Genomic DNA, 112,279 nt, shown 5'->3' on the forward strand with positions numbered 1-112,279 from the left:
AATCCAGTCAATCAGGTCGTAAAAGGCTTAAAGCGCTGGAAGGTTCCGAGATGAGACGTTCCTCAACTTCCACCGTCTGATCAACTACAATCATGAATTCATCCGTGAAACTCACACTGAGAGACCAAAATCACACTAATAAATCCCAAAATATGCCAGAAAGATATCATGAACAGACGAACACGTCGCTGACAAGATTCATTAAAAGATGTCAAATGAAATCCAGTTGATCGATTAGTAAAAGAGTGACATGCGGGTGAACAGCGGTGGTGATGGCGCCGTGTGACCGAAGCTGTTTAATGTGATTTAAACAGGAAAACTCAACTTAACTGAGCAGATATGATCTCACACAAGAACCGTGAAACGCTCTGAATTCAGCTCGTCACAGTTTGTTTCGTCAAACATCTGTAAACTCAGAGTTTTTGACTAAATTTATTCAGTGTTTTTTAACAATTCAAAGTGAATTTCTTGTATTAATGTTGTCAAAATGATCAACATTCTGTAACGGGCTGTTGGCTGGCTGATCTCTCAGGAGTTCATATTAAATCAGTTTCTTTCATTTAACATTAATTTTTAGGTCCGTTTGAACAATATGTAAGAATTATTCCCAGTGTATGTTTCAGTAAAGTCTAAAGACAGTATTGTTAAAATCTGAGTAACGTAAACCAAAGATTATCTGTTGAGCCTGTAGATGAAGGAAATATATCTGACTGGAATCCCAATGAAACATGGTCACTCGACTCTGCGTCCACCACGATCACATTTTCAATCAGAAAAGTTTTAAGTTTACGTGACAATGTTTTGAAAATGATGTCCATTTCCACAATAAAAGTAGAAACGCTGACAACGATGTAGTTAACATGCCAGGCCACCAGTTGGTGCTGTTTGTTTGTTCTTGTAGTGAAACCACACACACACGTGCAGCAGAGAACAACGAGCTCTAAACATTAATAAAGAGAGGACACGGACATTCTAGTGGACAGACGACCAAGTTGCATTGTTGTTACGGTGACTGTCAAAATAAAAGTCCCAGGAGCGTATGGACAGGGAGTCATGACACTCTGGAGGAAACATTGTTGTGATTGTCTCTACTGAGCATGTGCAGAACTACGAGTTACTACGGCCGTGGTGAGCAGGACCAAGAGTAGGAGCAGTTTCCATGGCGACAGAGCCGGAACGAGATGTTTCTCTACGCGTCGTTAAGTTAAAACCACCCGAAGAGACCAGAAACTGATCGTTGGCTGTTTTCCGTCCACAGGACTCGTTGGGAGGCGGCTTCGACGCAACACAAGCTTACGTTGGCGAGCTGGCGAACCTGAACATCTGGAGCAGGAAACTGAGCATCAGTGAGATCTACAGCCTGGCGACCTGCAACAGCAAAGCGCCGGCGGGAAACGTCTTCTCCTGGACAGAGAGCAACATTGAAATATTTGGCGGGGCGACGAAATGGACCTTCGAGCCGTGTCGTTCGGCCAACTGAACTGCGTGACGCCTCCGTCCGTCTTTCAAGCTTTTTGTCGTTCTTGTCCTCATTTTGACGTCCGTTAAGAGACTTAATCTGAGTTGTTGGTAACGCTTAAATCTGGGATTTCTATCATTCTTAGGTATTCATGTGCAAAACAACACTTTTCATCTTTGAGGAGAAAAAAAAAAAACCTTGGATGAGAACGTATCGGTATCTGTTAACGCCCCCTCGCTCTTTCTTGGATGTTCGGTTTTGGAAGCACACCTAAGCTTTTTGATTTGGCTTGTTTGGTCCCGGGCAGCTGGCAATCTGCGCCGTATGTTTGGACAATTCACAATCCAACGAGGAGTTACATAACGCCACCCCCCCCACCCCCACCCCCCTCCACCCGCTGCCTCCCCCATCCTACTGGAGAGGGGGAGATTAAGCTGTCCGTCCAATTCTTGTCTGTGTTTGGCGCTGTGAAGTGAAGTCTAAGCCCCCCCCACCACCCCGCCCCCCCACCCCCCCGTGTGGCCCCGCCCCCTCCGGATCTTGCACTGTGACTGATGAAGAGGACGACAGGAGAGGAAAGGAGGGTACGTTGAAGGACGCTGCAAAGTCAGACAACTCGATTTGTAATCATCGTCCGCTTCAAGTGTTTCTGTACGAATGTCGTTAACTTTGCCAACATTGCTACGAAGCCTGGGTGCCTTGGGCTGGTTCAAACATTCAGCACATTCCTTTGGTTCTCTGTTGCAAATTCTGTGTTTCAATGATTTCTGGTTGGACTTTTCTTTGTTCTTTCGGGGTTGAGTTTTCTCTGTTCCTCTGGTAAATGTAATTTGATTACAGTTTGTTATCTGACGTGTTTCTGGCAGGTGTTTGTACTACTCTGTATTAGGAATGTTACAGTATCTGTATAGTAACAGCATGACTGACAGAGTGCTGTGGAAGCATTGTGGAGATCTGCTTTACTATCTTCTCTGGGTCTGGGTTTTTTACTGTATTGTTATATGCTCCAAGCATGGCAAAACTGAGAGATGAAGACTTTAATTTTTGTAATAAAATTGTGATACTTAATGTCACAGAGCTTCAGTGGCTTTATGTGCGCAAGGAGAGAGAAACTGAAATCACATCGCGAGTGGAAACGTGTGGGAGCAGCCAAGGTCACAGGTGTGTGTGTGTGTGTGTGTGTGTGTGTGTGTGTGTGTGTGTGTGTGTGTGTGTGTGTGTGTGTGTGTGTGTGTTGTGCTTCCTCCTGCATTAACAGACCTGAGAGAGGCGACGCCCACGGTGGAAAAGAGCCTCGTCATGTTGGCCAGTACAGCTAAAAAACAAAACAACAACCCGCAGCTCTACGAGCTCGGCTTTCACGGCTCAGACGACCTGAAGCTGCTGCTAAATATTTATTATTGAAAGCAGAGCTGAACCCCATCCCTACCCCCATCCCCAACCCCCACCCCCACCCCCACCCCCATCTCCACATTGACAGCCGGACCTCACATGGACAAAAATGGAAAGAAGGTGGATGGAGAATAAGAAGGTTCTGCAATTTTGGTCCAGAAGAATCTATCATTTCCGAACACTTACTGTCACTTACTGAACCCGTTCAGATACACGCAGTGCTGTACAGAGGACTCAGGCTCTGTTTACACAGCAATGGTTCCAAGTGAAAATGCTCAGTGCCGCTGAAAACACAACGTTTTGAAAACCCCCTCTGACTCGGTCTCCTTGTTGATGGTCCTGCGCTCCGCCAAAGTAAATAGTGGTAGATAGTTCTTCTGCACGTGCTCAGTAGAGCATCTTCCTCCAACAACCCGCAGTGGTTAGTGCTCTCGCCTCACAGTGAGAAGGCCCTGGTTTGAATACTGGCCGGGGCCATTCTGTGTGGAGTTTGCATTCTCATCATGTGTTTCCTGCCACAGTCCAAAAACATGCAGCTGCGCTTGACTAACTGGAAAAGATCCACGAGGCTGAACGACCATCAGGCACCTTTCCCTCGTAAAACAGCCTCTGACTTCAGCACTGACAACTTAACGTGATGACAACAGCTTGTTCCAGAATAGAAAGTCAATTAATTACAAAGTCCATAAATCCTGGACCTAAAGTCTGAGCAGGACACGGAGTGAGGACACTTCTGCAGTTTTCTCTATTTCACACAATGTTTTCCTTCACGGTGCAAATTCCAGGTCACCTCCTCTCCTGGAAATGAAAACAGAAGCAGCGGCTCATTCCTCGTATGAAGAGAAGGTTCACTTCTTCTTCCTCAAATGTACTTTAGACAAAATGAATGAAATGACCAGTCCAGGTGTACCTGCCCTCACCTGTCCAGGTGTACCTGACCTCGCCGGTCCTCACCTGTCCAGATGTACCTGCCCTCACCTGTCCAGGTGTACCTGACCTCGCTGGTCCTCAACTGTCCAGGTGTACCTGACCTCACCTGTCCAGGTGTACCTGACCTCGCTGGTCCTCAACTGTCCAGGTGTACCTGACCTCACCTGTCCAGGTGTACCTGCCCTCACCTGTCCAGGTGTACCTGACCTCACCTGTCCAGGTGTACCTGACCTCGCTGGTCCTCAACTGTCCAGGTGTATCTGCCCTCATCTGTCCAGATGTACCTGCCCTCACCTGTCCAGGTGTACCTGCCCTCACCTGTCCAGATGTACCTGCCCTCACCTGTCCAGGTGTACCTGCCCTTACCTGTCCAGATGTACCTGCCCTCACCTGTCCAGGTGTACCTGCCCTCACCTGTCCAGATGTACCTGCCCTCACCTGTCCAGATGTACCTGACCTTACCTGTCCAGATGTACCTGCCCTCACCTGTCCAGGTGTACCTGTCCTCACCAGCTGGGATTGGCTCCAGCGCACCACAACCCTGCACAGGATAAAGAGGTGCAGTGGATGGATGGTGAGGACAGGTACACCTGGACAGGTCTCGTCCATCACAAGACAAACACAAGGAGACAGACGACCTCACGCACTCATATTCACACTGAGGGACAATTTAGGTCCACAATTAACCTTACAACATGTTTTTGTACTATGCGAGGAAACTAAAGGAAAGAATAAGCAAAAATAAGATATTAAATAAATGTATCCTAATATACACTCGGAAATATTCATGTTTACAAGGCAAATGGTTAATAATTATATACACAGTGACGCTTTAAATGAAAATGAATGCATGGTTCAGCCCATTGGATAAGCATAACTATTACATTTATTCATTATATATTTTATTCTTTCCATGATGACGGGTGAGGCTCGGTCCCAAAAGGCTGCTCATGAAACAGACACTGCTGATATAACGATTAAAATTCAACATCGGACCAATTAGAATGCACAAGAATGCAGGTGAGGAGAAAACCGTTCACTTTTCCACTACTTAATGGATTGATGGATTAATCCTTACTGCAGTCATTTCATGCTCTTGAAAAGTCCTTAAATGTCCTATTAAGAAACAACACAGCTCCTGCAGGAGTGTGTGCAGTCAACAATATTAAAATTTAATGGTGGTTAATTAACTCAAACAGGCCAAAATAACATGTGTGCACCCACATTAAGTATAGTGTATGTAACTGAATGAGTGAATTATTTATCAGACAGAGCCACACAGAGTTCCTGATGGCTCAGCTAATCTACTACAAACAAAGCACTTTGTTTGTAGAGAGACAATGAGAAGAAATGCAAAATTAACTCCAACTAAATCCCAAAATGTTGTTTTTATCCAAAATACTGAAAGGTCCAGACACGTTCAGTTTGTGTGACCTGATCTGAAAACTGGTGCTCTACGTCGATCTTTTATTTATAGATCTATAATCCTGGAATAATCTGCCTACACGGCGATGCTGCAACACTTTTCGAAAGTGTCTTTTTAAAGAAAGAACTTACATCTTAAATGGAATCAGAGAGGTTTTGTGTTTCTTTGTTTTTAATTCATCCTTTCTAAAGAAATAAACTGGATTTTTGTGACTCACAGAAAGTCACCTGAAGAGAAGAAGAACATCAGAAGGAACTTCTTCAAGACAATCGTTATTTTTCCTTATTGGAACTTAGAAAGTGACATTATCGTAGGTGAAGCAGTAACAAGAGTTACTGTCATCGAGTACAGTTTTGTTTTTTTTTAACAGTAAATCATCTAAGGAGATAAGATAAGTGGAGCAGAACTTTAGTTAATGTAGATATTTATGACCAAACTGGAGGTTGAGACATGAAGGAAAAGTGACAATAAAAGATCCCAAAGTGCAGCTAGAAACAACCAATCAGCTGCTCCGGAGCTTTTGCCTGACAGTAAGAGCTTCCGGGCCACCGTACAGTCGTCTGGACAGCCGACAGCCTTCAAACCAGACACAGTGGATCTTTTCTCCTTCACTCAAACTTTTATGCTTCACTGAGCAAACCGCCTCCAGATTAGAGCCGTTTGAAACCCTCAGGAGGCAAATCAGCAAACATCGCCAAATATTCCCAACACTGGAGAGATTTATCGGAGAAAATCAACGTCTCCTCCGAGCTGTTTGTGTCCCGATCCCAGCCGCCGAGTCAGCAGGTCTGGATAATTTACGAGTGGGATTACAACCAAACACCTAGACATTAAGCTGCGACAAGAATTAAACCGAATCCCTCCTGAACTGATGATTTACACTACTCCGATTCACAAATAAGTTTCTTCAATCCCACCTGTGCGATTAGAAAACACAGAGCGAGAGTTTTTAAAGAGGAGGAGCAGATTCACGGCGCCGCGATCCATCAGCTCCTCGGTGGCGGGGGAGGGGAGGGGAGGGGAGGGGAGAGAAGAGGAGGGGAGGGGAGGGGAGGGCTCTTTCTTTTTGGAGAGATTGAGTGGATAAAGACGTGACATCTCTGCTGACATCTCATTAATTCATAAGCTGTCCCCCGGTGGCAGAGGCGAGACAGGAATAATGCTCCAGTTCGGAGCTGCAGAGATTGCTCTTGTTAACACCGAGCTGACAGAACAGCAACAACAGGTAATGAGAGTCTGGGCCGCGCCGCGCTTGATAAATAAAACCAGAGGGCCTCCACTAAAGTGCAAACACAGACATCTCCAGAGCAGCAGCGCTCTGGACGTTTAATGTCCAGAAGGAGTGAAAAGTAGAAATCCTGCGAGGAAGAGGGGCCGAGAGTTTTTATGTCAATACGAACCTTTTTGGTAAAACTGTGCTGTTGTTAGGTGTTTTGAGTAATCAGAGTAATATTCACAGACTACAAATGTGGTTCCTAAACTAAAGGAGGTTCTAAAGGAAGCATCAGTGGTTCCTAGGCTAAAGGAGGTTCTAAAGGAAGCATCAGTGGTTCCTAAACTAAAGGAGGTTCTAAAGGAAGCATCAGTGGTTCCTAGGCTAAAGGAGGCTCTAAAGGAAGCATCAGTGGTTCCTACGCTAGGAGGTTCTAAAGGAAGCATCAGTGGTTCCTAGGCTAAAGGAGGTTCCAAAGGAAGCATCAGTGGTTCCTAAGCTAAAGGAGGTTCTAAAGGAAGCATCAGTGGTTCCTAGGCTAAAGGAGGTTCTAAAGGAAGCATCAGTGGTTCCTAGGCTAAAGGAGGTTCTAAAGGAAGCATCAGTGGTTCCTAGGCTAAAGGAGGTTCTAAAGGAAGCATCAGTGGTTCCTAGGCTAAAGGAGGTTCTAAAGGAAGCATCAGTGGTTCCTAGGCTAGGAGGTTCTAAAGGAAGCATCAGTGGTTCCTAGGCTAAAGGAGGTTCCAAAGGAAGCATCATTGGTTCCTAGGCTAAAGGAGGTTCTAAAGGAAGCATCAGTGGTTCCTAGGCTAAAGGAGGTTCCAAAGGAAGCATCATTGGTTCCTAGGCTAAAGGAGGTTCTAAAGGAAGCATTGAGCCTCCTTTCCTTTGCTTATTGAGAATTCAGACAGACCTTATGTGTGCTCCTGCTCTTTACAGCCTTGTATTTAATAATCTGCATGTCGGAGGATTTCTTCAGTGTCAAACATGAACCGACACACAAAAGGTTGTAAAACTCTGACCTGAGCCACGGAGACTCAACGTTTCTTCCTCCTGTCATTTGCAGACATAAATTGCTCACATCTGGACGTCTTGTCCAATGAGGCTCCAAAAAAGCAGAATAAGTCTGAACTTACTAGGAACAAGGGACTAAATTTTGTTATATTTTAGTGAACTTTTATAAAACGTCTGCTGTTCTATGTTATTCTCTCTCTTACCTGTCGCTCTGCTCCAGCCCCTCCCTCACTTTGATTCACTGCCTCCAGTCCTTCATGTCCCTGCGTGGCCTTCATGTATTTACAACAGACCAACATTACATAAAGCAGTGAAACAGCAGTTTGACTTACAAAAGCTAAAACAAAGTCAGTGTTCAGGTTTTGGTCCTACAGAATAAAGTCTTTTATCAACTGAGATGCAGATGTAGTATATCGGCTCATACACTCTTAACTCTGTTTACAGCGTAGCTTCACCTTTACAGTGAAATGTTTCCCTACTTTATTTTAAGCCCTCCCCTCCAGCCCTGTGCCGTCCTCTCATTCCTCTTCCTGTCCTCTCCACCTCCTGTCTCCTTCCTGCGACTGAACATACAGAATGTCTTCAGACATGCAGGTCTGACGTGCAGCATAAATATGAACCGTTTCAAAACTAAACTGGGAAAAAAAATCCCTCATCGGTCCTGATGGAGCATCTCAGCGTAGAGATATTCTGAACACTGGTGGGGTACAGCTGCTGGTCAGCTAATCAAAGCCTTTATAGTACTATGAAATAATGAAATAATTATTGAAAATGTATCTTTAAATAAAAATCAACTTAACATCAGTCGTCACCTGTCCTCCTTTCTGGATCTATTCTAATCAATAATATGATTTTTAAACTTTACCTCACACCCTGAAGCTCCGCCTCCTCTCCTGTCTCTTCTCTGGATGGATTACAGTTAATCTCATCATTCAATTGTTAGTTAGTATTAGTATTAAGGAGCTAATCCACATTTCACTCATCAATTTAAGAGCTGAACTGAGCTTCCTCAGTCTCTCCACCTGCTTCACTGCTCTAAGTTCTATCATCCTCCTGATCAGACATTTTACACATAATATCTAATATAAAGTCAAACATGTTGATAAATGTTGGAGTAGGTTGTTCTCCTTGTGTAGTGTAACATTACTCACACTGACATTACTCTTAAAAACTATTTAGTCCAGTGTTGATGATACTCAGGAACACTGACAAAGTTACTAGTTAAATAAATAACCCACGACCGTCCCAGGATTAAGATTCATTCAACAGATTTTGTTCCTGAACATGAATGTAAACGAACAACATGACGTAATAAATGAGCCATATTCTTTGCAGTGTTCTCTACAGGCTGTTTTACCTCCTTCAAAAGAAGTCCTGTCATTAACAGTCCCGCTGTCCACTGCTGCTGTCTCCCCCGAGACACGCTGGGGGAGGGGGCGGGGCTAGGACAGGACGCTGTGCTGCACCGTCAAAATAAAAGAGAGAGCGCGAGTTAAATTTTTTTAAATCAATTACTTTTCTCCTCCGCTGTATGATTATTGGGGGGGGGGGGGGGGGGGGGGGGGGGGGGGGGGGGGGGGGAATTGCGCAAGTGTCCAATATTGGGGGAATGGGGGAGACGTGTCCCCCTCAATATTGGACACCCAGATAGGAGGTCCCTACGCCTTTTGCTCTGAACAGATATTTAACAATTTATTACAAAATGCGCCAAAGTTTATTAGAAAATGGGTTCAAGAATTCTACTACAAAATGTGTCAGATCTTTATAAAAAACAGCGTTATTACATAATAAATTGAAAATGTATTATATTATTACATAATGCAGCGCGACGAGGCCTCCAGAGATAAAACCTGTGAGTCCGACCTGATTCCTGCAGTGAGGCTCAAGAACTTTGATTTGTTCATACGTGCAGACCTCAACCTTCCCACTGATGAAGCTGTCGTCCAGTTTTTAAGAAAGTCTCAGGATTAGGATTAGGATTGCACTGTAGCTCGTTCTGTGAGTTAGGGAGTCGTGTCCACAGCAACGGTCTCTTCTACTGCATGTAACATCACTTTAACGAAATCTAATGATGCAACTGAGCCTAATTAGCTTGTGGCGTATCGTCTAGAAATCAGATCCGGCGTTAACTCGCAGCTCGACTTCAAAGGAGGACGATGTCAGCAGAGAGTTGTTAGCTCGCCCGTTAGCCACATCACTTTAAAGGATGCTAATGTGCTCAAGCTGAGGCTGAGGATGTTTCACTGCAGCGAAGAACCACAGCGTTCCACACAGAATACGTTACTGTGTGTGGGTGCACTGGGTTTTGTATGGTACAAAATTTCAAATTAAAGTTCATCGATGACTTCCACAAACCAATCTTTAGTGCAATAACTGACATTTAATCTAATCTGTAGATGGAAAAAAAATGTTTTGGGTTGTTTCCATTTTTTTCTTCAATGATGAAGAGCAGAGTTTCAAAACCCGAAACAATTAACAATTAATTTATTTTGATAGTATGTGAAGCACTTTGTGCTCCAACCTTTGTATGAAGAGTGCTATATAAATAAAGTTTGATTTGATTTGATTTGATCAGCAAACACTTGTTTCAACAGTTTACTTTTCAACAACTTTCACAATCATCAAATGTTCAGAAGAAAGTCACTGAGAGCAACGTGAGGAGGTCAAATCAGCAGATTTTAATCTGAATCAGCCACCAAAGACTGAACCAGCAGGACTCCGTTCAGTGACTCATTAAACCAAACCAGACTCTCTTCAGGAAGGCCACCAGGTGAATTCAGCATGGCGGAGGGATCATCATGTTGTGTTGGGAGTGAAGCTCAGCAGTCTGAGTAAAAACTAAAACCTAGCTGCAAAAAAAGAAAAGATATTTTACACTGTCAAATGGGCTAAAAAACGATTTGAATAAACTCAAATCTGCACATTTAAAAATCCTCGAAGAGGAAGATCGTCAGAGACTAACAGCAGAGCGGGATATAGGACATTCTCAGACGACATTCATAAAATATTATTTGCAAAGAGATGTGACCAGGATACCTTAGTTCATTAAAATCATCTTCCTGTTCATTTCAGTAATGGTTTCAAAGAATCACCAGATATTTTATATCAAAATATCCAATTTGAATGAGCAGGTAATCCAGCATGAGGCAATAACAAACAAAGTGTGTGTGTGTGTGTGTGTGTGTGTGTGTGTGTGTGTGTGTGTGTGTGTGTGTGTGTGTGTGTGTGTGTGTGTGTGTGTGTGTGTGTGTGTGTGTGTGTGTGTGTGCGTGCTGCCCAGGAAGCCTCATTATCCTCCCGCATCTTTTTCCGGAAGCTTCCACTGACTGGTAAATGCCACAAGTAGGACTCCCCGCTGTGTGTTGGGGCTCTTTCTGTAGGGGGAGGGTGGTGACTGGCGGGGTGTGGGTGTGTGTGTGTGTGTGGGTGTGTGTGTGTGGGGGGGGGGTTAGTCAGCTTCTGAGTGGGGAGCATGACGATGCAGTCCACTCAGAGGGAAATCCTCCCACCAGCTTCAGTCCTGCAGCTCGACATGAAACGTCTCCGCTGGCGACGGAGGCAGAAACCCAACAGGAGGCGGGATCCTCTCCGTCAGCTCAGATCATCTCAGGACACGTTTACACGACGCTTCAGGAGACAACTCTTCATTTTGCCTTTTCCCTTTCAGAAAAGTTTTGTGTTTACACGGCAACGATTTCCGCAGCAGGAGGCACAGACGACCATTCTGAGTCTCCTCTGGGAATCGGCAGGCGTGATGAAAGTGATGGACGGCTCACGCTGAGGAGTTTGGAGGTGGGGTTGGTTTGGTCGTGTGTTGAGGTGGAGATGGTGGAGTTTGTAGTCAGCTTCAAATCCTGAAAATACAGACAAACCACCAGTTACGAGTCGAGCAGTTTCACAATTGGCTGCTTTTTTTTTTTTACACTGCTTTTTGTTTTGTTAAACCTTTATTTATGAAACAACAAAGAATACAATTACAAACTCTTGTCGAGGAAAAACAATCTCAGAAATAGACAATGAACATTTTACAGGAACATGCTGGGGGGCGTTTAGCAGAGTCGTCCTCAACCATGAACCAATCATCGTTTCATTCCAAATCAAGGCTTGTGAGGAAAAAAGAAAAAAGCTTCCATAAAACTAGTCAATGTCTACAAAACAAAACATTGGATATCTGGTGATACATTTTTCGTGCCATTTTCCACTCCGTCAATTTCTGCAGTGCTGAAAAAAAACAACTTTAATTCATTAGTAAAACAAGGAAATGATGGTTTCTTATTTTTCCATTTGGAACAGTAGATGTGATATTTTGCCAAAAGAATCACTCTATTAGTAACGTCCGAGGGAGCTGGGCTTAAATCCTCCATAAAAAACAAAATGTGAGTTTCATTGAGAGCAGGCAAATCCTTTTTCTACACTTCTGCCGTCTGAAGGATTTGAAGTTGTACAACCTGGGTCTTGCTGCCCTGAGCTCAGGCTCACAGGCAGCTCCACTGCCCACCGCTCTTCTGCCCTATGCCTCAGGAGGTGCAGGCAGGTGGTACAGGGCAGGTGGCGCCATACGTCAGCACTTTTAGAGCGTACGCCACATTGTGGGTCAGAGTGGAGACGAGTTTAGCCTCGAGAAACAATCAGCCAGTGACGTGCAGTCAGGGGAGGCAGTGCCTCTCCTGCCATCATGGAAAGAAAAAAAATGTAAAAAAATTTTTTTTTATTAAATTGTTATATGTATCCAGTGATTATACTATAAAGTTATTTTCCATTTAACTTCACCAGTTTTAGATCATTTTTATTCAAAATCGCTGAATTTTCACATTTACCGTTGAAATACTGAGAAGAGACTTGCGGTGAGGCAGCAGCCAGCTGAGCCTCACCATGGATTGCGCAATGACTGGGCTAACTGCTGGCCTGCTGTGCAGTGAGACCGTATTGCTATCTCTCTGTATGTCGCTGTTAAAATGTTCAAACACTTTTGCTATATGAATTATATTATACATTTCCATAGTTTAGTTAACTGAGGTATATAATGTACAGTGTATTTTGTCAACAACTGTATGTGTGGAACGTGTTTCTTGTGCTGAGCAATCATAAAACGGCTGCGAAGACGCACTGGGTGAGGCACGCAGTTCTCCTGCCTCATGGTAGAGGGCGCTAGTGATCCCAGGGATCCTTCTTGTGACTCCTCGGCTGCAGAATAAGTGACAACAAGCGACAGTTAGCAAGTCAAGTGCAGCGGCAGCGATCGTTTATTTTTTCCTCTCGCCTGGACTTACTTTTAACACGGAGGATTAAATAACTAAAATAAAACAGTTTTCTAAACTTTTGTTCAGAAGGAGCGGCGCATGGACTTCATTTCTAAGTAAAGGTAAGACCATAATAACGTTTTTTTTTATTAAATGTGCTTTTTTGTGTGCTCCAGTTTGTATGTGTAAAGAACGCTGGTATGAGCTTTTAAACAGAACCCGTTAACTGCTGCCAATCAAATGGTGAATAAGATCCTCTTTAGGGTTCATATGTTAGTAAATCTGACTGTGATGAAGTCAGTGCCTCACCAGCCATGAACCTCACCACACGTCACTGCAATCAGCTAATATCTTAAAGTAAACTCTTTGATACACGACAAGTGATCAAATATGTCAACGTGTGTCATGAGTGATAAATAACAGGTCCTCTTAAAAATGACGCCACATTCACAAATAATTAGTCAAGTCCTAATGCAGTGGTAACAGGCAGGTCTGTGGGTGAACTCGTCCCTTGTTATTACAGCAGCCCACTGGATTTTCATTTCTATTACTTTGCTGCAATTATAAGAATGTTGTTGCTTCTTCGCCGATGAAAATGATTTGATACCCAAATGCTTTGCTTTCAATGTAAGTCGCCATGAATGTTTACGAATTGTGACTTTCACCGGGACCGTCTCAGTGTTGGTGGACACGTTGACAATTCATGTACACATTCTAATACAGATGAGCAGATGTTTCACACATTTAAATATCTAATTACAGACGGACAATTATGAGACGACGTTTGCAGGTTCAGGTTCACGTTGACAAGTTCTTTGGACGGACGGATTGAGATACAGACAGACAACCGTCCATACGCTTTGACAAATAGCTTCGCTACAATTTCATTTTCATTCATTCATTAGCTTTTATTTAGTCAGGAGGACCACGTTTAGATTAATAATCTCTTTTACAATAATGCCCCCATAGTCTTTTGCTTTATTTTCCACCTGATTAAATAGTTCAGAAATGTGTTCAAGTGTCTGATGAGCTGGAGTAGAGGGTTATGAAATCAGGATTCTCAGAAACGTTACGTTTCCACGGAGACGGAGTCCGAGCGTTTTCAAAAAAACACCTGTCTTATAAACAAACACCCATTCTTCAACGTGCAGATTATAGAGCATCTTCCTCTGCCACCATGCAGATTATAGAGCATCTTCCTCCGCACATTTTTGCTGAGAGCAGCCCCAAAGTGCTTTACATCATTCATCACCTTCACACGCCACTGGAGGCTGCAGCTGTGCAAAGCGCTGTTGTTCCAATGGAAGCAGTTTTGGGGTTCAGCGTCTTGCCCAAGGACACTTCGGCATGTAGGCAGGCAGAGATGGGAATTGAACCTGCAACCTTGCAGTTGGGAGACGGCCGCTCTACCAACCGAGGCATGCCGGCCCCAGTTTACAGAGCGACTTGTCGTTCGTCTGACCCACAGCTATTGGGTTCCAGCAACGCTGCAATAATCCAGATCAGTCGCCACCACAGAGACACAATAACTAAGACAGATAATTATCAGTCCATCAAGTCATCGAACTTTAATGTCCTGTCAGCTGAAAAACAGTAAATAAGACTGAATAAAGATGATTTTTAAGACCAAGAGAAAAACAAGCCAAGTGGGAGTCAAACCAGCGGAAAGTTCCCTGGAAGCTTCAGATCTGCTTTGGTTTATTAATGTGCCGAGGCCTAACCTACTGCCACGCACCCCTCACTGGATCCGCAATGAAAAATGCATGGCTGACGCACGACAACAGGATGTCAGAGAGGAAGGTGAAGAGGAGGAGCTGCCGTCGCCCGCAGCCCTGATCTCATTGGAAAGGTCGCCTCGGGTGAGTTCCCTCGTGAAACTCGGGATCTGAGGGCCGAGCGAGCGTGACATTCATCACAGCAGAAGACAGAAAACAACACGGGGCAATTTTCTCTTCACAGCAAAACTAAATTTAATACTTCAGTCCGTCCGTCCGGACCTGGAAGAGGGACTTCCAGGAATATGGTCGTGGTTATGGGACACACTGCAGCGACCACAGAGGAGGGAAATCCAGTAAATGTAACATTATTAACAATATCCTGAAGAAACACTGAAGTCAAATAGTGGATATAAATCCACAAATCTTTCACCAGAACCAATAAAGACGCTTGTAGATTGAAGTCACACAGTTTAAACACATGATGCTACATGTGTCTGTGATCAAAGTGTGTTTATATTGAATTAGGGAATCATACAGTACGTGTTCCATCTTAGCATCGTTGTTAGAAAAAGGTAAAGCAGCAGAAGCACACTTTATACAAACTCAGAGAAAATTCCTCAAGAATGAACTTATGACATGTGATTAAATGTGTTCATATTGTGGAAGTCGTGAAGGAGGAGTCGTGCAAAACACTATCCAATCAATATGACAGGATGATATATGACAGGATGATGTATGACAGGATTCTGGTAAGATACCATTCAGTAAACTATAATCTGGTTGAATACAGTATGAGAGGTAACTGCTTTCATACGACACGTTACGGTGAGATAAGTTACAGAAAGATAAAATAATGCGATGCCGTCGAGGTAAGTTCATTATGGTAAGTAATGGTAATTTATGATACAGTAAGATACAGGACAGTATGGTGACATACGACACCTTTAGATCTGAGACGACACAGTAAAACAGTAATATAAGAGTAATATGATGCGGTAAGTCATGAGATGTAAGATCTGATATTTAGATATGCTCGGATGTGAACAGCAAGACGTGACTCAGTATTGTAAGATTAAAAGGTGTATTTTCAAGAGGGTGATATACGGTATGATGAGATTAATATGTAGTAATATACAGTAAAGATATGATAAGTAAAATATTCTGTTGGATGAAGATACAGCACAATCACATGTGATACAGTAAAACACTAAATGGTAAGAGATGATTTGATTAGAAGGGAACAGTCTGACACGTTACTGTACTTTACTGGAAGAGTCATTTATGGGACTGAAGTGTACGATATGCTTTATAGTGGAACGACAGTATCAGGTGGGGGATTCGTGAATATCAGATGCATCGTGAAGTAAAGAAGCTGCAACGTTTGATTAGTCTGACCAACTGTCCAGCCTCATGTCGGCTGGACAGTTGGTCGTGTGCTCGATAGAATCAGCCATGAATATCGGTCAGTTCTTAATACATGCAGCCGGGTTTTGTTCTGGTTTTACCCGTCCATCAGCGCGGCTGCTCAGAGAGTCATTAATAACCAACCCGGAGAGTTTTCATTCACTAACAAGCCTGGAACTTTCATCCAGTCATCAACTGGAGGGAGTTTTCCGCAATAATCAATGAGTTCTGCTTTTTCTCATTTGAATAAAGCGGGAAAACGTTATGGACGAACGCACACGTCAATATTCCTTCAGTTCAGAGTTTCAGTCGGAGTCCGAGAGAAGGTGAATCTCAGCCACAGAAACTTTCTCTGAACAAGTCAAACCATTTCTTCTTAAAACATTCAAACATTGTTTCTTAAAGGAGTCATATTCTCCAGCTTTTCAACACTTTCACATGGTGTCATCGGTTCCAAAACATTGTATTCAAAGTTTATTACCCCAAATCCAGCTTTTCCTTGATTCTCCTCCATTTGAATATTGGATCACAGGAGCTGCATTCAGAATCTGCTGTGTCTGTGTGAGCTGGACTGGCTCCGCCCACACGTGCCCATCTTGGGAAGAGGAGGAAGTGCTTCCTCTGGTGGTGCCATGCGCCAGAGCAGAGCTGCCTAATTGTGGGAGGAGTCAAAGGGACGAGCCTACCTTGATTCTGATTGGCTAAACCCCCGATGACACTATATAGGGTTTGATTTCTGATTGGCTGGTTGGAGCAACACACTTTTTAAAACCTGAAACAAGCCGGGGACAGAGAGGACAGACTGTCTTCACTTCTGGGGCGTCAGTCCAGGTGTGGAGACGATTAGTACTGCTGGAGAACCTTTAGAAAGTGAATTTTGCATAATATGACCCCTTTAAAAACATTTTTTTTTCATGATTTCAAAATGAGTTTACTGTAAATGAAACGAGTTAAAGTCGTTATTTTAAATAAAGGAGAAAACCGTGAGTTTAAGACGACAACAGCTCAAGTGAAAAAGTTTTTACGTATAATACGCTCTAGAAAAGTTTTAGGTTGACACGACAACATTTTGAAAATTGGTCCATAAATGAACAGTAAAGTTCAATATAAAGTAAAATCATGAATCCACACGATTGAAGAATGAATCACAGATGGATGGAGTTGATCCTGTAAAGTTTCAGGAGACGGTTTAATGACGCGCTGCTTCCAGCTGGTTTTTCCGTGTCGTCCCTCTGTCCTCCATCATCTTTAGTTCAGGAAGCTCAACACACTTCTTTATTTCCCCGACCGCAACTTCACTCTCCTACATTCCCCACAAATCCTCGCTCTCTCCCTCCCTCCCCCTCTCCCGCTCTCTCTCTCTCTTTCTCCCTCCCTCCCTCCCTCTCTCTCTCCCTCTTTGTCTCTCTCTCTCTCCCTCCCTCCCTCTCTCTCTCCCTCTCTCCCTCCCTCTCCCCCCCCCCCCCCCCCCCCCCCCTCGGGAGGTGGGGGAGCTTGCACTCTGCTGCAGGAGATAAAGAGGGAGTGCAGAGGGTTTAAAGAACGAGGTATCTGGAGACGAGCAGGTCAGGAGGTGTGAGATGACGATCAGATCCAGAATTAGAGTCGGGGGCTCGGTGCTTCCCGACTGGGGGGGGTGAGGTTGAACTATAAATGACATGATGTCGCCTCCCAGGGGGTCAAACACGGATGTGATATTGGCGGTCGGTTGGCGGGACTGACGACGCCGCTTTGCCTTCAGCTACACTTCAGACGCCGGCGATGACGAGATCCAGGGAGATCCAACGTTTCAAAAACTCTCTGGTTCCGTTGTCGTGTCGACGGAGGTGACGCTGCTCCGGGTCCCAGGAACGTCTGGATGCATTTAGGATCAGAACGTTGTGTTTCCTGAACCATTTGTCGGCTGGACGGGAGGGCGGAGCGCTTAGCGTCACGCATGACTTCAGTGTGTAAATGTTCCTTCGGTGAGTCTCATTTAAAGTGAGATGTTGTGATATCGGAGGATTGAAGAGAATCACGTCTCTTCTTCCTCTTCAGGTTGAATTTCACCTCCAGAAGCTCGACGACTCAATTCACAGAAGCTTCAACTGGCTGCACACATTTTATCTCCAAAGCAGCTTTTCTTCCAAAACATCTCCCCTCCATTCCCATTTTCTCTGGATCCCACCTTTCTATCACTGCCCCCTCCCCCCCCCCCCCTCCCTCCACTCCCCACCCCCCCACCTCCGCCCGAGCACTGCAATAGCAGTATGAATAATTGAAGGAGCCTGGATCTGGATTGAGAGTTTCTGTTGCGGTTGTGTCTGCATCCAGCAGAAAAACAAAACACAGCAACAGGAATGCTGACTGCTCCGTCTGCCTCCCCGTAAAGTGAGAATAACCCTGAAACATTCATAAACACACAGTGAGGATGCGAGCGGCGCAGGCCGTGCAGGGCGAGGCGCTCGCCGAGGGAGATCCAGCTGAAGCGGAATGTTCAGCGTGTGTGAGGCAGCGAGGCGGCCGACGTCTCACATGAATATTCCTCAGCAGATTGCCACAGGAGGCGAGTCTGAGCAAGACCGGATCAATCAGCTTCAACCAAGAGAAGAGGAGTGTGTGTGTGTGTGTGTGTGTGTGTGTGTGTGTGTGTGTGTGTGTGTGTGTGTGTGTGTGTGTGTGTGTGTAGCGTCGGGTGTGGACAGAAAACAAGCTGAGTATCTGTTGAAGTGCCTCTGAGACATGGAACAGAAGGAAACGTGTCTATGTGCCTGAGAGAAGAGTGTGTGAGTGTGTGTGTGTGTGTGTGTGTGTGTGTGTGTGTGTGTGTGTGTGTGCTCCAGTTTCAGCTTAATTGGCCCAAATCTGCCATTCAGCAAGGCCCGGGTCCTCGCCCCTCCATGTGGCCTCAGGGGAGGAAACGTAAGTGACATATTAAAGCATCTCTCTCTCTCTCACACACACACACACACACACACACACACACACACACACACACACACACACACACCCGACACCTCCATTGGGGGATCAACACCAGCAGATGTGTAAAGTAATTAGGTCACCTGTCAACTCCCAACTGCAGATTAACACACACACACACACACACACACACACACACACACACACACACACACACACACACACACACACACACACACACACACACTGTATAATTGTCATTGTTCTTGAGCAAAAGTTTGGTTGGACTTTACCTGATCATTAGACGCATTAAACAATCAGCCATAACATTAAGACCACTGTCAGGTGACTTTCAGATTGTGTGGCGGGGCGTTTCTGGTCCAGGAAGTGAAGTGTTGACCGGGCCGGGTCATGGGTGGCTTCATGCAGGAGGTGGTTAAAGGCTGGGGATAAAAAAAAATAAACAAGCTTCAGGAGCTCAAAGTGCTGCAAAGTTCCTGCTGGTTCTGAAAGAAAACAAGTGTGAATCTCGGAGGTGTCAGGACTGTTTTGGTGGTCATAATGTTGTGGCTGAACTCTTTTTCTCTACATACTAAAGCAGCCCTTATTCTACAAGCCGAGTCCACGGTGAACAGACGGAGCTGCATTAAACCGTACAGCAGGTGTAACTAAACGAGACATCTGTCGCACTTGAATGAAAAAGCAGCGCCAACAAACGGAGAAATCAAAGCAACACCGGCGCCGCTGAAGGATCTTTGGTGAAACGCTTCCTAACAAGCTAAATGAAGATATCACAGGCCGCGGAGCTCGCTCGCCCTCCAGCGCCGCGGCGAAGCTCGGGGAACGCCCTGGAGGTTCCAGCCGACACACTGCGGCTCATTAGTCGTCACGACTGTTTGCTTGAACATGATTCATCTTCACACTGAGCTTCACTCGCAGCCACATTGTTTTACTGTTTCTGCTGCAGCAAAGAGAAGCATTACATAATGTCACATAAAAATAAGTTGAGATTACATAAGTGAAGAGAAGCAGCAACTTTTTCCTGGATGAGCGGCTGCGAGCTGAGATCTGGCAGTCGATGGAGGGAAGCGGTCAGAACGACGCCATTCAGCCGGTGAGAGAAAGCAGGAAAAGAGCTACGACGACACGGCAAGAGACGAGAAAGAACCCGGCTTCTCCTCCGACACTCGGAGCCGGGCAATGAAGAGGAGCGGCCATCAGGATGAAGAACGATCATCTCTGTTCAGACAACAAATGTTTCTGCTGTCAACAAGTCGAGTCAAACCACCACAACACAACCAATCAGAATCAACCAGCAGGGAAATAGACCTGAGAGTGAAGTGCATGCTGGGAAGACTGGCTGAGGAAGACGAGGAGGAAGGTCAGAAGATGATCGTCATCAAGATTATGATGAAGTAAAGGAAGAGGAAGAAGAGGAAGAGGAAGAGGAAGAAGAAGAATAGAGCAAATAAAATAAAACAAGGAAAGCAAGAAAAGAGATGAGGTAGAAGAAGATGAAGAGAAGGAGGAGGAGGAGGAACATGATGAGCAAGAGGAAGAAGGTGAATAAAATAGAAGGAAGAGAGAGAAAGAAAAAGAAAAGGATGTTGAAGAAGAGAATCTCAATAAAAAGGAGCAGATGAGGATGAAAAAGAAGAAAAACAAAGAACAAGAGGATGGAGACAGAAGTTGATCATCATAGGGAAGACGAAGAGTAAAGGGAGAAAAAGAAGATGAAGAGAATGAGGATGAGGAGGAAGAAGACAGAGGTAAGCTGAATGATTCTCTCTGAGCTTTGCTCCGCTTCATCTGCAGTACGTTGCTTCACAAGGTTTTTCTCCCTCTGTGACTTATTTACTATTTTTCCTGCAACAGTCGAGTGTTTCAGGTCGAACCGTGACTCCAGGAACACAACTGGAAAGACACCGAGGACAGGACGCACCGGGACAGAGCCTCAGTCCATCACAGGACAAACACACACCCACACATGTGAGGACGAACCACTGCACCGCCATGCAGCCCTGAAAAGAATCAAACAACAAGTAATCCATCCAACTGACACACAGCGTCTCTGAGCCCAGGAGCTCCGACCAGAAAAGACGAGACAGAAGAGAAGAAGATGTAAGGAAGGCAAGAAGAAAGACGATACAAAGACAAAGCAGGGAGAAGACAAACAACAACATGGAGAAGACGATGAAGACAGCAAAGATGAAGACGACTGAAGCAAAGAAAAAGATAAAAAGAAAAGAGGAAAAGGAAAAAGGCAAAGATGAGAAACAACAACATGAGGAAGAAGAGGAACAGCTCAGAAGAAGATGAAGAGTGTGAAGGAGGAAGGAGGCAGACTGGGTCAGGAGGAGCTCAGCAGGGGTTAATCTGCACCTGGGGCAAGTCCGCAGGGCAGGTCTGATCCTGACAAGCAAACAAACGTTTGTTTGTGTTGTAAAACGTTTGACAGCTTCTCTCCGAGGAGTCGAGTCACGACAGAACCAGCCCAGCGAGCAGCGAGTCGGGCTGCGGGTCTGTCGGCCAAACACTTCAAACAACAACAACAACAAGTGGGAATTACATACTCAGCATTTACATAAAACTACTGATTCTTCTGCTTTGCAGCAAAAACATGAACAACATTAGTTTTTTTCCACTAAAATCTATTTCCTATCATACAATAAGATGTGAGACCAGAATGGGAAGTTTTTCAATTCTTGCAGTTAAATTAGTCGTTTTGAAACAGTTTCTACAATTTTGTAGAAAATCTCCTCCTCCTGGTCTGGTTCTGCAGGTTTCTCCTTTGGGCCTGGTTCTGCAGGTCTCTCCTCCTCTGGGTCTGGTTCTGCAGGTTTCTCCTTTGGGCCTGGTTCTGCAGGTTTCTTGTCTTGGTCTGGTTCTGGGGGTTTCTCTTCCTCTGGCTCTGGTTCTGCAGGTTTCTCCTCTTGGTCTGGTTCTGCAGGTTTCTCTTTCTCTGGGTCTGGTTCTGCAGGTTTATCCTCCTTGTCTGGTTCTGCAGGTTTCTCTTCCTCTGGGTCTGGTTCTGCAGGTTTCCCCTCTGGGCCAGGTTCTGCAGGTTTCTCCTCTTGGTCTGGTTCTGCGGGTTTCTCTTCCTCTGGGTCTGGTTCTGCAGGTTTATCCTCCTCGTCTGGTTCTGCAGGTTTCTCCTCCTCTTGGTCTGGTTCTGCGGGTTTCTCTTCCTCTGGGTCTGGTTCTGCAGGTTTCTCCTCTGGGGCAGGTTCTGCAGGTTTCTCCTCCTCTGAGTCTGGTTCTGCAGGTTTCTCCTCTTGGTCTGGTTCTGCGGGTTTCTCTTCCTCTGGGTCTGGTTCTGCAGGTTTCCCCTCTGGATCTGGTTCTGCGGATTTCTCTTCCTCTGCCTCTGGTTCTGCAGGGAGCTAAAACTACTAAAAAGACTCTAAGAGCTCAGAAACGAGCTGAAAAGGTTCCAATGGATGAAACCGTGAGACTCCACGTCCGAGTTTAAGCTTCTGTTCTGTTGTTTCACAATGACAAATTATTCCTGTGGGTAAAACGACTCCTCTGGTTCTGGAGCAGCTGGAGTCAAATCTTTCAAAGTTTCTGATTCCGTGCAGATGAAGCTGTGGAAGAAACTCGGTGTGGGCTGAAGGCCGACTAATTCCCCCCGGCTCCTCTCAGACCTCCAGACCAATTACTGCCCCGACGTCCCAGAGAACGACGACCTGAGCCCCGTGGGCGCCGCAGAAATCCCCCGCCTCCTCCGAGCGCGAGGGAAGCTCCGGACTCATTAAAAATCCTCCTGCTGCTCCCTGGAGTGAAAACGTCCCCCTCAGGACTTCCTGAGAATCCGCTCTCTCCCACTTAGCTTGTTCCTGGGACTGACCTTCACCGCCAGCAGCCTCAGGAACACGTTTTGGTCACGTAGCTGAGAGGGCGGGAAGGCAGCCGAGTCCGAGAAAAGACGAATCTATTTATAAAAAAAAGAAAACACATGCCCAGAAGACATCAAGAGAGAAAGTTCAAATATTTGACTTGTGTGGAAATCTGAGATAAATGTGTGAATGAAACCCTGAAGCACTCTGAACTGTGAAGCGCCTGCATGATATTCAATCAAGACATTTCTTTACAAAGCGCACGTGAGAACGAATGTGTGAAAGATGAAGGTCGGCGAGATGCGTGTCTTCACAGTGAGCTTCTCATCCTGGTCAACCGACAATAGAATTTAAAATCCGTCTTAACAATCTGGGTGTGTTCGCTACGGGAGAGTTTTAGGGCCACTGAAGAAAAAAAAAAATTCGGAGGCTAAAAAAAATAAAAATAAAAAAATAAAAAACCTTCGTGGCCTCATAAAAAGTCGAAAATCAAAGTCGAGATTTTTTTTTTTCTCACGGAGAGACGTCTGTCCGTCCCTCATCGTCTGTCCGTCCCTCATCATTTGCCCGTAGATGTGAATTCACATTAAATCACTTAATTGTGACTATATCGGGTTGCTTACTGCTGATGGACGTGATTTTACACTGGATTTCCCTGATTAATAAGAAGATTTAAATAAGCAGCCCGGGATCCGTGTCTTTGTCCTTCGTATTCGATGAACTTCCTCTACAGAACCAGGCAGCAGGCTGCTCCGTCTCTTCTGGTCCTGATACTGATGATAACTGTGTTCCTCTACAGAACCAGGCAGCAGGCTGCTCTGTCTCTTCTGGTCCTGATACTGATGATAACTGTGTTCCTCTACAGAACCAGGCAGCAGGATGCTCTGTCTCCTCTGGTCCTGATACTGATGATAACTGTGTTCCTCTACAGAACCAGGCAGCAGGCTGCTCTGTCTCCTCTGGTCCTGATACTGATGATAACTGAGTGTGTTTATGAGCTGAATTCTGTCTTTTCACCACTTCACTAAACCGCCTGATATGCATTTTGAGGAAGCAGTCACACGGCATGTGGATGGACGGACTTTTTTTTTCCACTGTGAAAAAAAAAAAAAATCTCGACTTTGATTTTCAACTTTTTCTGAGGCAATGAAGGTTTTTTTTTTTTTCCAGTGGCCCTAAAACTCTTCCGTAGTTTGCTCATGCGCAGTCAGTTCACCAATATGAAAATCCTTTACGTAAAAAGGCAGATCGCTACGCTGACTTTGGACGTAACCATGCTATGCTAAGTGCTATACGTATGTTCACAACGCATTAGTGAATTGATACTGCGCTGCTACGCTCTATGGCTAGTTGGCGGGTTAACAGACAGGATGACAGCGCGAGAGACGCTAAAGACATTTTTACAACTTTTTTTTTTTAGGAAAAACATCAGCTTTTAAAAGATGGGAGACCAACACCTGAGCTACCAGAGCGTCAGCAAAGGAAAGATCAGAAGATGGTTCCTACTTCACACAGTGGAAGGTACAAAGGGAAGGATTGGCTTTGTGGATGCGCCTCGCTGAACCGGCTGTTCTGCTTTCCGTGGTTCCTGTTTGGCGGCGGCAGCGACAAGGTCCGGACAAATGCGGGATACTGTAATCTGAACAACTTGGCCCTGTGCCATGGCCAAACATGAAAAAACTGCGGTCCACATACTGAGCCAGATTGCTCTGAAAACATTTGGCCACGGCAGAATTGACCGGGCTTTGGACGAGCAACGGCGGCTGGGTGTTAGCATGCACAATGAGAAAGTGAATAAAAACAAGAGAGATCCTTAAAAGTCTCATTGATGTTGTGTGTTTCCTCGGTAAACAAGTGCTTATTTCCGTGGAAACAATGAAACTGAAAGGTCCTCAAATCGGGGAAATTCCATTGAGCTGCTGCTCCTGCTAGCTAGCAAGGACGCAGCGCTAGCCTCCCACTTGACGTCATCGACGGTGTTTCCCGGAACGTCAAACAGAATTCAGAATGACTTGATTGAGGCCATTGCAGATGTTCTGAGGGATGACATTAAAGAGGAAGTGAGCGCTGCTCAGTTTGTTGCCGTGGAGGTAGATGAAGCTACAGACAACCAGGCGCAACTCTCGCTGATTTTAAGGTACGTCTCTGGCAGTGAGGTGAAGGAGGCTTTTTCGGGCTTCGATGATGTTAGCGATGACGGGAGAGCGACAGCAATCACTAACTACGTGTTTCGGTGTACTGGATAAGTCTGACTATGCACACAAGTTGGTAGTGCAAACGTACGATGGCGCATCAGTTATGGAATCACAGCTAAATGGAATGCAGGCAGAAATCTGAGAAAAGGTCCCGGAAGCAATGTTTCCTCACTGCTACGGTCCTGAACTGAACCTGGTCCTTTCACAGTCGGCACAGATGATCCCTGAGTGTAAAGTGTTTTTTTAAGACTGTGGAGGGCCTTGCTGCTTATTTTAGCAAGTCTGCAAAACGCAGCAAGCTGCTTGATGAAGTGGTGAAATGGCGCATTCCACGCGCAGCAGCTACCAGATGGAACCCAAACTTGTTCAGACCTTCATGTTCCACCACGCAGAGCTTTGTGAGGCGTTCAACATTATTCAGGAAAACCCTAATGAATGGGAGGATCAAGCTCCAGCTCTGGCCTCTGGATTCAGTCTCTGGCTATCTCAGGCTTCCACCTGCTTTCTTCTCATGGTGTGCTGCGCGGTTTTTACTGGGCAAGATGCATTGTTCCGTGTCCTCCAGGCCAAGGTGATGGACATAGGATTGTGCTCCCTTTGTGTCGGCAACACCATGAACACCTTGAAGAACCAGCGCGAGTCGTTTGATTTATTTCATGATCGTTTTCAGGAGCGGTGCAAAGCCATGAACTTGATTAACAGCAACACGCGCAGCAAGCAGCCGGCCGCAGAGGAGGGACCAAAGCTGTTTTACAGCATCCTGGACAACATCAGCTTGCAAAAGGAGGCACGATTCCAGAACCTGGGAGAACTTGATTTTCTGGCTTCAGTTTAAAAAGTTTAGTTTTAAAGGTCTGATGATCTGTCAGCCCACTTTGACGATGCAAAACTCCACAGCCTCGCTAAATGTAGAAAGCATTTAGATTTTGTGGGGCGAAAGGCCGACCTCATCGGACTATATAGCTCACAGGTGATCCACCTCAACAACTGCTGGCTTTCCTGGTTGAAAATGACCGTGAACCGTTCCAGAGGCAATGAAACTGCTGAAGTTGGGGTTGATCATTCCAGTCACCACAACATCGGTGGAGAGGGACAGAGAAAGGAAGATGATGGACAGGAGCATGAACTTCATGTTCAGCTGCAGTCTAAATGCTCTCTGTTGTGATTCATTTGAAGTTACCTCTTTCCAAGAAGCTGCAGTTGACCAAGGCCGTCATTTTGATTCGGTCAAACAAGTTGGCAACGAGGAGTGAAGAGGGTTTTGTGCGTCATGTCGTCCTGCCATGGCGTTCAGTTTGATGATTTAAAATTAAAATCTCTGCCATTAGTAGTTGAAATCAAGGGAATCGCTTATTCTCATTTGTGAGTCCTCTGCATCGCACACCCCGACATACGATCGACATTGATTGGGGGTGGAATTAATAGGAGCCAGATTATCTGCGATGGTGACTCTTAAAGGGAGCAGGTCCAAGACAAAGACAAGTAACACCAGCAAACACACATCCTTCATGAAGAACATCACGTTTAGAAAAGCAACTTCAGGATCTCTGTACTCTTGTTATCATAGATGTGGTTTATAAACCTTCTGCAATAACAAATCACAAGATTCCCAGAGAAAATCAATCCTCCATTAAATCAGGCTGCTCTTCATCCATCTACATGTTTCTGCTCGTCACATGCAGTGAAAGCAGGTTGCTGCTCTGAAAGTTTCATCTGACGTTGGATCCGGAGGAGTCGTCTCTGAATCCTGATGATTGTCAGGGACCAACGTGGAAGTAATTTCAAACTGTGAAATCTGCGTTGCTGAAAAATAATCCCAGAACATGTCGGGCTTCTGCTCGGAGTGTAAATTAGAAAACACACAAAAAAAACTCAAAGCTGTTGTTTACCAGCCCTGAAACTCAAGTCTAAAACTGAATTATAATGGATTTATTCCCCCCACCCCCCCAACAAAAGGCAAATCATTGTGGATTCTTCCATGGGAGCGAACCAGAGAAGAGTTAAGATGAAAATCGCAGAGAAAGTGAGTGTGAGACAAAAACAAAGAGAAAAAACTTCATACAGATCGATCACATCAGAATAAAAACTGGCTTGTTGTCATGCTTCTGCAGGATTTTTAAAAACTCGCTCATTCAATGAAGAATTGATGAACCTGATAGAAAACAACGGTTTAGTATGATGATTCTGCGACACTCGGTGAGAGAATCAGCTGTGAATGTAGGAAATGTTTGAACTCTTCTGAAGGAGCAAACGGACGAAGCTCTGGAATCAGACTGTGATGGAGCGGCTCCATCACGCGCGCTAACGTGGCGCATATCATCGCGGCGCACCCGCCGCGTTATGCGCGCACACGCACACACACACACACCCACACCCGGACACTCACACACGGACACCCACTCACTTACCTACTCTGCAATAAGCTGCACTCATACAAGCCAGTTTCAATGGTGTGGGCCCGGAAGGTTTCACAGTCACGTGAACATTATTATTATTTATTTCCTTTAAAAACTTTATTGCCGGGGTTACTGAGGGGTTATTGTAAGAATGCATAAATCCTGTCAGTAAGGGGTAATTTATAGTTAATTATTGCTAAGATAAATTATAGAAAATACATTTACTTATGTAGTAGGATTTGGGTTTCAGAAAAAATAAGAACTTTTGTCCGCAAAAGGTTCCGCCCAGTGGGAGGGGCTAATCGGATAAAACGGGCCGCGCTGGGCCTGATGAGGAGTTGGACTCTTGTTAGAGAGGTGGTGACAAGTACTGACCTGAGGAGCGTTTTTCTTATATCCTGAAGTTGAGGATTAACTCTCATGTATATAGACCTGTACAGACTTGTATATAGAGTTTCTTTGCTTTGTTTATTTTCCTATTTGGGTATTTTTTTCCCATTTGTTTTGCACTTTGTAAATAATATGATCACTGTTTTGGCGAGGCCTGACAAATAAATTAGAAAAACAACACAGCTGACGACTACGCCATCATTTTTCCCATTTTGGGAAGGTTGTTGGGTGGACCCCGCGACACAGACCATCTTCAAATCTGCGGCGTCTGAGGCGTTACCAACGGCCCCCGTTTCTCTGGATCACTCTTGGTGACAAGCAGGTTGATTTGGTTCTTTCTGAGGCGAGAGGTTAAAAGAGTGACGGAGGTGACGAAGGGGACCGCCGAGGGACGAACACAGAGAGGACAGAGCTTCTCCAGGTCGTCCTCCACGTTACCTCGAGGTCACCCCCACACCCCCACAGACATATGTTCACCTGTACGCTGGAACGAGTCCCTGAAGTATCAGACGGCGTGAGCTTCACCGGGAGAGAACAAAGACGGGGCGCGTCGCCTCCGTTCATCTCCCGAGCAGCTCTGCAGCTCTCGTCAATCTCCATCAGACCTCCACCGGGCTCAGGCACGCCCAACCCGCTCCGCCAGCGACACACACCCTTCAGTTTTAATGGCAGCAGACGTTCAGCTGAACACTTGAAACACCCACTGATGGTTAAAGTCAGTAGTGAGGAATGTGCTGGATGGCACTCGGGGGGATAAAAGGCGCTGAAAGCATTTCATCTCCCCGCTCCCTTGGAAGTCGCTCATCTGAGAGAATTGGATATTGTTTGGGGAACACGAAAAGGCAAAGAGAGGATCAGTGGCGTCTTCCTGTGACTCTGCACGGATAAAAAATCTGCTAACAGAGACTGAACGCTCAAGAGGAGACTGTGTGTGGTGTGAAACTCCTCAAGTCAACCAAAAACCTGGCGGAACACTTCGGCTGCAGGACGAAGCGGCTGGACCTTCACTGTTACCGATCACAGCCAGTTCAGAGCTCGGGCCCGTTTCCATGGCAACAACTGAAAATGCATCGTTTTTGCATTTTTGTTTTGTTGCATTTATGCGAAACTTTTCTGAAACAGCAGGAAACACTGAAAACAAAGTAGCTGGTGCTGTTGTTTTCCTCTTCTTCCTCTAACATACAAGAATAAAAGCAAAGAACAAGTTACTTCACCACATCAGCAGTTACTTTTCATCTCAGGTAACTATATAGTTCCTCTCAACAATAATTACCCTTTGATATTTGAGTGCATCGTATTGATTTGGGGAGTATCATATTACCATTTCAACAAGGTGGATATTTTCATGTTCCCACAGAAATTAATGAATAAACAAGTAAAACTAGAGCTACACTCGGTAGAGCACAGATCTCCACCAATGCCGTATTTGTTTGGAACTGAATTAGCATTGCTAGCATGTTAGCCATTAGCGCATATTGATGCTAACTAGCCTGTCAGGTAGCTACATCACTGTGAAACACTGAGCAGGGAGCGTCTCCATGGCAACAGACGCTGATCTCCTCCATGAGGCGCCGCTCTCATCCGCTTTGTATGAGAATTTGTGTCACAGTTTTATGGTTGATTTATTCTGAAACGGTTCGCCGTTAACGTCCTAAAATTTAATGGATTGGTTCTTGGATGATGACAAATCATTCCTGAGAATTTCATGCTATTCCAGTGAGTTGGTAAAATTCATACAAACAAACAAATAAACAAACAAACAAAAACAGAAGAAAACAGCCAACATAGTTGGCATAGACCAACTTCGTTGGTCGCCCAGCTTTCGTTGGCGAAGGTAAATATGAATATAAGATAATGTTGCTTCAGTAAGTCGACGTGTTTCTCTTCAGTCTGCAGTTTAGTTTTTCTTTATGAAGTCGTCTGCAGACTCTCGTGTCTCGTGGATGAAAAGAGAGGTGAACACGTCCTCACTCGTTTCCAGACCTCCTCGGCCTTCGGCTGCTCCTCGCTCGTCGTCTTTCGCCTGCTGCTGCTGCAGCTCGGCTCAGAACCATCTGGGGGGAAGCTGCACTCCTCATCCTCACTGTTGTGGCTCAGACAAATGGACGCTTGAGCTTCTTCTTTGATTCTCCTCGCTGGCTTTCACACTTTGTTTCTGCTCATGATGAAGCGTTTCTTACACAGAACGGCTCCTCTCCCTGCAGACAAACCACTTCTACCCTTTGTCCCTCCTGTTTTCAGCTCTGCTCTTTGTGTCCATGCAGACGGCTCCGTTTCCTTCATCAACACCATTCTTTCATCAGCAAAAAGCTCATTATAATGTTTCTGCTCTTAATGTTCTGCTTTTTGTCTCGGCTCTTAATTTCTAATATGCAGCATGAGGAAAAGAAAAGCTATTAGTCAAAGAATACTGTTGGGAGAGATTTGTGGCCGTATCAAAGACCGACCGACTGACTGAAAGCTCCTGGCTGACTCATGTTGGCAGTGTTGTGCCTGAACGGGTTCAGTGAACGTTCATACATGAACTCGTTAATTATTTTGGCGAACGTGAACTGAACGTTCTGTATTTCTGCCTGATGAACGTCACCGTGAGCGGCGCTCATTCTGGCGTTAGTGAACGGCGCTCTCTCAGTTCAACGTTGTTTAAGAGAATTGCCAGATTTCCATAGAGCCTCCCGGCTGAAGCTCATCGTAAACAGGCCTTATCATGTCGGGGGGGGGGGGGAACAGCCAATCTGGCAACAGCAGCCACCAGAGTCGCACCTCCGCATGAGTCATCAAAATGCGACGCATCGCGGCAAAAACAAATGGAAGACAGCAGCACCACCTCAGACTCTGCCTCCACCATTAATACTTCATCTTTGTATGGTTACCGTAGTTTCCAGACTATAAGCCGCTACTTTTTTTTTACATGCTTTGAACCCTGTGGACTATTTGGCTTTTGCTGATAGCAGGTGATGCGTTCAGGTGCATCATGTAACTCCGACATTTCTTTTTCTCCTTTTTAAATTTGGCGGCTGCAGCTTATATTCCAATAGTCCTGAAATCCTGGTACTTAAAGTGTTGGGGTGGGGGGCTGCAGCTGCTACTAGTGTGGACTGAATGGGTGGCAACAACGGGGAAATGCCAGTATTCTGAGGGTCATACCTCGCAGCAACATGTTGAAAAAATAAAAAGAACTATGAACTAGTTCATTTTTGGAACTGTGAATTTAGAACTAGTTCATTTTAAAATTTGTGAACTGAACTTTGAACTGGTTCATGTAGAAACTGAACTTTCCCAACACTGCCTGTTGGATCCTCAGGATTGTTGACAACAGAATCCGAGTCTGTTCTCATCTCTGTGATATCACTGCTTGAAATACAGTTTGAGGTCTTTCCATGTGGAGTTTGCCTGATCTCCCTGAGTGTGCGAGGGTTTGTACTCCAGTTTCACGCACTAAAATGTTGTTTAAAGTGAATCGTCATTCTAAACACCTCTGAATGTGCGTGTGTGACTGTGTGTGTGTTCACCCTGTGGCGGACAGTTGACGTCTCCTGGTTGCCCGCGCCCCCGCACTAAGCTAAATGCTAATGCTATTCTGTAGGTATTGGCTAATGCTAATGCTAAATGTGTCAATGACTAAATTACTGCGGGATTAATGAAGCTGTCCTTCTCTAGTCTAGTAAAGAGTTCAGTGAAAAAGTAACGATGGAAACAAACAGGTTCTGCTAACTCTAAAGGTAACAGTTTGATTGATTCATTTTATTATTGGATGGATGGAGGGATGGATGGAGGAATGAAGGGATGGAGGGATGGATGGAGGGATGGAGGGATGGATAGAGGGATGGATGGATAAGAGGTTAAATAAACACAATCATCACAGTTTTTCAAAAGTTTTTTTAGAACTAATACTCAGAAAAAGTCAACTGTTTTCACTCCAGATGCCAAACCCAGCACGAACCCAGCAGTTCTGAACTCCATGAAAATTTAATAAAGTTACCTCGATAAAGTATTTAAAGGAGTTTCAGTTCATTTTGCAGAAAGTTCAAAGAGACCAAAAACTGTGGAAACAATAAAAGCTCCTCAGAAGCAGAGGAGAAACAGAGACCAGGACATTTTTCAACAGGGAACCAGCGGCGCGAGGACGGAGACATCGATTACGAAGGCGAGAAACGTCTTTAAAGACGGATAAACGAGAAGACGGAAAGAGATCATTTTTCATGGAGTGTCACAACAACTCACCTCCTTCTATAAAACAACTAGAATAAAGAAGTGAAGGAGAGAGGAGACGCCGTCAGAGGAGGAGAGCAGGATCACTGCCCTCTGTCACACTCCTCCGGCTCCAAAACGCCAGAAAGCAGAGACGTCCATCTGAGTTCCTGCTGCTCGGCGCCTCTGAACCTCTGCTCCGCCTCGCAGGGCGGCCGGGAGGAAGATGGAGTGATTGCAGGAGGGAGAAGAGAAGCAAACAGACGAGCAGGAGAGTAAGAAGCTGTCAGAGTCTTTGTCTTGGTGTCAGTTCCTCACAGACCAGTGAGCCTGAACCGGAGCTCCAGGGTCCAGGACCAGGAATGCTTCTTAATCCTCACCTCCGACACGAGCAGGAGCCGCGGGGAGGAACTGCGTTAAAAAGAAAGGACGGAAATACAACATGTCTTCCAACGTGACACTTTTAACAAGTCATCATCCAAGAGAGACCAAAAGTCTAATAGTCTCAGTCACTGTAAATGTTGTCAAGTCAGCAATGGATTACATTTCCAATAGTGGAATAAAACATTTGATCCAATACTGTAAAAACATTTTGACTATAATTCATTGGCAGGTTACTTTACTGAAGTAACTTCCCAAAAACTTCTTTGAAAACGTCAAAACTTTGAGCCAATAACGTTTCGCATTTCTGAAAAATTCACAATATGTTTCAGCTTTCTTATTAAAAATAGTTATAGTTGGTTACATGATCGTATTCACTCACTGAAAATACTTAGAATACAATTCTCTTAGTTATGGATGTAATGGTTTTCACTACTCTAGTACACTTTATACATTATTATTTTATTCAAGTTATTACGTTATTGGCTTTATTACATTTAAAGTAGCCAAAATTATCATGTAGATATATGGTCATTATTAGATTATTGGTCATTATTAGATTATTGGTCAACATTAGATTATTGGTCAATATTAGATTATTGGTCATTATTAGATTATTGGTCATTATTAGATTATTGGTCAACATTAGATTATTGGTCAACATTAGATTATTGGTCAATATTAGATTATTGGTCAACATTAGATTATTGGTCAATATTAGATTATTGGTCAATATTAGATTATTGGTCAACATTAGATTATTGGTCATTATTAGATAATTGGTCAATATTAGATTATTGGTCAACATTAGATTATTGGTCAATATTAGATTATTGGTCAATATTAGATTATTGGTCAACATTAGATTATTGGTCATTATTAGATAATTGGTCAACATTAGATTATTGGTCAACATTAGATTATTGATCATTATTAGATAATTGGTCAACATTAGATTATTGATCAATTATTAGATTATTGGTCAACATTAGATTATTGGTCATTATTAGATTATTGGTCAACATTAGATTATTGGTCAATATTAGATTATTGGTCAATATTAGATTATTGGTCAACATTAGATTATTGGTCAATATTAGATTATTGGTCAATATTAGATTATTGGTCAACATTAGATTATTGGTCATTATTAGATTATTGGTCAACATTAGATTATTGGTCAATATTAGATTATTGGTCAATATTAGATTATTGGTCAACATTAGATTATTGGTCAATATTAGATTATTGGTCAATATTAGATTATTGGTCAACATTAGATTATTGGTCAATATTAGATTATTGGTCAATATTAGATTATTGGTCAACATTAGATTATTGGTCATTATTAGATAATTGGTCAACATTAGATTATTGGTCAACATTAGATTATTGATCATTATTAGATAATTGGTCAACATTAGATTATTGGTCATTATTAGATTATTGGTCAACATTAGATTATTGGTCAATATTAGATTATTGGTCAATATTAGATTATTGGTCAACATTAGATTATTGGTCAATATTAGATTATTGGTCAATATTAGATTATTGGTCAACATTAGATTATTGGTCATTATTAGATAATTGGTCAACATTAGATTATTGGTCAACATTAGATTATTGGTCAACATTAGATTATTGATCAATTATTAGATAATTGGTCAACATTAGATTATTGGTCATTATTAGATTATTGGTCAACATTAGATTATTGGTCAATATTAGATTATTGGTCAACATTAGATTATTGGTCATTATTAGATAATTGGTCAACATTAGATTATTGGTCAACATTAGATTATTGATCATTATTAGATAATTGGTCAACATTAGATTATTGGTCATTATTAGATAATTGGTCAACATTAGATTATTGGTCAACATTAGATTATTGGTCATTATTAGATTATTGGTCAACATTAGATTATTGGTCAACATTAGATTATTGGTCATTATTAGATTATTGGTCAATATTAGATAATTGGTCAATATTAGATTATTGGTCAACATTAGATTATTGGTCAACATTAGATTATTGGTCATTATTAGATAATTGGTCAACATTAGATTATTGGTCATTATTAGATAATTGGTCAACATTAGATTATTGGTCAATATTAGATTATTGGTCAATATTAGATAATTGGTCATTATTAGATTATTGGTCATTATTAGATTATTGGTCAATATTAGATAATTGGTCAACATTAGATTATTGGTCAATATTAGATTATTGGTCAATATTAGATAATTGGTCATTATTAGATTATTGGTCATTATTAGATTATTGGTCAACATTAGATTATTGGTCATTATTAGATTATTGGTCAATATTAGATTATTGGTCATTATTAGATTATTGGTCAATATTAGATAATTGGTCAACATTAGATTATTGGTCAATATTAGATTATTGGTCAACATTAGATTATTGGTCATTATTAGATTATTGGTCAATATTAGATTATTGGTCAATATTAGATAATTGGTCAACATTAGATTATTGGTCAACATTAGATTATTGGTCAATATTAGATAATTGGTCATTATTAGATAATTGGTCAACATTAGATTATTGGTCAATATTAGATTATTGGTCAATATCAGATTATTGGTCAGTATTAGATAATTGGTCAACATTAGCTTATTGGTCAATATTAGATTATTGGTCAATATCAGATTATTGGTCAGTATCAGATTCTTGGACTGAATGCAGGAGGAGACTCACTGCACCCTCTGGTGGTCCGATATGGTATTATAGTACTGATTATTGTTGCTTGTCAGCTGAGGTACATTTAACTGCAACATAGGGATGATTTTGGTTTAATGTGTTTTTGACTGAACTCGTCAAGTCAAGTCAAGTTAACTGTACTTATATAACACTTTAAAACAGCTGTGGCGGAAGCCGAAGTGCTTCACATAAAAGACAAAGTAAAAAATAAAATTACAATAGAAGAGTAAAAACAGTGAAACACAGAAAAACAAACTATAAGATTGGCAACAATAAAACCAGGCTCAGAGTCTCAAACATGGTTAAAAGACAAGGAATAAAAGCTTCTGGAAATCACACCTTTATTCTGGCAGCAGAAAAAGAAACAAACTGAGTTCACTTCAATCAGAAATATCAGTACTTTGTCTTTTGTCAAATACTGACAAAAGATAAACAACAAATAAAATCCAGAATAAAGTTGTGATTTCCAGAAGCTTCGCTGGCGGCTCTCAGAACGGACAGTCCTGCTGTTTTCTGAAGCTCTGAGGGATTCCTGATGTTTGAGAAAAACACAGAATGTAAAAGTTTCAATCAGACAAGAAAAAAATCAAAATCAAACACACTTTGGTGCAGAAATAAGACGAGCTTCCTGGTCTGACACTCAGTGTGACACTGATTTCTGCACATCATCATTAGTCTCACCAGGACGGACATGTTGGATGTATGTAAATCTAATAACATAATAGCTGCCAGTAATAAAACACTAAAAGATCTTTTTAAACCAGAACCAGGAGAATGCTGCAGAATTTGTTTTCTGTATGAATATATTGACGATTCCATCCAGAATATCTACTTCTGATAATCAAACTGCACAAAACCTACAAAGAAAATCAGTAAATCCTAACAAATGTTACCTGAGCGATGTATTATTACAATATTGCCTCAAGTTATTACATTTTAAAAGGAGTTCTTTGAACGCTTCTTTCTAATGGTAAAATGTTAATACGGTGATAACTCTTGGTAAGTTATTATATCATTTGCTTTATTGGATTTAAAATGGCTAAAATAATGACATGATCAGCAGGTATTATTATTGGTTGTTACGATGATGTCAGTTGGGACGATGACCTTCCTCAGTCTCAAGAAAGCGTCTTCATCGTGTTTATCGTTCAGTACAGTTGGTTTTATCCTGAAATGTCACAATCTGTCTGCGGCGCTGCAGCCACCGGGGCATCATGTGACCGTTCTATTGCCTCCCCCTGCTGATCCCCCGACCCCCCCCGCTGATCAATACTGCCCCGGCTGACCACTTCTATTCCTGACCCCCCCCCCCCCCCCCCCCCCCCCCCCCCCCATCCTCCATCCTCCTGTTTCCGCTCGCCTCACCGGGACCGGGCAGCCACAGCGCTGCTCGCTGCCAACTCTGACTCATTTAAACAGAAACACAACGCGGTGTGTGTGTGTGTGTGTGTGTGTGTGTGTGTGTGTGTGTGTGTGTGTGTGTGTGTGTGTGTGTGTGTTGTTCCCACATGCGGCTCCATGTTTATTTTGACAATGGGTGGATATGGAGGGATGACCAGCACTCTGGCAGATCAGGGACATTTATGATTTATTCAGAAGGCACAGAGTGTAAAAAGCTGACTGACCCAAAAATCTAATGAGAACAGAGTATAAAAGGAGCCGGTCTGACCCACATCCAGCTCCGATGTGGAGCGAGAGCAGAGGAACACACACACACACACACACACACACACACACACACACACACACACACACACACACACACACACACACACACACACACACACACACTGAAACAGTGTCCAGGTCGTCTCTCTTTCCATTCCGTGGGTTCTGTTTGTTTGTTGGCTCTTTTCCAAACTGGTGGAAAATAAACAAAGAAAACAAATGTAACGTCTGAGAAAATCTGTTGAGTAAATTAACTTAAAGAGACACAAACAAAAAGTGACACGGTGCCAACAAGTCCACCTGAAACTTCAGTTTACCCAGAACAAGTCCGAGCGGTAAAGAACGACAGCGACGGAAACATATGGACCCGAGTGTACAACCGAAAGGTCAGAGGTCAAAGTGTTCACAGGTTTTCTCCAGAAACCAGAGCAGACAGTGTAAATACATGGTCCCAACCCTGTGAGAGCTCAAACTGAGCTGCTGGAGAGAGCAGCGGGAGCTCGGCACAGACTAAAGAGTCCTGGAAATATGTAGTGGCAGTAAACACAGTTCAGCTGCAGCTTCAGCCTCAAACCAGCAGCCGAGGTTTGAATCATGAAGCGAGAGGATTTAGCGCCACGGCGAGCGGCTTCACTGACGTCTGCAGGCCTGAAGCTCGACTCGTTCAATAGATTTAAATAGTTTACTAGTGAAACAGAACGTGTGTGTGTGTGAGTTGAAGCTGCATCAGTTCACTCTTACATGATCACAGCCAGTGTTGGTCAAGTTACTTGGAAATATTAATTAGTTACTGATTACTTCCCTTTACATTTAAACCCATTTTATGCACATTGCAACATATTATAATGAAGTAAAGCAAGTATTCTTTCTGTTAATCTGTTTTTTCACATTCCAGCATATAAAATAAAAGATATATTTGTGTATGTACTCCATTCAAAATGGAAACTGTAAAGCTGTGAACACATGAATCTGAGCAGGTTCATCCATTCAGTTCACCGTGGAGCGCTTCCTGTTCTTTAGCAGAACGTGGGAGGAACCAAGACAAGAACCGGTATTTCCATGTGCGCTGCAGGAGCGGAGACCTCAAACAGAAAGCAGGAAGAAGTTGGTGTGTCCGACTTCTCAGCCGGCCTCTGAACGGGCTGACCGTCACGGTAAAACGAACCAAAGCACATCTTCAACTCCGTCCAAGTTGCATGGTGAGGCACCTGTTGCTTAGCAACTGTGGCGGCTGAACCGCGATACGGAAAATGAGCCGGAAGCAAATTTGGACCTTTGATGTTTGATTAAACATTTATCCAGGTAGATCAAACTTCTTCTCTCAGCATCTCTAGTGTCACTTGAAGCTTCTTGAAGCTGAGGCCAAAACACAGGAGCTGATCTCCTGATGGTCCGTTCACACAGCAGCCATCTCCAGTGAAAACGTAAAACCTTTTGGGTCTCTGTTTACACGAAAACGCTCAGGATCCACCCCCGTGTAGACAGAGGAAACTCTGCTCCTGGTCACCACGGCCGGAGTCACTAGTAGTTCTGCACAATCAGAACAAGGCTTCCTCCAGAGTGTCATGACTCCCAGTCCTGATTCTCCTGGGACTTGGTACTTTTATTTTGACATGAAACCAGGGTGAGGTCGGAGGTGAAGCGGTAAGTGTCCATCCCCCGAGGCTCTGCACCATCGTCACTCTGACGCAGCTGCGTGTTCCCGTCACAGCAAACTGCGTCGTCACGGTCGGACAAGGTGGAGTTCTGCAAACGCAGCAGGCTGTTCTCCTCCGGATGCTGCGGCACATTCTCTGTTTAACACACGCACGCACGCACGCACGCACGCACGCACGCACGCACGCACGCACGCACGCACGCACCCTTCCAGCATGGATTCAAACCAGCGTCTTCCTGCTGTGAGGCAACGGTGCAAACCACTACACCACCTTTTACATCTCAGGTTTCAGTTTTACAAACACACACAGTGGTGATTTCTTTTGTTGTGGTCAGTCATCAGGTCTTCAGGAGGACGAGGAAGAGGAGGAGCAGGAGGAGGACGACGAAGAGGAGGAGGAGAATGAGCAGGAGCAGGACTACGAGGGAGGAGGAGGAGGAAGAAGAGGAGGAGGAGAGGGAGGAAGAGAAGGAGGAGGAGAAGGAGCAGGAGCAGGACTAGGAGGGAGGAGGAGGAGGAAGAAGAGGAGGAGGAGGAGAGGGAGGAAGAGGAGGAAGAAGAGGAGGAGGAGAGGGAGGAAGAGAAGGAGGAGGAGAAGGAGCAGGAGCAGGACTAGGAGGGAGGAGGAGGAGGAAGAAGAGGAGGAGGAGGAGAGGGAGGAAGAGAAGGAGGAGGAGGAGGAGGAAAGAAGAGGAGGAGGAGAAGGAGGAGGAGGAGAGGGAGGAAGAGAAGGAAGAGGAGGAGAAGGAGCAGGAGCAGGACTAGGAGGGAGGAGGAGGAGGAAGAAGAGGATGAGGAGGAAGAGGAGGAGGAGGAGGAGAGGAAGAAGAGAAGGAGGAGGAGGAGGAGGAGGGAGGGAAGAAGAGGATGAGGAGGAAGGAGGAGGAGGAGGAGAGGGAAGAAGAAGGAGGAGGAGGAGGAGGAGGAGGAGGAGGAAGAAGAGGAATGAGGAGGAAGAGGAGGAGGAGGAGAGGGAGGAAGAGAAGGAGGAGGAGGAGGAGGGGGTGAGTTTACACCCAGGGCTTCATCAAACAACACATTACACCATCCTGCCTCTTTATGAGCTGCAGCCCGAGCCGAACATTAGCAGCCCCCGTCGTTTCTTCCCTGGTCCCTCCTCCGTCCAGTTCGCCTCCTCCAGCAGCTCCACAAAGCAAATTACCCTGAACAGCCACCCAGGACATTTCCACAGCAACACCGAGGCAATCAGCATCAGCAAGGAAACTAGAGCAGGGCTGCAGAGAGCAAACAGAAGTACAGACTGTAGAGGGAGAAAAGAAACACAGACTGTAGAGGGAGAGAACAGAAACAGGCTGTAGAGGGAGAAAAGAAACACAGACTGTAGAGGGAGAGAACAGAAACAGACTGTAGAGGGAGAAAAGAAAACATAGACTGTAGAGGGAGAGAACAGAAACAGAGACTGTAGAGGGAGAGAACAGAAACAGAGACTGTAGAGGGAGAGAACAGAAACAGAGACTGTAGAGGGAGAAAAGAAACATAGACTGTAGAGGGAGAGAACAGAAACAGAGACTGTAGAGGGAGAGAACAGAAATACAGTGTAGAGAGGTCTGTGTTGTTGCTGTGATCAGCAGGCTGATCCCAGCAGACACACTCCGGACAAATGAGTTATCAGGTATAGATTCATAATTTCACAGTGGTTATATAGAGCTGGTGTGTGTGTGCGTGCGTGCGTGCGTGCGTGCGTGCGTGCGTGCGTGCGTGCGTGCGTGCGTGCGTGCGTGCGTGCGTGCGTGCGTGCGTGCGTGCGTGCGTGCGTGTGTTTACTGCAGTGTGAACAGGGTTGCACTGTGATAAGAAGCATGAGAGTGTAAAACAGAAGTTTGGTGAAAGTTACTGGAGATTACAACTCGATTCCAGTTCCTAGTCCAAGTTCTACAAAAGCTACAAAGTTACTTTACTCATAAACTAAAACAAACCAAAAAAAAAAGAGTACGAGTTAAAAACAAGTTCCATTTATTGACTTTTTATTGTTCTTCTGGCCTGTTTTGTTATTCAGCTGCTTAATGCGCAGCAGCTGTTTGTGGATTAGCTGGCAGTGTTGTGCCAGGTGCGGAAAATTAGGATTTATTTCTGATTTACGAGTCACTTTTTGAAAGGAGTTATTTTACAAGCTTCTTCTCCCACAGTGTGTCTCATTAATGTATACATCTCTGTATACTGTGAGTCAACTCAGCTGACGGCAGTGTGGGGGGAAGATGCTCTATAATCTGAATGTTAGAGGAGGAAGATGCTCTATAATCTGGATTTTAGAGGAGGGAGATGCTCTATGATCTGGATGTTAGAGGAGAAAGATGCTCTATAATCTGGATTTTAGAGGAGGCAGGTGCTCTATAATCTGGATGTTAGAGGAGAAAGATGCTCTATAATCTGGATGTTAGAGGAGGAAGATCCTCCATAATCTGGATGTTAGAGGAGGAAGATGCTCTTTAATCTGATTGTTAGAGGAGGAAGATGCTCTATAATCAGGATGTTAGAGGAGGAAGATCCTCCATAATCTGGATGTTAGAGGAGGAAGATGCTCTTTAATCTGAATGTTAGAGGAGGAAGATGCTCTATGATCTGGATTTTAGTGGATGAAGATACTCTATAATCTGGATGTTAGAGGAGGAAGATGCTCTATAATCTGGATGTTAGAGGGGGAAGATGCTCTATAATCTGGATGTTAGTTGGGGAAGACGCTCTATAATCTGGATGTTAGTAGAGGAAGGCGCTCTGTAATCTGGATGTTGGTGGAGGAAGACGCTCTATAATCTGGATGTTAGTGGAGGAAGATGCTCTATAATCTGGATGTTAGTAGAGGAGGACACTCTATAATCTGATGTTAGAGGGGGCGCGCTATAATCTGGATGTTAGCGCAGAAAGATGCTCTATAATCCAGATGTTGGAGGGGGAAGACGCTCTATAATCTGGATGTTAGTAGAGGAAGACGCTCTATAATCTGGATGTGTTTCACACGGTGAAGACAGCAGAGTCCATCCAGATTAATTAAATCCTTCAGCTAACCGGAGGATCTTTGGTCGGAGGTTAGTGAAATGGTAACCGCGAGCTAACCGCGAGCGCTCATTCCTCAGCTGCTGCTCAACCCGGAGCAGGACAGAGGCTCTTTGACAGTTCGGTGTTTCACAGACGTTTGGCGTGAAAACTTAAGTAACTGTAACTGAGCGACGCGGGAATGTTTATAAAATGTGGAGCAGATGAGAAGATGGAGAAATGAAAGCGACCTATTCCCGTTTCCCACCGTCCCGACTGGAACGAAACACCTCGTTCCTTCTGACATGTCGTCTATTAGAGGGTGAGAGGATGAGAGAAAAGCTTTAGTAGCTCATGACTCAGCCAATCAGAGGAGAGCAGCAGAGCTCCCTAATAGGCTATTACCAATCCCGCCTAATTAGATACGAGGCCTGATGGTGCATGCGGGGGAGATTACGAAGCTGCAGGACTAATTATAACCAGAGACTATTTTAATTGATATAAATACATCCGGGGACAAACGCGTGGTGAATGGAGGAGGTTACTGAAGGTGATGAAGGACTGCAGGTGGTTATGAAGGACGGCTCTGTGGACTCTGGCAGGTTCAGACTCCAGCTCGTCCTCGTGGTGCTGACACACTCATCACGAACTGTAAGACATTCTCCAGGGGGGGGGGGGGGGGACCCCAGACGTCCTCAAGTTTTTTTGATGAATCACAAATTATTGATGTTGGGGCTCCAGGTGACATAAAACTGCAAAGTCAGTGAAATGATGAGATGACCTCACATTCTGGAAGAGATTGTTTGTTCTACTGATGAAACCACACTCACACACAGCAGGGGACAATCCTCCAAACACATTAACAGAGGGAGGACACGGACATTCTGGAGGACAGACGACCAAGTTGGATTGTTATTACGGTGACTGTCAAAATAAAAGTACCAAGTCCCAGGAGAATCTGGACTGGGAGTCATGACACAAACAAAACATTGTTCTGATTGTCTCTACTGAGCATGTGCACAACTGGACGTGACCAGGATTGGACCGGACCGGACGGGAGCCTCTCACGGGCCGGTTCTGGCACCACAAGCTTTATGTTTGACCCCCCCCCCCCCCCCCCCGCATGACAGCATTACCAGCAGCGATTCACATTCCTGTTGGGAAATCAGAAACCCCGTTGGAATGAAGCTTCATCACCGTGACGGACGTGTCAGGAGTAGCGAGACGACTTACAAACTGCAAAACTGAAAATAATTCACAAAAATCAAGCAAATAATTTACTTGAAATTGTTTTCGCGCCTTGAGGTCGACGCCGTATCAAGAAGCCGAAGTAGAAAAATCCCACAAAATATTACCGAAAACTAATTCGAGTGAAGCTCGTGTAAATCTGAGACGAGAGGACGAGCAGTGTGATCTAGAACAAACCTCAGTGGACAAAGAAAGTACTGTGACTTCCAGACTATAAGCCACTACTCTTTTCACATGCTTTGAACTCGGCGGCTTGAACAATGATGCGGCTTCATGCCGCCAATACAGGGATGATGCGTTCAGGTGCATCACGGAGCTCCGGACTTTCTTTTTCTCCATTCTGATTTGGCAGTCCAGAACCGCATGTATTTAATCCGAATTGATCACAAATCTAATCACAATACTCCATGATGCGTTTAGCATTCACCTGATAGAGCTAAAACCTGCCAACACAGCAGCTGCTTGCAGGAGGCTGATTGGAGTTAAACACCATCTGACTAATAAGAAAGTAATGAAACTGAACTTGGATTAACATGACATGTGCAAATGGGCTTTCATTTGCAGCAGCATATTAACTTCTTATTAGAAAAAACATAGACAAAGCGGTGCTGTACGTTTTACAGAGCGGGATTAAACGACAGCTGGCGTGAGGATTTATGGATCTGAATTTGCATGCAGGGAAACGCTGCGGCTCCACGCAGGAGCCGGTCCAGATGCACGGGAGCAGGAACGTTCACACTCGTTCTGTCCGCAGTCAGCACATTTCTGGGAGGTAAACAAGCCAGGCTGCTTCGCAATGCCGCTCAGGCTGCAGGCATTACTGCTGCACATCGCATTAACACACACGCACGCACGCACGCACGCACGCACGCACGCACGCACGCACGCACGCACGCACGCACGCACGCACGCACGCACGCACGCACACACACACACACACACACACACACACACACACACACACACACACACACACACACACACACACACACACACACACACACACGGGGCCGTAAACATTAGCAATATTTTCCCATTTCCTCTGCAGGGCCGACGTGTGAGCAGTAGATCTTCAGCCCTTCACTGGTAATAATCTCCGTTACACTTCACTCTGGCATAGAGATGAATCATGGCGCTTGGGGTCACTGTGTGTGTGAGAGGGGAAGAGCGGGATGGGGGGGGGCAAGGAGGGCGAGGTTGGGACAGGGGACATGAGGGAGAATGAGGGAGGAAGGGGGATGAAGAGGACGGAGAGGATGATGGGGGATGAGGAGGATGGGGGCAGGTAGGACGAGGGGGATAAGTGGCACGATTGGCGATGAGGTGGGCGTGGGTGGACGAGGAGGACAAGGGGAGGTGAGGAGGACAGGGAGGATGACCGGGGACGGGGAGGACAAGGGGAATAAGGGGGACTGGGGGGAAAAGGACAACGGAGGGGCGAGGAGGACAAGGGTGATAAGGGGGACGAGGGGGGATTAGGGAGGCGAGGAGGACAATGGAAAACGAGGAGGTCAAGGAGGGGCGAGTGGGACAAGGAGTACGTGGGGGAACAAGGAGGGCAAGGATGAAGAGGACGACGAGAGAGGATAAGGGAGACAAGGAGGAGGAGGGGGAACAAGGAGGGCAAGGATGAAGAGGACGACGAGAGAGGATAAGGGAGACAAGGAGGAAGAGGGGGAACAAGGAGGACAAGGATGAAGAGGACGACGAGAGAGGATAAGGGAGACAAGGAGGAGGAGGGGGAACAAGGAGGACAAGGATGAAGAGAACGACGAGAGAGGATAAGGGAGACAAGGAGGAGGAGGGGGAATAAGGAGGACAAGGATGAAGAGGACCACAAGAGAGGATAAGGGGGACAAGGAGGAGGAGGGGGAACAAGGAGGACAAGGGAGGTTGAGGAGGATGAGAAGAACGTGGGGGGAGGATGAGGAGGACAACTGGGGCGAGGAGAATAAGGAGGATGTGGGGGGACAAGAAGGACAAAGGGGGTGAGGAGGATGACAGGGAACAAAGAGGACAAGGAGGATGAAGGGGGACAAGGATTACGAGGGGGGATGAAGAGGGTGAGGACGACAAGGGGGGACGAGGTGGAAGATGGGGAATGAGGAGTCCATGGGGGGACAAGGATGATGAGGGGACAAGAATGACAAAGGAGGGGCGAGGAGGACGAGGGTGGACAAGGAGAATGGGGGGGTGGGGGTGAGGAGGATGGAGAGCATGAAGGGGGACGAGGAATATGGGGGGATAATGGGGGATGTAGTGGATAAGGGCGAGGTGGAATGAAGAGGACAACAGGGAACGAGAAGGATGAAGAGGGAAGAGGAGGATGAGGGAGACGAGGGGGCATGAGGGGAGACGAGGGGGCATGAGGGGAGACGAGGGGGCATGAGGGGAGACGAGGGGGCCGACGGAGGCTCTGAGGTTCCATGTGAAGCGCTGAGTTTTATGAGGAGCCATGAAAAAGATCAGACCCAGGAGAAACTGGAACGCCACACACACACACACACACACACACACACACACACACACACACACACACACACACACACACACACACACACACACACACACACACACACACACACACACACGGGGAGAAGATGAAAGCTCTGCAGTGACAGGCAGGATTTGAACCCACGACGTTCTCACTGTGAGGGGAGAGCGCGAACCACCAAGCCAAGTTGCTGGCCTGTCATTGGACGGTCCCATGGACTCCCAACTTGGACCCCAATTTCAACGACTATATTTGTGTCAATAACAACCTCATTCTAACGACTACATTTGGGCTAAAATAAGGCCAACCAGATTAAGACCAAAAAGACAACCTCTAAATCAAGTCGGGTGTTTGGTGGGCAGCGCGTAATGAAATGAGTATGAACGCGATACGTGAAGACGCGATACGTGAGGACACGATACGTGAGGACGCGATACGTGAGGACGCGATACGTGAGGACACGACACGTGAGGACACGGTACGTGAGGACACGACACGTGAGGACACGGTACGTGAGGACACGGTACGTGAGGACACGGTACGTGAGGACACGATACGTGAGGACACGACACGTGAGGACACGATACGTGAGGACACGACACGTGAGGACACGACACGTGAGGACACGACACGTGAGGACACGGTACGTGAGGACACGATACGTGAGGACACGACACGTGAGGACACGATACGTGAGGACACGACACGTGAGGACACGACACGTGAGGACACGGGTGGAAGCGGCTCGGAGGTAAAACAACAAAATAAATGTCTTCGTGACATGGAAGGACTATAAGTCATCCTTTGTCTTGTAATTTAGCAAAATATATTTATGTGTGTATGAAAATGTAGTGGTGAAGAAACCGTTACAGTGATGAATGGAATTAGCGTAATGATATTTAAAAATGTTTTTGATGTTGTAACTTTGACTTTGTGACCGATCTGCTCTGATCTTCTTTTTTCCTTTTTTTGATTTATTTGTTGGATTACGTGAATATATTTGATAACTTCCTCCCTGTCCACATTATCGTGCTGATATCGGCTTCAATCTCCATCCAACCACTCCACGGTGACCATAAGCAGATGAAGGGATGCAGATTTCTGCAGATCGTTGATCCAGACACATTCAAACTGAAGCATCTGATATTTCGTCAACTCAGCAGATTTTATGGCTGGATGTGAGTGAACCATGACCTCTGTGTACAGTTTGTTCATGAATGCATAAAGAGGAATATGACAGAAACATCCTCGCTTGGTTTCCCCTCTGAGGTTTTGGATGAAGGTGAGGCGACGAAGGTGAGGCGACGAAGGCGACGGGGACGTCAGAGTCTGAGATGACGCATCATCGGGCTCAGATCTCCGGAGTGACGTGAGCAGTGACCTGCCTGGCGAGGACAACACCAAGTGACAGAACGGGACGCCTGCCAACAAGAGACGGCCTCTACCTACACAAAAACTGCTGCACATTCTCAACAAGGGGACATTTTCTCCAAACAACTGAGGCACTGAAGGACTCCAGAAATACTCCCAAATACATCTGAGGGGGGAAGTAATCTATTACAATTCTTCACATTACTGTAACCAACAAGTATTTTTGGGGACGTTTCCACCAATTACAAGTAATGTACACACCTTAACCCTGGATCCATGGGATTAAGTACAAAATTACATTAGACAGTGGGAGGAAGATGCTCTATAAAGTGGATGTTAGAGGAGGAAGATGCTCTATAAAGTGGATGTTAGAATGGGAGGATGCTCTATAATGTGGATGTTAGAGGAGGAAGATGCTCTATGATGTGGATGTTAGAGGAGGAAGATGCTCTATAAAGTGGATGTTAGAGGAAGAAGATGCTCTATAATGTGGATGTTAGAGGAGGAAGATGCTATATAAAGTGGATGTTAGAGGAGGAAGATGCTCTATAATGTGGATGTTAGAATAGGAGGCTGCTCTATAATGTGGGTGTTAGAGGAGGAAGATGCTCTATAAAGTGGATGTTAGAGGAGGGAGATGCTATATAAAGTGGATGTTAGAATAGGAGGCTGCTCTATAATGTGGATGTTAGAGGTCGGAGATGCTCTATAATGTGGATGTTAGAGGGCGGAGATGCTCTATAATGTGGATGTTAGAGGAATACGCTCTACAATCTGGACTTTAGAGGAGGAAGATGCTCTATAAAGTGGATGTTAGAGGAAGAAGATGCTCTATAATGTGGATGTTAGAGGAAGAAGATGCTCTATAATGTGGATGTTAGAGGAGGAAGATGCTCTATAATGTGGATGTTAGAATAGGAGGCTGCTCTATAATGTGGATGTTAGAGGGGGAAGATGCTCTATGATGTGGATGTTAGAGGAGGAAGATGCTCTATAAAGTGGATTTTAGAAGAAGAAGATGCTCTATAATGTGGATGATAGAGGATTACGCTCTACAATCTGGACTTTAGAGGAGGAAGATGCTCTGCAATCTGGATGTTGGAGGAGGAAGATGCTCTATAAGCTGGATGTCAGCTCTTCTTAAAGAAACAGATTCATAAATAATGAAAATGAAAAGAAAAGTAAAACAACTTGTCTGGTAAACCACCAACACGCAGAAAGATATTTGAAGTTGAAGCTAACAAACATGCTAATGCTGATCACAGCCACTGTGGATGAAGCTAATGCTACTGATCACCGGACATCTTGTCATGAGGAATTAATTCAAGATTAAGCTTAAAGAGGTTCGTATCCAGTAAAAATCGGAGATGAACGCTCTAGATAATGAAACAATGCTAATGCTAACAATGGCTCCTGTGAACAGAACCGAGAGAGACAGCAGCTCTGCAGCCTTCACACAACAACGTCAGCTTTCTAACAGGTCTGTAGAGTTGCAATAGTAGATAACAGCAGGTTACTGGTGTCACATAATAATACAAAGTGTCTTTCACAGCTTTGATCTGGATCAAAGAGAAGTAAGGAGGTGAAAAGACACAAAAGAAAATTAAAGCTGTAAGCAGCGTTGGTCGGGACCTCGCCCCCCGGCCCGTCGGGGTCGGCCCAATCGCGGCGCCGGCCCCTTTAAATGTTATGTACCTGAAAATCCCACAGGCTACTCCCCAGGTGTCCCTGACCTGGAATCTGGTCTTATCTCACATGCTAATCTGCTAAACTGACGAGCCTAGCCTGAGCATTATAAAGCATGCCATCTCCTGCTCCCCCTCCTCCTCTTGCTCTGTTCTCCCCCCCCCCCCTCCTGCTCCTGCTCCTCCTCCTCCTCCTCCTCCTGCTCCAGCTCCTCCTCCTCCCCCTCCCCCTCCTGCTCCAGCTCCTCCCCCTCCTGCTCCAGCTCCTCCTCTTCCTCCTCCTCCTCCTCCTGCTCCTCCTGCTCCCCCTCCTGATCCTGCTCCCCCCCTCCCCCTCCCCCTCCTGCTCCTGCTCCCCCTCCTCCTCTTGCTCTGTTCTCTCCCCCCCCCCCTGCTCCCCCTCCTGCTCCCCCTCCTCCTCCTCCTCCTCCTCCTCTTGCTCTGCCCCCCCCCCCCCCCGCTCCCCCTCCTCCTCCTCCTCCTCCTCTTGCTCTGTTCTCCTCCTCCATTGCTATATCAACCTTGAAATTTACACTTTAAAGTTTTTCTTTGTTGTGTTCAGTGTCTGTAACGACATTCTCTATATTTTTTACAACACACAGTTCCTGAAAATGAAGTCAATTTTAAAGAAACATTCAGGTGCAAAATAAAATGAAATGTCAAAACAAACGTGTATAAAACCTTTAAAACCTCCTTGCTTGGTGGGACCAGACTGGAGCCTCTTGGTGGGTTCTGGTCCACGGGCCTTATGTCCTCTGCCGTTTAGGGAAAGTGAAACTTAAGTACGCGTGACGTCAAACTCGTCATCCACCCTGTGCGCTCGGCTCCGACCCCTCTGCGGTAGTGATGAGAAACCCGACTCCTTGAACTGACTCACGGGTTTTTGAGTCGTTCATCCAAGTGAATCGGTTGTCTGAGTCATTTGATTCAGTTGCGCATGCGCACCATTTCCACCCCCTCCAGGACCTGGAGGCTCAGCTGAACTGCTACGAACCCCGGGGGAGCGTTTGTATAAATGCTGAAACACTTCTGAGGAAAATAAACAATAAGTACACACTAGTTTTTAGTGGCCCTGGTCTCTTTATTCTAGACTATGTGTGTTGTTTCTGAGGTTTATTTGAACCAGGAAATAAATAAATGATTAAACTGAGTAAATACCAGGCATCCAGAATGACACATTTACAGTATATATTAAAATATACATTTGATTTTATAGTTTTGTTTTTTTCCTCCAACATGCTGATTTTCTTTTTTACTCGTATCAATAAATAACGATGTTCATAGGGCAGAACTAATTATAGGGGACAATATTAAATGTAACACAATACACGCTACAGTCATATTTTAACATTATTATTCATGTATTTATTTCTACAAGCTTTGTGAAACAAACTACAGTATGTGTTTTTTTTCTCCACCATCACTCAGAAACTTTCCGAGCGGAGCTTTCAGGTGAGGGAGGGGCGGAGCCTCACTGCTCACCAGGTGAACGGACTGGAGCAGCTCAGAGCTGCTGACCGATTCAGAGGAGGTGAACGATTCAGAGGAGGTGAACGATTCAGTGGAGATGAATAATTCAGAGGAGGTGAACGATTCAGTGGAGGTGAACGATTCAGAGGAGGTGAACGATTCAGTGGAGGTGAACGATTCAGTGGAGGTGAACGATTCTTTTGAGTTCGAGCTGACTCGGGAATTCGAGCTGAACCACTGAGGCGAGGTGACTCGGGCGTGCTGAACGCCTCATGTGACTTTAAGGAGCCGGTACCTGCTGTGCTCAGCAGCTATTAGCATTAGCGATGCAGCTACTATCGCTATTAGCTACTTTTAGCAGCCATTAGCAGTAGCAACACAGCTGCTTCTCCCACAGGGCGACTAAAGTGAGTAATGTGATATATCTATATATTTGCAGTTAGACTAGCAGCAGCACAACAGAGACACTTATGTTTTCCTCTCTGCGGCTGGACGGCTGGAGCAAGACTGACTCAGTGAACGAGTTAATGAACGTGAAGACTTCATCAGTAAACACTAAACAAACTACATACTACAGTAAAGGAAAGCGTGGATTTTTTTAGCCATAAAATGAGTCTTTTAATGGCTTCATGTGAAAGAAAACTTTAATCAGTGTGTTTACGTAGGTTGTCATTGGGCTGTAGAGCTGCGTTCTATCGTTCTCCGCCTCCATTCCTCCGTGATGAAGCGTTTCATTCAGACACATTCAGAAATAAAGTGAAAGGAGCAGAAATTCACGATGAAATGCCTGAATGTTGAAAAATAAGCCCCAAGCTCAAGTCGTGCGCGGTTTTTTCGGCCGTCTTTTCAGAAGACTGACTGTCCAAAAGACGTCTGAAGGTGGATTTGCGTCAATCAAAAGATAATTAAGAAAAGATTCAAGCTTTAACCCTGGTTTGAAAACAGAGTTGGTCAAAATGATTAAAATATTTTGCGAGTCCAATGGCCGAGTGAAATGACAAGTGTTCCCTTTATAGCTGTCCAGCCTCGAAGCGTAGCCGGAGCGAGCTAATGACGTCTGGCTCGTAGCGGGCAACCTGCCACTGGTGGTCCGGGTTAACACGCCGAAGGACTTCACGACAAGGCAGGAGCTTCCAAAGCTGAACTCGGCTTAATTTCCACTATTGCTCTACAATGGCGGGATACGAATCACTGTGAGCGGGCGAGCTCTGACCGGGTCGCTAACAACAACAACACACGGAACTGGAGGCCTCGGCCTTTCTGTTAAGAGAGAGAGAGTTGGGGAGAAGTGGAGGTCAAGAGGAAAGCATCAAGACTGAAAGTGTGTCCGGAGCTGGAGGAGCAGCGCGAAGCGCCGAGGACAGAAGTGAATCATGCAGACTGACGGTGTTTGAAGCTTTGACAGTCTGATGAAGAGGAGGAGAAATGAAGAGCCGCACGGTTACAAGACGACCGACAGAACCGACGGTGCAGTTTGTGCTTCCAACGCCGCGCTGAAGATTTACCCACACACACACACACACACACACACACACACACACACACACACACACACACACACACACACACACACACACACACACACACACACACACACACACACACACACACACACACACACACACACACACACACCCTATGTACACATGCACTGCAGGCAGCACCGGGCAGCAGCGCCACACATACATCCATGTACACATCTAAACACACCGGGGAGGAGAAGCAACCAGGAATCAACACGTCAGCAACAAATCACACGGCCGCCTCACCTGGAGGGAGAGACAAGCTCACTCTGATGCAGATGGGTTGTAAAGTGTGTGTGTGTGTGTGTGTGTGTGTGTGTGTGTGTGTGTGTGTGTGTGTGTGTGTGTGTGTGTGTGTGTACATGGCAGGATGCAGCTCATGTTGATGTACTCTGCACCAAAATGCACATTCGGGCTTATGAACGGCCTGCAAGGCGAGGCGAGGCGAGGCGAGGCGAGGCGAGGAGTTACAGCCGCAGAAGCCCAGAGGCTGCTGCTTCTAGATAAGTGATGGCGCCGTACGAACCGCAGTTTTTCCCACGACGGAGGAAAAGAAATAATAAATTGAAAAGACATATAGTTGGTGAGTTCCAACATATATGCACGGCCTCCAGGGAGCGCGGCGAGATGTGAGAGGAGGGAAACGATGATGGGATGTCAGGGAGGAGATGAGAGGCTGATGCTACACATCAGCATGTGATTATCTCTGTGAGTTGCATTCATTATTTCCTCGGGGGGGGGGGGTTAACGAAAGTGTGTGTGGACATGAGAATGTGCATGTGGAACAGAAAAGGAAAGAGTTTAGGGTGAAGGGTGCTGATACAGGAATACATTTAAAATGACGTGGAAGAAAAAGGCACCAGGCTGCACAATCCCTGGGAAGTGATGGTGATCCACTGCTCTTCTCGCTCATGTTTCATTTGTCATTCTGAATTTGCAGAGCGGGAAAGAAGCTCAGTCCGTCTTTGTGCAGGTTTATATTGCAGTAATGATGAAGTTGTGATACATTGATTTGAGATGAATATCAATTGATGCATATATTTTGGATTGGATTTGCATAATTTACAGCCATTCTATTTGCTCTTCAGGTTGAGAAGCAGCTCCAGCTCTCATACAAGGTTAGAAAAAAACCTGACGGACTTTTCGTGGCCCGAAACGCGATCAAAGTCCTTCATTATTTCAAACAACTTACTATTGAGTTTTTTTGTAAATACAATGAAATGTCTCAATGATATAGATGTTCAAATGTGAAATATAGCTATTTCTTTCTTTAATTAAACAACAACAACAACAACAACAATAATAATTTTATAGTAAGAAAGAAAATCATGATGAATGAATGAATGAATGAATCAGTTCATGCACCAATAAAGGTGACACTATAAAGATGGATGAAGAGTTTTGCCAAAGCAAAACCTTGTTGTGTACGTATACAGTACACAGGCACACACACGTTTCCTATCTGAGTTCAGTTTTCATTATACAATTTATTATTATAGAAACATTCGGGCGACGGGTTTAATCTGAACATTAAAATCTAGTTGGAAACTGGAAAAAGAAATTACTGAAGAATTCATTAAACTCCAATGAAACTACTCTGAAGCTCGGAGATTAAATTATTGGATCAAAAGCACTTAAAAAGCAATTTACGTACTGTTGTATTTATTAAAAGTTAGCTCCACTTGGTTCACACTTGGTTGGTTTGATTAGAACAAACTATAACACGTTTTCATAGTGAGACCCGACATCAGAAACTTTACTCAATTCTTTGTATTTATGCTTTGAATTTAACGGCCAAAGAATCTTTTAAAGACATAACTTCTTGAAATTCACAGCACATTTTAACAGCATTTTATTTATTTTTGCTGTTATTTAGTCTCTGATCAGAGCCACCAGAGGTTTGACCAATGAGGGACAGTAAAATAAATAGTTGGGTATTATCAGCGTAGGGCTGCACCACTATGACCAACATGTTTATCACGATTATTTAGCTCAGTATTGAAATCACGATTAGGGAAAACAATAGATAAATAATATGTGAACAATTCTTTCAGTTTAAAATCTAAACTTAAAATAAAATATAAAAAAAAAATCATAAATAACTAAACAAAATTCATCCAAGACCAGAAAGTCGAATGAAAAACCAATATGCTCTTTGTAAAGTACAAAACACCTCCAGTCAACAGACGTTGATCCTTTGGAGACTCGAGCTTCTGGCGTCCAGACGCTGTTGAACCGTCACCTTCTGCTTCACTCTCACATCGGTCCATTGTCGAATGACGTGAGGCGGCCGCTGCAGCATGCGCTCACTTGTTAGCAAGACCGCTTAATGAAGCCCTCAGCTTACGTTCGCCCCCTGGTGGTCGGCTGACGATTGAGGGAGTGCTTAATCTGATCTGCAGCCGCTTAAATGTTAATATCGTCGACGATCATGTTGATTTAATCGTGGCAGCCGAAACCGTGATCGTGGTTAAAGTTTGATGAGTTGTGAAGCCCTACATCAGCGGATACTCCGATTTTTATGTGCTGACATTCCTCAGGTTCGATTGGATCAAAACAAAGTTTTGATTGCAAAGTGTTTGAAAAGTGAATCTCAGTCCAGCTTTGAAAAGATGTCGCGTGCACAAGACCTTCGTTGTCAAACTTCAATCTCTAATCTTTAACGCGTCTCTGTTTCTGCTTCTATCGCTTTAACTTTGGGGACAAACGTTCACTGGCAGCCTGATGAATCCCTCCTGCTGACAGGAGCCTTAATAAAGACAATCAGTGTGAATCACTTCACCTGTCAGAGGCCAGATTGCCATAATTGATCTGTGCATCAGTGAGAAACACTAACAGAGGGTCAATAAAGGCTCTGCGTCGTCTTTCATCCTGAAGGTCAATCCAGTGATATTCTGCGGTGAATAAAACCCTGAAACATGAGATTTAACATTCTGATCATCTGGTGAAGCAGCTCCTCAATAGTTTAACTAAGCAGCTCAGTGTTAAGGCCTCTTCATCCTCCATAAAGGCCTCTTCATCCTCCATAAGAACAAGACGAAAGTTCGGCAGTGCGGGGTCCTGTCGAACAAAATGACGTCATTTCCTTCTTCCAGCTCCCTCTGGCCGAACAAATTAGTTTCTGCTGTGCCAACCGCCCTGGCCGAACTCTGTAGGAGCCGCACTGCCGAAACTTCTGCACTGCCGTGTGCTGCGCATGCGTGTTCTAGTTCGCTCATGACTATCGATAATATTTTAATCATATTTAGTTTGTAACAGCGCTACTGTACCAGCGCCGCAGCTCGTTAAAATGTCGGAGTGCAGGCTGACGTGATGCACCTGAACGCATCACGAGCAGCTGTCAGCTCCTGGAGTTAAAACTGGACTAACATGGCGCTCTGACAAAAACTTTTTTATAACTGAAAAAGTTCAGAGAAATGTGTTTCTGAAAGCACTGGAGGAGAGAAATAAACTGTGCAGTTGAAAAGTTTAAACGCCGCTTCACAGACTTGTGCCTGCTGTGAGGGGGCGTGGCCTGCTGTGAGGGGGCGTGGCCTGCGAGTTCAGCAGCTTCTTATCGGAGTATGAACAGTCCTGCAGAAAAAGCTTTTTTTTTCTGCTGCTGGCTGACGTCACTGACGAATGTTCTTCTTGTTCTTATGGGTTCAAAAGGGAGGATGCAGGGGCCTTCACACTGCAGAGCAGAGGTGGAAATCTCAGGAACGTCTAAAAGCCGCAGTCGCTGGGAAGACTTCTGAGAGCGTTAATCCGACTCGTGACGAGCATCGCTGCTGACTGAAGCACCTCACGAGTGGGCGAAGCCGCCCCGCTGGCAGCGGCGGTGGACTTCACACGACTGCCGCTCAATGAAAACAAAGCCCGGCGCTGTCGGCTGAGCTTCTCTCCCCTCACAGGAGAATCTAATAACTGCTGCTCGCGCTGCTTCCAACGGCTCGGCCAAGGCTGACGCGTCCTTTTAACAATAGATCGGCCTCCATTGATTTGCCTTTAGGAGCCTCTGGGAAAAGAGAAGGCTCATTGATTTTCTGGTTTGCAGCAAAGGCATGTGAGGAGTTGAAAGTTGTGAAGTGGTTGGCAGGACATTTGGAGATAAAGACACAAAGGTGCACATGATGGGCTGGCTGAGAGCCGAGGTCCTGGACCCGAACAGGAAACGTTGATCTGATGTGACAGCGGCTGAGGTGTGGCGCTTAGAGTCTCTCCTCAGAAGTCACTCAGACATCAGGAGAGGAGTCAGAGGAAGTTTATTGGTGAAGTGAATGACAGAACAACACTGAATGGACACGTTATCTTCCGTTTCCATGACAACGTTTCAAGTGACAAACGCATCGTTTTTGTTTGAGAAAAGTTTCACGTTTACGTGACAATGTTTTTGTAGTGAAACCACACACGCACGCAGCAGATAAAAATCAGCTCTAAACATTACCGATGGGAGGACACAGACATTGTAGTGGACAGACGACCAAGTTGGATTGTTTTTACGGTGACTGTCAAAATAAAAGTACCAAGTCCCAGGAGAATCTGAACTGGGAGTCATGACACTCTGGAGGAAACATTGTTCTGATTGTCTCTACTGAGCATGTGCAGAACTACTAGTTACTACGGCCGTGGTGACCAGGACCAGGACCAGGACCAGGACCAGGACCAGGACCAGGACCATTATCAGAGTTTGTACCAGTTACATGGAGACATAGTGGGAGCCTTTTCAAAAAGTTGTCTTTTCAGTGGGCCCTAGGAATGTCGTTGAGCAAACGGAGCCTGATTATTGAGGTAAAAGTTGGTAAAGTGAACACAGGAAACGTGTCATTATGACTCCAGTCCTCCTGCTGTTGATGGACTATGACACAACGCAGCGACAGAACAAGAGGCTGCAGGCGACGACGGTGAAACGCTGCCGCAGGGATCCGCTTCTGTTCATTCAAGAGAAAACAAATAGAAAACACGAGGCAACGTGGCAGCTTCTCCTCAAGGAAGTCACTCAAATGTCAGTTTATTTTGACACTGTGCTTTCTTTCAGCCTCGTGCCGTTTACCGCGGCTGAGACGAAGCTTCAGTTCAGAGCGAAGTGAGACCGAGGACAGACTCAAAGTGTCGGCATCAAATATCAAGTGAGACAAACAACAGCTAAACGGACAAACACGATAACGTCTTCAAGTTTTAACGTGTAAACTGTGCACTTTTACATTTGATTCATTCGCCTGTACAGCACTTTGTTTTGAAGTGCTTTATAAACAAAGTTGCGACGCTGGCGTTGGTGTTAGGATCACCGATATCTCAGCTCGGGTCTCAGTGTCGTCTTGTGTCCAAAATGCAGGAAATTTCTTTAAAAAAAAAGCAATGTTTGCTTTGAAACTTGTTCCATTCTCTTGGTGGTTTAGTTAAACTGTTCAGACCTCATCACTGAGAAACAGGACAGACACGACCGACTAGTATCTTCACAAGCCAATACGGATTCCAGCATTGAGGCAGAATGATTCACAGCAGACGGAGAAGCCGAACCGATGGAATCCAAATCGTGTTGCTTCCACTGGATGATTTCTCACCTCGTCACTGAGCAGTTGTGCACATCAGGCTCGACTCTCACGGACAACCGGAGAAAAGGCGCAGAGAAGGTCAACGCGTCCTGGCAGTGAAGGGAAATTGATTAACTAGTCTGTACGTCTTTGCACACCTTTGGGTCCCCTCCAGGCCTTTGTCCTGTTTCTGCCTCTGCACAGCAGCATGAACCAGGTGACCTGACGTCTGACGACCCGGCAGCTTCTGCCCGGGATCTACCGTCACATGTCTACACAGGGAAGGAGCTGCTGTTTTACATCTGTGAGATTCACTAAAACCTTGAAGAGGAGCAGGAGGTCCAAGACTCCTCTGGGGAGCGACTGGAGATCATAGAGAGGCTGGAAGTTAAACCATTCAGAGACGGTTTATAAGACCGAGAGCAGAACTTGAACTGAGTCATTTAGAAAGCTGCAGCAGGATGATTATGAGGCTGTAAAGAACCACCGCGGCCCTGAAACACCACAAGTCAAATTATCTTTACTCACTTTCATTTCCGCAAGACTGACTTCAGATAACAAACGTACAAGTAACAAAAATAGATCAACATTTGATTTTTCTATATTGACAATCCTCCCATGTGATTCTTACATTTTTTACTTCAAATATCTGGAATATTTGTAATGTTTCAATGGTATTAAAATGATATTTTAGTGGTTTTCAAAAATAACTTCAGTTAAAGATTCAAATATAATTTCCAAATCTTTAAGCTGCATTCAAATAAATGACCATTAAACACATTTAAAGAAATTCACTCTGGGATTAATAAAGTACTGCTATCCTATGATAAATGAATTTGACTGACACTGGTCAGTCCCCAAAGCTTTACACTGTTGATCACACACACACACACACACACACACACACACACCCAAAGGAAACAGCCGCATGCACAGAGCTCAGTCTGTCCACTGGGAGCAGTTTTGGGTTCTGTGTCATGCTCAAGTACACTTTCACATCGAATCGTATCCAGCAACTTCCAAATTGAGGGACGACGGCTCTACAATCCCACCCTCGGCCTGCCACCAGGCCTCAGCCGGCCACCGGGCCTCAGCCGGCCACTGACCTTCAGCCTGCCACTGACCTTCAGCCTGCCACCGGGCCTCAGCCGGCCACCGGGCCTCAGCCTGCAATCGGGCCTCAGCCGGCCGCCGGGCCTCAGCCGGCCACTGACCTTCAGCCTGCCACCGGGCCTCAGCCTGCAATCGGGCCTCAGCCGGCCGCCGGGCCTCAGCCGGCCGCCGGGCCTCAGCCGGCCGCCGGGCCTCAGCCGGCCACCGGGCCTCATCCTGCTTGTCGATATGAAATTTAAATCCTAAAAAAGGTGAAACAGTTTATTGTAGTTTATCCAGATGAAACAACGAAGCACAGCTCCGCTGGGAGCAAGTTTATCATAAAGAGCTGAAACATCTGAGATCCTAAAGGTAATTTAATATAAAAATACATCCGAACACATCACCACACCACCCAGAAGTACTGAAACGGATAAAGTGAATCCAATAAATGATTCAGAACGACACAGAGGACGTCTGGTTGTTCGAACTGATGGATTTTTCCTCCGTCTCTCTCTGGTTTACTGAACACACCGTAAATGTTATATTGAATAACTGAAAACATCTCTTTAATCCAATCAGCAATATTCAGGCCAAACAGGTGAATAAAGCCTCATGTGGTAATTTCACACCAAATTAGTAAAAACACAGCATGTATTTATAGTTTAGGGGAATTCTTTAGGAATGATTCTTTATTACAGCAGATAAGAAAAACAAGCAATTAATTCATTTAAATGTGATGAATTAAGACACAAATTTATATCGGAACTCACTGAAACCTGTGTAGTTTTACACAAACAGCAACAAAGATCAAATTGAAGCCAGCAACATGTTTTCAACAGATCTGATGGAAAATGTGATAACTGGACCCCACGGGGGAAACAGCAGTGCATGCTGGGAAAACTGTAACCCGACACTGTGCAGGATTAAAATACCAGAATATTTCAAGGTTTTTTATTTGATGCCACTGAAGCACTTTACTGGTGAGTTTTAATGAAGTTTAAACTCTATTTATGTGGAGATGTTTTAAATGTTCCACATGAGACATTATGAAGGGATTGGAGACGTTTTGCTCACTGTGAGCTTCAGTTGCACCATTCTTCTGGAGCTTCTGTCTGCAGTGAGTCTGATATGAATCACAGCAGCAGTGAAACTTAAGCAGTTTTACTGTAAAGTAAGTTTTCTACCAGCTTATTTACAGAATCCTTCTCTACGCGTCGAGTGTTGAATCGATGCAATGCAGCCACAGTACGTAACCGATTACTAAGGCCCCGTTTACACGACAACGAAAACGAGTGTCTCCGCAAAACTTCAACCTCACTTTCGGGGGTCCGTTTACACGACATGTTCGCATCCACTGCATCCGCAACTTTTTTATACCGTCTCCCAAGGTGGAACTTTTCTGTTCCACCTGTGTGATTCCCCCACTGCACTGCCGGAGGCTGTGGAGGGCTGTTGCTGTGCATGCACATCTCCCCCCATGGTACATAGTTCCTGCTCACGTGCCAGTAAACAAACATGGCGGCCCCCGTAGTGGTTTGACTCGCGGTCCGTATTCTAGATTTCTAGTCCATATCAGTAGTTTTACAGTTGAGACTCACCCCTGATAGCATCCGATTCGTCATCAGTCCATACGAATGTCGGGTACTCTCGATTTTGTTCATGTTTATAGCGTATTGATCTCTGTACACGTCTGTGGTTTCATTACAAAATCAAGCAACAGCGCCCTCCTGTGGTCCGGCTACTAACTACATCATTTTCAGTGTGTCCGCTGCTGCAGTGGAAACGCAACACCTTTTTGTTTTATAACAGATGAGGCGTTGTCATTGAACCTTCGTTGTGTGAACGGGGCCTAAGTAACTGATTACAGCCAACGGTATCTTATCAGTTACACGGCGTTCAGGAAGAGGGAGGCAAAGCCGACTATGATGAGAGGATGGTTAAAAGGCTCTTCCCCCTCCATCCTCTTTGTTCACAAACCTGCTCAAACCTCAATGCATGCACAAACCCACCCTCAGCAAATCCATCAACACGCACGCACACACGCACCATCGCAGTAGGCATCGAGTCATGCCAGAAAAATAAGTGAGAAATTATAAAAAAAACACGGATCTAAAGAGTCATGAAAATAATAAAAAATAAAAAAATATTGGCTATAAGTTTCCCTAATAAGTCCATCTGTTATTATCTCAACATAATATCGCAATGTGCCAGACGAGGGAGGAGCCGCACGCAGCAGATTAGAGAGAGCTAAATATATATCCAAAGCAGATCTAAGCGGTGGTGAAGCTGCGCCAGGGAAACTGGAGGAGGAAACCAGCAGGAGAAACGCCTGCAGGGACGTTCAAACACTGAAAAATGGCTGCATCATAATTCCTGCTTCGATTTCTGCATCAGATTGAGCAGGGAGTGTTTTTATGTTGTTGATCTTATGGTGCATGCTCAGAGAGGGGAGGTAAAAATTTAAATTCAGTGAGAAACATGGAAGAAACAAAGGCCCTTAAAGTGAAGCGGAGCGAGATCCATGTGGACTCGGGGGTGTTGGAGGGGAAACAAAGTGCTGCGGCTCTTCTGCTCATGCAGCACAAACACCAGGCAGCAACAGAATTAATGGACTAAATCTACATGTTTTTTAATAAACAGCGTAAAGTGGAAAGCCCACTTGTTTTCATTATAAGTGGTGTTACATTTGTAAGGAACGTGCATTTGTGTGATGAGCTGAATATGTGTGGTGAGATGATCTGTTCAGCTGAATAATCGTTTTTTATTTATACTTTGTTGTTGTACAGGAGCAGATTTCTCAGAAACAGTGCAGGATGATGCTAATGCTAAAGCTAACAGTCCGTAACTGTTACTAATTGGCAAAGAAGTAAGAACTTAGTCAGATATTGCTCATGGGAGTCGAGGAATTCCAGTAACGGCGCCCACAAATGGCGTGGTTTTCGTTCACCTGCGGCGAAAGGTTGGATCGTTTGGGAATCGATCACGTCAGCTTAAACAAACCAATAGAAGTGCAGTATGGCAGGACGTAGTCCTCCGCGCGACGGCGGAAAACTAACATAAAATGCTAGTACATGCTCACAAGTACTTACTTCAAGCTCTCGTTATAAAATTGGCTCCCTGGTTCACCTCTCTTTCCGAGCCACACAGGAGTTGGGTCCATGTTTCGCGTCTTTATTTGTCCTGAATGGGTGGCGCACGCTCACGTTTTATTCTTGCGTAATCACATCGAGTCGGCACAGATTCAGCTTGTACAGTCTGCAAAAGCGATGATTTAAATTTGTCTGGTTCAGTCAGGAACCGTGTGAAGCCTTCGACGAGCCCGGTGAAAATCACGCTGCTTGCGGAGCCTCACCACGTTAACGTTGACTTTGCCTGGATGGAACTTCGAGAGCGAGAAGTGGTGAGCTCCGGAGGTCGACTGCAAACGGACAAACACACTCACTCATCTTCTTCTCCACACCCACTGACAATCAGTCCTCATTATTAACTTCTACTGTCTCAGCTCGCGATGTGAGTGAGAAGACAAATGAGCGTGAAGAGTCGGTGACGAGCAGCGATGAAGCTGAGTCACCTCAACGGGTTTTATTTACTTATTTACTGTCCTGCAGGCAGAGTGTTTGGTCCAGTCTGGGCTGAGAGCCGACACACACACACACACACAGCCAGAGGCCACAGCCCTGCAGGACACACACACACACACACACACACACACACACACACACACACACACACACACAGCCAGAGGCCACAGCCCTGCAGGACACACACACACACACACACACACACACACACACACACACACACACACACACACACACACACACACACACACACACACAGCCAGAGGCCACAGCCCTGCAGGACACACACACACACACACACACACACACACACACACACACACACACACACACACACACACACACACACACACACACACACACACACACACACACACACACACACACACAGTGACAGCCGGTTGAGCCTGTGTTTCTGAGGTGAAGAAGAGAATGATGAAGCTGAGGTGAGGAAAATGCGTGATGAAGCTAAGGAGAGGCAGAGGATGATGAGTCTGGGGTGAGGAAGAGGATAATGAAGCAAAGGTAAAGAAGAGGATGATGAAGCTGAGGAGAAGAAGAGGATGATGAGTCTGGAGGACGATGATGTATCTGAGGTATGGAAGAAGATGATAAAGCTGAGGTGAGGAAGAGGATGATGAATCTGAGGTGAGGAAGAGGATGATGAATCTGAGGTGAGGAAGAGGATGATAAAGCTGAGGTGAGGAAGAGGATGATGAATCTGAGGTGAGGAAGAGGATGATAAAGCTGAGGTGAGGAAGAGGATGATGAATCTGAGGTGAGGAAGAGGATGATAAAGCTGAGGTGAGGAAGAGGATGATGAATCTGAGGTGAGGAAGAGGATGATGAATCTGAGGTGAGGAAGAGGATGATAAAGCTGAGGTGAGGAAGAGGATGATGAATCTGAGGTGAGGAAGAGGCTGATGAATCTGAGGTGAGGAGGACGATGAAGCGTCGCCTGCCGCTGAAGTTCAGGCCTCCAGTTAATTCTCAGGCTGAATCGTCCCTCCAGCAACAAGTGGCGTTCTTGTTCTGCCATAACCTTTTAATGAGCGCGGCGGCTCCGAGGGCGGCGGCTCCGAGCACGGCAGCAGAGGCAGAGCGCGGCGGCAGAGGCAGAGCGCGGCGGCAGACGTTGGGCCGACCGCCTCGCCAACATTTTCCCTGACATTTCTCAGACGTTTGCTGAAAGGCCAGTGGAGTTTGTGTACCAGCGCGGAGGTGATTGAACCCATCTAGCATAACTGAAAGTGAATCGTTTTCCTGGCGGCTGATTGAAAGTTTTGGACAATAGCATTCTGGCGGTATTGTAATCCCAGACAATAAACCCGCCACACACTCAGAGACTCATCTTCCAGCTGAGACCTTTCATTCCCTCTCACTGGCTCCATGTTCTGTTTTCACGATGCTGGTAAACGATCAAATGAAGGCAGTCGGATAGTCACTGTGAGAAATATAACAGAAGCAATGCTGCCTATTGGAAAATAATGTATTTCTGATACACGGCTTACGGATCCATTTCCCAAAATGTTCAGCCAAATGTGAGCAAAAAATAAAATGACTAACTATTGAGATTTTCATCAGGTAACTCCAAGAAAATTGAAATTCAATCAATTTGAACAATCATATAACAATTCTATCAGGAGCTTCTTTGTAAGCCTGATTTCTATGATGTGGCTCTTTATAGCACCATAGTGATTTCTGTGGCTCTCGGTCTCTGACTGGTTGGCCTCCCCTGGTCCAGGATAACAAGTTCCTCACAGAGGAGGTCAAATTGATGCCGTCCAGTGAGAATATGAGGCCTCATAATGTGATGATAAATCTTCTGGAGCAGGGAGTTTTGTGTTTGCCTCAGGTGAAATCTGAGGCAGATAAAAACTTCTGCACAGAAGATTTTCCCTCCATAGATCAGCGACCTGTAAGCAGCAGAAGTTAAATCCAGAAACAAGCAGCGTGCGACTCCCTGCCTTCAACCACTGATCAGCGTTTCTCCATTTGTCTCGGCTGCCTTTGTGTCCATTTCTTCCACAGCCATTGATTTTTCCACGCTGCCTCCCCCCGTAGAGCCCCGTTGTTTCCCTGCTCATCTCCTCTCCCGCTGCTCCAGCTCTCATGTCTCTCTCTCCTCTCTGACAGACAGAAACCATTTCTCCTGCAGCCGCCCAGGGAACCGCCTCCGGTCCGAGGCGATCCGCAGGAGGTTCGTCTTCAACCTCCACTTTCCGGCGTGACAGCGGCCGCTCTCACCAATCAGACGACAGAAACTCATCCACGCACACGGTGCGGTGATTAATGATCCACTTGGCGCCACAAACAGATCCGGTTGACTTTCATTTGCATGTTTCTGAGGTAAAGATTATCTTTTTTTTAATTACTAAAACAAAAGCTGCCAGTCTTGTAAATCTAAAACATTACAAACTGTTTCAGAGACTAAAAATCTCAGGGAGCACACACACACACACACACACACACACACACACACACACACACACACACACACACACACACACACACACACACACACGCACACACACACACACACACACAACCCCCTAAAGGTCATTAAATTGATTTGTTTGATCGTTAATAACATTTGTTTAGTCTTTCTGTGTGTGCGTGTTTGGGGTGGGTTGTTATGTTTACGGGTGGAGGCAGCTCAGCCACTAGAGCAGGTGCTGGAAGTGTCTCTGGGTTGGTGGCAGGTGGAGGCAGCGTTTAGTGTGTGAATGTGTGTGTCCACACGCAGTCAGCTTCAGGTTAACCTCAGGTCAGGGATCAGGCTGCTCTCTTCACTGTCCGGTCGAGTCAAACACACCATCGTTTGCCCTTCGCACTCCCACCTTGACCTTTGACCCCATGGGGACTAAGCAGGATGGATGGAGGGAAAGGATCGATTGGCTACAGTTGCTGGATGAATCTTTCTCCTTTTCATCATTCTCTACGTCTTAGTTTTGTTGAGCTGTGGAGGCTTATTGGGACGCTATAATGTAAAGAAATCACAATAATCCAGTGTGAACAAGCGTTCAGGCTGTTTGCTCAGTGTCACTTTGGCATGACAGCTTCCCAATCTCCATGACCCTGAACAGGATAAGCAGTATAGAAGATGGATGGATGAATGGATGGGTGTGGAAGCAGGTGACCTGCAGACCTGCTTCATGTGGGGATGAAATGACCTCCAGGTTCCTCGCTGTGGGACCGGAGGTCAAAGTCAGACCATCCAGGGTGTTTTATGTGGTCACTCTGTGTCTACAAGGGGAATAATCCACGAACCTTTGTTACATAAGGGTTACGTAAAACAGGAAATTACCTCTCATGTGGTTCTTTATGTCTGTCTGAGGTGAAATAAACACAGAGCATCTTCTTTCCACACATCAGCCAATAGTAAAATCAAAGTACCTCTATTTGTGGTTTAGTTTGGTTTAGTACTTTACTGTTCTGGAACTCTCCTTCCTGTCCAATAATCCACTCTTTATGTCAATATTGACTGTCTTGAGATGACTATTGTATCAGGAAATGAAGTTGAATCAAACTACTTTTCTGTGGGTCCTTTACAGCTTTTAAAGGCAAATCACATACTTATTCATCCACCGTGCCGAGCAGCACAAACTCAAACACACGCACACACACACACACACACACACACACACACACACACACACACACACACACACACACACACACACACACACACACACACACACACACACACACACACACACATACACACTCCAGTATGTTGACTTTCTGAAGTAAAACCCTCCTGCTGAGTGAGTGAGTGAGTGAGTGAGTGAGTGAGTGAGTGAGTGAGTGAGTGAGTGAGTGAGTGAGTGAGTGAGTGAGAGAGTGAGCGAGGGAGCGAGAGAGTGAGTGAGTGAGAGAGTGAGAGAGCGAGTGAGCGAGTGAGAGAGCGAGCGAGTGAGAGAGGGTAAAGCTGGGTTAAGGCCTGCAGGAGCCGCCTCCATCCCTGCCGACTCAGCACAAAGCCTCCCTCTCTGTCTCCGTCTCTTTGTAGCCGAGCTGATCAAAGTGTGGAGCGCGCTCGGAGGATTCACAGCATCAGGGAGCTTCTGAGCGGATGAACATGGACAACCCATTATGTCTCCCAGCGGGGCGGGGAGCGATGCGAGCGTGCACACTTCCTCCTTGTGGCTGCCGGAGAGCGAGAGGCATCCACACTCCGAACCCCGGGGGGGGGGGGGGGGGGGGGGGGGGGGGGTCATTCTGCGCACGTCCGAAAAAACAGTAGGGTTTGGAGCGTGAAAGCAAATGACGGGTGAGTTTTGGAAGCATCTGACTGCGGTCTGCAGCTCTGATGGGTAATGAGGAAGGTAGGGTCAAATTCAGCAGCGCCGGCTGTTATTTCAGATGAGAGTCACGGGATGAAAGGATTTCTCTCTCCTCATCCTTCCCCTCGCTCTCACTGCTTCTGAGTCTCTGCTGAACCTGAGGCGTCCTTGACTCACCTCTGCTCCCTCCACACTTCTCTGAGAGCACACAATCCGTCGGAGCCTCTTTAACTTTTAAACTTCAGCAGGAAACTGCTGGCAGCCAATGACACACAGCAGGATTCACACTCACAAATAAATGAATCACAATGAGTTGCAGTGTTGCTGACCTTTGACCTCCCTGCTGACGGAGCAAAGCTGAAAAATCACCACAACCTGTGTTATGCCAACTACAGATGTTCGGCTGATGCGACAAGTTTAATCTTTCCGGCGTGCACGCGGCTGACGCAGTGACACGTCTGCAGGCTGCAGCTCCACAACTCAAACCACTTCCTGATTATTGACGGATAGCTTCTAACCAATCACAGCACAGCGCTGGACACCTGTGCCGGTGAGGAGACGGTTTCTAAATAGACGCTTCGTTAACACGACCATCGACTGAAATCATCACCTATGACTCAGACGGCAACATCTCGAAAACCATCATCGACAACACTGAAGCACCAAGAAAACGCTGCAGATTGAAAGTCAGGCCACTAGTGGGCGCTGTCTTTATATAACACGACCGCACAGAGAAGAGTACCACGAGAAGATTCAGGCTCTTTTGAACTGTTGCTCCTCTCAGTATCTGTTAGATGAAAATGTGTCTCCATGGACACCGTATTGGAGAAGTGCTGTTAAATTTACAACACAAACAGTGCAGTGGTTATTAGAACTGTTTACTGCCACCGTAGTGCTCAACACACAGAGGTTCAGGAAAGTGGCACGTTTCCGTGTTTATAAGGATATTAGGAAGCGAAGCAGTGAGAAAACGTTGCTGGAAGAGACAAAATACAACAAAACGATCCAGGCCTTTCTGTGTGTCTGAGGCTGATTGGTGATCCGAAACCTCCTGTAGGTGTGACTGTGAGTGTTTGGGTACGTCTGAATTGTCCCTCCAAACTCCTGAACTATCGACTTCTCCTGAACCCCAGAAGTGTTTAGTGTGGCGGCCATGATAAGGACCGTCTGAATTCTCACTAAGCAAAGGAAAGGAGGCTCGTTGCTTCCTTTAGAGCCTCCTTTAGCCTAGGAACCACTGATGCTTCCTTTAGAACCTCCTTTAGCCTAGGAACCACTGATGCTTCCTTTAGAACCTCCTTTAGCCTAGGAACCACTGATGCTTCCTTTAGAACCTCCTTTAGCCTAGGAACCACTGATGCTTCCTTTAGAACCTCCTTTAGCCTAGGAACCACTGATGCTTCCTTTAGAACCTCCTTTAGCCTAGGAACCACTGATGCTTCCTTTAGAACCTCCTTTAGCCTAGGAACCACTGATGCTTCCTTTAGAACCTCCTTTAGCCTAGGAAACACTGATGCTTCCTTTAGAACCTCCTTTAGCTTAGGAACCACTGATGCTTCCTTTAGAACCTCCTTTAGCCGAGGAACCACTGATGCTTCCTTTAGAACCTCCTTTAGCTTAGGAACCACTGATGCTTCCTTTAGAACCTCCTTTAGCTTAGGAACCACTGATGCTTCCTTTAGAACCTCCTTTAGCCGAGGAACCACTGATGCTTCCTTTAGAACCTCCTTTAGCCGAGGAACCACTGATGCTTCCTTTAGAACCTCCTTTAGCTTAGGAACCACTGATGCTTCCTTTACCAAAGGAGACCAGCTCATGTTCCCCCACAATTCCTTGCGGCGACAACATTTAAAGGAACCCGCTCATCGAAGCGTTCAGGGAAACTCAGGATGTTGGAAAAAGGAGCAAATCATGTAAGTTATAATCTGCTTTGAACAACTTTAAAACATCTAAACTCAAATGAACTTTTTATCGTCCATTTTCAGAAACTTGTAGTTCTTTCCCCACCATGGTGGACGTCACTAAGTTGCGCCGCCGTCGCATTATTATGACGTCACTAAGTGAAAGTGCTGTCCGACTGCCACACTAACGTGATCGCCTTTCACTAACTCCTTTAGGAAGCCTCCTAACGCCTTTCACTAACTCCTTTAGGAAGCCTCCTAACACCTTTCACTAACTCCTTTAGGAAGCCTCCTAACACCTTTCACTAACTCCTTTAGGAAGCCTCCTAACACCTTTCACTAACTCCTTTAGGAAGCCTCCTAACGCCTTTCACTAACTCCTTTAGGAAGCCTCCTAACACCTTTCACTAACTCCTTTAGGAAGCCTCCTAACACCTTTCACTAACTCCTTTAGGAAGCCTCCTAACTCCTTTCACTAACTCCTTTAGGAAGCCTCCTAACGCCTTTCACTAACTCCTTTAGGAAGCCTCCTAACACCTTTACTAACTCCTTTAGGAAGCCTCCTAACACCTTTCACTAACTCCTTTAGGAAGCCTCCTAACACCTTTCACTAACTCCTTTAGGAAGCCTCCTAACACCTTTCACTAACTCCTTTAGGAAGCCTCCTAACACCTTCACTAACTCCTTTAGGAAGCCTCCTAACACCTTTCACTAACTCCTTTAGGAAGCCTCCTAACACCTTCACTAACTCCTTTAGGAAGCCTCCTAACACCTTTCACTAACTCCTTTAGGAAGCCTCCTAACGCCTTTCACTAACTCCTTTAGGAAGCCTCCTAACACCTTTCCTTAACCCCGTGACGTCATCCAGGGTTAAGGTAAAGTCCATAGTTAGGAGGGACTTTCCGGACGTACCCTTTGTCTGACGATGGACTGCCGGCCTGAGCAGGATGGAACCTGCCTTCACCTGCAGCTGGGATCCATTAGGTAAAGTTACATAAACGATGGATGAACTGTGTGTGTGTTTGACTGTTCTCCGAGCATTTTCCCTTTTTAGACTAAATGACTCTTTCTCATTGAAACCACCAGGAACATTTTACTTTGAAGGCATTTTTAACACGTAAATTGTAAAATAAGTGTGATTTTGGTCATTTTGCAAGAACTTAAGAAGAAACACTCCAGCTCGGAATGAGACTTCAGCTCGCTGATCTTCAGGTTTTGAGGAAACTCCTCGATGAGTCACTTTTCTGCAGCTTGTAAGAATTTCATTCTATTTCAAGGCTCCAAATTACTCCAGAGAAAGAAAGCGTGTGAACACGTCAGAGTGTGAGAACTCACAGGTGAGGAAACATTCTGTCGCTTACCTCACGTCTGATTTTAGGCGTCTGCAGCTGGGAAGTGTGTACGGAGGTATTCTCTGGAGCGGCAGTCAGCCTGTGAGAGAGGAGGACAGGAGGACGGGAAGGAAGAAAGAAAGAAAGAAAGAAAGAAAGTGAGATGCAGAGAATCCACTTTTAACAAGTTGTCGGGAGCAGCTGTGATCAGAAGGTTTACAGGAACGCTCTCACGCGGCCGACGCCTTCCTGTGAAGTCTGAAATTAAAATGAAGCTCCTTGATGCCGACTTTAAAGAGAACAAGCTGATCGCTGCTGTTCGCTGCCGAATCTGACGAGCAACGTGAATCAGCGCGAGACGGACAGAAACCGAGGAGCAACCTTGCAGAGGTGGGAAGCAACAGGCCACAAACACGGCCAGAGGGAATCTGAAGCTACACTTTGTCTCGTTGAAGCACAAACATAGATTTTATGGATGACACGGTCCAGACTGTTACTCCTTCACTGAACTCCTGTTTAGTGAAGACCCACAGAAACACCGAGGCCCCGTTAACATCACGTTTTCAAGGGAGAACGCAAAGCTTCTGTTCACACGACAACGGCGCTCGGAGCCGCTGAAAACCTTTAAACAAACAACAGCACCAACTAGTGGTCAGACATGAAAGCTACATCGTTTTTAGTGTTTCTGCTCTTGCCATGGAAATAGACATTATCTTCAAAAACGCTGCAATGTAAATGCAAAACTTTTCGGAAATGAAACAAAAAAAAGTGTTTTCACTTAAAAAGGTTTTGTAAACGAGGTCTGAGTGTGTTTACTCCTTTGTGCTCACTTCTAATAGTGAGGTCCAAATCTACTCTAATACACTAACAGCTCTAACACCACTACTACTCTAATACTCTAAAACTCAATCCAGGCCTCGGGTCACTGTCGCCTCGTTGGATCGGCTCCTCGTCGTTTCAGTAGTAAACCAAAATAAAAGGTGCATTTTCTTCTAAAAAAAACGGTTCTTTGATTTCAATTAAAAATACAGTTTGATGATACAAAACAGTAGAATTATTCATTCTTCAATACAAGAAACGTCTTGGTAATAAAGGTAACAGCATTTATACTCACATTTTGGTTTTTTTGACTATTTGTGCAAATCTTTTGCGAACATTACAACTTCTTCATTTTTAATTTTCCGGCTTTTTTCCTGTCATTGTCATTGATTTTAATGATTCACATTGCACAAGTTGTGAGAGGAATCTTCATGAAAACGGTTTCCAAAGTGAGTTATATATATATATCAAGTTGTGGGGTTTGAGACCAGCGCTCTAAATACACATGCTACTTCCAGTGACAATGATCTCAATAATGTACTGCAACTGTAAACTGTGGTAGATTTGGGCTGTTTTTTAATCAATAGATGCACTATTGGTCAAAAGATCTCTTATGTTACAGTACTGAGGATCGTTACTGCGCCGATTAGAGCCTCAGAGTGTTTATATGCAAAATACTGTCAGTCGGAAACACAGAAATATGAGATTCCTGGAGGGTAAAGGTGGCGATACTGGGAAAGCTGTGAGCTTTTTGTTTATCTGGCACAACCTTAACGTTTGATTATTGGAATGTAGTTGTTCCATTCGTAATATTCTGTTCGAGCTCTGCTTTCATTCAGACTCCAGTGTCAAAAACAAATTCACAATCAGCTTGTTGCCCTTGGAAGACGGATAGAAGTGAATCTCTGAGCCAAGGACGTATTAACGGTCACGAGGGCCAAGAAATGAGAAGAACTGTTGCTCAGTTGGATTATTTGATGAATCTTTTCTTTGCTGCCTCCTTCAAACAGAAGTTACCCCCACCAGCTCCTGATCGATGCTTTGATTCACTGAAGCTGCTTGACTTCATTATTGTGCGTGCGTGTGTGTGTGTGTGTGTGTGTGTGTGTGTGTGTGTGTGTGTGTGTGTGTGTGTGTGTGTGTGTGGTTTCCCACAGACTTTGTGCCTCAGCTCCTTGACGGTTTCCTCTCTGCCTCTGCTGATACAAGGTGCCTGTGGGGATGTGAATTAGTGTGAGAAACATGTCATTCCTGCAGTTGTTAACAAGAGACGCGCTTCCTGCTTTGGCGTGTGAGAAGTGTTATGACGGCTCCTTTACATGGTGGTATGAATAAAACACACACACAGATCAGATTTAACAAACAACAGGAGAGGATTTTAACTCCTCTTGCAAGTTTTTTGTTACCTTGAATTAAACCTTGAAGGATGCATTTGGTCGGCGCTGAATCAACATGAGACACGTCATCATGACTTTATTTTCGAGTCGATAGAAGAGAAAATATCAGGATATCAGGAAACATGTCTTGTGATTTCTGCTGCTGTGATGCTAAATGTTGGTCTTGGTGTCAAATCTACTGATTTATGGTTATTTAAATGAACTTTTAGCTAACAATTTTGAAAATGTATTTTCAGTTAGAAGGCAACAAGCTTAAGTGTCCGAAGCTGTTCTACAGATATGAAGAGAAGAAAGGATTTAATTTCTGTGGTTCCCAAACACATAGCTGTCTGTCTGACAGCGAATACATTTCAATACATTCATTTGTATCTTCTATATATATATATATATATATATATAGAGGGATGGATCATAGTCTATAATATCTCTGTCAGTTATTCTCAATTCCTCTAGAAGAACCTGGATGTGTTTGACGTTTGAAAAATTGTTGCTATTTAACACACATGATGATAAACACGTGAAAAAGTTGAGTTTTTCTATTCGATCCATTCATCACGGCCATGCGACAGTTTTCCACCATAGTTGAGTCTGATAATAAAAGACGCAGTGAGTCAGCTGAGGAAATGTCTGATTAGAACATATGAACACGGACACACTAACAAACAGGAAGCTGTAAACCACAGTGAACACATTTAATTAATTATAATCATAATCTCACAAAATGCAGGTGTGTAGAGCCGCATTATGTAATAATAGTGAAATATGTAATAAAGGAATAAATGTTTGTTATTGTGTTTTTATGCTTTGTATCATATATAATAATTACATACCATAATGCAGATTGCATGTGTTTATGTGTCAGTGCACCCATACATTTATTTTTATAATAATTAATTAGTTTAGCTTTTGTTTCTAGCTTGTGAACACGTCCTCCATTATAATCAATACAATTCCGTTTGTTTGATTTAGGCCTGAGCAGTAAAACATCCTAGCAGTTTGTTTTTTAAATAAATTCTAATTCAGCTGTAAAGCTTAATGTTATTCTGATGGTGCGATGGATTTTCTAATTAAGGCATCAATTTTGGTTATTTATTGCATAAAGAACCGAAATTGTTACTTTTTAAAAAAAAAAGAAAGTAGCACACCCATATGTAATAACTGTTGCAATATTTAATAAGTTATTACAAAATACGACAATGTTTATTAAAAAAAATGCAGCAGACTTTTCCAAATACATATTACATTATTACTCGTTACTACATAATGCAGCTCTACACACCCGCATTTTGTAATAACTGTTCCAATATGTAACAAGTTATTACAAAATGTGGCAAAGTTTATTACATATTGAGTTGAACGTTATTACATATTGCTTTGCTACAAGGAGCTCCACATAAAATCCCCTAAAGCCCAAAGAGACTGACCCTGATCAATGATCTTTAGTTTACGGACGAGTCCTGACCCTGATGACCCTGATCATTGATCTTTAGTTTACGGACGAGTCCTGACCCTGATCATTGATCTTTAGTTTACGGACGAGTCCTGACCCTGACCCTGATCATTGATCTTTAGTTTACAGACGAGTCCTGACCCTGATCATTGATCTTTAGTTTACAGACGAGTCCTGACCCTGACCCTGATCATTGATCTTTAGTTTACGGTCACGAGTCCTGACCCTGATCATTGATCTTTAGTTTACGGTCACGAGTCCTGACCCTGATCATTGATCTTTAGTTTACGGTCACGAGTTCTGACCCTGATCATTGATCTTTAGTTTACGGACGAGACGTCACCGCCACGCAGGAAACTTTACTCGTCACTAATTTTCTCCAACAGCTGGATGACGGTTTTGACTGCAGGTCGCCCGGAGCGCGTAAAGGCCAAAGCTGCTGCAATATTTATTCACCAGAAAGTTAATTAGGCTGCGTGAACTTTAAAAAAAAACATTCCTAAAAGAGGCGATAAAGGACGTCTGCAACTCTGGTTTGGAGGATTTGGACAGTTTGACCTGGTGGAGACGAAGCGTGAGGACAGAAAGTTGAAATGAGCTCAGGACGGGTTTCTTCTGGTGAAACTTTGGAGCAGATGTGCAGGGCTGACTCTCTGCAGGGCGCTCTAACACACACACACACACACACACACACACACACACACACACACACACACACACACACACACACACACACACACACACACACACACACACACACACACACACACACAGCTCCGGTCCAGTGGCCTGGGGCAGGTCTTCATCCTCCAGCCGCTCCACCCGAAGGCCTTTAAGCCCTGCAGCTACGCCCGTCTGCTTCCCTCCTCTTCATCCATCCTTCCTCTCCCAAATCACTTTTAATTCTTTCTCTCCCTGGAAATCACCTTCCCTCACCTGGTTCTCTTCAATCAAATCCTTTTTATCCAGATCCACCAACTTAATCTCTCTGAGTTTTCTGCCCCCCCCCACCGCCAGGTAACTACCCCGGGGCAGTTCCTCTGTCTGCTTCCAGCTCCTCCTCCATGGAGGTCCAGGTCCAGTGGCTTCAGCAGCAGAATGTCAGACAGTCGGTGCCTGAAGAGGAGCTCCGGGTGGAGTCGCCGTCAGTCTTCACCTGCTGTTGGTTCCTTCTTTTCTCCTGACACGTTAACGTTCCCTTCAAGCTCACTGAACCAACAACCTATTGACTGCTCATGACATAACAACTTTCCAATAATATAAGAAGATTGTAAGACTTGTTCATCCAAACATAACTGACAAAGTGTTCCTCAGGATCTATCCCCAATAAAAGAGTGTGTGTTTGAGTGGGGTGGGATGGGGGGCAGTTAATTTCATCGTATGTCTGAATTTATATACGTATATTGATAAAAACAAAAGGTTAGTCAATGACTGTACATACCCCTTGTACTATGCCTGTCAATATTTATATATATAAGTGTACGATGACTGTGACACTGACCTGCTTCAGGCTCGCTCACACACTTTTAAAACTCTAAACTGGTCTTCCTACGCTGCCGGTCCTGAGTGACACACTTCGTTTGCTGTGTTCTCCCAGTGTTAATGCTCATAGCGGACTGTTCTCTGCTGCACGTGTGTGGTTTCATTTACAAAAACAACCAACAGCACCAACTCGTGGCCCAAAATGAAAATGAGTCAGATTTCAGGGTTTTTGTCGTTTCCACGGAAACTGACAGTTTTCAAAACGTTGCCGTGTAAACGAGAAACTTCTCAGGAACAAAAATGAGGCATTTTTGTGTAAACAGAGCCTGTAAGTTCAGCGGTTTAGGAGTTGGGTCTGGTTCTGCATCTGCAAAACAACAAAAAACACACGAAACTCCTTCTTAACCTGCATGACCGAGCTGCTCTGCCGGGAGTAAAGACTTCACACTGAAACGCTGAAGCTCCAGCGTCAGTCGGTCCGCTCTGGACGCTGGTCGGGTCCGTTCCTCAGCAGCAATGAAACGTCTGTCAGGAGCTCCGCATCGTTCCTGGTCTCATTCTCATCATACGATCCCTGGTGTGGACCGGACCGGCAGGACTCCAGAGAGGAGATAAGATCAAATAGGAGTGAACTCACACGCAGCCTCTGATGCCGCACAGCACTTCCTGGATCAACATCCAAATGTGCTGCAGGTTCGATTCCAGGCTCCGTGAGTGGAAACGTTGCTGTGAAACACTGAATGAAAACGGAGGTTGAGCAGCTCGTCTGGAAGCCTTCGCCCAGAGCGACGGTGGGCGTGGGAGTGTGTGTCTGAATGGGTGAATGTGAAGCAGTGAAAACACTCCAGGTTCCGTGAGGTTACCGATGATGGTGATAAAAACGTTTGAGTTCACGTGAGCTGGTGAAAGCCTTTTAAGTGTGGCCAGTGGTTGTTGTTTTTTTAATGTAAATCAACACAACGTGCTGTTTAGCGTTACATTTTCTTTAATTTACAGTTTAATAGCTCCAGAAATATGTTTCAATCAAATCCAGTTTATATTTGCGCACGTTGCGCAGGTGGAGGTGATGGAGGTGGAGGTGGTGGAGGGAGAGAGGGGGGGGGGGGGTTCATTTGCAGTTGATTTAAACTGAAATCGATGTTTGTGGTTGAAAATAGCAACAATGAGAAGGAAGGATCTGTGTTAAAAGAGTAAACACACACTGCACAGTCCAGACGGGACAGAACACCTCCTACTATATAAACTAGTATTTCTGCGCTCTGTTACTTTGCACCTCTGGAAAGTTTCCGACCGTCTCACACTGTGATTTATGATGTTTGTCAGATTTGAGATCAGCTTGTTCTCTTTAAGTGCTCTGAGGCCTCAGAGGTATAAAAGTGCCGTGTGACTGCAGTCGATTGACCCGACATTGAACAGCTGATGTGGGGGAGAAGTGGGGGAGATGTGGGGGAGAAGTGGGGGAGATGTGGGGGAGATGTGGGGGAGAAGTGGGGGAGATGTGGGGGAGAAGTGGGGGAGATGTGGGGGAGATGTGGGGGAGATGTGGGGGAGAAGTGGGGGAGATGTGGGGGAGATGTGGGGGAGATGTGGGGGAGATGTGGGGGAGATGTGGGGGAGATGTGGGGAGAAGTGCAAGAAAACAGAGGAAACGTTTCAGGAGCGACTGAAAGTCAAATGTTGGCAGAAGAAAAATCTAGTTATTACTTAAGAAGTGTAACTATCACACCTGTTTCTAAATATTGAATCGTCTCACTCAGTTATTACTGTCGTTTCTCAAAGTTAATGCAAATTAATGACATTCAGCACCTGATCACAACTGGTTACTGGTTACTGGTGACTGGTTACTGGTGACTGGTTACTTCTTTAATTGTAGAGTCAGTTAAACTACGACTTGCTTCAAAAAGAAAAACATTTAAATAAGCATGTTACTTCAAATGTTCTCACTCAGTGTGTCCTGTCTTAGTGGGAGGAAGATGCTCTATAATCTGGATGTTAGAGAAGGAAGACACTCTATAATCTGGATGTTAGAGGAGGAAGACACTCTATGATCTGGATGTTAGAGGATGAAGATGCTCTATAATCTGGATGTTAGAGGGGAAGGTGCTCTATAATCTGGGTGGTGGAGGGGAAGATGCTCTATAATCTGGATGTTGGAGGGGAAGACGCTCTATAATCTGGATGTAGGGTAGGAAGGTGCTCTATAATCTGGATGTTAGAGGGGATGGCGCTCTATAATCTGGATGTTAGATGAGGACGATGCTCTATAATTGGGATGTTATAGGGGAAGACGCTATATAATCTGGATGGTAGGGGAGGAAGATGCGCTATAATCTGGATGTTAGCGGGGAAGGCGCTCTATAATCTGGATGTTAGAGGGGAAGGCGCTCTATAATCTGGATGTTAGAGGAGGACGACGCTCTATAATCTGAATGTTAGAGGAGGATGATGCTTTATAATCTGGCTGTTAGTGCGGAAGATGCTCTATAATCTGGACGGTAGAGGACGAAGGTGCTCTATAATCTGGACGGTAGAGGAGGAAGAGTCCATATTATAGAACAGTAGAGGAGCACTTTCCTCCTCTACTGTCCTGTAATATGGACAGTAGAGGAGGAAGGTGCTCTATAATCTGGATAGTAGAAGAGGAAGATGCTCTATAACGTGGATGTTAGTTCTTCCTAAAGTAACAGATTTATAAAAATGTTGACAACAAGAAAAAGCAGCAACGAATCAGCTGAGAACTACCAACTACCAACTACCAACAAAGACATTTCTGTCCCGCTTTATCTCAGTCGTTGTTGTTGTGTCCTTGGGCAAGGCACTTTGCCCACATTGCCTCGTGCGAATGGTGCATGAATGTTGTGGTGGTCGGAGCAGGTGGAGGTACGTAGGTGCATATTGGCAGCCACGTGTCAGTCAGCAGCCCCAGAGCAGCAGCCCCAGAGCAGCTGTGGCTACAGCGTAGTTTCCCTCCACCGGTGTGACTGAATAAAGGTTTCACTATGCGCTTAGAGCCACCTCGAGAAAAGAGATATTATTATTATTATTATTATTATTATTTCTCCAAAGTGATCAGTACATTTCTAATGGAACTATTTTTCTGACAATAAGTCATATTTTTTTAGTTGTTGACTCGTCATATGAGATATATTCAGAAGTGACCTATCTTTAAATATACAGTGTATTCCGTGCTACCACTAGATGTCACTGTATGACAACAGAAAGCTGCTACAGCACCACAGAAAAACCTCCATCACTGCTGCATTTGACTGACGGAGCCAGAGACATTAAAAGAAAAATCTACTGTGTGCTAAGAAACACATTTATATTTAAAAGCATCAGCAGTAAAGGGGCGATCAGAGGAAGGAAGAGACTCAAGTCACAAATACACAGCTTCCTGTTAACTAATATGTAAATGTTCTGCCGTCTTCAGCAGATTTTACACTTTGCTTAATGATACTTTCTTGATTTGAACGGGACGAACGAAGACAAATAATGATCAAATTAAACTAAAGCGCCAGACGTAATGACTCGCAAATTTATTGCAGCAACTTCCAAACAAAACCTGAAGTCAGCACATCTGGGAGAAGAAATCACACAGCCTTACCTTTGTTTTTTAAGTTTCTCAAACTTAAAGTTAAACTCTGTAGTCCAAGGACAAAATGAGAATTTATTATTGTAATTATCATTACAATTTTCATTATTATCATTATTATTATTCATAACTTATTAGTAGTACTAAACTCCACCCCCTTGCGCCTGAAGTCACGCCACTACTCCCCTTTAGGCCTCGCCTCGAGAACTCCCCTGGAGCCCGGCCCCTGAAGCCCCCCCCCACCCCCACCCCCGAAGCCCCGCCCCCTGAAGCTCCGCCCCCGAAGCCCCGCCCCCGAAGCCCCGCCCCCGAAGCCCCGCCCCTGAAGCTCTGCTTGATCCCAGTTATTTAAAAAGTAAGGAAGTTCCTCGTTACAGAGTCAATACTCCGCTGGGAAATAAATAAAGTTACTACTTCTTCCAACAAGTGGGTATTGATATGTTGTAACTAGTAGCTGCAGTCAATTAACTAGTTTCAATCACGATCAATAAGTGTTAACCAGTTCAGCTCATGGAAGCAGTGATAACAGAGAAAAGTAACTAACTGCGATAACTATAACTGAGTAACTCATAATCAGCTATTGAAACTCGTTAAGGTGCGTGTGTGTGTGTGTGTGTGTGTGTGTGTGTGTGTGTGTGTGTGTGTGTGTGTGTGTGTGTGTGTGTGTGTGTGTTTTACTGCAGAGGTGACAAAACTACAGCAGCTCTGAATTATTCAGTTGGAGCGGTGGAGGTGGAGGAGGGGGTGGAGATGGATGGATGGATGACACACACACACACACACACACACACACACACACACACACACACACACACACACACACACACACACACCCCTAAAGAAGAACCTTTATTTCGTCACGGCCTGCGGGGGGCTTCATCGGCAGAGTGCAGCACTAAACTCAAACAGAAATAATAATAAAAGCAGGAATTCTTCCTCAGATTTATCCGGAGCTTCAATAAGCACAGACAGAATCAGCATCATTCGTGTGCCTCCACTCCTCCACTCCTCCACTCCTCCACTCCTCCACTCCTCCACTCCTCCACCCTGTTCTATTCTGTGTGCAGGCTTCCCGCTGCCTGTCACTCACATTGAAATTCCATCTGTTTCTTCAATCTGCGAGCACAGCTGAGGAGCCGAGGAGCTTTTCCACGTCTCCAGTCAGAGACATGGGCGGAGGTGGTGGTGGTGGTGGTGGGGGGGGGGGGGGGGGGGGGGGGGGGGGGGGGGGGTTGTATGGAAACCTATAATAGAAACCGGAGCGTGAGCCACATTTATCCCCTCTTAGCGGGGACGTGGTAAACATCCGACATCCAGAGCTCCCTGCTGGACGGGAGGCAGGATGTTTGCAGCAGCAGGACTCTGCAGGGAGACTGTTTTAACGTGGTTCTGCATGAAACAGGAGAAACTACGGAGGCCTGTTTTATACTCTGTACCGGGGAGGTTCCAACACAACCATAGAAGTACTCAAGATTTCTTTTTTTTTGGTGTTGTTGTTATTTGTACTTTCCTCCACTGCTCTTTCGTTTAGAAAGAAAGTCGTTTGTTGACTCGACCAGGTCGGATCAGAACCGTCCACTCAGCAGCGGTCAGGCTTTCTTTCTGATTACCCTGATTTCCAGACTAGAAGTCCGACCTGGTAAAAAAAAATGTTTTTTTTTAAAATGAAGCAGTGAAAAATGTATTTAAATCTCCCTGGTGTTCAGTATTAGAACATTTATTCTCCATGTCACGATTTACACGTTGATCATTCTGGTCCAGTCTCACCGTTCCAGAACCTTCTGTCAATTTGTTCCTCAGCTTTTATTCCACGATTAGCATTCTTTCTGTATCACGGTCAAAGGTTCTCTGCTTTTCTCCAACCCCCCCCCCACAAGTTCCTCACACTTCTGTCTTCTATTTTTACGTTAAATACTGACGTGGACCTTTTTCTTGCTCAGTCGAATCCAGCAGTGATGGAAGTTTATCTGTGGTGCTGTAGCAGCTTTCTGTTGTCATACAGTGACATCTAGTGTTCACAGACGGTATGTACAGCTTTATTCTGACGTACGTAGCGGTCCCTTCTGAATTAAACTGACACGGCCAACAAAAAGTATTTGTGTCCATATAAACACTGAACGGATGAAATCAGCAGATGTAAAACACGTTTCCAAACTGAAGCTGCACAAAGACACGGATTTAAAAAAAAAAGGAGTAAAAAAGATTCATGAACAGCGTCGGAATGCAAATACATCCTGTTTGACTTTCACAATAATATTTATCCACGTGTTGAAGTGTCCTTGAGCAAGACACGGAACCCCAAAATGCTCCCCATAGTGTGGGAGTATACTACATTATTGGTGGTGTGTGTGTGTGTGTGTGTGTGTGTGTGTGTGTGTGTGTGTGTGTATTAATGACAACACAATACTTCTACATGCCAACAGTATTATTTACAGTAATAGTGTACAGACGTGGTGATGCTGAACAGTAAACAGTAGTAGAAGACCTGCGTGGGGTTTCCTGTGTTCCTGAGTTTGCATGTTTTTCCTGGAAATAAGAGTTTGTTTGTTGTTTTTTTTTATGTATTTTATTTCCTGTAGGTAGTCGGTGTTTTTCCTGGGATGCATTGACTTTTCACCTCACCTCACGAATCCGGGAACCTGCAACCCGAAGCTAAACAACGGTAAACAGGAAGCAGTTGAACGGCTCCATCGGATGATTGGAGCCGTTTTTTCCTCATTCGTGAAAGACGCTCCTCTAAAAGCCGACGGCTTCATTCCCAGGAGCAGAACCAACGGTTTGTTTCTGTTTGTGACTTTAACTTCTGACACTTCGGGAAGTTACCACACGGTGGGTGAGTTTCATCGGCACACGGCCGCCACTCTTTACGTTGAGTTTCCCCTCAATGAGGCGACAGACAGAGCAGCTGATTCCAGCTGAGGCCGTCCGACGGGGACACGAGTCAGTTTGTCAGGAAACATTAGGCTGAAGAAGATTAGCTTTCAGCTCCACTGCTGTTCATTAGAGCTCCTCACACACTGCTGAGGGTGTGTGTGTGTGTGTGTGTGTGTGTGTGTGTGTGTGTGTGTGTGTGTGTGTGTGTGTGTGTGTGTGTGTGTGTGTGTGTGTGTGTGTGTGTGTGTGTGTGTGTGTGTGTGTGTGTGTGTGTGTGTGTGTAACTGGAGGGTATCAAGGTCCATGATGTCGAAGGAAAATGTTTGAAAACAAACTTCCTCATAAATCTTTTTAAATCATCTAACAGCCGAACACATGATGGGTTTATCTGTTTCTTCTTTTTGTCATTAATTGTTCATCAATCTGCTTCTTTCAAGAGATGAAATTCAGATAGAGCATCTTCCTCCACTAACATCTGGATTATAGAGCATCTGCCCCCACTAACATCCAGAATATAGAGCATCTTCATCCACTAACATCCAGATTATAGAGCATCTTCCTACACTAACATCCAGATTATAGAGCATCTGCCCCCACTAACATCCAGGTTATAGAGCATCTTCCTCACTAACATCCAGAATATAGAGCATCTCCCCCACTAACATCCAGATTATAGAGCATCTTCCTCACATAACATCCAGATTATAGAGCATCTTCTTCCACTAACATCCAGATTATAGAGCACATTCCTTCTTTAACATCCAGATTATAGAGCATCTTCCCCCACTAACATCCGGATTATAAAGCATCTCCATCCTCTAACATCCAGATTATAGAGCATCTTCCCCCACTAACATCCAGATTATAGAGCATCTTCCCCACTAACATCCAGATTATAGAGCATCTGCCCCCACTAACATCCAGGTTATAGAGCATCTTCCTCCTCTAACATCAAGATTATAGAGCATCTTCCTCCACTAACATCCAGATTATAGAGCATCTTCCCCCACCAACATCCAGAATATAGAGCATCTTCCTCACATAACATCCAGATTATAGAGCATCTTTTCCCCACTAACATCCAGATTATAGAGCACATTCCTTCTCTAACATCTAGATTATAGAGCATCTTCCCCCACTAACATCTGGATTATAGAGCATCTTCATCCTCTAAAATCCAGATTATAGAGCATATTCCTCCTTTAATATCCAGATTAAAGAGCATTTTCCTCCACCAACATTTGGATTATAGTGCATTTTCCTCCTCTAACATCCAAATTATAGAGCATCTTCATCCTCTAAAATCCAGATTATAGACCATATTCCTCCTCTAACTGGTGAACCTGATAAATCTCCAGGTAAAAGTCAGTTCTTCAAACTAGTAACTGGGATTAAGTAGCAGTAATCCCCACAGCTCTGTGAAGCTCACAGCCGTTCCCACAGGGAGAAGATGATGATGATGATGATGATGATGATGAAGCTGACGGTAGAAAGTGACCCGTGAATGTCGAGCAGAGCTCTGGAAGAAAACATCTTAACCAACAAGAGTCTCTTCATCAATAAAAGATGAAGAACAAAATATAATCTGTGTGCTCATGTAGAAATTAGCCGGCGAGCCGCCTCCTCCTCCTCCTCCTCCTCCTCCTCCTCCTCCTCCTCCTCCTCCTCCTCCTCCTCCTCCTCCTCCTCCTCCTGCAGCTCGAGTTCAACAGAGTCTCATTTCTCTCATTTCTCCTGCTGCCTGTTTCCGTCATCGCGACCTCACGATCAACAACTTCCAGATTAACGGGAGCTCCGGTGATCAGACTAGCAGATTAACAGAGGAGGCACCTCGACGGACGGAAGGAGAAAACGACAGAAACGCTCTAACAGAGATCAGACGGTAGAATTCCCGTGTCTCGGCGTCACGGTCACCGTGGCGCGGGACGAGGCGAGACAGGTGTCTCCTTTCCTTTTACCTCCGTCGCATGTTCAGGCGGCGAGTCAGACGGAGTGTGAGAATTTAATGGTGTGAGGGAGGGTGAGAATTACTCTGAGCCCCCGTGTGTGTGTGTGTGTGTGTGTGTGTGTGTGTGTGTGTGTGTGTGTGTGTGTGTGTGTGTGTGTGTGTGTGTGTGTGTGTGTGTGTGTGTGTGTGTGTGTGTGTGTGCTGGAAGACTCTGCTGCACTGCAGAGCTCCACCATGATGTCATCTCATTTCATTCAACTTTGTCTCTTTGAATCTGACAGGTTTTATTTTGAAGGAAAAGATTTTTTTTCACCAAACAGGAAAGAAAAAGGAGGAAAAAGACTTTTGAGCCGCAGCGACAACAACAGATGTTAATCCAAAGAAAAGTATTAATCAACTAATAAATGAAAAACAAAACATTCCTGATGGATTAACACGTTTTTAATGAGGCTTTTTAATTTAGTTTTTACTTTTCTCGCACTTTGAGTATTTGATTCATCATCATAGTTTAAAAAACCGAGAAAAAAGCTTTGAAATTCTGCTGGAATGAAACAAAATGTGAAGAAGAAAAAAAACAACCAATATTAAAAAAAAGTAAAAATTTAACTTAATTTTTGAAATTAAATAAAAAAGATAATTGAATTTAAAAAAAGGTCAAAATAAAAAAAAGAATTCTTCCCCAATAGGAAAACTAAACTAAATCCACTGGATTCTTATCAGGAGAAAAATAAGGTTTTAAATTAGAAGGAGGTTTTATTTCCCTCCAAACCAAATATGTTTATTATTTTTCACTCAGCTGCTTTATTGTGTCTTTATTGTCACACATCATGAATAAAATGGAAAGATATATATATTAAACAAAAATCAGGTTTAGGTGAATATTTGATTCAGAATGTAATAAGAGAAAAATACCTGAATATAAAAACTAGGGTGAAACTAATCGAGAGTTTAAAATAGCAGGAACATTGGATTCCTCTTGACAAACAGCAAAATCGTTTAATATTCTCGGTCGTAGAGCTTCAGAAAAACACAAAGACTTCTTAAAAAAACAACATATTTTCAGGTGAAGCGTTTCAGCAACACGAATATTGTATAAGAGTATTAAAGAAAGAGGAAAAACTTTCCTTGTTTTAAACAGAACCTTCTGGCGGTTCTAGGCTTCCGGTAGTTTTCTCCTGTTTCCAGTGTTCAACATTCCTGCTCTTATTAAAAACAACAACTGATTTTTAAACTTGAAGGAAATGATGAAGCGAGGCTGAAACTCTGAAGCTGGGATCCTGAAACCTGCTGATGACCTGAAGAGTTTATAATGATTAGGGGGGCGCGGCGTCACCAGAGGAGGAGCCGCCAAAATATCACTATGATATGAGTAAAAGTAATGCTGATGGTATGTAGAAGTATTGTGTTGTCATTAACACACACACACACACACACACACACACACACACACACACACACACACACACACACACACACACACACACACACACACACACACACACACACACACACACACACACACACACACACACACACTCTATTCTGTACAAATACACAGGAACAAAGTCAAGATAGTAACTGAGGCCCCGTCACCACGGCAACGCCGTTTCATGTAACCATCAACTTTGTCCAATCATCTACACAGCGCGGCGTTCTGGGAACCTGGAAAGTTTTTTTGTTTCGTTTTTCTAAACGGCCGCCTCGGCTTTGACGCGTGAACGGACCAGACGCACATCGCTGAAAACGATGATGTCATGGCCAAGCCTCTCAACCAGAAAACCCCGCGACCCGATAACCCCAGCGACCTGATAACCCTGAGACCCGATAACCCCGCGACCTGATAACCCTGAGACCCGATAACCCCAGCGACCTGATAACCCTGAGACCCGATAACCCCAGCGACCTGATAACCCCAGCGACCCGATAACCCCAGCGACCTGATAACCCTGAGACCCGATAACCCCGCGACCTGATAACCCTGAGACCCGATAACCCCAGCGACCTGATATCCCTGAGACCTGATAACCCTGAGACCCGATAACCCCAGCGACCTGATAACCCCGCGACCTGATAACCCTGAGACCCAATAACCCCAGCGACCTGATAACCCCGCGACCCGATAACCCCAGCGACCTGATAACCCTGAGACCCGATAACCCCGCGACCTGATAACCCTGAGACCCGATAACCCCAGCGACCTGATAACCCTGAGACCCGATAACCCCAGCGACCTGATAACCCCAGCGACCCGATAACCCCAGCGACCTGATAACCCTGAGACCCGATAACCCCGCGACCTGATAACCCTGAGACCCGATAACCCCAGCGACCTGATATCCCTGAGACCTGATAACCCTGAGACCCGATAACCCCAGCGACCTGATAACCCCGCGACCTGATAACCCTGAGACCCAATAACCCCAGCGACCTGATAACCCTGAGACCCGATAACCCCAGCGACCTGATATCCCTGAGACCTGATAACCCTGAGACCCGATAACCCCAGCGACCTGATAACCCCGCGACCTGATAACCCTGAGACCCGATAACCCCAGCGACCTGATAACCCCGCGACCTGATAACCCTGAGACCCGATAACCCCAGCGACCTGATAACCCTGAGACCCGATAACCCCAGCGACCTGATAACCCTGAGACCCGATAACCCCGCGACCTGATAACCCTGAGACCCGATAACCCCAGCGACCTGATATCCCTGAGACCTGATAACCCTGAGACCCGATAACCCCAGCGACCTGATAACCCCGCGACCTGATAACCCTGAGACCCGATAACCCCAGCGACCTGATAACCCCGCGACCTGATAACCCTGAGACCCGATAACCCCAGCGACCTGATATCCCTGAGACCTGATAACCCTGAGACCCGATAACCCCAGCGACCTGATAACCCCGCGACCTGATAACCCTGAGACCCGATAACCCCAGCGACCTGATAACCCCGCGACCTGATAACCCTGAGACCCGATAACCCCAGCGACCTGATAACCCTGAGACCCGATAACCCCAGCGACCTGATAACCCAGCGACCTGATAACCCCAGCGACCTGATAACCCCAGCGACCCGATAACCCCAGCGACCCGATAACCCCAGCGACCCGATAACCCCGAGACCCGATAACCTGTTTTCTCACAAGTGGTTTTTCTTTTTGCGTGTTCTGAAGACACTTTTCCCTCCAGGAGGATTTTTAACTATCTTCAGTCCAATAAATGTCATTACGAAGGCCAAACACCGTCGGTGGTTCTCTAACACTTCTTCAAAAATAACTGAAAGTAGCTTCCTGGAAATCTTTTGGAATAAAATCTCACTTCTGATCTTTTTAAACATATATTAATATGAACAAAAGCAGTCAAGGTGGTTAAACTAATCCTCTGTAGGCAGTATTCGTGTTAGATGTGCTACATTTCTACATTTCTACTCTGTGATTAAGCTTGTATGTCCCGCTCAACACCAAAAATCTAAATAATTGACGTTTGGGCGGCAAATGAGAACAAATATCAGGGAAACAATATGAATCAACAATAAAAAGTCAAATACGACACGGAGAGAGAGAAAGAAAGGAAGTCTGGTTAAATATGAACAGCAGCTTGTGGAAATGGAAATGCAGCAGACGTAATCCCAAAGAAATGGATCAGATCAGAGACTCGGGATTCATGTGTGTAAGATTAGATTTTTTTTGATGTTTTCTTGATCTTCTGTTTGCGCTCTGAATAACAATCCAACTAAAAACTGCTCGTTGTGCGACCTGATGGAGGTCAAACTACATCAGGTGGAGCTTCAGAAGTTTTGCACTGGTTTAGTCGAAAGTTTACTTTGTGTAGATTTGAAGGTGCATGAACTAGAACGTGCACTGTGCATGTGTGTGACCTGTAAATGTCTCCGTCTTCACCTCCGTCAGCAGAGCTTCACCTGGCTCTGCCATGCAGGCATTTGTCCGTCACACTGGGTGGTCTTTGCCCTCAGTTTAGACTCACAGAGTCATAATCATCCAGGTGTGGTAAAGCTATATATCGAATGATTGAGTTCTACCACAGTGCTGCGTAGCGAGGTGAAGGTTGGGAAAGAAAAAAAGTCACTTAAAGGGACAAAGTTAGGGAATCAACTTCTGAGACTACGCAGAGGTCAAAAAACCCAATTTTATAGAAAACTGTCGTGGCAGGAGAATTAAATCCTGTAAAAAGAGACGAGAGCGAGGTGAAGACAATTACAGGTCCTTATAACACACACACACACACACACACACACACACACACACACACACACACACACACACACACACACACACACACACACACACACACACACACACACACACACACACACACACACACACACACACACACACACACACACACACACACACACACACACACACACTAGTTCCAGCTGCAGTGTGATTTTTATAATTGTTACTAACTGAAAATTTGGAGGATTTCAGTGTTTAATCAACTTAATTCCCCTGCTGCAGTTTTTCCAGAAGTCGCATAACGTTCCTGCACAGATGTGCACCGGCTGTCAACGTTTGAGCTGCGCCTCCTCAGAGGAGCAGAGGAGGTGGAGGAAGAGGAGGAGGCGGAGGAGGAGGAGAAACAGGATTTGACACCAGGTGGAAGAGGAGGAAGAGGAGGAAGAGGAGGAAGGGAAAAGTGTAAGCCAGAGTTCAAAGGAGTAAAAACTATGTTTCGCTGCAGCTTCGACCCGGGCAGCGACCCGGACGGCCGCCGCAGCACAGGCTGCCACACAGACACCACGGAGGCAATTAAAAGACTTGAAGGAGGAAAAGTGAAGCGCTGCTTGAAGAGCACGACAGCTTGAAACTACAGGAGCCAAAGCAAAGCGGTGGAAGAGGAGGTGTTTGGCGTGGGCTGCTTTGTCTGCCACTGTGTCACTTTGAAAAGCAAAATCTACCAGCAAAGTGTATTTTCATGCCGCAGCCCTCCCACAGCTCAGAAAGAGGAGCTTTTGTCTAAATATGAGGCTCTGAAGGCCAATCAGAGAGGATCAGATCAACACGGAACAAATGACTTTGCTTTAAAGATTAAATATGTCGCGTGTGACTCCACTTTCTGTTTTCCGTGAATTCAGATGAAGCAGATGAGGCAAACAGCCTAATCAGCACTTAGAACTCCAGTCCTTGTAATTCGCTGCCAAATTAAAGACACAGATGGTTGAAAATTGGAAGAGGAAAACCGAGGCAAACAAAATGCAGGAGAGGGCTGACTGCAGCGTGAGGAGAATGGAAGAGATCGAACCAACAGTCACCAGATGAAACCTGCAGCAGGTTCAGGAGGCTTTGCTTCCTCGCATCTCAGAGGTCCAGAGGACAAACTGTCCGTTACATTCACTGTAGACTTGCATGTTGAGCTGTTCACATTTTTTTCTACAGATATGAAGAGGAGGAAGGAGGATGTTACCGGTATGAAGGTTTCACTCATTATCCTTGTTGTGTAAACAAGATTAAGATTAAGGCCCTTAATCCACGTAATGTGCAAAGCTTAAAGTTAAAAAAGAGAAGAAATCCTGAAAGTTTAATCCACTTTCAAACAGCAGGTGGCGCCACGGCAGCACGTTCAGAAGTCAGCGACACCGCGGTCGAGTGTGTTGTTAGTTTGTTGTTTGACTTCTTAGTTAACAGAGAAATGATAAAGAGGCTTCGATGTCACACTAAGCTGATCGTGATCTTTAGAGTCTGCAGATTTTCTACAGGTATGAAGAACAGAGACATAAGCTGTTGCCATGGTAACCTGGTTCCTGTGATGTTCACAACCCCCCCCCCCCCCACCACCACCATCGTACCGGGAGCAGGAAGTGTGCTTTTCAACTCCACTGATTTCAACTCAAACACTGGAGGAAACAACCCAACTCCCACAAGTCACACCCCAGTTCTAGGAGGTGGATAAAACTGTATGTGTGAGACTGATGTGTCTTTTCAGGCTCTGGTCCGACCCGAGTCCGCTCCGCTGCCGTTCACAGCTTTGATCATCTGAAGCACAAATGTTGAAAATTTCATCGTCAAACTTCAAACGACTGGACTGTTACGTAACTCCGCCAGTGTTGATATCTCAGTAGCCTGACTGTGCTTTTACCCGGCCGGGGGGGGGGTGGGGGTGGGGGGGTGGGGGGCTCACTGCTCCACGCCCCCCGACAGAGTGCCGTCCACTTGGTGCTCTCTGGCCACAGCTGGATCGATGAGCAGAGAGAGGGCAGAACGAATCAGACGCAGGAGACGAAGAAAAACAGAGGTTGCAGTGATTGAATGGAGGAAGGTGAGAGTCCCTCTTCATCCCACCCGCTGAAACACACCACACTTTGATGAAATAATCAAACACACACACACACACACACACACACACACACACACACACACACACACACACACACACACACACACACACACACACACACACACACACACACACACACACACACACACACACACACACACTGGAGGAGATGATTTAACCACGGCTGCTGCAGCTCCCCTGGTAGAAAACTGAGTTTGAAGTGTGTGTGTGTGTGTGTGTGTGTGTGTGTGTGTGTGTGTGTGTGTGTGTGTGTGTGTGTGTGTGTGTGTGTGTGTGTGTGTGTGTGTGTGTTTGAAAACATGACGAAGAGCAGAAGCACAGCACAGCCTAGTGGTAGAAACACTCAGAAGAGCCCGGGGAAGGAAGGATAGGAAGAGGAGGAGGAAGAGGAGGAGGAGGAGGAAGAGGAGGAGGAAGAGGAGGAGGAGGAGGAAGAGGAGGAGGAGGAGGATCACTTCAGTTCAGCCTCTTTTTTTCTCAAATCAGTCTTTTACGTGTTTAGAAATAAAACATTTAACAATTCTAATCCAAGCTGTTGTTAAAACTATTACGACTCACTTGGCGCCGTCATAACAGATATCAACTTCCTGTCCCACTGACGCTGTCAGGAGTCCCAGCATGCACTGGGGCAGCAGGCAGGGTGCAGTATACATGGACAATGTGGGAGACGGGACAATAAAAACCATTTATGCTGCTTTTAATCGCCACTGACGGGCAACAGTTCAGTTTATTAGAAAAACTGTCAGACTCTGGCTGCACAGAATCAACAAAAACAAAACAGACGTCAAGTCGAGGTTCTAGAAACTTTATGACGTCGTCACTAAAGTAAACTTCACTGCGCTCCATGGAGGCGGTGCTAAAGCTGTGGGTGGAGGTTCCAGACCCGCCACATGTCCAAAATTACAACAGCACAGGTAAAACAAAATGAGAATAACGTGTCATTTACATGACAACGATTTGAAAAAGATGTCCTTCTCCATGGAAATAGCAGAAACACCGAGAACGATGTAGTTTTCATGTTGGGCCACTAGTTGGTGCTGTTGCTGGTTTTAGCAAGGAAACCAGACACACATGCTGCCGAGAAAAATCCGCTATAGACTTCTAACAACGGGAGAACTTGGACATTCTATTGGACAGATGACAGATTGAATAGAATAACTTTATTTGTCATTAAATGTCTCATAAAATAACATTTCTATTACTGTTATTATTGTATATCTACTGAGCACGTGCAGAGGAACTATTTGCTACAGCCATGGTGACCAGGAACGTTTTTCACTGTCAGCAAAGAGACGAAGTCTGGGTGTTTCCAGAAAGTATTGTTTTCACCGGCTCACACAGAAATGAGTGTTTTCAAGAAGTTCCACCTTGGGGTTGTGTTTTCAGAGACTCGCAGCTCTGTTGGCGTGTAAACAGAGTCCCAGGACACAACAGAAGTTTTGTCTTTTCACTTGAAAAAGGAGGAAACAACCTGAAGAAGAAACTATTACCGGTCATCTACGGCAGTGATTGGCAACGTTTTTTGAGCCGCGGCACATTGTTTACATTTACAAAATCCTGGGGCACACCACCAACCAAAATGACACTCTAACACAGTACATATAATACATATAGTTAATAATATAGTTTCTAAATGTATTTATACTCACTTAGTGTGAAACCTGGGCCTGTTTCGATGAACACAAAATGGATATCCCGGCAGGAATGGTAGAGAGACACAAGAAGCTCTTCCTCAACAGCTCTCAGTCTCTCTCTGTTTTTAGTTTTTATCGCAGTCAAGCTTGAGAAGCTCAGCTCACATAGATATGTGGTTGAAAACGGCAGCAATGTCAAAATAGCTTTGTTGGCCAGAACGGGGAACTCCTTGGCAACAGATAACCAAAAACTGTCCAAGGGAAGATCAGCAAAGTTTAGCTTTAAACCACCATCTTGTTTCAGTTCAATGAGTTCCTCCTGCTCCTTTAAAGTCAGGTCCTGTCCAGCAACGGGTGCTGAGCTGTACGGGTCCCTAACCCAGTCAACGGGTCCCTAACCCAGTCAACGGGTCCCTAACCCAGTCAAGGCATTCTGTGAAGGCTGAAGAGAAATAAAATGACAACTTCTCCTCAGGAGTTTTCAAATGTGTGCCAATCACCTGGCACATTGCAGCAGTGTTGCCATCATGCAGTTTCTCGGTGAGTGGGAACATCTCCAGGTTGCCAGAGCTGCACATGTTGTTGCCAGAGCTGCACATGTTGTTGCCAGAGCTGCACATGTTGTTGCCAGAGCTGCACATGTTGTTGCCAGAGCTGCACATGTTGTTGCCAGAGCTGCACCTTTAAACAGAACCCATTCATTTTATCAGTGCTTGAAAGCAGGTTTTCATTTCGGCCTTGCATCCGTGTGTTCAGTTCATTCAGATGATGAAATATATCAGCCAGGTATGCCAGCTTTGCACACCACTCATTACTTGCAAGCAGCTTTGAGTAATCAGACCTCTCATTTGTCAGAAATACTTTAAGTTCCTCTCGCAGCTCGTGCACACGGGCCATCACTTTGCCGAATGACAGCCACCGGACCTCCGTGTGGAGCAGTAAGACTTTATGTTCCGCTCCCATTTCCTCACACAAAGACGCAAATAAGCGACATTTCAAAGGTCGCGTCTTCACAAAGTTCACTACATCATCCAACACAGGAGCTAGAGCTGCTGGTAAGGTCTTTGCAACGAGGGCCTCACGGTGCAAAACACAGTGCGTAACCATCACATCTGGGTTTCTTTCTTTGACTCTACTTACGGAGCCTTTGAAGCGCCCGACCGTGGCTGCGGCTCCATCAGTGCAGACTCCTGTGCAGTTCTCCCACGTAAGCCCGCTTTTGTCAAGATATTCCGACGTGACCCGGAATATTTCCTCTCCTCATGATTTTTCTGGCAGTGCCTTGCAAAATAGGAAGTTTTCTCTAATGGCTTCTCCATCCACAAAACGCACGTTGGCCAAGAGCTGACAATGTCCACTAATATCCGTCGACTCATCAAGTTGCAAAGAAAATTTCTTACTGACGCGCATCTTTTCCAAAACAACAGTTTCGATGTCCGCAGACATGCCATCAATACGTCTGGCAATTGTGTTATCTGAGAGAGGCACTTTAGCTCTCTCTTTGGCCGCGTCAGGGCCGAGCATCTCATTTACAATGGCTTTACAAGCTGGCAGGATTAATGTTTCTGCCACAGTGGGGGGACTTTTTTGATTTAGCTATGAGTTCAGCAACAAGGCAGCTAGCTTTGAGGGCTCTCTCGTTTACCTTTGTGGTTTTTCTCAGAAAAGTTGCCTGTTTCTCGTTGTTTGTACGTAAGCGTACAAACTAGTCCATCGGCTTGTTTTGAACGGAAGGTTTGTTTCGTTTGGAGATGGCGTTTCAGCTTGCTTGGCACCATGGCGCTATTGGATAGCTTCTCACCACACACCAAGCACAGCGGAGTCGGTGCTGTCGCATCCCCGGTGAAAGTAAATCCAAATGAAAGATAGCTTTCGCTGTATTGCTTCGAGCTCACCGTCTTGTCTTTTTTCTTTTGTCGACCACTCATACTAGGGCCTTCATCTGGGTCAGAATTTTGTCCAGGACCCAGTTCATTTGCATTTTCCCTTCTCCATCACTGTCACTTTCTCGCCTCGTCTTGCTGTGATCCCAAACTGTCACTGTCACTGTCACGTGTCGCGCAGCGCTAACTCTATTGTCTTTACAGGCATGTATCGCCCTCTGCTGCCACCCACTGAAATAGAAGAGTATTACATTATCTGCCACACTTTATTACAGCACAGACACCCGACAATGGTTAATTAGGTGATATTAGATAATTTCCCACGGCACACCTGACGATCTCTCACGGCACACTAGTGTGCCACGGCACACTGGTTGAAAATCACTGATCTACGGTCATAAATAATCATCAGAACTAATATTAATCTACTTTTTCTTTGTACATTTTACAAATGTGTGTGTAATTATGTGTATGTATACATGTGTGTACAACATATATATATATAACTCTACAACTGTAAAGGATTGTATAGGGATATAAACTATATACACATCTAAAACATCAATACTTACATTATGGAAGTAGTCTGAAGTTAAAAAGGGGCAGGAATTTAAAATATGTGGATACTGCTTACTTCTCTTTCTAACAGGTTACACAACGAAGTAAAGTTTTCTTTCCCTCTTCAGTTTTATAAACACATCATATGAAATATTTTATGATCATCTTTTTTTATTGTTTCCTTATAACAAAAACGTTCCATTGTATCCTTTGTTTTCAATAAGTATAATTTTGTTAGAAGACATGTAAGTGTCGGTTTTCATAGTGTAAATCTCACCAGTACTATAAAATCCCACACAAACTACGGTTAAGCTCATATCCAGCGTCAGTTTAATGAACATCATATTTTAAGATATTTACATATCTGCACATTTTAAATGCAGTTCATGTATTATATAACCACATCCCTCCAGCTATACACTGAATATAAACTCATTCACAACACAATGATTTATCACGTCTGGACGTCAGAAGCTTATTTGATTCCACCTCTTCTACTGTAACTCAGTTACTATTCAAATGAGAGCCTTACTCATTATCGTTGTTCGGTTTAAGGTTACTGGAAGAAATTCAGTCTTTAAAATCATTTGACTGATCGACGAGTGCATATGTGTTTTATTGCAGTCCCATAACGCAGTGCTTTGGACATACGATAATGTAGTTGTTGTTGTTTTCTGCAGTACCAACACCATTTATGATGGATACAAGATGATGAAGCGTTCTTACGTCTTCCTCTTTCTCTTGGCTCACATGCATCGGCTGTGATGAATCTATATTGATTATATATGTTTGTATTGTGATATATTGTGCAGTCCTCGTGTCACCCTCAGTGGCTCAGATGTTACATGTAAGCATCGCCGGATGTTCCGCTGCCGTGTGGAGACGCTGCGCCGCGATCGGAAGAACAAAGCTCGTGTTTGTGAAACGGCGTCCTGCTGTGAAGGAGGCGTGATGCTGCGGTTCTCTCCCAGCAGCAGGACCCGAGAGGCCGTCAAAACGGAGAGAACAATGTATGCAGCCAAATTAAAGATCCTCCAAACGTGGAGGTCTTTTTTTTTTTTTTAAATCTGCACCAACTGTTCAAACGGCGTCAGACCAGAACACGATGCTGCTGTCAAAGTCACACGGAGGCATTTTCTCAACACAGACGGATATTTATTTCATAAGCTGCTGTGTCTTGCAGTGAAGCAGTTGGGATTATTTCATTGTTCCGGGGAGTTTTTTTTCTTTTTACCTTGCTGGAGTTTTGTCAAAAAGCTATGAAAGGTGTTTCTGAATGACTAAGACTTGAAAAGAGCTTGAAAGGACCGAAGTTTCCTCCTGCTGCAGGAGCTGCTTGTTGTGATCTGATACACCACAAGACAGTCGTACAAACGGGGAACCACAAAGGCACTCTGGGTTTTTATAAAAAAAAATATATGTAAAACAAAAACAAACAATAGAAATTCTAAAATCCTTTAAATGACTAATAAATTAAAAAAAAAAGTGTTATATGAGATCAAACACGGTTAAATACATTTTGATACTCAACGAAAGAATAAATAGAGTTTCCCTGAAACAAGGTGGATTGACCCAACGTGCTGCAAGACATAACCTGTCAATCACTGTCGCCGTGACAACTCAACCTTCAGTGCAGCAGTGAATAGAATAGACTAGAATAGACTAGACTAGACTAGACTAGACTAGAATAGAATAGAATAGACTAGACTAGAATAGAACAGCTTCGTTGCCATTATATGCCTCTTCAGGAGTTGCTCCCGATTAGCATCAATAAAAAAAGTAGACATATTTTACACATGAAATAAATGTATACATATAAAGTGAAAAAGACAGAAGCAAGACCAAAGACAGACGGTAGAATTCAGACTGTGATGTTAAGAAGATGTTTTAAAGGAGCTGCAGCCCGCTGAGGTCTGTGGGTTTAAACGTGGGGAGGAAGGAATCACTAATATCTTCATCATCCTCAGTGAAGTTTCTCACTGAAACACGGTGAAGACGGCGGGACACGTTACGTCGATGTGCTCAAGTCCTTATCTTATAACTACGTTAATTATTTCTCTTTGGAGCGGTTACTGCCGGATTTAACTGACAGAGAAAGAAAAATGTTGAGAAAGAAGAACCGACACTGCAGATTTCAAGTTCAGAGTGAGAAGCTAAACTCGTGAGGGAGAAAATAAACTGTTACTGTGAAGAAGGAAACTAAGAAAGCTGATTGTGGATTAAACACTGGGGTACAAATTCACAGAAGGTTCTGGAACAGCGGCTGGGCCTGGATTATCAACATCTTGACCTGGATTATCAACATCTGGACTTGAACCATCAACATCGGCACCTATATTTTCAACATCTGGACCTAAACCATCAACATCTGGGCCTGGATTATCAACATCTGGACCTGAACCATCCACATCTGGACCTGAACCATCCACATCTGGGCCTGGATGCTCAACATCTGGACCCGAACCATCAACATCTGGACCTATAATATCAACATCTGGACCTGAACCATCAACATCTGGACCTGAACCATCCACATCTGGGCCTGGATTATCAACATCTGGACCTGGATTATCAACATCTGGACCTGAACCATCAACATCTGGACCTGAACCATCCACATCTGGACCTGAACCATCCACATCTGGGCCTGGATGCTCAACATCTGGACCTGAACCATCAACATCTGGACCTGAACCATCAACATCTGGGCCTGGATTATCAACATCTGGACCTGAACCATCAACATCTGGACCTATAATATCAACATCTGGACCTGAACCATCAACATCTGGGCCTGGATGATCAACATCTGGACCTGGATTATCAACATCTGGACCTGAACCATCAACATCTGGGCTTGGATCATCAACATCTTGACCTGGAGTGTGTGTGTGTGTGTGTGTGTGTGTGTGTGTGTGTGTGTGTGTGTGTGTGTGTGTGTGTGTGTGTGTGTGTGTGTGTGTGTGTGTGTGTGTGTGTGTGTGTGTGTGTGTGTGTGTGTACCTGTCTGATGGGCTCGGGGACTCGGTAGCGGCAGCAGGAGTGTGTGAGGCGGACGGCCGTGTCCAGGCTGATCTTATGACCCACAGACACGTAAACCGGCTTCCAGCTTTTGTCTGAACTTCTCAACGCCTGAAAGAGAAAAATGAGATTTTCAACCTCCGGCTGTCTGTTGTCATCCAGATGAAAACTGCTGTAGCGGCCGACTTTCAGCTGGTGGGGTCGACGGGAAGCAAACAACCGTTTGATGAAAGTGTTTGTTGGCGTTTTGCGTCCTCTGCCGTACCTTCCCCAGCACTTTGCCCGAGGCGGCCGTGAGCGGGAAGCTGTCTCCTCCTCTCTGCAGAGCGGCGATCTGCAGGAAACACAAACAATCAAAGACGTACAGCACGCCAAAACTAACAACAACAAACACAGACACACTGTTAACCTCCTCCTCTGGCTCTCTGACCTCCGCGTGGCTCAAGCTTTCATGTCTGTCAGGCTGCAAAGCGCTCAAACAGGAGACCACCTGCTGAGTTAGGAGTGAGAACACAGAGCTGCTCACTGTCCAAATGAAGAAAGACTGAAAAGTTTCACTGCAGCACAGAAAAAGACAAAGTTTCTGGAGAAATGCTTTAAAGCAGAAAGGAGCAGGAGAATCAAGTCAGTTTGATGGATTATTTATCAATATTTGAAGCTTAGAATGAAGCCTGTTGACTCACACTGTATACTATTGGTCATTTCCATTTTAAAATCCATCAAGTTTTACAATGACTAAGGATTAATAAATATTAAGTTCAAATGGGATTAATTGTCTTTTCTGTGAAAAGTTCCCACACACCTGTAGATTATAATCAATGAATTTTATAAGAATATTAAACTTTGTATTAACCACAAATGTATTAATTCCTCCTAGAGGTGTTGGATGTTCCAATCGGGGATTATTATTCCCACCGCAAGTTCCACCAAACTGGCCTTGAAGTCGGGTTGTTGCAGGCCATGCTGATGTATATAATAATAATCAACCTAGATCCAATCATCAAACTGCAAAAAAGAGCTATTAGGATAATAAATGAAGTTGGATATCGTGATTCCACAAATCAGCTGTTTATAAGATCACATACAATAAAATTTATGGACATTGTATATTCAAAAACATTAGAAATTAAGTTTAGAGTGGTAAATAAGACAATTCCAGGTTGTATTCAAAAATTGTTTAAACTAAGGCAGGGGATTTATAACCTAAGGGGTTTGCTAATGTTTGACACTCACAAAGTAAGAACTAATATCAGGTACAGATGTGTGTCAGTTTTGGGTGTAAAATTATGGAATGGACTTAATGATGAAATAAAGATGTGTAATTCTATGTATGTTTTCAAGAAGACTTTAAAGTCTAAAATTATCAAAGGTTACAATGAAATTAGATTTTTCAGTAGTAATGGGGTATTAGTGATGTTTTATTGTGAATTATTCAGTTAATCCTATGATGGTACAGGATAGGCACAAATAAGCCTTGAGGCTTCAGCCTATTCCTTTTTCGGTTGCTGTCTGTTTATTTTGTAAAAACATGATTTTTGTTTTGTTTTTATTTTTTATTTTTAACCGAAATAAAGCATTCATTCATTCATTCATTCATTCATTCATTCATGTTTTGGTTTGATGCTTAAATGGAAACAAGGTGCAAAACCTATTATTTCTGTTTTGAATTAAATTTGTGCCGAGTTAAAGAAAAAAAAAACAATTGTTGGAAAATCCCGAAGATACCGAAGTGAGCAGCCGGTGGATTAGACCAGATTGATCAGATCATCAGACACCGTTAAAACCAAGCAGACTGAGAAGAACAGAGGGAAGAAGGGACGTTGTGAACGTTTCCTTGGACTCGGTGGAATACAGGAGCGTGGATTGTTTTCAGTCCTCCCCCGGGGGACCGGGGGCTCGTGGTTTGTTTGAGTCACTCTTCTGAGAAGACAATAAACTCTAATGCGTCCAATCCCGCTCTCGGGCATCCGGAGTGGATTACTTCTCAACTACTTGATAGTGAAGTTGGGCGACTGTCGTCGATCATCTGGCTTTAATCTGGCATCCGGTCCAACAGCCCGTCCTCAGTTCTGCTTTACAGGAAGACCTTCAGCTACAACTTCAGGAAAAGTCAACCGTTTCTAACAGAAAACCTGATTCATGATACAAAGAAAAGCCAGAAACTTTCTTCCCTGCATCACTGAGACGGTTTCGTCACTGATCAGGACAACGAGCAGGAAAACTAAAAACATGTCGGAGCTCTTGACATGAAGAGATGCTGGTTCGTCTGGAGCTCCTGAAGACAATGACAAGAATGAAAACTGCTCCGGGTGGTGGATCAGGTTTCACTCGGATCAGCTGGGACACCGATGGCACCAAGGTGCATTGTGGGAAAAAGATGAGCCGGTGGCGCAGTGTGACGCTTTGGTGGGTCCCGTCATCCAAGAGTAATTCAGACTGAACTGACTTTAGACCACAAACACATCCAATTGTAGTTAAATACTTTAAACATTGTCCCCAGAAACATTCTGTGTATCCGGTTCCACCCGAAGGCTTCGATCCAATCAGAAGATGGGAAGCAGCTGAAGTTTGTAATCTGGAGGAAATTATTTCACTCCTGGAAACTTGTATTCAGGCTCAAACTCCCACTAATGTCCTGAAGCTTTCAAATCTTCAGATCAGTTAAAAGGAAGAAGATTTTGTGAAGTGACTGATGTGTCATCGTGTCAGAATGGCGGGATTAGCCTGGATTACAGCGGCTCTTGGTAAATGATGTCATATTAGCTTGAGTGTGGCTACGTCGGCCTGCTAGCAGCAGCAGGAGTTGACTTCAGTGTCCACGGCACCAGTAGAGCGCCGTTGTCTGTTTTCTAACTTACTTTGTTGTTTAGATGAAAACAGTGAGTGTTGTTTAAAAACTAATCTACAAGCAATCCTGCCAGGCGGGGTTCTGATTACTGTCGCTCCAAGTATTCAGTAGTTTCTCAATCTGATGTGTGGGATGTGCTTCAGGGATCCTAAAACTGCAGAGGTCTTGTGCAGGTCGGGCGGAGTGTCCGTGACGACGGTGAGTCAGCAGAGAGCCAGGCGGGTGGTCACAATGCTGTTTAGAATGGACGTCAAAAAAAAAGCCCAAAATAAAGAGTTCATTTTTTTGATGAGTCATCAAAGACTTTGAGGTGACAGGGGATTATTTTTTCAATGATCTCTGGTTTATTTCTTGGTGTGAACTAAAGTTTTTTTGCCCGGAGAGTCGAAGAGACGACACAAAGTCGTCGGAGCTGCGGTTGACAGGAGCGCTGCAGGTTATTGGCCGGGCGATGACGGGAGTTTAGCCCCGGTGATGGATGGAGTGTCTCCTCGACTATGACTGATTACAACAAGCAGCCAGCGGGGGGGTGGGGGGCGCTCTGATCGGTGTGTGTGTGTGTGTGTGTGTGTGTGTGTGTATCTGCTCTTCTGATGCCAGAGTCGGACTGGAGCCAGAACAGCAGAAGTCAGAACCGCGGCGCAGGTCATCAATAAAGCAGTTTGAGTAGAAGCCAGATGATCAGCGAGGCGGAAGACGACGAAGAGACACAGAAGAGGAGAGGAAGAGATGAATCGGGGGAGGAGGATTGAGGAGGGACGAGAAGCGGTGGAGGCAAACACAGACATGGACACCGGATTAATATCGGGAGGAGAAAAGAAACGAGGTTTTATCACTTTCAGTCTTTCAGAAAAACACTTTCAGCCAGAAAGTCGGAGAAAAGCTGTTACATTCAGGGATGTTTGACCTCCGCCTGAAAACGTCGACCCGGTAAAGTGCTGGATGAAGGTTCCGTCAACCTGAAGCCTTTAAAAAGCTCTGCTGACACTCGTCACGTCAACAAATGAGCTCAAAACACAAAAACGGCAGATCTGGTCTGGAACGATGCCAAGTTAATAACACCCTGGAGTGTGTGTGTGTGTGTGTGTGTGTGTGTGTGTGTGTGTGTGTGTGTGTGTGTGTGTGTGTGTGTGTGGCGCCACATGACATCGACCACCGAGTGAAAAGAAGAATAGTGAGAATAGTGTCACAAAAAAGCAGGAAATGCTGGTTTTTGCCCGATCATCCACGCGGTGCGGCATGACAACAGGTTTTCTTTCTTTAAAAACGGGTTCCAGAGTGGAGAAAGCGGAAAACGCCGCCTCGGCGCCGACGTGTGGACCGACAAGACACACGTCAGCTGAAAACAATGACGTCATCGCCCCGCCTCTCGACCCGACAACCCAACGTCCCTGAAACAACAACAACATGGCGGACGGCCTGCTCCAGGTCGAGCTGCACAAGCTGCTGGTGCTCGTCGCTTTTATGAGGCCACACGTTGGATTTGTCTGTCTCATGGCGGACGAGCAGGACTCATGTGTGTCTCTGTGTCTTCCTCTCCGGTGTCGGAGCCCTGGTATATGCACTACATCGTTTTGAGTCATTTTCATTGTGCCGGGTGGACAGAAGCTTTCTTTAAGAACGGCGGGGAGAAAGGAGACGGCGTCTCTGTTTACGAAACGCGTCACACATTCTGCCACCCGAAGCTTTTCAGAAGACGTTTCCTACAAACTGCTGATTTTCTCCTGAAATAAGAGCAGATGACTGAACAAAGGCTGAGCAGGTGTCCGGTCGTCTCTGTTCTCGTTTCGCTCTGGATAAAGGCTGAATGTGAGACGATTCCTATGAGAGGATTATTAGACTCGGAGGCGTGCGGACTGGAGGTCATCCAGCACAACACCGCTGCAGGAAGTGACCGAACGATATTATCAGTGATAATAAAGGATTTGATGTGAGTAACCCGAGTGATCCATGAAGAAACGCTGTGCATGTCGGTATGTACGTGAACCTTTCACCTGGTGTGTGAAGGATATAGTTTCACCTGAGGTTGTTCCAGAAGCTTCACACCTTGTCTCTACAGGTTTACACAGAAAAGTGCTGCAAATGTCAGAAAGTTCTCCAACCCGTGGAGACACTCCCCCCCCCCCCCCCCGAGTGTAAATTGGTTTTAGAAACTCTGTTAGCTGGCGACGTCACTGGAAGTTTGATATCTAATAGAGTAAAGCAGAGAATCGCTCCCCAAGTGACGGCGCGCGAGCGCAACCAGTACCGGCTAATCTCGTTTCTCAGAAGATAATTTTCCTTGACTATGGCGGGGAGTCTGATTTGGCTGGAGCTTCGTGGATTACTTCAAAGCTAATTTTCCCAGCGAGCCCGTAAGCACCTGGAGAACAGTTAGAGGGAACCGCTGAGAGCAGGGTGCAGAGTGCGGTCCAGACGGTTTAATGTTTCAAACACAGCAGCTCATCCAAAGATTGAAGCATGAGCGCGCCGCGCTACCTGGTACCGATCGTGAACGGGCCTCTGGAGCTTGAACACGGATTTCGCGGGTGGAGACGGCGACGTGTCCTCGAGGGCGACCGCGACGCGAGCAGAGATCGAATTTCTCGCTGCAGCTCATTTTTTCCTGACGCCAGAGCCACTGAGGCTAATTGAGGGAGATGGATGGACTCCTGCACAGAATTGAGTTACGGTGTTGGGTGACTACATTAAGACCGCGGAGGTTGTAAGCAGATGACGAACCGCCCGCTAATCGCGTTAGCAGCATGTTTGCAGGAGCCGTCGCTCCACTCGGGCTCTTTGGGAAACTTTGGAGGTTTTTAATGACTCTCATCTTTCAGGCTGCGGCAAAATAACAGTCATAATCACCGATGACTCAGTTCGACCCCGAGTAACCATGACAACGGTGGACTTGGAGCAGCTTCTGGTCGGGCCGAAAGCGGCTCAGCAAAGAGTCGGAACCAGCCGGGACGATGTCCCCGAAATGTTTCACGTTCACACAGAAACGGCAGAAACACGGAAAAGCGATGTAGTTAGCATGCCAGGCCATGAGGGGGCGCTGTTGATTGTTTGTATAATGAAACCACGGAGAACAAGACGCTATAAATATAAACACAATGGAGAGGAGCCGACATTCGTGTGGACTTATGACGAATTGGCTGCTGGAGGAGAATCTCAACTATAAAACTACCAACATCACCAATAAAACTAGAAATCAGGCTGGGAGTCACGCCACTACGGAGACCGCCATGTTTGTTACTCGCACATGAGCAGAAGAACTATTTACCACGGCGGAGGTGCACATGCGCCAAATACAAGTGAACCGAAAACCTGCATTGGTTTCACCCTCCACCTCCGACCACTTTAGAAAAGAACATTTGTGTCCAGCTTCCTGTCGAGGCTCCAGCCGGCTGTTCCTCAGCTGCATGTTTGACTTGAAATAGTTTCTGTTCTCCGCTCAGGTCATCGAGCTTCAGGCGGAAACAAGCCAACATTTGCATAATAATGAAATCCGCGTTTCTCCGTCCCACCGGAACACTTCGACCAATCGCTGTTTGTTCCACCTTGATTTGTATTCCAAAAGGCACATTAGCATTAGCAACACGAGCGGACTGCACGCTCACACACACAAACACACACACACACACACACACTGCACATACAAACACACACTGCACCCCCCCCCCCCCCCCCCCCCCCCACACACACACACACACACACACACACACTGCACATACAAACACACACTGCACCCACACATACACACACACACTGCACCCACACACACACACACACACACACACACACTGCACATACAAACACACACTGCACCCCCCCCCCCCACACACACACACACACACACACTGCACATACACACACACACTGCACCCACACCCACACACACTGCACATACAAACACACACTGCACCCACACATACACACACACACTGCACCCACACACACACACACTGCACATACAAACACACAGTGCACCCCCCCCCCCCCACACACACACACACACACACACACACTGCACATACAAACACACACTGCACCCACACACACACACACACACACACACACTGCACATACAAACACACACTGCACCCACACACACACACACACACACTGCACATACAAACACACACTGCACCCACACACACACACACACACACACACACTGCACATACAAACACACACTGCACCCACACACACACACACACACACTGCACATAAACACACACTGCACCCACACATATACACACACACTGCACCCACACCCACACACACACTGCACGCTCAAACACACACTGCACCCACACACACACACACACACACACACACACACTGCACCCACACACACACACACACACACTGCACGCTCAAACACACACTGCACCCACACATACACACACACACACCACACACACACACACACACACACACTGCACCCACACACACACTGCACGCTCAAACACAAACACTACACCCACACAAACACACTTTAACACACAAACTGCACACATTAAAATACACTGCATGCACAAACAAACAAACACACAAACACACACTGAATGCACAAAAACACACTGCACGCTCAAACACACAATGAACATACACAGACACACACAAACACGCTAAAACACACACTGCACATGTACACTAAAACACAAACACTACACCCACACAAACACGCCTAAACACACAAACACACACTGCACACATTAAAATACACTGTATGCTCAAACATGCAGTGAGAAGCGATGGAGGACGTGACGCCGTCCTCTCAGTTTCTCTTTGACATTGATTTGTTTTTATAAACACGAGAATGAAACAAAAGAGAAACGTGATCAAGTGTGAACAAATAAATATTTCATCTACAGCCGGAAGAGGAAGAGGAAGAAGAGGAAGAGGAAGAGGAAGAGGAAGAGGAAGAGGAAGAGGAAGAAGAAGAAGAAGAAGAAGAAGAAGAAGAAGAAGAAGAAGAAGAAGAAGAAGAAGAAGAAGAAGAAGAAGAAGAAGAAGAAGAAGAAGAAGAAGAAGAAGAAGAAGAAGAAGAAGAAGAAGAAGAAGAAGAAGAAGAAGAAGAAGAAGAAGAAGAAGAAGAAGAAGAAGAAGAAGAAGAAGAAGAAGAAGAAGAAGAAGAAGAAGAAGAAGAAGAAGAAGAAGAAGAAGAAGAAGAAGAAGAAGAAGAAGAAGAAGAAGAAGAAGAAGAAGAAGAAGAAGAAGAAGAAGAAGAAGAAGAAGAAGAAGAAGAAGAAGAAGAAGAAGAAGAAGAAGAAGAAGAAGAAGAAGAAGAGGAAGAAGAAGAAGTCAAATGTTTTAAACGGCAATCGTCCAACAAACCCAAGCAGTGGAACTGAAGGAAAGTGTCAGTGACATTTGTTATCCTGCCAAATGATCCACTCAGGACCAACCTGCCAAACTTGTGGGATTATTTAGAGATTACCACAGATTATTGATGAAGCTGCGAGACACTGGAGTCACTTTGGCTCCTAATCACTCTTAAACCAATAAATCGCTACTGTAACTCAACGACTTGCGGAAGTGAAGCACAAGTAATTGATCAGTGATTGTATTAATTGATGGACTGGAACTCCCCCGCTGTGTGTGTGTGTGTGTGTGTGTGTGTGTGTGTGTGTGTGTGTGTGTGTGTGTGTGTGTGTGTGTGTGTGTGTGTGTGTGTGTGTGTGAACGGGTGAATGTGATTAATGGTGCAAAGAGTTTAGGGGCTGTTCAATCAGTGGAAAGAAGCCTAAGAAAAGTCAGAGCCATTCAACATTTGGTATTTTATAAATGTGTGATTGGACACTCGGTAGAACACAGACCTTCACCAAGGTCACATCTGTCACCATGGAAACCAGTAGATTGCGAGGTTATTTGATCCACCACACCACTGCATCCATCAGTTGTCATGGTCGTTTGAATTACTTCATGTTATCAATGTTTCACTCAGATGTACACACATTTTACAATTCTCATGTGACCCCCCCGTCAAACAGCTAAACCAAACAAACAAACAAACAGACAAACAAACAAACACATAAATAAATAAATAAATACATACATACATACACACAAATAAATAAATAAATAAATAAATAAATAAATAAATAAATAAATAAATAAATAAAAAACAATAAATTTATTTATTTATTTATGTGTTTGTTTGGATGGTTGGTTGGTTTATTGATAAATAAATTAATAAATTAAATTTTTTTAAACATTATTAATTAATACATTAATTAATAAATAAATGCCCTCGGACAAAAACATTGTTTTCACTCCAACTATTGTGGGTGAAGGCAAAAATTCATGATTTAATTGATACGGTTAAGCTAAATAATTTGTTGTTATTAGTTATAAATGTTTGAAAATGTTTGCTGAAGTTCTCAGCGAGTAAATCAAGTGACAGTTCGCCTTTAAGCTCAATTAAAAATAAGGCAAACAGACAAGATAATATACTGAAGTGATTTTAAAAACCTGCTCTGGAACAGAACCAGTCCACCTTTGTTCTACTGCGGGTTTTATTAGAGGTTAAAACTTTCCTTTGCTCCAAATTGGCAGTGAAAGGTGTTTATTCCAAACAGGAAGTAGATGTTTCATCGATCAGGCGAGTCAGATTCTCCTGTGTTCCAACAGTTCGGACTAACGGGGGAGCGCTGCTCGTCAGTAACGTGTCAGGAAGTACCTTATTTTGTACGACTGTATGTTTAATCGCTTTGATTTGTCTATGATGAACCTGCAGTAATGACCTGTGATTGGTGCTCGCCGCTCTTCTGCACGCCGTCCACGTGCAGCAGGTTTTTGGCCACGCCCACACAGGGAAGGCCGGACAGCACGCCGAGGTGACACGCCAGGCCGAACTCTGCAAACACACAACAAAACCATCGCGTCGACAGGAAGCGACGCGATGGAGACAAACCGGATCAGAACTGAACCCCGTGAGATGAATTCAGCATAATTCGTCTGAACGTGACGAACGAGCTGAAGGAAATCTTCAAACCAAGAAATCCAACCGCCAAGATCCAATTCAAACAATTTGATGTCTGAGATTTTTGAGGCGGGTTAAAGAGACTGGTGATCACACGAGGGTTGAAGCAGGAGAGATAAACATCTCGTCAATACAACCGCCGCGGCTCCACCCTCTCCACTACAAACATCAAGAGATTCAATCAAACCACCACCGATGCTGAACGGACGCAAACTACAGGAAGCAAGTTTTTAAGCTCACCTCGGTAGTGAAAGAGACCGTTTCCATCCACAAACACCACCTGAAACACACACACACACACACACACACACACACACACACACACACACACACACACACACACTCAATAATCGGCTTCTACTAGATATGTGTGTAAAATCTTAAAATCTTATTTTGAGGCAGTTTTTTATCGTTTACTTCTGATATTTTCAAGTTAAAAGAGTCGATCAGACAAACTGAGGTAAAGAGCAGCAGAAAAGAAAATATTTCAAAGTAATACTTCTGTCATTAAATGGGTTTAATCATTTAAGGGTTAAATCAAAGTCTTTTCTCTGAACAAACTGGGCTCAGTGAAAATGTTTTTCAACCTTCAGTAAATATGAGTAACATTTTGCAGAAAGAAGAATTATTTCATTTTATCTGCCAAGTTTCACAAGTTTTCATGAGACAGTCAAACATTTTCACGTCACTTCTCTTCCTCTTTGTTTGTTTTGGAGACGAGACGACGTCGTCGTCCTCCAGGCAGAATTCATCAATAACTAGAAGCGCGGCGCCCTTTAGAAACACTTAGTAGGGGATGAAATGTCTGCAGCCGCTTGTAAACAGTTGACCCGAGCTGTTTCACACAGAGTCCCGAGCGTCGGGACCTGGGAGTCGGTCTGACTTGAAGGATTTCTGCCGAGTCGTGAATCCCGGAGCCATAAGGTTCCGACGTGAAGCAGAAGTCGCCTGGAAACTCGGCGCCTCAGAGCTGCAGATGAACGTGACTGCAGCCGAATGTCAGTGGAAGCCAATCCTCGCGCGTGTGCACGTGGGCGTGCACGTGCCATCGGCGAGCTGCAGTGGGAGGAAGCGGAGGCGGTGTGTGTGTGTGTGGGCGAGGGCGAGGGCGAGGGCGAAGGAAAGGAGCTGCAGTTTGTTTGTTTAATTATTGAGCGTCGACTGAAGCGAGTTTCACCCGTTTGGAAGAAGCTTCGCGACGCCGGAGACGAAAGATCGTCTCTCGTTTCACGTCTGCGGGAAGTCGAACGCGAGTCTTTTTCTTTTCCTGGTGATTTTTTGTGCGTTTGACAGCGTCCGTGTCGCTGAAGCCCCCGTCGCCACGACGACGTGTCCAGTGAAAATGTCGTTTTTGGGTTTTTGTTTCAGAAAAGTTCAACGTTTGCACGGCAACATTTTGAAAAAACGATGTCTGTTTCCATGGAAACGGACATTCCTCGCTCACGTTGGACGCTTGACGAGAAGGTTTTGTTTTTTGGCGGCGTGTATTCACTGGCTCGTACGAGTTTTACTAACTTTTCACAAAAACTACTCACCCGAATTCTATAACATTTTAAGCGCTGATTTGTCATCATCCAAGGACCAATCGATTACATTTTGGGACGTTAACGGCGAATTGTTTCCGATTAAATCCCCCAAGAACTGCGAAGAAAATCTCCCACACAAAGTAGATGAGAGAGGCACCTCATGGAGGAGATTGAAGGAGATCAGTGTCTGTTGCCATGGAGACGCTCCCTGCTCAGAGTTTCACAGTGATGGCGCTACCTGACCTGCCGATCGAGCGTCGACGTGAGCTAACAGCTAACATGCTCACGATGCTAACTCGGTTCCGCAAACAAATGTGGCGTTGGTGAGGGGTCTGCGCTCTACCGAGTGTAGCTCTAGTTTGTAGAGTCCATATCGTAGCATGGTTGGTGATGTCGCTGACGCTGCAAACAAAACTGACTTGAACCAAACTGACGCATCGTCTCTGCATGCTGACGTGAGCTTTGCCAAACGGAGCCGACGCCTGGCGAGCTCACAGTGGCGCCCGCGGGCGATCGGTCTGATCTGATTTCCGCCCTCGTGCTGCGCCTGTGAAGAGGCGCCCCCTGGCTGCGACGTTGATGAGCTCCCCGTGGCTCGATGTGGGCGGAGTCCAGAGGGAGCTGGCCAAAAGAAAAGGACCCTGGAGTGCCGAACTTTCTCCTTGTTCTCATGGAGCAACGTACCGGCCTTTAGTTTCTCCCCGTTTCACTCTCCGGACCATAAACGCCTCAAACGTTTGACTCCGCCCACATTCCTAAACGGTTGGCTCCGCTCCGCAGTCAGGGGTTCTGAGAGGAAGTGAAACGAGGCGCAGACCTGCGGCAGGAGGTCCGGCCGGTTCTTCTCCAGCCGCTGCAGAGCTTCCAGGAGGAAGGGCGTTTCCCTGAAGGCCAGGAAGCCGGCGATGTAGGGAGCCGTCAGGGTCACCATCCGACAGTCCTCGTACAGCAGCTGCAGGAAGAGACGGACTGTAACGTCGGATCGCACTCAGCTCGACACGCTGAACCGAGTCGGCCAACCCGACAGCTCAAACACCGACGCTTCAGGAGCCTCGGGGATTCAACGGCACAAAGATGGGAAGTTTTCTAACTCAAAGTAGTTCTACTGCAGTGTGTGTGTGTGTGTGTGTGTGTGTGTGTGTGTGTGTGTGTGTGTGTGTGTGTGTGTGTGTGTGCGGGCAGGTAGATTTATCTCCCCCCGACGACCTGCTGAGTTTCCCATGACGCATCACGGCGAGGGAACACGCGGTCCACTGATCTCAGGATGGAGTGAAGCTCGGACCAGACCGAGTCTCTCCAGGGGACAAAGAGACGGAGCCGTGATCAACTCCCGACAATAACGACAACTCCAGTAGTTCAGCTGCTTTCAATCATCAGCGCAAGTTTTTAGAATCTATTAAAAAAAAAAAAAAAAAACCTGGGTCGGTGATTTGAAAACAGGTGAAAGCCTCTTGTGATCGACTCCAGATTGAACCCAAACAACATTTCAAGATTTCATGGAGGTAAAAGAAGGAAACGTTCAGTCAACGTTCTCTGTTCAGCTTCAGCATGTTGTTGTTGTTGTTTATGTCCAATTAAAAGATGAAATCTGCCTTCATGAAATTTACAAATCAATCACTTATTCATTCATTTATGCACAACTACGAATATAATGAACTGGAAACTATAAGCTTAGTAAAGCGCAGCCCTTCTCCAGACAATCTGCGTGTGTTTTTGTTTATTACTTCAACTTTGTGGGACTGTGGCGGTAGAATTCAAACCCTGTGACAGGTGAAAATATTAAACACCATATTTGGTAACATCTAAAAAAGAAACGCCGAGCTGCGATCGATAACGTTTCCTTTGGAATATCAGAGTTTCTGAAACGAGACAGAAAGTGATCAGAGATGAACATCGAAGGGTTAATGTCACTTCAGTAATCTATTACATGTGGAACCAGGTGGAACCTGCTCGTTCAGACTTTGTGTTCAAGTCTTCAGATTGACTTTTAAAGGTTCGGGTCGTATTTCACCTGCACGTCGTTCACAACCTCCAAAGGTCCAGGAAACACTGCGGCCAGTTTACTACAAAGTTTACTACAAAGTTTACTACAAAGTTTACTACAAAGTTTACTACAAACTACAAAGTGTTTCTCTAGTAAAAGTTTCTGTTTTGGAAAAAACGTCACAGTCTGGAGGCGAAGAGCTGCTGTACCAAGTTCTCACCACCAGAGGACAGCAGAGAGGAGAGGGAGGAGGGAAGAGCGAGCACAAACACACACACACACACACACACACACACACACACACACACACACACACACACACACACACACACACACACACACACACACACTAATCTGCTTCGACTAGATATGTTTAAAATCTTAAAATCTTCCAGGTGGGGGTAGTTACCTCCAGGTTGTGGTAGCTGAGGTTGTTTACCTCTAGGTGGGGGTAGTTACCTCCAGGTTGTGGTAGCTGAGGTTGTTTACCTCTAGGTGGGGGTAGTTACCTCCCGGTGGGGGTAGTTACCTCCAGGTTGGGATAGATGAGGTTGTTTACCTCTGACAGGGGTAGTTACCTCCAGGTGGGGGTAATTACCTCCAGGTTGGGATAGATGAGGTTGTTTACCTCCAGGTGGGAGTAATTACCTCCAGGTTGGGATAGATGAGGTTGTTTACCTCCGACAGGGGTAGTTACCTCCAGGTGGGGGTAATTACCTCCAGGTTGGGATAGCTGAGGTTGTTTACCTCCAGGTGGGAGTAATTACCTCCAGGTTGGGATAGAGGAGGTTGTTTACCTCCGACAGGGGTAGTTACCTCCAGGTGGGGGTAGCTGAGCACCACCAGCTGAGCGCAGGCGTTCACTTCGTCCCCCTTGATGAAGGAGAGGTCGACCCCCCCGACTCTCTGCAGCCCCGAGAAGTCCGGACTCTTCTGCCAGGCCTCAGTGTCCTCCAGCACCAGGAGCTGTCGCAGTCTGGACTGCTCACTGACACACACACACACACACACACACACACACACACACACACACACACACACACACACACACACACACACACACACACACACACACACACACACACACACACACACACACACACACACACACACACACACACATTTTATTTCTGGTTCCTGGTTAAAAAATCATATATTTCATTAAAGCTGCGTGCGACCTGGTAACATGAACAAATCTGACACCAAAGTGATTTAAATAGATCCAGAGGCCCTTCTGGCCCCTCTGGATCTATACTGCAGTCGAAGCGTTGCGTTGCGGCTCCTCTTGACTCTTCCGGTCTCTGTTGCCTCTGGGAAGAGGAGCTGTTCTGCTTCGAAGTTCATCAGAACGTATTTGAGGTCAAGCATGAGCCAGGAGAGGCTCGCAGGACGAGCACTGATTTCCACAGAGACGTCCGGAGGTCCTCAGATATGGAAGATATTGTGGCTGCATTTGCAGAAGCCAAACCGCGAGCAGCAGTTTTAAGAAAAACAATTGCAGTACAAGTGGCGTGTGGCTATAAGACCAAGGTGTCACACTTCTTACTTTCCACTTCAATTCCTTGTTTTTTTGCTTGGTTGCACTTTTATCATACTTAAAATGTTGCACATTTCAGTTGTGTTAGTTTTTTTTGGCATTTATAGATTTATATTCATTCAGTGTAGATGGTAATGTTATTTATTTTACATGTTAATTATTAAAGTATTTCTTTACTGATCCTTCGTGCTGGACTTCATTCATCATCATTCTGGAGCCGGGAGGCCCCATATAGTCTGGAAACGCCTCTGAATACACCTTAAAGGCCGTTTTAAGGCCGTTTTATGGTTGACGTTGACGCAAGGGTGTGACGTGCGGAACTTTTAACGTGCACAATCGGCACGCGTGTGCCATTTATACTACACGCGGCTCCCGCCTCCAACCTGCAGGGGGGCAGTGCAGCGCTGTCGTGCCAGGATCTGCACGGAATCCCGCGTCTGTTCCGTTTTTTGCACGGTGACACCTGCTGCTCAGCTTCTATAAAGAGTGAAAGTCAGCCACGCTTGTGTTCGAACAACCGTCTAACTGACCACAAAACCGAAGTAATTTGTGAATCAAAAAAAAAAAAACTTTCACGATGACCGATTTACAATGTTATCTTTATTTTGAAAATTATGGGTGTCAATGGTAACATGAATGCTCTGTAAGCTTCGTCTTGTAATGGTGTCATTTACACGTAAAGCAGAACAAACTACTGTCACACTTAAGGAGTAGTTGATGGTGTGGACGCCATGAAAACAGACGAATGACGTCATAAACAACGCAGGTACTGCAGATTCTGGCAGCTGTTAATGGCACGACAACGCAAACACACTTCTCCCGCAGTGGTGTGTGTGTGTGTGTGTGTGTGTGTGTGTGTGTGTGTGTGTGTGTGTGTGTGTGTGTGTGTGTGTGTGTGTGTGTGTGTGTGCTGACCTCTCCCACCGTGTGACCAGCTCCTCTCCAGTGGGAGCAGCGTTCATGTTTCACGGTCTGCGGAGGCTCCGCCGCTCTGAACGGGGTGGAGGAGGTGGAGGAGGTGGAGGATAGAAGATCCTGCTGGATGAAAAAACTGTAAAAAACACTTTAAAAATCCTGAAGAGCCGCTGACAGGTACCACGTGACGCACACTGCTTCCGTATATAAGTCACGTCACCGGGAGGGGCGGGGTCACCTGGTGACGTGTACACACTGCCCTCTAGTGGACGATCACAGCCTGTACGATCCTCATGTTTACCTTTTTAATTCCGGACTCAACATCCGTTCTATCAAAATGCAAAAGTAGATTTGGGTTCGTGATTTCTCTACTTATTCTGGTTCCCTGACACAAATAAAATTTAATAACACTAAAACAATCTGTCGGTGTGCAGAAGGTGGATGGATGAACATTCATTTCACTGGATCAGTATCTTTAATTCTCCAGTGAGGGCAGGACAATGACCAGATTCCTTTCTCTAAAGAACAATGCAGGAGCTGATTTATTTTATTTTAATTCCGTGTGATGAGCAGAGAACTTCAATCAGAACACAAACACGTGCGGTTTCTCATAATTCAAGTTTAATGTTTTCAGAAAACAAACAAGAAAAGATGCCATACTCTCATTAATAATTCCAACATGTACTTTTTACAGTTTCTCACGTGGAGGTAAAGATATGTCAGAGACAGATGACCGTAACAGTTATAGCCCTCAGAGGCGGATCACGCACACCGATCCGCCTGCTGCGCCGTGAGTGTTGGAGAAACATCCGAGTGCACCAGCAGATTTTCACCATGAAGGAGTGTTAGAGGAACAAGTGGTGCACCAGCAGG

General features: G+C 45.2%; 2 protein-coding genes across 7 annotated transcripts in view; one reads left to right on the forward strand and one right to left on the reverse strand.

Annotated features, from left to right (window-relative positions):
- Positions 1-2,531, forward strand: part of LOC308109233 (neuronal pentraxin-1-like) — an 8,281-nt gene extending 5,750 nt beyond the window's left edge. Inside the window, exon 5 of the mRNA XM_080462672.1 lies at positions 1,259-2,531. Within this exon, the coding sequence (XP_080318798.1) occupies positions 1,259-1,480 (222 nt within the window). The 3' untranslated portion in view covers positions 1,481-2,531. The remainder of the gene's footprint in view (positions 1-1,258) is intronic.
- Positions 2,532-31,226: 28,695 nt separating this feature from the next.
- LOC308110032 (endonuclease V-like) lies at positions 31,227-111,636 on the reverse strand. Of its 6 annotated transcripts, none has more exons than XM_080464043.1 (9): positions 111,407-111,636; positions 109,771-109,942; positions 107,788-107,922; positions 105,685-105,724; positions 105,206-105,318; positions 95,889-95,957; positions 95,606-95,734; positions 68,671-68,740; positions 31,227-32,119 (listed from the first exon to the last, which is right to left on the reverse strand). In XM_080464043.1, the coding sequence occupies exons 1-8, from the start codon at positions 111,451-111,453 to the stop codon at positions 68,684-68,686; spliced, it is 762 nt and encodes a 253-aa protein (XP_080320169.1). In that variant the 5' UTR covers positions 111,454-111,636; the 3' UTR covers positions 31,227-32,119; positions 68,671-68,683. The 6 variants fall into 6 exon arrangements, with proteins under 6 accessions (XP_080320169.1, XP_080320167.1, XP_080320171.1 ...); XM_080464041.1 differs by having other exon boundaries at positions 31,242-32,119; positions 95,844-95,957; positions 111,407-111,624; XM_080464042.1 differs by lacking the exon at positions 31,227-32,119 and adding an exon at positions 35,149-35,358 and having other exon boundaries at positions 95,844-95,957; positions 111,407-111,624.
- Positions 111,637-112,279: the final 643 nt, after the last annotated feature.

This window comes from Lipophrys pholis (assembly GCF_963383615.2).
Source record: "Lipophrys pholis genome assembly, chromosome: 5".
Taxonomy (NCBI): Eukaryota; Metazoa; Chordata; class Actinopteri; order Blenniiformes; family Blenniidae; genus Lipophrys; species Lipophrys pholis.

What these genes read in the sequence shown, in the direction of transcription:
- LOC308110032 (XM_080464041.1), bottom strand. Translation starts at nt 111,453, where the DNA reads ATGAACGCTGCTCCCACTGGAGAGGAGCTGGTCACACGGTGGGAGAG. An exon ending in GGCCGGACCTCCTGCCGCAG is followed by an intron (nt 105,725 to 107,787) that starts GTCTGCGCCTCG and finishes TGTGTGTTTCAG; the next exon opens with GTGGTGTTTGTGGATGGAAA. An exon ending in CGGTCTCTTTCACTACCGAG is followed by an intron (nt 105,319 to 105,684) that starts GTGAGCTTAAAA and finishes GTGTGTTTGCAG; the next exon opens with AGTTCGGCCTGGCGTGTCAC.